We start from the raw sequence: 104,193 nt of genomic DNA, 5'->3' as shown, positions 1-104,193 counted from the left end.
CATTTTATATTATATAAATTATTAGGAAGCATACTGATTTCAGATTTAATAATATGTTTATATTATAATATACATATAGTCATTACCAGACATGAGCAGTCTCAGACAGTTAACCTCTTCCAATTTGTTTGGATTCGTTGGCACATGTAGCCACCATTAAAAGCCGTTTTGGCACTCCTTGATGAAGTAAAGTGGGAGAGACTGTGTGTAGGAGGGTACATATCAATGACGGATATCGGCGGTTTTGCAGCATCCAAAGAAGCCTCACAAGTGAGACTGACCTTGGATCTGGGGAGGAAAGCCCTCCCCACAAAAAAAAAAGCGATCAGCAATCACTTCCTAAGCATAATCGGTGTTGCAGACATGCCTCGATATCGACATCTATACCGATCGCTTTGTGATTGCTCTGAAGAGCGTCCCCAACTGAAAAATGAATATATTGACCCACTTCAGAACTCTCGAGCTCCTCCTGCAGGTTGAATGCAGCCCAGCTCACTAATCAGTGTAATTAGTTAAAAAAAAAAGTTTACATTTATGAGCAAAAAAATGTATGATTTGATTGAATTGGCCGGCTTCAAAGATGTCCCAAATATGGGACGTGGGCACAGACTGACCAGATGTCTAAATGGCAAAAAAATACCCCAATTAACCCAACAAACACATGCATGTGGGGTATCACTGCGCTCAGGAGAGGTTCCTGAACACATAGTGTTGTTTGACATGGACATATACCAGGAGCGGTAAATTTATACCTGAAGTACAACGTGTGTGAAAAAAATACAAAAAAGATTTACTACCATAAAGTTTTACAAAGGCTGGTGGTAAAATTGATGCATGGAAAGGGTTAAAATACCAGCATTTGAAATACTTTGGGGTGTATAGTTTTAAAAATATATGGTTTGATGGGGTAAATTGCATTGGCCGACTTCAAAGATACTCGAAATAGCACATGGGGAAGAGTGAGCAGCTTTGTGGGGAAAAATAGTTTTGAAATAGCAAAACTCTACCTGTACTTATTGCCCCATAACGTGCAGAAAAAAGCAAAAAAACATAAAAAACATTGGGTATTTGTAAACTCAGGACAAATACAATCTATTACGCAGGTTTTTCATTAGTTTTTGCAGATGAGTCGTTGCGAATTAAAAAAAGACCTTGGAGCTGAACGCCGGGAAACAAAATTTGTTGCCTGAAAACAAATGTGGCAAAAACGAACATTTTGTCAGCGGTTTTGCTCACCGTGCACATGTCTACTCTTCACTTACCATCTCCTGGCCTGCCTGGCGTTTGTTTATGCCTTGCCGCCTTAGCCTACTTTACTAAAACTGGAACTACGCCATGACCCTGACACCACACAAACCTTGGTAAAGAAGACCTCCCCTACTTCTTACCTATCATACATCCACTTATATAAAGTGTATAAAACAGACCCAGTGTGTAGCTTTCCATTTGCTTTACTGAAAGTGTTCCATGCCTCAGGAATTGGTATTCATTTGTTTTTTCAGGATCTTTTTTGCCATATAGTATCCTAATGTGGATATTTTGACATATCTGCACATTATACATACATATTTCTTTGTTTATGCTATTTTCTTTGGTTAATTTGTATGGGTCAGAATAAACTGGTATATTTCTAAAATCCTAAAGAGATATAGCTTTTTAGTGAAAAAGCTGTTACTGTATGGGTCATTTAACAAAGAGATTTCTCATGGAGACCCAAAACCTTTGCCCTATATTCTCTTCATATACTAAGGCGGTGTCTCATGCATTTGTGACCACCAACAATTTAAATTCTCTTCTATTCCCTTTAGCTAAAGGCACCCGACAAGGTTGCCCTCTCCTCTTTTTTTCTACTTTGCACTGGAGCCCTTCCTATGTCAAATTAGCTCAACAATTGGGCCAAACAAAACCTGCATAACTGCCTTTGCGGGTGATGCCTTCCTCTTTGTCACTGACTCTTTAAATTCAATGCCTGCTGTGTAGGAGTTGTTGGGTTAGTTTGAAAGAGTCTCAGGATTTAAGGTCAATAGGGAAAAATCAGAAGCACTTTGGTTATCTCGGCCACAATCCTCAAAATCTGCTCTCACTTGTCCCTTCTGACCAGCACTAACACATATTACATATCTTGGCATGCTATTCCCAAAAAAGATTGAGCCTTACTTCATAAATGTGGAAAGCTCTACAGAGCTAAACTTAAAATAAATGCTCCCTGGTACACTCTATCCTTGGTCTTTGAGATTAACCCTCTCCTCATATCTCCCATCAAATCCCGGCAAAACATACCTAGGTCTCATTTTAAGAATTACACCTCATTTATGTTCCTGGGATTCCTGGGTAATGCCAATTTCCAAAGTGCCTGGGCAGACCCTCAGTTCTATTAGTGAAAATTGAAAAGTCTGGAAATGAATGGAGATAAGCTTCACCCACTCACCCATGAGATGTTATCTATCTAAAAGGCAGATTCTCTCTACAAGATTTTCACATCTATGTTGATCGTGTATCATGATATATTCCAAACCAATTTCATAACAATCATATTGATTTGATTTTTTCCTCTACCTAAACCTCATAAGGTACTGTGTCTATTTATTTCTGAGGATCTAAAGGTAAACAGGTAATGCCACATAACATACGAAAAAGCAAGCAGGGTAACTACGTTATATAGCTAGAGGCAGAACTCGAGGCAGCATAGAGAGCAGAACTAGGCAGGCGGTTCTGCCGCCTCTCTGATCAGACCTCATCTAGAGAGACAGTGCTGAAGAACCAATCTCCATAAGGACAATGACATGCTAAAGAGAGTTCAGAGAGCGGACACTTACATTGTGAATAGCTTGCAAGATAAAGAAATAATCAGCAAAGACTAAGGGCGGAAGAGAGACAGGTGGAGATGATAGAAACATTTAAATACACAAAGGGATTTAACTAAGAACAAGAAGTTTATTTCAAAAGAAGGAGAGGTCATAATTTAAAACTAGACAGAGGATTCGATGTAAAGTAAGGAACTCTCACTTACCTGAGAGAGTAGCAGGAGACATAATAAAAGTTAACCCACGCTTTTTGTATGCATACCCATACATGGATCATGGAGAAAACATTAAAATAAACAGTACTTTTAAAGCATGGGCAGATCCAGAGGGGCCACACATTTAAAGAAGAAGGTGGGGTGGAATGGGGTCCATAACATCGCATTGTGTGACCCCACAGGATAATCATGGCTGCCAGCGCTGTGGGTGTGTGCAAGCTGCTTTGAAGACAAGCTGCAGGCAGGATAAGTGAGTTGCTTGTGTCTGTTTGTGTATGTCTGGTTATGTTAGTGTTTGTGTGTGAGGATGTATGTCTGCCTGGGTGTATAAGTGTGGGAGTCTGGGTATGTGTGTGTCTGGTTGTGTTAGTGTTTGTGTCGCGTTATGTTAGTGTGTGTCTGGGTATGTGTGTGTGTGTGTCTGGGTATGTTAGTAGGTGTGTGTGGTTATGTTCATGTGTGTGTATCTCATTATGTTAGTGTGTGTCTGGGTATGTTAGTAAGTGTGTGCATGGTTATGTTCGTGTGTGTGTATCTCATTATGTTAATGTGTGTCTGGGTATGTGTGTGTGTCTGGGTATGTTAGTAAGTGTGTGCGTGGTTATGTTCGTGTGTATCTCATTATGTTAGTGTGTGTCTGGGTATGTTAGTAAGTGTGTGCATGGTTATGTTCGTGTGTGTCTGAGTGTGTGTGTATCTCATTATGTTAGTGTGTGTCTGGGTATGTTAGTAAGTGTGTGCATGGTTATGTTCGTGTGTGTGTATCTCATTATGTTAATGTGTGTCTGGGTATGTTAGTAAGTGTGTGCGTGGTTATGTTCGTGTGTATCTCATTATGTTAGTGTGTGTCTGGGTATGTTAGTAAGTGTGTGCATGGTTATGTTCGTGTGTGTCTGAGTGTGTGTGTATCTCATTATGTTAGTGTGTGTCTGGGTATGTTAGTAAGTGTGTGCATGGTTATGTTCGTGTGTGTGTATCTCATTATGTTAATGTGTGTCTGGGTATGTTAGTAAGTGTGTGCATGGTTATGTTCGTGTGTGTGTCTGAGTGTGTGTGTATCTCATTATGTTAGTGTGTGTCTGGGTATGTTAGTAAGTGTGTGCATGGTTATGTTCATGTGTGTGTCTGAGTGTGTGTGTATCTCATTATGTTAGTGTGTGTCTGGGTATGTTAGTAAGTGTGTGCATGGTTATGTTCGTGTGTGTCTGAGTGTGTGTGTATCTCATTATGTTAATGTGTGTCTGGGTATGTTAGTAAGTGTGTGCGTGGTTATGTTCGTGTGTATCTCATTATGTTAGTGTGTGTCTGGGTATGTTAGTAAGTGTGTGCATGGTTATGTTCGTGTGTGTCTGAGTGTGTGTGTATCTCATTATGTTAGTGTGTGTCTGGGTATGTTAGTAAGTGTTTGCATGGTTATGTTCGTGTGTGTCTGAGTGTGTGTGTATCTCATTATGTTAGTGTGTGTCTGGGTATGTTAGTAAGTGTGTGCATGGTTATGTACGTGTGTGTGTATCTCATTATGTTAGTGTGTGTCTGGGTATGTTAGTAAGTGTGTGCATGGTTATGTTCATGTGTGTGTCTGAGTGTGTGTGTATCTCATTATGTTAGTGTGTGTCTGGGTATGTTAGTAAGTGTGTGCATGGTTATGTTCGTGTGTGTGTCTGAGTGTGTGTGTATCTCATTATGTTAGTGTGTGTCTGGGTATGTTAGCGTGGGTGTTTGTCTTAAAAAGGGAGATTGTTATGGAGTTCCCAGTAGCCATTTCTTTTCCAAACTGGTCGTTTTAAGACTGAGATATTTTACTGTCTGGTATAACACAATAAGATAAGGATTTATTAGTCATGAGATTAGATGAAAGTTTTAGTTAAAAATAAAGCATGCAAATAGTAGCTGGAACCATTGAAGAAAAATGTGCAAACACTACTAAAGATATGATGTAACAGCAATAAAATAAGAAGCAGCATTAGATTCTCTTTACAAACAGTACTCACACCAGTAAAGATATTATCCCCTACAGATTTAAAACAACAAAAAATACAACAGGTATCAAATAAAAATACGTTTTCAAAAGTATTGTGGTGATTTCTTATTTTCAAATAGTTCTAGTTTTGCATAAAGTTTTTAGGCAGCTGCATTTTATCCATTTGTATGCCTTCTAGTTGTGTTATGTTAGCCCAGTCTACTAAACCCCCTAAGATCTTATAATACTGCCTTGTGGTAAAGAACGGAATTCCCCACTCTAAATGACTAGCCTGACTCTGAGGTTGATTCACTAAAGGGAGAGTTTGCAGAATAGGTGTAGTTTCAACACCCTGACTGTGTCAGAGATTTAACCTAGCATACAGGGCCTGACACATTTTGCCTGCAGCGGAAGCTCAATAAGGTAGGACATAATGCATACCTCCCAACATTTCAAAATGTGAAAGAGGAATTTTTTTTAAATCGCTCTCGCGGAACTCACCAATACAACCAATTGCACTTTACAATGTCGCGCTTGCATTGCAACTTAAAACGCGCTTCATTTTTGTCAGCACAGTCATGCATATTAAAAATAACCAACACATTGAATTCAACCAAACCAATTTATTAAAAAAAAATTAATCTAATACAACAGAAAAGGCAGATCAGCCTTAACACTGGTACTAATGCATGCTACTTACGCTGAAAATATTTCTCAGCAACATGCATTATCTTATATCAGAGCCCTAGCCAGGTAATATCACACAGTAGCATGCATTATCATATATCAGAGCCCCAGCCAGGTAATATCACACAGTAGCATGCATTATCATATATCAGAGCCCCAGCCAGGTAATATCACACAGTAGGATGCATTATCATATATCAGAGCCCCAGCCAGGTAATATCACACAGTAGGATGCATTATCATATATCAGAGCCCCAGCCAGGTAATATCACAGAGTAGCATGCATTATCATATATCAGAGCCCCAGCCAGGTAATATCACAGAGTAGCATGCATTATCATATATCAGAGCCCCAGCCAGGTAATATCACACAGTAGCATGCATTATCATATATCAGAGCCCCAGCCAGGTAATATCACAGAGTAGCATGCCTTATCTTATATCAGAGCCCTAGCCAGGTAATATCACACAGTAGCATGCATTATCATATATCAGAGCCCCAGCCAGGTAATATCACACAGTAGCATGCATTATCATATATCAGAGCCCCAGCCAGGTAATATCACACAGTAGCATGCATTATCATATATCAGAGCTCCAGCCAGGTAATATCACACAGTAGCATGCATTATCATATATCAGAGCCCCAGCCAGGTAATATCACACAGTAGCATGCATTATCTATATCAGAGCCCTAGCCAGGTAATATCACACAGTGACATGCATTATCATATATCAGAGCCCCAACCAGGTAATATCACACAGTAGCATGCATTATCATATATCAGAACCCCAGCCAGGTAATATCACACAGTAACATACATATCAGAGCCTTCAATGCCCCAGCCAGCACACCCATGCTGGCCCTCTCCTCATTGTGTATTGTTGCCCCTATTTGTTTCGAACCATAACTATGACCTTTTTTCTGACTTTCCCACCTTCTCCGTGCTCTCCTCCATGGGATTGACTGCCACACTAGGAACTCTACTGACTCTGTGAGCCCACCCCCTCCAAGGGGACAGGACAAAGAGCCTCACTGTCCTGAAGCAGAAGCAGCACGGCACGCACAAGCCGACTGCTTATCAAATTGCACAGTTTCTGTGCTCCACCGCCCTGCCCATGGAACGGCAAATCGGGACAGAGGTAGGGACAGACGGGACAGAGTCCCAAAATCGGGACTATCCCGCCTAAATCGGGACAGTTGATAATGTATATCAGGGCCAGTCCTAGACCAAGTGGCACCCTAGACAACACTATTCTCTTGTGCTCCCCCATTCTTTTACATAAATGGCAATATTTTAAAGCCTAGCAGAATTGAGCAGTGAACAAGCTGTACAGGCTATGGTGCACAACAATTATTTCTTATGCAGGGGCAACAGAACCAGATACATGGGGTGTGTCACACCCAGGCACAGGAAATAATTGTTCTGCCCCTTACTCTGTACAGCTTCTTCACTACTCAGTGCCCTGTTCCCTGTGTGTCACTGTACACTACTTTACTAGTTCATATATATATTCTAACACTATATACAAACACAAACACCAAACTAACATCATACACTGATGCTCGATGTACACACACTCTAACACTGTACATGGAGACTAACTCCAGCCTAACAATTTACATTGACAACCCCCATACACACTCAATCTAACACTGTGCACTGATACACCATACTGTACACTAACGCACACTCACAGTCAAGATACGGATGCCACATTAACACCCCAAAGGCACACACACTCAAAAACTCTCTATACTGACAAATACACAGTTTAACCCACACACATATTCTAACCCTGTATACTGGCATATACATACACACTCAAAAATAGCCCATAAAATAAGGGCTAAATCCCTGTACACCGATACTCACAGTATATTGGGGATTTGGTATGGGCATGGTTCATTGCGGGAATTTTCGCACTTGCTGGAAGGACACTATCATTGTCCTTAACCCCTTGGAGCAAATGTCCGCTGTACTATACAGCCGTTAAACAAAACCTGGGACAGAGGTGCAGAAGCCAGATCACCACTCATGGACAGCTGTTTTGTCCTTTATGGGACTCATCAGCATGAGGTTGTGATACTGGCTACTGCTGGAGGCTTGGAGCAGTATGAGCAGTACACATGTCAAAGGTTATGGTGGGGTAAATGAAAACCCATCCACTTAAACCTAAGGGGGTAGTGGAGGCATTACTGAACACTAGTCTACACCAACCAAACAAGCCAGTCTGCTGCCACAACTGCACGGAGCCCATAAAGGGTGAAAGAGCTGTCCATGAGCGGTGATCTGGCTTCTGCACGTCTGTCCTGGGCTCTGCTTAAAGGCTGTAGTACAGCAGACATTTGCTCCAAGGGGTCCATGCATAAAGTGGATATACAGTAGAGGCAGATAGTGATGATAATTGTTAACCTTGTTTGCTCACGCCTACCCAGAATGCCCTGCAGCTGTGTCAGCGCCTTCTGGCGTGTCTGGTTGGTGTAGATTAGTGTTTAGTAATGCCTCTACTACCCCCTTAATTTTAAGTGGAGAGGTTTTCCATCACCTTTACCCCACCATGACTTTTGTTATGCCTGCAAAGAAACAAAACAAAACCGAGCCTTCACTGGGTTTGGCCCTTCGAGTGTATGGGGCAGTCAGGGGAAAAACTGATGAGAAAATGAAATGTGGTAGTACTGGAAAGGTGGCTTACATTATGATAAACAGTATGCAAAACTTGACATGACTGACTGTATCCTAAAAAGTCCCCAAGGAGGCAAAAATGCATTGCAACCAGGAGCATTGAGTATGATGGCGCTATATAAAATCAATAAATCATAACTAGACACCTCCATTTTGTGTATTATTCCTTATTTGATGTACTTTGTAAAACTAAACAAAACAGTTGTTCTCGTGTTTCCGCAGCTCTCACACTGACCGGCAGAGCGCGCTAGAGCATCACTGCTCTGAGAGAGCCAAAAAGCGAGCCTGAGCGACTCCACTCCTCTCACCCTCTTGCCGACGCCTAACGTCATTGAATTAGTGATGTCCGGATCATGAACGAATCGTTCATTTGATCCGGTTCTTTTTAGTGATCCGGATGAATCGGTTCACTAGACTGAACGATTCATTTGTAGCGGTTCAGTCTGTGAATCATGCAGCTGTAACCTGATCCTAGAGCTGTGAGTCATCTGCAGAGCACTCAGACACAGACTCTGGGGTCAGGTTACAGCTCATTAATTCACACAGGAACGATGACTTATAGAGTCAGAGAGTCGTTCAAAGAGTCGAATGAACCGAAGAGTCGAATGAACCGAAGAGTCGAATGAACCGAAGAGTCGAATGAACCGAAGAGTCGAATGAACCGAAGAGTCGAATGAACCGAAGAGTCGAATGATTCGAATCTTACAGGGATCCGGATCTTACAAGGATCCGAATCTTACAGAGATTCGAATCATTCAGAGAATATTACTGATACCATACTTTTATAAATAAATACATTAATAATGTTCACACTGCACCCAGGATTTAGATTCCCCTGAGTTTGCCCCCATTTACCTATAACTGCACCTACAGTTAACTTTATTAAATTAATTAAATTAACCCACAGTCATCAGCATAAAATTAACCCTTATACCCCATCAACCATAACTGCCCCTGAAATTAACCGTAAAGATCCCATTAACCATAACGGCCCCTGAAATTAACCCTAAAGACCCCATTAACCATAACGGCCCCTGAAATTAACCCTAAATACTCCATTAACCATAACTGCCCCTAAATTAATTGCATATACTCCAGATAAATTACCTAATAAATTGGTATGGTTGATGGGGTCTTTAGTGTTAATTTAGGGGCAGTTATGCTTAATGGGGTGTTTAGGGATAATTTAGGGGCAGTTATGCTTAATGGGGTCTTTAGTGTTAATTTAGGGGCAGTTATGCTTAATGAGGTGTTTAGGGTTAATTTGGGGGCAGTTATGCTTAATGGGGTCTTTAGTGTTAATTTAAGGGCAGTTATGCTTAATGAAGTGTTTAGGGTTAATATGGGGGTAGTTATGCTTAATGGGGTCTTTTGTGTTAATTTAGGGGCAGTTATGCTTAATGAGGTGTTTAGGGTTAATTTAGGGGCAGTTATGCTTAATGAGGTGTTTAGGGTTAATTTGGGGCAGTTATGCTTAACGGGGTGTTTAGGGTTAATTTAGGGGCAGTTATGCTTAATGGGGTGTTTAGGGTTAATTTGGGGGCAGTTATGGTTAATGGGGTGTTAAGGGTTAATTTTAGGGGCAGTCATGGTTGATGGGGTGTTAAGGGTTAATTTTAGGGGCAGTCATGGTTGATGGGGTGTTTAGGGTTAATTTAATGGTGAGGGTTAATTTAATTAATTTAATAAAGTTAGCTTAAGGTGCAGTTGCAGGTAAAGGGGAATGTAAATCCTGGGGGCAGTGATTATTAATGTATTATTTATAACAGTATGGTGATATTCTCTGAATGATTAGAATGCCAATGAAGGCAGAGAGTCGTTCAAAGATCCGGATCTTACAGTGATCCGGATCACTGTAAGATTCGGATCCCTGTAAGATCCGAATCTTTGAACGACTCTCTGCCTTCATTGACATCACTGGAGGCAGGGGGGAGGATTCACAATGAAAGGGGCGGGGCCAATCGTTAGTGTGCCTGCACGGAGTTACTGGAAAACAGTAACTCCGTGCAGGCACACTGAGTGATCCGAAGATCCGGATCATGAGTTGGATCATTTCAGTGAACGAATCGAAATGATCCGATTCACTTTAATGATCCGAACTTCCCATCACTACATTGAATGCGCTGGCTCCGCCTGCTTCGTACTGCGCACGCGTCGTTTGCGTCACTGGGGCCGCGCCGCCTCTATATGAGCTGAGAGACGCTGTGAGTCGCTCCTTTTTCTCTCCCCACCCTTCTCCGGCACTGAGCCTCCCATTCGACGCTCCGAGGCCTCACCGCACAGTTAACCGCCACCATGATCATCTACAGGGATATCGTCTCCGGTAAGAAACTTTTGCGTAGTACTCGTGCGGTCGCTTCGTTGTAGTTACAACCACGCGGCTACCCAGACGTTAGAACGATTAGCGTTATGCTAATTGTTCTAACGTCTGGGTAGCCGCGTGGCTTTGCGACCCGGAACTATTGGGCGCATAACGGCGATTTATCGAATGCTGTTTGTTTTTTCTGAAGATATACCTGGGCGGGCTTAGCCAATGCACTTTCTTTTAACCTGTAAGCGTATGATGTGGCTACCGCATAAACGGGAATATCTCGGTGCCTGTTTGTAACGTGCTGTGTTGGGGTGTTGGGGCTATTTTTATACAAACGCTAAGCTTTGAAATGCCGCAGATGTATGTATAAAAGCGAGGTTAGCCCAGGGCCTCACTCGCTGCGCCCCAGTAGTTATGTGGGGCTAGAATAGTGATGCTACATCGGATGCCTACGCTGTGACGTTACGTCCCCCGCTAGTGCGTCACCGCTTGAAAGTGGGCGTGTCGATGGGTTGGCTGCTGTTGCCGGGCAGAGTCGACGCGCTATGCGCCTGCTTCCTTTCCGGGGCCTAGGGCGCGACTACAGCTGATGACTCAGCGCATTGTTTGGCGCTATGTGGCGTAAAGCCGCACAGGGCTACAAATTCTCCTTGCGACTTTACTTGCCCATCAGAAAATGGACGCGTTTTCAGGGTCCCTTTTATCCCCCCCCCAGTTTTTTTTTTTTTTTTTTTGTGTAATCGCCATAACTAGTGTGCTCTAACTGTTGGCAGAAATGAGTTATTTTTTAATAGCTCGTGCACGGGGATGCTTATAAGATCTGCAACTATTTCTCCTTGGTGTTTATATTCCAAGTTTTCTCCATTTTTTAGGAGATGAAATGTTTTCGGACATCTACAAAATCAAAGAGAGCTGTGGCGGACTGTGCTTTGAAGTGGAAGGCAAGGTAAGACTTGGCGTGCCTATATATGGGGGGTCTTAATTAGTGTTCGGGATAAACGAGAACTAATCAAGTGGTTAATGGGTACTGACTATAACTGACGTCTGTAGAATTCTCACTGGCTACACAAAGGTAGTTGAAACACAGTGGGTGAAGCAGTTTTGGAGAGAATTTCACAATGTTCTCATAAATGCGTTTTTTTTTCTTTTTTTTTCTTCAGATGGTCACCAGAGTAGAAGGTGGAATAGATGATGCACTTATTGGTGGCAATGCATCTGCCGAGTGCCCGGACGAAGGGACTGATTCGACATCCGTCAGTGGGGTAGATATAGTATTAAACCACAAGCTTCAGGAAACTGGCTTCACCAAGGAGTCTTACAAGCAGTATATTAAGGACTACATGAAAGCGTAAGTAAACTCCAGCTGCTGAGCGTAGTCAAATATGATTTTTATCTTCTTTATCAGAGGGACAAATATGTAGAGTTGAGGTTTTTTCCTGATTTTTGCTTCAGTGCCGTTTAGCTTGGACTGGTTCGAAAGGGTGGCTCTGATCTAGAAATGCATATATAGCGACTTGGAGTCTTGTGTTTGCTGTGATGACATCTTAGGACACCTTTAGAGGCTTGCTCCTATGAAACTAACTTATGTCTGAGCACACTGCATTTCTGTTCCTGCATTGTGGTGTGGGGATGTAGTAAGAACCAATAATGAAAACTGGTTTCCTTCTACAGCATTAAAGCCAAACTTGATGAAAGCCATCCCGACCGTGTAAAACCCTTCATGACAGGAGCTGCAGAGAAAATCAAAGCTATCCTTGGCAACTTCAAAAATTACCAGGTACTTTTTTTGTTCCTAGCTTGAGATAAATAAAATTGCATGGTTAGTAGATCTACATAAACATCTTGCGTAGTACTTGTATGGGTTTATTTAAAAGAAATGTTTTCTCAGTTTTTCACAGGAGAGAGCATGAATCCAGAGGGCATGGTGTGTCTGTTGGATTTCCGTGAGGATGGCATAACTCCCTACTTGACCTTCTTCAAGGATGGCTTGGAGATTGAAAAATGTGTAAGTTGAAAGTGTTTTTACTTAATTTTGTGCCCCTGTGTCTGACATAACTTTATACTGCCATTAACTTTCATCATACCCTGTAAGCAGCACAGAATTAAAATAAGACTGTATTCGACTTTTTATACATTGTGGACGCTGTCTGCTTTGCATCCATTGATAGACCATAAGCTTACCCAGTTGCTTTTTGGTTTGCACAGAGATGCAATATAAACGTTCCTCGCGCTTTCTGACTGTCTGGTAATGTGACTTATCAGATTGAATAGGGGAATACATAGTCTTTCTACATGAACTGTTTATTACCACCTAACTTCCTGTATACATTAACAATTTTTTTTCCCTTCTTGTAGTAACCATCACATTTTGGATCACCTACCACAACTGCTGCTTCTCATCCATTCAAGCACCTGGATAAGTCTTAACAGGCTCACACGGGACTGATGCCATTGAGCTTCGTAATTTACGTTGGCCCTAAATTATTCCAGTGGAGGCACATTTTAAACAATCTTTTGTTATGGTTTAAATAAAGTCCATTGATCTCCGCTGTAGGCAATTTCTTGGTTTGGTGTTTCCTACAATTCTGTGTAGACTGGGCCTTGCTCTTGTGTGTGCGTTTTTTAAAAAGGACACAACGCCTGTTTGCGCAATGGTTCCATGCTTCATCAAACTTCCAGTGATCGCAAAGAAAAGGACTTTATTGTGGACAACCTGCCAATATTAAATTCACCTTTGGGCTCTTGCAGCTACCCCTCCACTGCCAGAGGGCCTTTCTTTGGAAGAACCTCTGACTCTGAAGGTGTATCTTATGCTGTAGTTGCCCTGTATCCCTCCACCAGTCACTGCTGGATGGGGAGTATTACAAATGACTGCTGCTTGTGTTTTTTACAGGCCATTAACCATCTAAAGAATTTTCTTGGAAGTGCTCGCCCCCAAATAAAGATGGTGAAACAATTTGATGTTAATGGTGTCATTTTTTTTCCTTGTTTAATTTCTAACTGGGTCTTGGTTTCCTAGGCTTTGGCATGGGTATGTACAGGCTACAGCCCTAGTGGTTTAGTCTTTGGGGTTCTAAGCTGAGGCTTTAAAGTGAATTCCTTGCCCTGGATCTGATAACACTATGCGCGTAATATAATCCATATCCATTCAGACATTAAACTCGGTATATTCATAGACCTTTCTAGATAGTGTCCAAATGTTCAGGAAATTTACGTTCTGCTTCTAGGAGACATTGATCTGATTCAGACAAAACGGCATAGGTTAAATGTTGGGTTGGTCTATGCCTTGGGCCTCAAGGCTCAGGCCTGGGTCCTGGATTTCTTGGTTATGTCACCTGACTCACAGTCTAGTATAGAATCAGTTGTTACTACTGTCACATGTTCGTTTTGCTAAACACACTGCATATGGCACCTGGTGGGTATAGCTCTTGCAGAAGTTTTTCAATGCTGGATCCAGATGTCTGAAATACTCAAGTTCACTAAGTACCTGTAAAATTAGTTAAAAGCTTAGGAATGCAAGATATGTGAACTTTCTGTCACAATTACATTTTGGCATTTATTATTAGCACTTAAACACTGAGCTGTACCTTGAGGGCCACTGAATGCCCAACTGTCCTGCTTTAGCTGCTCTGCCCTGCTTTTTAGGGACAGGTAGAGCTCAGTGTTTTCTACTAACTGCAACAATCTGCAGTGGGGAAGCAACGTACATTCCTGATGTGAATGGTAGCTTTCCCAATTCATCAGGATAACTTAAATCTGGTAGTCCCTGGTACTAATGTTCAGTAATCCGTATGTGTGGCGTGTCTCTGAGGCGTTACGATGACTTTCATATCCAAAATCTGCTGCATCTTGTAACTACGTGAGTATGTTTAAAGTTAGTGATGCTACAGTACGAGCGTAGTCCTATACTGTTTGAACCTCATGAAACTTTTCCCCTAAGCGTTCAACTTATTTATCTGTCAAACAGTACAATGTTAAGTGTTCATGTTAATGCAAACTGACTACTACGCTTCTGTTATGGGCATTTATAACCAATCCAATATTTGTCAGCCATATTGACCCTTTGGAAACCAGTTTTTATATAGTGGTGTGTAGCCAAGCGGTTGCCTACATTATGACTAGCAACATGGCATTTCATATAGCCAAAAATTTGATTGCATTTATTTATAGAGGGTAGTGTCATGAAATATTGCTTTAGTACCTGTTATATTCTATTGTACCTTGATGGCAAAACATCTAGGAAATGCATGGCTAAAACCTGTTAGGATTTTCCCAAAGCCTTTGTGCCTTGGTTACCTAAAGATAACTAGGTATAAAATTAAGAACATTCCAGAATATCCAAACTTGAATAAGAAGGGGTCTTTACTTAGCTTAAAGATACAGGGCCCAATGCTGCATACATGAAGTGCAATTCTGAGTACTGCTAATTAGCATTTTCTACACCTATTTTAATAAAAATAGCTTCTAGTTTAAGATACTAAGAGCAATTGTAAGCTGCCATTTGAAAGGAGCTACACAAAAAGTGGACAACACATATCTTCACGTTTCAGTAAACGCCTAGGACTGCATAAACATTACCTGCCTACCATTTATAATAATCTAAAGCTCTCTGTGTGGACAGACCTATGCCAAAAATAAAGGCAAGGCATTTTCAAATACAGTCTTACAGAAGGTGTGTGTTTCTATACAAAGGCGTCTTCAGTGGTTTTCTGGAAGGTCTTAAAAGTCTCCGTCAGAGGCCTGGCCTTCAAGCAGCGTATTCTGTATGTGGCCACGTTCCACACTATGGAGAATGAACACAAGGATTACAGGCACTCCTCAGTTAACTAGGATTTCTAGAGTCCAATCCATAGCAGCATATTGTAAACCGACAATAACTGATTGACTCGCTAGCCTGGCCCAGATAGAGAAGGAGCCATTTATCATTCTCATGTATTGGCAGAACCAATAGCAAAATATTGAAAACCCTTTGAGTAGGCAATAATACGATTAAGGTACATTTATAATTTTAGTGTTTATTAGTAGATAATATGCAAAACTGAACAATACCAGAATGTCGTACCACACCCCCAAATGAAACAAATTTAGATTTGGGTGAGCGTGTGATTCATTGGAAGGAGCTCAGTAAGAAGAGAAGCTGAATTTTATCATGGCCTCCACGCTGATCAAACGCAGTAATTTATTGGAATTATGGCACCTCCAAAGGAAGGCTTATAAATATAGTTAACTGCTTGTTTAGGAAATTAAAATACAGCACTACACATGTGTGTAAATAGTAAATAAAAGTTAGAGATATAATGTACAGACTAAATAAACACTGCGTTTGGATGTGGCGTTGGGTTTGAACAGCTTTTTGTAGCACATTCAAGCGGTCTCAAGTAACTTAATTACATCAGTACATGTAACATTTTTACTTTGGATAACGATCATTCAGTCCAAATCCAACATACATAGTAACATAATGTGTTTATACTAGACATCGTGGGAGTATTATGGAGAGAAATTCAGTGGTGTAGCATTGCAAACATTTCTCCACAGTGGTGGCCAGCAAAAGAACATCCATGGCATCGTATTGTAGAAAGCAAAATCTTCCTAGTAAAAAAATATAGCTGGGCACTAGATCATTCTTACGGATGTGTAAGCAAAACGGTATTGTGGGGCCAAAGCAATAAGCCAGTATCTCTAATGAGTAGACAAGCCATACAGAAGACCACAGCTGGTTACAACACTGATAAGTTGCCTGAAAAGAGAGCAGCGGCATTTGTTTAAACCCTGTAAGTAGGGAAACTGACAATTTGAACCCCTGTTGAGGGTGCCGGCCCACTAGGGGCCATCCATCAGAGCTCATAGAGCTCCTTTACAGCACTATCCAAAAGCAAGGGGTGATGAACAAAGATATAATGTGTAAGCAAGGTAAAAGAACAATAGGGACAAAAGAGAGAATGGAGGTGGTATTTATATCTACATAAAAGAAATAAGGCCTTAAATCCTAATATGGTAGTATGATGGTACAATACTAAAGGCTGTTTTTTTAAATCTAAGCTAACCACTAATCCAAATAGAAAAGTAAGTACAAAAAATGTGCTAATACTGCATTATTGGACATTGGGCAGCAATCTTTGTTTAATACACACTATATGACCAAAGTATGTGGGAAGGCTTTACATAATATTTTGGAGTTTGTCTGTGGGAATTTGTGCCAAAACAGCATTTGTGAGGTCAGGCACTGATGTTGGACAACATGTTGATGTTTAATATATATATTTTTTAATATATTTTTAATATACTTCTAATATATTGATTGTTTTTTATGACACTATGACATTTTTTATCCAATTCATCATTGATTTTTAGAGCTTCCTTTTTCTTTTTCTTTTTACACCTTACTTTCAGTGTGTTATCTCCCCCTACGGTATCCTCCTTTATGGTGCTTTCATCTATATATATTTATATTTTTTTCTATTGCTGCCTGCATATTTATTATGTACTTCGCTTTTATTTATATATATATACATTCATCACTTACCTTACTATTTAAATAATATACATACACATCATTCATTTGGTTTTATACATTTTTATTGATATTATCTTGTCTTTGTTTCTTCTTGATATTGTGTCCATGTGCATCTGATCTGAGCCACCCGATAATTTACAATATTGCGAGAACGCAGAGTTCGCTCGAGCGTTCTATTTGAAGGTCTTCGTTTGACGGTGTTTCCGGGAAGAACGGAGGCCAGTGTGGAGACGTAATCGCGTCAGTACGCGATTACGTGATGACGCAATGACACGGCGCCATTACGCGGCCACGCGATGACGTGGCGACGGAACTACCTGGCAACATAATGCCCACACACGGCCCCGCAAAAACGTGATGACGGGACGACGAGATTACGTGACGACGAGACTACCCGGAACCTTTAAAACGAAGGATTTTACAAGGTGGTCCTATTGATCATTTGCTTGTTTGAATACATACTTTTTTCTCCTGAAGAAGCCAACGGAGTTTGGCGAAACGCGTTGAGACTGAGCCTTCACTGCATTTGGACTTCTCTTGATCTGCTGGACGGTTTTATTCTGCTATTTTGCATAACATTTCGGTTATGCCAACCCTTTTGTGAGTTATATGAGCTCTCTTTTTATTAAACATAGTTTCATTATACTGCACCATTTGTGGTTTTCTATACTTGCTTTCCAGATACTCAGAAGAATTCTTCTCATTTGATGGGCCTCCTTTATTTACTACCTTTGTGAGTGCATCACGTTGTTATCACTCATATTTATTATTTGGACATATTACACTATTGTGTTTTTGTTCTTTTTTCTTTACATGTTTATGCGCCCCATTCCTTGATATATTTGCTGTTGGACAAGGCGGCCTGCCTCGAAATCTCTGTTCCAATTCATCCTTAAGATGTTTGATTGGGTTGAGGTCAGGTCTCTCTGCGGGAAGTCAAGTTTTTCCACACCAAACTCATTTAACCATGTCTTTAGGGACCTTACTTTGTGCACTGGGTTACAGCCATGCTGTTACAGGATGGCTTGTCAAACTGTTCCCGCAAAGTTGGAAGCATACAGTTGTCTACAATGTCTCTGTATGCTGTAGCATTAACATTACACCTCATTGGAACTAAGGAGCCCGAACCATGAAGAACAACCTAACCATTATCCTCCACCACCAAACTTTACAGGAGGCACTATGCATCCCATAAGGTAGCATTCTTTCAGATTACAGTTTACACTTACAGTGGACCAGGGCCGATATAGCATGGCAGAAATTTCACAGTTCCAAGGTGGAACATTATGTCTATGTGCTTGAACAACAAAGTATATATGATGTACAATGTGGTCATTCAGTGTTATGAAATATTGCTTTGGTGCCTTTTATATTTTATTGAATAGTACACATCAGGTTTTTTTTTTCTGCAGTGGGTTACTTTGAGAGAAAATATGGCCTTTTAGTGGTGCAATGCATATGAATACAGGATTAATTTCAACTCACAGTAACGTGCATTATGTGTTCATCAGTCCTACAGTAGTAAAATACACAATATGCAGTATGAATGTATCACAGAGCCCCATAAAACTCGCAGTGTATGTGTATCTCACAGCCCTACAGTAATAAAATTCACACGAACACCAGAGAATGTCATGGAGGATATTCACGCTGTCTGTGGCACTCCTTCACCCGGCGCTTCCAATTGATGAAAGTTTATTTTTTTTTATAATGATGGAATTTGTTTATCTAGTGATGAATAGAAACAATTTACAAACCTTAAAAAAACTTTATTAACAGAAAACTAATATGAGAAGTCAACGAAACTTGAGATTCAGCTTTATTTTGCTGTCATAACTAAAATTCCTAAGGATCTCCCATTAAAGCAATAAAAGTCAAGTTCCTGAAGAAAGATACATTTGCTCAAGTGTCACATTTGTTATTCCAAGAAAATGCATGATGTCGCCACCAGCCAGGCTCATGGTGTTGTAGTATACCAAAAACATACATACTTTGAGCTTGTACACCATGTCAGAAACTGGTTTATACAGCACGTGTGAACATAAATAAGGCTTCTTGCACCATTCCAGATATTATAAATCTCTTAGCAATCGGACACCGACATTTCTACAAATCCCGGAACAGAGATTTACGTTCCTTGCGTATCATTAATGGTCAATGGAAATCCTGAGCTCAGTGCTGGAGAAGTCGTCAAAATAGTTAAATACTGTGCTTGGTCTATGACACTCAACAGATTGCGCCTTTAAAAACACACGGTAAGGGCCCGGAAGACACCTTACTGCAGTTTTGTAAAGTAAAAAAAAAAAAAAGGGGGGGGGAATTAAAATGAGAAACGACCTAGCCCAGTATACTAGGGTTCAAGAACATATTTGCCTCCTAAAATTGTATACAATTTATCAAAAATACTCCCTGCCGACAAATGCAAAATACAGTGTACATAGAAATAATGATATTTAGCAAAGAGGGCTTGTTATGCTTTATATTGCTCTAAAGCCGTGTCTTGCTCACAGAGTTTCTGTGGCTTTGGAGCAGACAAAAGGGAATATTAGAGGTCCATCTTCACTGTGCGGCACAGCCAGCAAAGCACAGACCCTGATCGCTTCCAGCTCATTACTGCTAGTCACTTTTATCATCTCCTTGGTAATGCCTGTATTCCGGTTTCAGCTCCCATGTGTTCTTGTGCGTTCCTTTGACATTATAAATGCCGATGTCTCGTAAGATTTCTTTAAGGTATGTCTAATGGAAGGGGGGAAAAAAAAGTAATGTCAAAATTCAACATTTTCATTAGTGTGAAAAAAAGAAATTATTCTATAACATAATATAACAGTCAATTCTAAATATATTCGACAAAAAATGTGTCTGGTGGGAACCTGGATGTGATTTGTAAGAAAGAGATGCTGATTTAAGCCTTTTCTCCTCACTCAAATATGTAATAAGGCCAAAACCTGATGAAACCCAAAGATGAAGGGCTGAGCTAGCCCTGTATAATGAATGCATGGGGAATTAGAGACATTTAACCGGTATTCTACTGGCGCTGTATTACTATGCTAAATATGTTTGAAATTAAGTTAGTGACAAAGTTTTTCTTGGCATTTTCTTATAGATTAGTCTCTTGCAAATTATGTTCATGGTCAAACATCAAAAGGGGAGGAATAATTATGCAGATCCAGAGGACAGTTAAGTTTACTGTTCCCACGGTGTTCTAGAACAGGTTATCGTAATCTGTAAACATCAATATGTAATTTAATACAGGATTTGGGGATACAGGATTATATTAATGTGGTGCTGAAGATGTATCGGACTTTTCTGCATTAAACGTGGAGCTGATATTCTGCCGAATCCCAGCAGATGTCAGTATCCAACCACATTACACAAATACTCCAGCAGTCTACTAACCATATTAGCAACACAGTCCTTGGTAATACACACAACATATTGACATATAGTATCATATTTATCCTACCCCATGTAAGTTTACAGTAACAAAATCAACATTCAAAATGGCATTACTGCCCCTTTAAAGAGATAAACTATTTGGAAAGGTTCTCAGGTATACCAATCAGAGGCACTTTTATATCATGAACTAGTAATTAAAGGAATCTCCACCAGCAGATAGAAAATCAGGTAAACATAACGTAGGGAAATATTATACGCTATCACTGCTGATATGAAGGAAGAACAAAATCTACAGTTTCTTCGTTTAGTTCTATCTTAGTTTATAATTCTTGGTCTGCATGTAATTGTTCGAGATTCTCAATCCTTTCAAATTTGCATTTCAGTAAGCAAAATTGGGTATTAGTAACTCCTTTAGCACCGGTACCAATGGATTTCTTATTATTCCGGTGCTTAGAGGGTTATATCTAAGGAATTGCTGCAGAGAAAGAGAAGGCAGGTATCCAACATACTAACATCATGTGAAACCAAATGCAAGTTAATCTTCCCAAGATCCAAGTTGCCATGGGAACAACCAGTCAGAACATCACTAAAAAAAGATCATTTAATACAACAAAACATCTGTAATGTTTAAATATAAATGTGCACAGACACCAACATGCCGTTCCTTTACACCATGAACACTGTGTGAATTGGGAACTCCAGAGGGCTGCTTATCGAAACAAAATAAAGGGTAATCTGGTGGTTTATCTGTCTGCCAGGACGAGTCGATTACATGAGAAAAGCATGTCTAGACTGTCATTATTACCATCATCAGTTATCTAGAGCATTAACAAGTTCTGCAGTGCTTAACAGCAGCAAACATCAGCGTAAACACAGAGGATATGCCAGAAAAACGGCTACCTACTAACACACGGCTCATTTTAGACTATACATTCTAGAGTAATGCAAGAAACGGTCTGTTTGTCTGTTTCTCAGAACAGAGATCTGCTTCAGAGGCAAGAAGACATTGTTGTAAGAGGTGGGAATGCATCTTTAATATGTATTAGATTCAAGGCTATTGAAGATTTTAGCACAAATTATCAGGAGGGACAAGAATATTAACCAGAATGGCTCCTTTAAACAGAGCACTTTGTGTCCATGTATATTTTGCCTAATTGATCATAATACATGAATAGGTTTCTGGCAAAGATAAATATTAACGACTATTTTCATCTGATAAAAGAGGATTTACGAACATTAGATACACATAAAGGGAAACATTAGTAGAAAATACCAATATATAGATATAGCCCTGTATATACAAGGCTATATCGAATAAAGCAGTTTAATTGTACGGTTCCATTTAGGCAAAATAATAATAATAATTGCCCGGTCTAGTATTATAAATAGATAAAACATTAGAAAACTGGTCAACATATTCTTTCCTCCAAAGGTTTAATAATATAAAAACACCACAGAAAAATGATGTTTCTATGGCAACATATCAGCTTGTGTCACATGACAAGCGTCCCTGGCATACATTTTTAAATATACTATTGTAAATTGTATTTTATATACAATTTACCCGATTAATGAATTATTTCTGAGGCATTTAACAATACTAGGAATTCTAATGCTTCATTTAGTGTTTAATGCAGCAGGGTAGGTGGAACTGCATCTTTAACTCGGACTACCACAGGTTATAACCAGTTCCAATTAAGAACCCTCATAACACGTAGTGCCTTTCAATACAGTGTTCAGACGTTAGTCATAGAAAGAAGAACAAAGGCGATTTTTATAAGAATAACCCAAAAACAATTTGATAAAATTACTATGTGAGGAGACGGTGGAAATGTCAAAAATGTATCCTGCAGGGAGTGGAAAAAAGGCTAAAGGGATCGTCTCCAAACAGAACAGAAGCTGCCTAATAAGAAAATCCAAGAATAGTAAATGGTACAAAGTCTATGAGCTGGCGTAGGACACTTTTAGTTAATTTTTGTTGATGATACCCATATGTCTTGGTTAAGTCTACATTTCCCAGATGTAAGGAATAACTTTTGCTTCATAACAAAAGAGAAATATATTGCTAATATTGTTATGTATTTTAGAACAGCAATATGGTGCCTGAGCCAAGTTAAATGGATGCATTTGTAGATTATAAAAGGGAAATTCATTTCGGAACACGAAATAAAAATGAATACAACATTGAAGTAAATTACAGCCTTTTTAGATTACTTTAAGTAGCACTTTGTGTCTCAGGAAAAGACCCACGGATTGTCTAAAATGGACTTGTTTTACTATTGCAAATGCAGTTACTTGTACATTTCCTGGGATTTATATTCATAGAAATAGCTCAATATTCCAAAGCACTTGGTGAAAGGCGAGAGGTTCCATGTTATTCTATATTACGGTATTATTAAGTTATATTAGAGATATGCTGGGGTGATAATTGGCAGGGGCGGGGTGGGCACAGACATTTGGCCACAAAGCAATTCTCTGTTCTGGGGGTTATGTAATTAAGGTGTTGAAGTTGCAAAAATGTCAGACCAAAAAGGCGGTGCAAGGTCATGCCATAAAACGAGGGTCACCAAAACAAAACGATTCTCGAAGTGATGGTAGTGGATTTGAGTTGAATATTTTGGCCCACTGATTTTTGGTCACCACTCCTTCCAAAATAGAACAGCCAAAAGGGGGCACTCTTGGTTTAGGTGTCACTGGAGACGGGGCTAGGGGGTATGTCTTCACAGAGACTTTTTATGTGACTTTGTGACCTATTGACTGCAATTTATTTAACCAAGTAAGGCCTTTACAAGAAGAATGCGCATTTACTTGGTTTGATTTACAAACATTCTCTGCTATTTCTATAAAATTATTCTTGTGGATTTTTACCTCCTTAACGTGCCAGGCATGTCGTGAACAAACAGTCAGTTAATGACTGACGATGTGCCCGGTACGTCAGAGCATTAAATAGGCTTAGAAAGCGAACAAGGGTAGCTTTCGATGCTTGAATGGTTTGTGAATGCCTTGATGTCGAGGCATTCATAGGAACACCGAAATCTGCTCCAGGGACCCTTTGTGATCCCTCGCTGGAGCGTTCTTACCCAGTATATACAATATGGCAGTAAACGCCCGATTTAAGAGAGCTTAAGAGGCAATCATGGTTTGCCCTATTACTTACAAATTAAAATCTATCAATTGTTTTCATTACCTTTCGTATATATTTTAAAAGTTTTCAAATAAAAGTGATAAAAGGTGGCTTTTCCCCCAATATTTCATTTTTATTTAGTAAAATAGATATGATCAAAATAACGGTATCTAATGGGTACACTAAATGAGAAAATTACAGTTAAACTCATACAAGGCAACAGTTACAAAGATGTCTAAAACCCTATACATTATCATCGTGTATAGGTTTCAATTATTTTGCCTACAAATGTAGGTAGTACCGTATTTGCTCGATTATAAGACGACCCCGATTATAAGACGACCCCCCAAAATCAAAATATTAATTTAGGAAAAAAACAAAAAGCCTGAATATAAGACGACCCTATAGGAAAAAAAGTTTTACCAGTAAATATTAATTCATGTAAATATATTTTTTAAATTTCCTTTTATTTGCCAACCTGCCCCCCCCAGTTATGCCACTCTGCCCCCAGAAATGCTTTATACCCCCCCTATTTGCCACTCTGCCCCATGATATGCCTTATACCCCTATATGCCACTCTGGCATATAGGGGGTTAAAAGGCATATCATGGGGCTGAGTGGCATATAGGGGGTTAAAATGCATTTCTGGAGGTATATATGCATATCATGGGGCTGAGTGGCATATAGGGGGTTAAAATGCATTTCTGGAGGTCCAGAAATGCATTTTAACCCCCTATATGCCACTCAGCCCCATGATATGCCTTTTAACCCAGCATGTACTGGCTGCCTTGGCTTGATAGGAGTGTGATTGCTGCTAACAGCAATCACACTCCTATCAAGCCAAGGCAGCCAGTACATGCTGGAACCTGGGGATGATAGTAGTGGGATTACAGCCTCCCTATGCCATGCTACAACCCCCACCCCCCTTACACATCCATGCTATCACACACAAACACACATTCACAAACATTTAAATACTCATTCATTCCATTAATCACACATACTTCACACATTAATCACACATACTTACCCAAAAACCCTCCCCCACCCCCTTACCTGAACTGCAGATCTCTCACTCGAAGACTTCTGCAGGGGACCGGCTGTACCAGCAACTTCTCTGGCCCCGCCCCCAGAGGAGGGAGGGGGAGATAGAGTTCTGTGAGGAAGCTACAAGCTTCCTGTCCTCCTGCTTCTAACGGAAGAGACGCTGCTCGCGACCGGTAAGCAGCATGGCCCCAGCCATTTTTTTGGGGTCTGATTAGAAGACGACCCCGATTATAAGACGAGGGGTATTTTTCAGAGCATTTGCTCTGGAAAAAACCTCGTCTTATAATCGAGCAAATACGGTAATTAAATGCATCTCAGAAATTACCATAATACATTAATATTTAAGTGCCAGCATTGCAAGTCTTATTTTTCTAATCAATTTTTTTTACAGTTATAATCTTATTATGAGTAATTACATTAAATTATATACATTTGCACTACATAAACTACACTATTCCATATGGTACTGCAGTGTTGACATTAAATTTAAAATATAGCAATGAAAGAGTTAACGTGCACTAATTGATTTATACCTCTACAGATTTCTAGTCATGGGTGTTGATTATCTAGAAAATCTGCCTAAAACGTATCATTTTAACATGCTATTTTTCTACAGACACCATATAATTACTTAAATGCAGATGTTTACATTAAATAACCACTAAATTGATAATGAAAGCTAGATTCTGCCCCGAGAAGTTATCCTTAGACTTCATTTGATTGCAAAACATGCATTTTTTCCACCTTTGTTAAAACCAGTTGAGGTTTCTCCAAATCAATGAAGTCCAATATTGGGTAACTGGGATTAAACGGAAAGCTGGCACTTGATGTGAAATACAATACAACAAAATACAACACAACACAAAAATAAGATTAATACTGCAAGAAGTTTCTTAAATCAAATATCAGAGGTGTGAACAAAGCATTCAATTACATACCTGAATTAAGTAGATTTTGATAGGGAGTTTTGAGATACATATGATGTAAAAGTTAAAAGATGTGTATTTTTTAATGCATATTTTACTACACAGTACCGTTTACATCATTCAACCTGCAAGTGGAACCAGAGTTCTCAAGAGGGTCTGGAGAGATCCTCATCGAAACTTTTTCAACTCCAACTGGGGTGGGAGTTCGGCGTTGCTGAATGCTTCGCTATCGAGGCACTTCAGCGACACCACCGAAGTTTAGGAGTATCGTTGATTGCCTCCTAAACTCTTTAAAAACGGGCGTCTGCCGTGTATGGCGGATGTTGACACCCCAGGGAGGGGCCAGACACGGCCCCTGATGCCGATCTCAGCGTTGCTGAAAGCCTCGACATCAAGGCATTACAGCAACACCGTTTGGGTGCAGAAAGCGAACGTAGATCAACAACATTTTGGAATTTTGAACGTAGAGCAACATTTTGGACCGTGCTCAAGAGCTTACAATTTAGATACCAGTAAGTGTGACGTCTTTGTTTCTCTTGCTGTACACTTTTCGTGCCGCTGAGACAATAAAATGTGGAGTCATCTATATTGCAAGCTTGTGAACAGGGTCCTCTTATCCTAATGTGACAGTTTGTCTTAGACTGTCAATTCTAGTTTTGTCATGTATTGAATGTATTGCAATAAGTGCTGTGTAAATTGCTGGCGCTATATAAAAAAGATATAGTGTTTCTTATATGCTAGATGAGATAAGGTAGGAGGCTCTCGTTTGGATTTCTCTAGTAGTACACAAGAGGTGGTTTTTGTCTTCGCACTGTAAAAAAGTAATTCTTTTAACATAGGAAAAATAGCGGAGCAATAGTATCACGGGTGATCCAGCATTCTCACATTCTCAAATGCCCCCCAGAGATCTACCCACCCCATTCAATTTAAGATATGAATTATAACAGCTCACTCATGTTCTCCCAGTTTTAGCCAAGATCTGTGTCTATGGTGCAATTCATGGCCCTTCCTCCACTCCTTTGCTGAACATCAGGGTATGGTTCAAATGAAGCAGCACAAAAAAAAAATCTTGTTTATAATGAACTATGAACAATTCCCCATTCTCTTTAGTCTTGTCTTCAATGGACATGAACAATACAAGTTTTAAGGATAGCGCGTGAGTGGCATTAATCAGTAATTGTAATGGATCCATCTGTTACCAATGACCTTTTAATTTAATGAACCACTTTATAAGCAAGGTTAAAACTGCCAATCAAATCTATTGTGGCTTTGATAGTGTTTATTAGGTAATGTAAACTTTGACAAATGACCTGAACTACGCAGCTTTCCCCAAAAAAACTGCAAAAATGCCCCTTTACCTAAATTTCATTTTTACAGGTGGTTAATGATATCACTGCAATGTAACATCACATTCACTTTCTGAAAGAAACATATGGCTTTTTTTTATTTTTCCTGAAGTCAGAATTGTGTATTTTTGCCATTTGGGGGGAAAAAAGCAGAGTGCTACATAACAGACAGAAAAATGGCATTTGGATTTGATGGCCCTAGAGATTTTCCATCACAAATACCCTATATGCTGAAATATCTGCAGAAACGAACACAAGAGTATATCTCTCAGCTGAATACAAATCAAAGCCTGCAAGTAATGTATGTCACGCACACACCCAGAGAATGACAGAAGGGGAAAAACAGAGAAAAATGCGAAGAAGAACAATAAATGCAGGTACACAGTAAAAACTCACACATAATACCCACATTTTAGAACTGTATGAAAACATGTTCATGTTAAAGCTCTTAAGCTCTCTTTTAATCACTGATATAGATGTAATATATTTGAAATAGCAATATGGTACATGTTTTTATTGCCCTATAACTTGCAAAAAAAAAAAGACAGGGTATTTCTAAACTCAAGACTAATAGAATCGGTTTAGCTGTTTTTTCGTTAGCATTTTCATTAGTGTTTTTTCTTCAATTCTTTACCATAGTTTTATATTTTTGTATGGTAAATTTGATGATGTTATCAAAATAAATGTATCTGATAAAAGCCCTTCTTGTCCTGTAAAAAATATATAACTTGTGTGGGTACAGTAAATGAGAAAATTACAGCTAAAAACGAAGAGTGCAAAATAAAGTAAAAATAAAACCAGGCATTGTCACTAAGGCCAAATTCAGACAAATGGCCATTTGTGAAGTCAGGCACTGATGTAGAACAAAAAGTGTTCAATCAGCGTTTTAATTCATCCCAAAGGTGTTCAACGGGGTTAAAGTCAGGGCTCTGTGTGGTCCAGTCAAGATCCTCCAAATTCAAATTTTCAAACCATGTATTTATGGACCTTGCAGTCATGCTGTTAGAGGAAAGGGTCTTCCGCAAACTGGTGCCACAAAATTTAACAAATACAATTATCTACAATGTCTTTGTATGTTGTAGCATTAACATTACACTTCACTGGAACTAAGGGGGCACAGACCCTGAGATGCAGCACCAGACCATTATCCCTCCTCCACCAATGATCGGTTTGCTTTACACCACTCCAGCTGGAGAGGAGATATTTACACGCTTCAGCACTTGGCCTCCATGCTCTGTTGGTGTGCATGGTCCAGCACTTTGCGGCTGAGTTGTTAGTCTTAGGTGATTTCAGCTCACATATTAACGCTTAACAGTGGACCAGGGCAAATCTAGCAGCGCAGACATTTCATAGACTGAGTGGTAGCAAAGGTGTTATCCTACGATAATGCCACGTTACAAGTTACTGAGCTCTTCAGTAGGACCCATTCTCCTGCCAATGTTTGTCACCTGTTAACAATGAGTGTGGTTGAAACAATTACGAGGGGTGTCCACATACTTTTGGCGTGTACACTATATAAATGACGGAGATCTCCAAACCTGAAAGATGTGTGTGACAGAAATAGGACGAGAAGAAGTAATGCCGACTATAACCCTATGATCCGTTATACTTGTTGTTGATCACAGTAATTTTTCTGTAGGACAATTCACTCAATTTTGCCTCTTAGAGACTTACTTATCCCAGAACCGAAGACAAGATTAAAAAAATGGGTGTTAATTGGAGTGCTAGAAATTCACGATACAAGTCTTTCATAATCAGGTGAGTTTTGAAAAGGAGGGGGTGGATGCAGCCTTCTGTACAAAAAGAACCTGAAACACGAACAGATTCCTTGGACACTTGGATGTTTTGCCTAATGTCTTGCATTTAGAGATGAGTGGGTTTAAGAAAGGTCAAGCGGAAAACACAATTACTATACATAATTGCGAGGTAATGGGACATCTTATGCCAATGAAATAGCTGTTCAGATTTTGATTTAGATATAATAAAGCAATATGAAAAGCAAACTTCGGAATAAGTCAGTTAACCCAATCAAAAAAATCTAATGTCTTAACTTTTAAGCCTATACTTCAGTTATCTGCCGACGTAAATAAACACAATACCTAATAATTTTTTTTGTCAGTGGGAAACCATCACCTTCATAGGCACAAAGGTGTTAACACTTGTGGAGTGCTCTACCAGAACTAAAAGATTTAAACAGCTGTTTTTTTCTGGCATACTGTCTTGTAAGCTTACGCATGCTTCCATCTAGAATCCTTTAAGAGGAATTCCCACCATACTTGCATACCCTTCATTTATTGTCCCTAGTAGCTAGTTCTCACAACCTGGATGCCTCTTGGAGACTGGAACATGGCACAGATTGCATCACCAGTGATACGGTGTGTGTGATATAATTACAAAAATATATTGACACATAACATAATGCAGTATTAATAAAGTCTTTACATAAGCCACAGATTGTCTCGAAAATAGAAGAATGCAACTGTATTGGCAACAATAACCTGGCTTCCTATACAAAACTGTGACACCTCAGCTCAGGCTAGTACCAACCCTTAGCATTCAAAGTTCGGCTAGGAAAGGTGACACTCAACTGTAGACAACACTGGATTTACGGCAAACAAAAGGGAAAGCCCATGCAAAACATTAACGTAAGTTTGCCTGCTCTTCTGCTTCATAGTGAGAAGAAAAAACAACTAAGCATTTATTACAAACAATAGAAATGTGAAAAAAAGAACAGTGGAAGCCCCCCAATAACCCATTTGCACCCCTAAATGTCTCCTCCTTCCAAAATATGAACTCAACCCCTTAGACCTACCACTACAAATCAGCCACCAGACCCCTTAAGCCAATAGTTGCTTATCTATTTGTCCTTCTATAAGTGTACTAAATTGCATAAAATCCAATGTCCGGAATTACAGAATCTATAGCTCACAGGCTACATGCTAATGCAGTTTGGCAAAAAATGAACGTATGCCCAATAAATGGATACCATTTTCTAGGTGCAATTCCCAAAGCCGCTTTCTATACCGTTACTCACCACAGGCTGCTTCGTGATATCCACCAGATCTTTAATGTTGTAGTACTGATGCTTTTCAAATGCAGAAAACAGCATATCCAAAACCTGTTGCTTATCTGCACGAGCGCGTTTTCCATCATCTTTTTTCTTCTTTTCATACTCAATCTGGATATAAAAATATACATTGTCTGTTACATCAGAAATGATCTCATCCAAAACCTGAAAAGCATTCACCTAAATAAATCCATGCAGATAAGTACCATGTTTTTCAAAAGACATGAATTCATCAAACCAGGAAGGTTTGGCGAACACTTAACCCTCAACATTGTGGGGATGAACCATTATGAGAGGTTCATCCCCACTGAGCTTCTCTTGCAAGAAGGGCTTAACTGGCCCAACACAATGTATAGTTCATGAAAGTCATCTCAACAACAGTTACAGAAATGCACCTGACAATCTCATTTTAATTTTTTTGGACGAGATTGAGTGGCCCTGTGTAATGTTAACTTGGTAGGGCCTCTTCTAATGCTCCTCACAAACAGTTATAAAGGGCCAGTTTTGTCCTGCTCGCTGGAGGAACTTGCTAGCGTTGGTCCTTCAAAATGTATATTAAAGTGGAGGAGCTGAAACCACAACTCTCCCACATACTCCCCTTCCAACTATGTCGTTAGTAAATAAACCCCATTAGGTTCTATACAGCCATCAATTTGTCAACCAAAAGGCACCCCATTAACCGAGTAGGTACAGAGATGAGCAGTAAGCGGAGTTACGGACAAACACTGATGTAGCCAATTTGCTCCTACAAGACGCTGTGTTGTAAACCTGATGCTGAATATCAGCCCTGGTTCAATGGACAAAAAGAAAGGTAGTTGTAAAGGTAAATGTTATTCAAAAAGGTCTCAAAAGCCGCTGTACCTAGTTAAAATAAAATATCCTCCATACAGAATGCTTGTTTTGTTCTATTGATTAATGTATATTTTGTTTTTGTGAGAGGCCAGCTTTAAGACAATCTCACACAGAGCCAGTCTGGCTTTGGTCTGCACAGCAGCACATCTTAGATATCATGTGCCTGCCACGCAGCCATTTCTTCTTCGATTTTATGAGAAATACTAAAAACATTGACTCTTAAAACATCATTAGTTGCCCATTGTACACCACTACGGAATATGATGGTGCTATGTAAAACAAATAATAAACTGAGAAAAGCAACAGGATTACTTTCTGGCCGAGCTGCTTGGTATCTTCAGTGGATCACAGACTCCCAAAGCATTTTATCCAGGTGCCTGGGCTCTGGCGTAAAGGCAATGCCACCCATCAACAAACTGACCCCTGAGATAGGAGGAGTAGTATGATATTTGAAACAATTAGCTGGACTTACAAAAGCAGAGTTCTATTCTATGTTTCTATATTTTAAATGCCTTTGATATATCGTGTCTCTGCCAGACAGCGAGTATGCGGAAGCTAAAAGAAGCCTTTGGTGCTAGCTGTGCTCCCTTGTTATGTTCGCATGTGGCATCTCCCTGGATGAACATTGTTATTCACCATTTATTGTATTTGTTTCTTCATCACAAAATTATTCAAGGGCAGGTATTGTGAGAGATACCAGGGCTAAACCCATTAATGAGAAAAAAAAATGTAGTTTCATGTTTTTCAAATCAAAGATCTCTCCTCCAGAGAGGCGGCTCTGAATTTACAGCAAAGAGAAAAGGCTAGTGGGTGAATAACAATACACGGCTCTAAAAGCATTTCAACCTGCCATGCTGTTGGAAATCATGGACAATCAAGCATTGTAACGTTCCAGCACCGTGTAAATTAACACAATACAAATAATGTGTATTTAAGCCCAATAATGTTCATTGCGGACTGGAAAATGAACTGCTTGTATGAAAAACGCAGAAATGAAAGAAAATGAGTTTGCATTATATTAACCAAAGGTTTAGACTATTTCCATAGTAATTCTTGCAGCTCAGCTTGCCACCTGCTCATTGCATGATGATGTGCGAGGACTCCTTCTACACCCCCCCCATCAACACACAGGCAATACTGTAATCCCCGATATATGGCTAATAGAGTAGATAGATCATTTTGCCTGTTCCAGCAACCAGCTATCAACTGTAATTACAGTAATAAAAAATAATACTGTGCTTTCCTTACAGTTAATAGTGCGCTGCCTAAAACAAGCAAAATAATATCATATAGGACTTAACTCTTACAATTCCTGGCGGCATTAATGTACAAATATTCTTTAAAACTGTGCATTTTCCATGTAATACGTGACTGTACCCGGGATTGCAATATTTTAGCAGTCTATCAATACTATAACATTGCCTTTAAATAATGTTTAACTTATACAAGTACACTTTATGCTATATCCAAATACCTTCAATATAGGATAACTTTTAACCCATGAATACACTGCATTCCCGAGGAGTATGCTAGTGTGCAGTGGCTAATCTACTAAATGAAAGATTGGCAAAGCGTATGTTTTCACTACTGGTATAAGACTACACCACATTGTGTCTTCACGTTTTAAAGATGCCTTCAGGTAGGCGTTCTCATTTGTGATACCACCTTCAAGAATTATGGACCAACATACAATAAAAATTTTTTTAAAAAAAGTAACGTTAATCCCAAAAGCTCAGTTTTGCAAGCTGTGGCTAATTAAATTCTCTGAGCGCTGGGCTAGAGATGTTCTACCCTATGCTCCAGAGCCTCCTTCAATTAGGCAGTCAGAAGCTAGACTTCTGGGATTTTCTTTTAATTAATATGTAATTAACAATCAACATGGATGCTCCTGAAGAAATATACAGCGCACCATCCCGAAAACCTGTTAAATATACAGTCACCAAAACCTGAATGTTCTGCACTGCCGCAATTCTTACGTATATACAACATATAAAGCATTGTAGGTTTTTTTTTTTTTTTCTTTTTAATATATAATTTTCTGTTCTATGCGCCATGATGACACATCCTGTTTTAAACTGCCACAACAGGAAGTATCAGAACTTCCTACAAGGGCTAATAAGGACTCAAGCATTATCCACTGGCTATGCCCCAGTGCATGCCAGGTTAAAAATCTATTAAAATAGAAACTTAAAGGGACACTACAGCCATTGTATAAATTTTAATGCATATATGATGGCTGTGTGCTCCCTTCACGTTTAACGTTGTCCTTTTTTGTAAATGCATGGGGGGGGGTTTCTGCACAATATCCATTTGCCCCTTTCCACGCCCCTCCAGTTAAATGCCCAGTAGGAGATGTGTTCGGCTGAATAGGTTAAATAGGGAAACGTTTTCATAGCCATGCCAATGGGTTTTTTTGTTTTGTTTTCACACAATTAGTGCATTAAAAGGAAAAACTTCCCAAAATCTGATTGTGTAGGATCACCACCTATTTCTGGCAATTATTTACCATGCAGTGGGTAAAATGCTCTATTTTTTTTTCTTTCACGTAAACATGTTTTATAGCATCGAATAAAAAGGTAGTTTTTAATGTAAATGTTTATTGTACATACATGTTCATTAATCCTACAAAATCTACCGAACCGAAAGAGAATTCGATCCTGAAGACATTCTTAACATTCTCAGAAACATTACACTTGAGGCCTGCTGGACCTAATCACATTCCCAAGCGGCTGGAATTTATCATCCTCTTAATGCTGTTCAGAGAGGAGGCCTGAAAGCCAATTGTGAATGCAAGACTAAACATAATATAAAGCGCTGCATAATTGGAATTTGCAAGTTTAAATCCTAAACAGTATCAAACAGTTGGTTGACTGAGTGAACTTTGTCTTGTGCCAATTTGCCCGCCTGCATTTTAAGTCAAATTAATTTGTTTTACCAGCTGTTTGGGTTAGATATTGGTTTATGTACATGTGCTTTGAGGCTTGACTCAGCTTCTCGAACGGCAGGCACCTTTCGGTATCAGCCCAGGGCAGTTTGGGTACTGAGTAGACTAGATGAGGCACCTGGAAAATGCTATGCACGCTTTACTTCTTCTGGATCAATTGGGGGATATTCCTCACATTATTGATTTCCTTCAATGTATCATATTTTGCAACTAGTACATCTCACACTACATTACTTCAGCTGTCCTACTTCAACCCACAGAGGGACACAAACATTCTCAGAGGTTTTTAAAATGTATTTTATAAGATTAACTCTGTCCCCCTCAATGTCCTATTATGAGCCCACACTATGGCGTGGAGGAGTCTCATCAGTGGTGAGGTAGAAGTAAACAAATCTCCAGCGTTGCCCTCTATTGGTGGTGTATTTGTAGCACCCAGATTTGGCATAAAAGGAGATCAATGCTTGACAGGACACGTGAGATCACATCATATCCAGGCACCTCATAGGGAAGATGGCACCCGCGGAGGGAACAGCTGGGTTCCTTGTCCTAGCTCAGGCGTAAGGCAAATCCAAAAGGTTGAACAGAGCCATGCCAGTTACCAGAAGGTGCAATAATGTAATTAGACAATCTTCACTCATCATACACACTGTAATGCATATGATAGCAGAATGTCACCTTTTAATTAACTTGTGTCTTGATTTTGCCATGCAAATGCATATAAGCATTCATATGCTCTTTTTCTTCCCCAACTATTTACATCCCCATCTCTCACGCTTCTATTGATCTCCATAGGAGTGATTTCTTGCCAATGAATGGTCGCTTGAGGGAGGGAAACTTGTGCCAAAACGTAGTGATGAGTAGATGAGGGATTGTGCTGCAACTTTTTTTTGGACAAGAATGCAAATTATATATATTTTTTTTAATTAAGGGAGGGTTGACTGCTCCTTTAATATTAGACACAAATAAAAAAAAAATACATCAACAAAACTAAATTAAGAACAGGTGTCCATGCTGATGCCAAACCCAAAACACTGTGACTGTGACTCACCACCATGCTTATTTTCATTCAGTCCCTCATCGCAGCTTCTTAGAATTATTTACTGAATCTCGATCTCTTGAATAACAAATGTGCAATTTCTGTCACATACATTTGCTAGTGTTGGTGAATTATTCATGCTCTACAAAGTTAATTTGTTATAACAGCCAGCAAAATGACCACACATTTCCTGGCCAATGATCCACACCGATCTTTAACCCTATGTGGGGCCTAGAAAATGGTTTCCGCTGTATAAACAAATGCTCTGAAAAAGACCCCTCATCTTATAATCGGGGTCGTCTTATAATCAGACACTAAGATCCAGATCCCCCGCAGTGCTGCAGGGGACCTGGATCCTCCTGTCTTATGCCCCACAAACTTCTGAGTCCCCAGTGTGTAGCCAGGGCAGCGTGTAGAGCTCTACGCTCAACTTCCGCTGCAGCCGGAAGGAGGTGCGTTTAGTGGCGGGGTTGTCTGCGTCCATCGCGCAGACCTTCCCCGGCTGTCAGTGAGGAGAGTTCCAGTGCGGGGAATTCCAGGTAAGGTTTTTTTTTTTAATTATTTATTTACATAAATTAGGACAACCTTTTAAAAATAGGAGTACCGATACATAGCTCTATAAATAGTTCCGTGTATTAGAGGACAGACGGAGCAGGATGTTGCCGTTTTACCAGTTTTTAGAATATAAAATTCCCTATATTTGCATCAGAAAGGATAACCGACAGGGTTACCATATAAACAATGACAGCTAAGAACTGCTCCACATAATTACGATTAATCACATTTTACATGCTAGTCAATTTCTTCTTTATTGCTGGTTGTTAGCTGAAGCTTAGTAGGTAAACAAGGACGGTACTGCACTCATTTATAGAGCACCGGGAGATTTTGTAGCGCTTTTACAATGGCAGGACAGAAAAAAATGAATACTCAGTTTGAAAATAATACTGGCACAGAAGGAGAAAAAAAAAGCTCAAAAAAGAGCAGATGCGATTTTATAGCTGACGAATATGACCATTATATAGCTGGCAGTTAGTTTGAAACACAATCTATAGACGATACCATTTTTTTAATATATATTTATGTTTGCAGTGATAGCGTTTTTGGCAATCCATCCTAAGACAGCTGGAGCCAGCTTCGATATCAAAGCAAAGAGCAAATCACAAGAAACATTCTCCAAAGAAAATGAAATGTTTCCACATCACGTGCAATGTCACCTTTAAATCCCAGCACATAGTCACAGCTGTGTCTGCACAGACTGTTGCTAAATCTTCTACCTTCGAGCCCGTATTTATTCATCTCAGCGTTCCGCGCGGCTGAACTACTGCCAACTCGAAAAATACTTGGAATAGCGTTTCAAAATCAGAAAATGGGCTGAATGGTTAGCAGAAGATATAAAAAATATTAATTATTGAACAGGCATCGTATTAACCCCAAGGACAGGTGAAAAGGGCATCTGTACCAACCAGGTATGCTTGGGTCACATCAAGTGCCAGTGAGAAAAAAATATATAGAAAATAAAACAGATAAAAATATATATATATCAGCTTGTGTTCTGGTTTTAATTTAAGACACATTATATATCTCTCTAATGTCTATAGAAGGGTCTAAAATATCTGGAAGTTATGTTTGTAGGAGACGTGACCCTACAATATTTACTTAAGACAGTAGAAGTGACTTGAGAACTAAAGGTCCACGAAGCCGTGCAAGAAATTAAATGCGGAGCATTGCAAGTAAAAATGAGAATTTTCTGAAACATTACTGGGATTTTGAAGCCAGGTAAATGTAAGGTGTTCTATTAATAACTATTTCATAAACAACAATTGTTTCGAGATTGTCAGCGTGTTGAAGCCAAGAAAAGCAATATTTGCTGAAAAAAAATAAAAGAGCTAAGGAAGGTTTCAGTCTACTTTTAGCTTGGCATATAATGCTCACCAAAAAGCAGACATTATGAATAAAGTTAGTCTGTAGTTTTTTTCCCCATTCTAAGGATTTGCGTCCGAAATATAGGTTAACTAGTGCTAGGGAATCTGCTGGTGCTATATAAATGTGACGTAAAGCAAGACCAGCCTAACACACATTAAGATTACCTCTAAGAATACTGAATTTCAGTCGGTAATTTTTAGATACATTATGCCATACTATCAATAACAACACACACATATGGTGTCCTGATGAATAAATACATTTCAGTCACATAAAGACCTGAAACGTTGACCTGGAAAAGAGGAATCTGTATTTATTGGAAAGAGACCTAGAGTGCTGGTAACTATCCACAGACTGAGTGTGCGTGTGTGTATATTATATACATATATATATATACATATATATATATATATATATATATATATACATATACATACATATACACACACACACACACGCCAATGTTCCAAATGGTGACATTTCCAGGTGTGCACAGAACAGATTTCCTTTATTATGTATTCATATAATCCTCCGAGCCCGCTCTTCGTTGCCTGGCAAACCTCCCTCAATTTATCTTTGTCTTCCAAATTCCCACCGCCTTTTGCCATCTCTCTGCCAAGCATTACCTGCAGACACCCACAACCTTCCCAGTTCACAGGAGCAGTCATTTATATATATATTTTTCTTAAATTGACTGAAATCTATTAAAGGAACTAATCCACTTAGAACAAAAACCACTGTGGTCTGCTCAGCACATAGACCTTGGCAGGTCATTTTATTCTTTCTTCATATTCTTTAAGAAGCCAATGTCACGTCTATGGCTACATGTACTTGCTTTTTGTGGAATTAGGGAATTATTTCTGGGAATGACTTGGACATTCAGTAATATTAGAAATAACACTTCTAATCTTACACTTAGTTATAAAAGCATTACTTAAAATAATCCGCTTTAACTCCCACCTATTACTGCACTTTAATCGCCGCAAACAGAACCCATACAGGTCTTAAGAACAACAGAATCTACAGAAGAACAAGGGGAACCAAAATTTAGTTGTGTTAGCGGTGGCACTTTAGTGAATAAAATGTTTGAAATACATCCATGTGTTTTGGAAATGCCATCTTGCTTACAATACATTTTAGTAGAGGCTCTTCAGATCCTTCATTAAGGGAAAGATTGTAATGTCATATAGACCCTTTTATAAAGAACAATGCATATTAAAGCACTCTGAGTCTGATAATTTATGTCACTGACTGGCTCCTTGAAGCAGCCAATCAGTGGTAGGAAAGTGCTCCAATTAAAATCAATGGGAACATTTTTCACACACGTGCACAAGGGTCTGAACATACCCCTGCACGCAACGGTCGCTAAGCCAGTGTTGTAAAGGCACTTTTGTAGAAGAAAGTTATTTTCATTACCTATTTGGATTTTTAGTCAAGACAGTAAAAATAATAATAATTCTCTCGCTGCCACCGAGCACCTTCTGTTCCTGTTGTATACAGGCCATCCGCACACCAAAAGCAAGGTGCTGTGGGGAACTGTTTCTGCAAATTAGTGCCCCATACAGTAGAACTCTAAAAACCATCCAAATGAAAAAAGATAAAACAAAATCATACCACCTAACATTTCAGTTGCCCAAACTGGGCACCTGTGTTTGGAGCGTGGTAAGAAGCCGGGCAGAGGCACGGCCACCCATCTTACACGCTAAGCATCACGAGGTGGCCATGTTGGACAGTGGGGCAGCTACCCAGACAGTGCCCAAAAATCATGACTGTCCTGTAAAAAACAGGACTGTTTCAAAACGTGTCCAAGTAGGAGTGAGATGTAGTCTTTGTAGCCAATACAGTAAACTACTGCCTTGAACGTGTATTTAAGCAGTTTAGTTATTTCAGTGACAGATTTATACCCAATTTAAATTTACAAGCTCGCTCTCATTATTCTTTTCATGTAATTATAACAGAAGCTTGATTAGGAATTCCAATAGTACAGTCTGTGAATAAATAAGCTACATACTCATCATGCCGAAAGCACTTTAAGGATTTCCGTGGTCAACCTGAGCCAACTACAGCTTTGGTATAAGCAGACTTTGTTAAAACATGTCCCCAATTTTGTGTTCCCTTGTCATTTATGCTAAAAAGCCACAACATACATAGAAATCCAGGGTATTTCAATGTTATTAGGCTTTACAACCCCCTTCTCCCCCAAACATAGGTTGATCTATTGGTCGCATAAGAGCAAAATAAGCGCTGCTCTGATAATCTAGGTCTTTATGCAAGCACAATTAAATATTTACCCCATCACAAGCTCTGTTAGACAGCTTCTTAATATTGCCAGGTTGGTGCAAAGTTTTAGAAAGGACTTTACGTATTCACTAAAGGGAGAGTTGTGAGGAGAGCTGTATTCTTCTTGGTTCAATGTTCGCTGTAAGGTGCAACACTTAGAAGTTTCTCCAGTAAGGACTGAGCTCGGGCAGCCAAGTTCTTCTTGCAGCAGGAGCTCACAAGGTTTGGCCCTTTGTACCGAATAGTGATGTGACAGAGCCGAAACACAACTGTCCTCCAAATTCCCCTGACAGTAATAGACCTCAAAGTGATCAACACAGAGACCAGTTGAATGTTGCAGCAAATATGAACTTTAGGTTGCTTTGATCAATGTTCAAGCAATATCTTTGTAAACTCTCACACTTGCACTAAGGCTCTACAAGCTAAACCTGTTCAAAGTTATAAGCGGGTGACGGACTTGGCATTTCTCAAGTAGAAATCATTACTGCATTCTACATTAAACAGTAAAAGATGCTATACAGAAGGTGTCAGACTTGTTTGTATTCTCTAAACATAATTACTTCTTGAAGGATATGTATAAAAGGTGACTTTTGAAAAAGGTGAGTTTGAAAAAAGTCTTACCACCATTGAATAACTGGGACAAATCATTAATTGTTATTGATGCATGCCAGTGGTTGCTATGGTGATAGGACTTTTCCATAATTGCATTAGAATCAGTTTTTATGCGTAACCCCCCCCACAAAATGTGTTTGTGAAGCATATTACTGCCATCAACGGTTCTTAACAGATAGATACTTACGTTGTACTGATGGTTAGCCACAGGTCTATAATTCGTTGTTACAGCCTTATCTATTTGTTGTGATTGCCTTTTTGGTTTGGAGGATTCTTCTATCTGCCGTCTAAAAAAAAAAATGAAATATAAAAAAAATGAAAAATCCCTGCATATGAATCATATACAGCAATCATTTCTGTAAGACTAAAGCCACAAACACAAGGCAGACTATTACGAGGAGCTGATCACAATTTAACCAAAATATCACACTTTAAGATTGGTGAAAATGACTTCATCTCATGCCCTGAAGCTGTTGCATGGTGTCCTGTCCCAGAATTATTATTTACACAGAGACTGTGGTTACATGAAACATTCTAGCTTATGTATCTGTAAACTGTAATTATTCATATTAATGTAAAAGTATCCCATGCGCATAGTGCCAGCGGAAAATGAAAAAGCTATATTCCGGTGGCGCATAGAAAGACTTCTTTGTGAACCAAAATACCAAAGAACAAACATGGCTGCCCAGACATTCATGGGAATAACGCAACGGAAGCTAATTCTAAACACAATGAATAATTAGTTTGCTTTAGTGGATTGTCTTGAACAAGATATTTTAATTTGTTGGGGGTTTTTTTTCAACCAGATTTTAAAGTGGTTTTTCTAGATACTGGTATTAAATAACTGGAATAGATCACAATACTGATGAAGCCATCTACATAATGAAAGCTAAAGATTGGTACCCATTAAACTACGGCAAAAGATTACATTTGCAATTCATTAAACTAAAATCCCATGGATTGTAAAAATGGGGAAAATGCCAATTTAACAGTATTCGATTCTCTAGTCCGTTTCACACGGCCGTTCATAATAAATATAGGCGTTACTTCACCGGGATTTTATATAAGTAGCGTGTTTTGAACCTGGCATGGCTTCCACTACCTAAAAAGACAACTGGTCAGATGTCACTGCGAACAAAAGGCCCGCACATGTACAGATGTATGCTGCAGAGAAGCACACGCATGTGTTTAGATTGCAGGCAAGCAGAAGCGATATAATGCTTGGCAAAAACACTCCTTAACCGCTTTAACATCGCACATCTTCATTAAATAGATTAGACGCCTTTTCAAGCGCATGAAATGCGATGACTTTGTAAAGCTGCAACTTTGCCCAATTATGTGAATATAATAGAATACTCCGGATGATCAAAAAGCATTATTCCTAAATTACTAAATTAACCCCTTCAGGAGCAGGGGGTTTTCATACCGTAAGGAGCCGTTCCATTTTCCCCATATGATCATTCAAACTACACATTGCTTTCTAAAGAACATTTCGTACGGAGTTATTAAAAACTAGAGAGAAAAAGGAAATAGCACAAGGTTTATAGATTTTTGTATGTAAATCACCAAACTGGTTGACAAAAATAGCTTTAAATGTAATAATTCAAGGGTCCTGATTCTGGAGATACCTCGTTTGTATAGAATTTCCATTTATTTCTGACACTTATAGAGCATAAATTAGAAGGCGTAAAGCACTGTTTTAGTATGCTGGGATTGTTGCAATATTAAAGTATACACAACACAAAGAACCGGTAAAGTACCCTCTGCAACAGAATACTTTACCAGGGCTCAAAGTATTTACAAAGGTTTGGCCACCCCACCCAGTTCAAAATATTGCTATACATCTTTAAATTTTAACTTTTTTCCCTTTTTTTCTCTCTTCTCCTTTAAAAGCTAGTATCCAGATGAACAAATGCAACAGTCCAGCTCCTTCTCACAAAGCTTTTTACAGCAAGTTATCAATTAATTTAGTAACACTGTATTAGACAAATGCCTTCTGCACACTTGATGATGCCTTATTTGTATGGTGCACATAGACAGAGAATGAACAAAATCTGATAATAGTATAACAAGTAGTACACAAATTTTAATTGGATCTTATCACAAAATAAATATTACGGTAACCCTGTTGATTGCCATACCCTTACCAAAATTTGTACAGAAAATATTATTTTCGGTATGTCCCATTCTGATTACGCTTGCTATAGCCCGGTAGCTGGCAACCTTATAAAGAAATCAGCCTCACTGTCAGAGGGGTATATGGACAAAGGGAATGTATTCTGGTATTAACTCCTTACTATGCATTATGAAGGGCCAGCAATGGTAGGTTCCTCCTGCACGAGGGGCTAAGATGGCCCTGTATTATGGATGCATAATTAAATGTGTGAACACTAAAGAAATCTCACTATGCAATTAAACAGGGTCGGCCAAGCCTGCAACAGAAGTTCACTGGGGTTGGACCTTCATAATGACTAGTAACGTGAAGAAGATGACACCACTGCTCTTCCACAAACTCCCTTTAGTGGATTTACCCTAGTAAATAAAATGGTCTGCAATATCTTGTTTAAGGACACATTATAGTCATTGATTTGAGTATTCTAAAATTGGAATTCACTACCTTTTCTAACACCCATTCCACCAACTTTTTATTTCCTGTCTCACCTACCTAAACCCTACTCATCTCTCCAACTCAACTACACATAAAGGGCAGTAGATAAGCAACCAGTTCAAATACAATTGCAATCATCTTTTAGAGCGTGTATGTGGTGATCAGTTCCACTACTTTATTTATTAAACTCGAATGCCTTCACCAGCCAGGTCTCTGCTTCGCTCTAGTTCAAGTGAACAGACAAAGCCTTAAGTGGTTGCCAACGTCTCTAGCCGTGCTAAACGCATGTGGCTGTACACCAGCTTGTTGCCAGCATTTTAACTAAAGAAAAGACATGGAGGAAAATGTGATAAGTATAGAGTGTGGACGAGGAATTATTATTTACTCAGCAATCTCCTATGTGCCAAAACCACTTGATTTATGGTGCGCAGCTTGATACTGCTACTCTAAACTAGCAAAAGCAGTAGAAAAGATTACGCTTGGAAATCATGCTATTTCGGCAAAAGGCCGGAAAGCGTTATGCAAAAAAGGGGAAAAACAGACTTAGAAAGTCTAACTTGGGACCTGATAGCAATCTGGACATTACTGTATCCTGTACCATACATTCCCACTGAACCATCACTCCTCTTATATCCTGCATTCTGGTGATGCACCAAGAAAGGACTTCAGTATTAGGGGTATGTGCGGTATTATAAGCATTAATAAGAGCCTAGAGAGTATGTTAAAACTAGAAACCGCAGCTGCTATAAGGTTTTTATCCAAATAAAGATCAAAGAAGCTGCTTAGATGCATTATGACAATGACTACAAACATTCACTCCTTCTAAGCCCCACTTTCTCTCCTCCTCAAGACTGTCTAGGAGCACTCCAAGTAGTATAACAACCATACAATTGTTATCTAATGGACAATGCCTTACACCGTATCCATCCATGTATGTCAGGTATATTTTGCAGTGTTTGGATGTTAAAATAGTTTAATGGATAAGGCACATGAGAGCGTCCAAGGAAGCTCTTGTTAGTAGTGGGGTACCCCAGGGCACAATACTTAAACTTTTTTTTTCCTTTAATTTTTGGTTGACACAAAATGTCTTCTGCTTTTATAGTCTTTTATAGTAGAATAAGCCAGAGGGTCTAAAGGTAGAGTGTGGCAGCTGTAATTTTATTTACATAAATGCAAAATAATGCAATTGGTATATAATAATCCCAAAGCAAAATATTAGAGATTGGGGTTACTCTTCTGTCAGTGACTCGGGAGTAGCTGTTTCTAAAGACTTAAAGGTAAGCATATAATGCGTTAGAAAAAGGAAGTATGGTGCTTAGTTGTATAGCGAGAGGCATCATTAGCAGAAAGATAGGTGGTTGTAAACCTTTACAGATCTCTGGTCAGACTCCACCTACAATATTGTGTACAGTTCTGGAGATGCCATCTCCAGAAGGATATGGACATTCTCGAGATAATTCAGAACATGGCCAATAAAATGGTCAATCTTTTGCAGGATAAACATTATCAGGAAAGACTATAATCAGGATCTCAGTATGTGTAGCTTAGATGAAAGATAAAGATTAGAAACACTATTTAAAGTGCGGGAGAGGTGTTTATTTCAAAAGGAGGAGAAATGATAGAACAAGAGGGCGTAATCTAAAATTAGAGGGTGGTAGATAAAGAGCTTTCTGGTAGAAGTTGAGTCTACAGTGAGGGGACCTGCATGAGATAGGCATATGGCTAGCCTGGGCCACTCAAGGGCTGGCTAAGAAAAAAACATTCTGACTAGATGGGGTAAAATTCTATGTTCTTATTTACAGACAAACACATCATCAGTTCATAGCTTTAGCATAAATTCACTGGTGGTGAAAGCTTACATTTCTAATGCTGCTATGAAAGGTTGTGGAAACAATAAAAAAAATGAAGTGTCTTTATAACCACAGGAAAGGTCATGTTATGAGGATCTGCACTTGTTTAATAAAAAGGACTGAGGCATCCCTTTTCTTATAGACTTTTCTTATATTTCAAGATGACAAAAAAATATGATGAAAATGCCATTCTGGCTCTCGCACTGAATATATTTCCTCAGTTACTCTAGTTATGTGTTAAGTGAACAAACCTCCGGGGATTTAATTAGTTACATTTTACAGCATACCCCCATTACCGCACTCACAGATTGAACAGCTGCCTCATCTCGATTCCAGGGAAGCTTGGACTGCTTGCTGTTATGATGGTAACAGAAGACCAAGATTTGGTTTTAAGGGAGAAAGACCTTTAGATCTTTAGTCACAGTCCATCAAAGGGCTTATGAATCACATTTTTTAACTAGCTTACTTTTTTCTGAGCTATGTTTTATGGAATCCATGAAGTTTCATAGATCTTTAATATGCTAATATACCCAAATGCTTATTAGCATTTTAGCAACTTGAATGAAAGTTTGTTTTGAAATTTTATGAAAAGTGTTGGAGTAAAGGAGGAGCCGGGGACAACAATCAGCTGCTTCTAAGGGAGCGCAAGTACGGTGCAAGATGCTCCAGAGTTCTCAGAGTAGACCGTCTGCTGTTTATCCAAATTTGAATAGTGAAGAACACAAGCCTGGCGTGAAGACAGAGCTCAAACTCCAGTAAGAATGAGGGCTGCATAGGTGTCATTTTCATGATTTTATGGTGCGTTAAAAGGTGATAAAGGGGGGATTACCCTGACCGTATCTAAAATGGATTTTAACTGATCGTCAAGTAGGACAAAGTCAGGGCTTGGCAAACCCCAGATTACCATAGCAACAAGGATTCGCTTTCTAGTGCCTAGAGCTTTACATGCTGGACACTAATTGGCTCTATACAAAGCCGGGTTGGGTGTCCAGCAGCAGTCTGTATACAGCGCCAACTCTCCCTCTCCACGCATGGCTCGGCGCCAGGGGCTCAGCAGTGACAGGCGATGGGACATCAGGTGATTTGGCAGCAGTAGTGCACCTGTTTCTGGCGCCTACATTTTATGAATGGCTTCCACATGTGCCGGGAACATTTCAAGCCCTAGACCAAGTTAGTTTATTACTCACAGCCAATGCAACAAGAAAGAAACTCTCCCCACAACCGCTATCATTTTTAGTATATATATATGTGTATTTTAAGGTATCCTTCTTGGTCAGGTCTGTAGCCTACACACATTTATACATTTTTCAATAGAAAACAAGCTTAAAAAAATAAGGCTTTCCAAATGGCTGGGTTTTTTGATGTCCTAGCAGATACCAGAGCAGATGGAAGACAGGTTGTGATATACCCCAAATTAAATCACCTTGAAGGATCCTGCTACGCAGACTGAATTCACGTGTCACAATAAAAACAAATGCAATTAGTAACAAACTAAGAACATGGTGGCCAAGGCAAAATATCTCAAAGTGGGGATTCTGGACATGATGCAATACAACAGACAAACATGTTGATGACGGATGGGCCCACTAAATACCAAGTCCACCCATAGGCAAACACTAAAAAAAATATATCTGAATGAAAAGAAAAAGAAAAAAAAAAAAAGAACCGGGCAGGCCAGGGGCAAGATGACTGCAGAAAACAAGACAAACCATTAATGTTTTTAATGCTAGGGGTTGGACACATTTTTCCCTGGGAAGTCTATATTGAGATGGATAAGGATAAGGTATTCATATAGCACTAGTTTAATGTGAACCTTCTGGATCACATATGATGATAAAAAAGGCAAACTGGATAATTAAAGTGACTGAATCTGAATAACAGAAAATACCGTGGGGCAGACACAAAGAGTATGACATCTGCTTTTGTGGAGAACCAAGATTCTAGCTGATGGTCATGGGTGGTCCGCAATACCTGATCTTTTTAATTTGGGAAGGGGGACTGGTGGATGGGGGTAGCATGCATACTTGTTATCCCACAACACCTGATAACCGCATGCTTTCAAGGTTCAGACAATTGTTCCTGCTTAGTGTTCAGACAACATCAACCCAGTAAACGAGTATTTAGCATGGCAAAACCTACCGCTTCATTTGCATGTAGTCTTCACTTGCCGCAGGCCTGCATTCAGCACGGTGGACCACTATTCCCTCCAAAGCAAGTTTATCTAAAAAAAAAAGAAAAGAGGCCGATCATAAACATGCATCTGTACCCGACAACATGTCTATTAACACATAACTTTCAAGCAATGGAATCTAGAAGGTAAGTGTGGTTCATGTATTAGAATGTGGGATACAAAAATAAGAGCAAAAAAGCCAATAGATTAAAAAAAACTTGCTGCAAAAATAGAGACATTTAATATTTAAATGTGTACAAGAATGGGATTCCTAAATACATTATCTGGACTCCATGTGTTCATACCAATCACGCATGTCAAGGATCAACGTGGTACAGAACAAAATACACTCACATTGTACTTCGTGTTGGAATAAAAGAAACGCAAATTATCTCGACAATTCAAACAAATTAGCAAGTGTTCAGATAAGCCATTATTCCATGAATAAAATACCCAGCATGTAGTAATGATCATTCATACAGAAAAGCTGGTGAAGCACAAGAAAAAAAAAAAGTGTTTGTGCATGTGTAATACACCGAGAGTGTAATCTGTGCCTCTGCAAGAAAGGATAACACCCCAATCGTTTATCAAAAATAATGGCCTGTAACAGGAATCGCAAGTACATTATATAGTAAGGCTCCCCACGAGAATCAATTTGTAGAATGTAGAATTGTATTAATGTGGTTTATGCTTAAAATTATAGCACAGCTTGAACCAATCAGAAAAAAAACTAATATTAAAGCTTATTTTTTAACAATATTACAACCAGACATAAAAATACAAAAGAGTAAATAAAAAGAGAGAGGCAATCAATGAAAGAGGAACTTTCACCCTATTGAAACTGCCTATTGTTGCGCATTTCGTTTGTCTTTCATGTTTCAGGTTAATTGTTTTTGAGAAATGTAATGTAGAAGCCAAGGGACTACTTGACCTTGTCGTGGCCCAAGGAACCAACACATCTAATAAACTCTCTATCCTTAAGTTCCTGTGACTTACAAAGGCTGGCAACTTAAGAGGGACGGCGACAATGCGGCGGGGATAATGGTCACATATTCTGCACAAGAAGTTAAAATGCCTGTTCTCACGTTCAGCTGGCTTTCGGAAATATTTCTTGCTTATTTTAATCGGCAGACACCATTACATAAGTTTACTTATTGCACAGAACCGTAAAATAAACATGAAGATTTGGAAAAAGTGAAAGATCCGCTAACAGTACGCCATAAATAAATAAGGGAGAAATGAGAAAGTCTTTTGTAATGCCAAGAAATTGCATTCTTTTGACGTGGATAATCAACACCAGGAATAATATGAAAGATCATTATAGATTTTTGTGCTTGCTCACCTACGAGAGCTGATCGATGCAGCCTTATTTTGAGAATTACCCCATGCCAATAGATCTGGAAATGCAACTTCACAAAACATAAATAATTCTAAAAGAAACGATGCAAGGAGATGTGCCTTTTAAAGGTCATTAGGCCACGCTTGCCTCGGTATACGTTTTCCTTTTAAGATACCCCATGAAATTCTTTGTATGGGTGATGTAGCGCTCTGATTAAAACAAATGAGGAGGACGATCTTCCTCATTTACTTCCTTCAAGGCTTCTAATCACATGAAATATAGATAAAAAGGTTTAGTAAACTCTGAACTTTGCTATGGCAACAGAGTTGCTAAACCCGACCCCCTCGTCAGATCAGATAAGGCAGCCAATGAAAATTATAGAATTAATAGGGTTTTAAAGATGTACCAGGAGTTAAACTGGCATTATATGGCTATAATGTTATAATCAGTTTTACAAACACTGTATTTCATTCAAGTGTCAGTTACCTGAATAATATATAATATACCTACTCTCCCAGCCATCGAAAGCATCCAATTACACTGAAAACACTGTTTGCCAGTGTGTGTTGGTTGTGAACTCCAGTACTGGAGCTGCAGCTTCTTCTAAAATTAAGCGTTTTAATGGTTTTCTTTCAGCTAAATACAGCATATTTAACTACTCACAAAGTACTTGACTACGCGTTCTCCGTTTGAGGTGCTGCATTTGGTACAAGAGTTTCCCTTCAAAACTAGGTATTCCCTTCCAGCACTCCAACGCTGACACATGGAAAACATCCATTCGGTGGACTTGAGGGTTATTAAAGGGTTAAACTGGATTTTAAAAAGTGTAATACGGAATAGATAAATAAGCACCTAGAATTTCATTTAACTAGTTAAATTAGCGAGCAGCCCTGTAGAATGTATAGATACATGGCCCCTGTGTTTATCATGTAAGTTATTATATCTATGCAGTTTTACAGATTTATGTTACTCGCTACCGTCTCCCCTACACCAGCTTTTAAACAGTTCAAGGTGTTGCTTTAAAATATCCATTTACCCATTTGTAAAAATCAAGCAACTGGGAAAATTCAGTTAGCAGACTCCGTTGCTTGTAAATGTTCTTTTGTGATGTTCCCTGTGTCTTTTCGGTCATTGTTCCGTTATGTGCCAGAACAATATTCCACGTGATAACTGCCATAGTTCATTTTTAAACTGAGCAGATAATATTCTTCATTCTTAAATACAAAACCCATCAATGGACTTGTTATACTTTAACACATAAATTAAAGGGACACGCCAGTGCCCCAGAGACCCCCTCACCCCCAAAAAATAAAGGCATACCAAATTGGTAAGGTTTTTCACATACATTAATTCAACTAAATAGTTATGTATCTGATTAAGTTTCCGGGCACTTAAAGCAGTATTAGACATCTAACCCCAACGTCCTTGAGAAGTCCTTGCAGTTTTCACAAATACAGTTTAGTGTTTCAAATGGCACCTTTATAGAATCCCATTTACTTTCTGGATAAACACACATACAAAGCTGAGAACATTGCATTTTAAATGACACTACTTTCAATGCATCATCAGACTAGATGATAGAAACATTGATTTTAAAACACAAAGACAATGGCGTGATACTGGGTGCATATTAAAGACCACAGCTCAACAACTCTGAGTAGGTTTTGTAGTTGTGCAAAGCTCTGGTTTCTTCACAACGTTCTGCTTTAATCCAGTCTTCTTCAGATACTCTTGGATTACAATGCCCATAATCCGAAACGAGCCCCTGCCAAAGGGCCGGCTGAGGACCACTGGCGAGTTAACTGTTGGCTCCCTTGTAACTGCGGTACAGTATATTTCTGACGCATCTCTATCTTCACTAATTGTAAAAGCAGTTGACACGATGCTCTTATTAAGAAGGTAAAAAACGTTTTGAACAACACGTTATAAGACTTGCTGTTCCACCTACTGACACTTTATTACTTAGAAGGTATAAGAAACATCACTATTAGTACTAATGAATGTTCCAAGTGCTTCCTGGAATTACATTTCATTTATTCCCCATGGAATAGTTAGTAAATTAGGTGAAAGCAGGCACCGCTGTCTCATTGCCGTATACACTGAATTAGCTTTGTAAAAAGTCTTGTGTTTTATGTGAACAAACCTCCATGGGAGAGAATAAAGCCGGTCACGTTTACTAGCACCGCATCTTTAAAGTTCATGATTGATTACGTATTGGAGTAGCGACCTGGCTCCTGGGCACCGGCGCCCGTCTGCAGCTCTCACGATGATACCGCTTGTAAAATAATGTATAGTTTCAGCCCGATATCATTTAGCTTTGGGTTAACATACTTGAGAACAAGCCAGTGTGCCTTTTTTGAGATTTAATTAGGTTTTCTAACACCGGTGTCTCCTCCAGACATATCAAATGTTGTGAGTCATGGTAACAGTGTGAGACAGACGCACTTTAACCCTTTCATGGCTAAGGGGATTCCGCACACTATCATTACATAGCAGCTTCAGTATAGTTCACAACAATCTGCCCGCCTGGCATGCTGCGTCTTCACAGAACTTTACCCAGATGCCCAAATTAATTTTATTAGTGTAATTAAAGAATATTGTGTATAATAAAACGGAGTAAAAATGACGACCGCTACGCTGCAGTTGTGTTTTCTATGTTTTATGACCCCAGTCAGACCCAGGCCTGTCCGTGTTGAAACAAACCACAGTATCTGATCCACTTAAGCATAGTCCACATTTTTAACACTTGAACAATCTCTGTTCTGCTGCATTGTTACTGTGCAGTCAAGGTACTAATTTATGTACTCGCTGCAAAGAAAAAAGGCATAACCGCCAGAAAAATAAAGCTCAAGTTTACAAACGTGATAATTCCTGCAAGGGGAGCATATACTAAACCACGTAAAGGCTCATCTGGCTGGAGAAGACTGTTTCCCGGAGAACTATATCCCTGTTTACAGAGTGTGTCAGCAATCTGCCTGCAAAACAGATAGAGGCATGGGAACGGTTTACATTTCAAAGGCTCTCACCCTAGGCATTGAACACAATGTTTAAAAATATAATAAATAAGCAGCGCTATTAAGTCACCCTTTTTACTGCAATGTGGAGGAGGGCACGTGAGCAATCCAAAGCTTGGTAGAGACGGGGTTAATGCTCTACACACACACACACACACACACACACATCACCGGCAGCTGTGTATTACCGTGTGAAGTATCGTTATATTAGATGTGGAATGTGTAATGCTTTTACAGCATCTGCCAGTACATGGGTAGCTTCGGGAAATACATGTCAAAAAGGGAATCACAGCGCCCGGCTTCCAGGATCCTTTACTGGAAAGATTAATTAAGCTCTTATTTTCTCTTTAAGACCAGCGAGACATTTCCCACAGAGCAGCTACCCCGCAGATAGATATATTATAATATATTCTGCTGCAGCTAAAGTACACAGACTGAAAATTACTTGTTTTTTGGCTGTGGAAGAGTCACTCTGCATTACGCTACCAGGCCAGCGATGGAGAGGAACAAAGCTCTCCGCACCAGGAGAATGAAATACTTTAATGCTGCTCACAGGACTTTATTCCCCTGCCAGCGTGTATTAAACACCGAATGATGGGTTAGAAGTCAGATACTAGTGTATCACGTTAACAAAAAACACAAACATATCACACAGCCGAGTGGCACTCGCGCTGATCTTGTATACAAATATTTATACATAACTCACAACATATTACTTAGTGTCCCAATAGGCCTATAAGTTCAACAAACTAGTATATAAAAAGAACAATGGTGCCTGAATGAAACAATTTCTTATATAAAAAAAATAAATAAATAAAAAATAAACCCAGTGGCTACTTTATCCTGTTCTGGCTATTTTCTGGTCTGTGGCCATGATTTAGAATCTAGTGGTACGAAAAAAAAGCCTAAACGCCAAATATATATTATCCGTATATAAATGATATGGGGCTCTTTTAAATTGAAATCTACCCATATTATTTTTTTATTTTTTTTTTAGGGCCATCATATTCTGCACTGCTGTACAATTGCACAATAAAAAATGACTACAGTCAACGTAACAAGTGCAACACTCCATCTTCATAAATCATCTATTTTGCCCTTATCTTCCCCCTAGCAGACTACAGAACAAAATATAAACCAATAGACTTGTGTCGTCTTTAATAACTGTTAGAACATACAGAAGAAGGGAGGGAAGCTAGAGAGAAATGTTCAGCCTTTGTTGTTGAGGAATAGGTGGCGAGTAAAGAAGGCTCTGGCTTCTCATCTCTCATAATACATTGATGGATTTGCTTATGCTTTCTTCAAAAAGCTTTTGACAAAAAGAACAATGCTCAAGCATATGATTATGGAGCCCGGGGCACAATAACCTTTCAGCGATTCCTGTGTTCTCAAACACATTGTCCATTTAATGAAATATTTTCACTTTGGGGGAGGGGATATACCGGTAATTATACACACACACATACATACACACATACATTCATACACACACAAATAACACATCTGCTTTGCTAAGCTGTTTTCGACGATCAGGGAATTTCAAGGTATTCCTGTTCCAAGAAGACTCAATGATTGAAAAGCTGACCAAAGGAAGAACAGAATTATTAGCCAGTGCAAAATGGTAGTTATCCTAGTTATCCGTTATTCATTTTTCATCCGGCACTTTAGGAGTATGGAGGTCTGGTCGTTAAGAAATCATCTCTACCAATTAGGTCACTGTTATACTTTTGTCCTGCACTTACAAAGAAATGATACAAAAATCAGATTGATGATATCACTATTAAAAATTTGATGATATCCAACCTTTCCGGAATGAACTTCCTAGGAATACTAGACACATTGATGCTTTCTATAGAAAAGTGAAGGCTAAAAGCACGAGAAATAAAATTTAAAAAGTTTGCTGCCATAGCAACGCCTCCTTACTATGCCTAGGAAGCATTAAATTCAACTTACATATTTACATTTTATGAACCACGTTTTAAAAATTGGCACAGAAAATTTGTTACGTTTTGAAGCTTTTAAAGAAACTTGCTAATGACGTTTTAAAAAAAAGATAACATTACCAGCTAAGCTTCTAAGTGGAAAGGTTTGATACAGAGTGCTTTCTTGTTTCAAAGTTAAAATGTGCCTTTGCTTAATTATTTTGTTAAGAAGCATATGCTTTTTATCTTCCACCAAGGAATACAAAACACACATTAAAAGCTAAATCCTCAAATAATGCTTTCAAGGTGTAAGAATGCACAACTCATCTGCATAGCATTCATAAAAGGAAAAGACATTTCTTACTTAATAACACTAGATAGCCGTTTATATAGTTTTGTATCAGGGCTTTCACAAATTGCATTGTACCGGTTATGACTACTACTTTTTCCTCCCCTGACAGTGTTTGAAAGTACAGGCAAGACTTCCGTTAAAGAGATAAGGCTTACGTTTAAATTTAAAAGGCAAGGCTTCCAACTAGAGAATAGACCGATCAGCCAGCACTCAAGTCCTTCAATTGGTTTTAGGACAACCAGTTATCCTTAAGGGGTTAATAATTTTTTTTTGATCATAAGAGCCTGCATGCTGGCAGCTGTTCATCTTGCCAGCATGCAGGGAAAAACTAATGATCCTTTTTAAACAGAGATTAGACATTCTGACATCATCGGTGTCCCCTCATCGGACAAGCCTTCCCCTCCTCATAAACTCACACAAAAAAAAAAAAAAATTCACTTATTGTATTAATTAAAAATGGGTACTTTTGCAGACTCCAACTTCCACAACCCTCACACAGATGAATAGCGAAGTCTAGGTTCTTTTCCACGCAGTTATAAAAAGGGTGCAGATGAGCATTTTCTCAACATGTCTACAAGGAAGCAGCAAGGGCTTGTGAGCTAAGCAATTAAATTGTAATACACTAGGAGCAGACCGAGGTATTCCACCAGCACTCATACGAGTAGTCTGCGAAGACTTTAGGTAACCGCCAGCTAAATAAACTACACTGGGTTGTGGATGATAGGAGTTGTAAGTGCAACTGGAGGCTAACAGATGGCCTGTGCTTGTAAACATTCTGTTCATTCCTTGACATTCACATCAGCAGATGATTGGAGGTAAACAGAAGGCACTCGAGTGGTTTTACAGCAAGGGAGGCTCGTTTAGAGATTATCGTAAAAACAAATTACACACAAGAAGTACCGCACTCCCAACAAGTGAACAAGAAACTCCAAAATACAAAAAAAAATTAAGAAATATTTGCTTATCAAAGCATGCGTGTGCTTATTCCTCCCCTCTGAATAACTTCTCACCTGTTAACTAGCTCATTGTTGTGGATTAGTTTGGAAAGGCTGAGGACAATGAAAGCAACCTAATAAAATGTGGTGAGTTTGTGCCATCTCAGATTGTTCCTAAAAAATAATTTAGTTATGCCAAAAAATGTGAATATTACAATTTAAAAATGACCAGAGCGGGGTGGGAAATGTACTGGAACACTCATTACGTTCTTTCCCATCTCGTGGATAACCCTAGTGTCTCTTTATTAAGGGGAGCTATAAGGATGAATCACGCAAGGCAGCAACGCTTTGGCTTTTAGCAACATAACATGCTTTTCCCATAAGTAACCTCAGTAGCTGAAAAACTGACGCAATAAATAAAAACATTACTATAAAACAACAAAAAAAAAAAACAGCTGTTAAACCAAATCAGATGTAATTAACAAGTCCGACTAGCGATAACCTTTAAGACATGGCAGCTGGCACGCCCTCACCTGAAGCATCTACTCTGCGAGAAGCTTTTCCGCACGTCCACAGAAAGCCAGGACTTTCTAAACCTGAGCAAGGGGCGTTACAAACGTGAACATGGCTCAATCATGCATATGTACTACACGCTTTGCAGATTTAGTGAACGCTGAACACGAGAGCAAGCAGTCCGATTCAACGGGAAGAACAGGGTTAAAGGGGATTAATAATTATCATAGTATTGACTATACATCTGTTGAGCAAAAACGGGTTTAGTGGGTAAAAACATGTTATTGTAAACCACACTAAACATCCAGAATCAATGTATTCAGTAGGAGGAGGTAAAAGGGGGCAGGATTAAAGGAAGAAGTGACCATACATAAGACGTTCCCATACACAGTTAAATGCAAATACATCTTCTTCCAGCTGTATTGCCGATATCTCTATGTTTGCATAGCTCATACGCCACCTACTGCAAAACCGAGCTGACAGCTCATGCAATGCTGGCAGCGTTTCTATTCTATCATCGTGGCAGAGCTGGATACGGCTCTTTTTTATTCTTCTTTGAAACCAAACAAGAAGAAGGCCAGATAGCCATCGTAAGACGCTGAGGCTCAGAATGGAACGCAGAACAAACAGAAGGGAAAAGGACGGCGACGACAAATGCCACAATTCAGAAGACGGAGATCAAAGCACAAACTGCAAATCGGCTCTCGTCACCCTCAACGTCGGTGGATATCTGTACATCACACAAAACCAGACGTTATCCAAGTATCCAGACTCTTACCTGGAAGGTGTTGTGAACAGGAAAATCTTTTGTCCCATTGATGCAGATGGACATTACTTTATTGACAGAGATGGTCTATTGTTTAGGCACGTTCTAAACTTTCTACGCAATGGAGAACTCTTGCTGCCCGAAGGCTTCCAAGAAAACAACCTTTTGGCACAAGAAGCGGATTTTTTCAGGCTCAAGGCACTGAGTGAGGCTGTCAAAGCAAGATGGGAGAAGGAGCAACAAGCTGCCCGCGAGACCACTTTTCTGGAAATAACAGATAATCACGACCGGTCTCAGGGTCTTCGGATTTTCTGCAATGCCTCCGACTTCATAGCCAGAATAAAAGCTCGTATTGTGCTGGTTTCTAAAAGCAGACTGGATGGGTTTCCCGAGGAATTCTGTATCTCTTCAACTGTTATCCAATTTAAATATTTCATCAAATCGGAGAACGGGACGCGGCTAGTACTGAAGGAGGACAACACCTTTGTATGCACCCTGGAGACTCTTAAATTTGAAGCCATTATGATGGCACTAAAGTGTGGCTTTAGACTGCTGACAAGCCTGGATTGTTCAAAAGGGTCAATCGTTCAGAGCGATGCACTTCATTTTATCAAGTAATTACCTCTAGCGCTATACAAAGGACTACAGTATGCATCCGAGCCTCATTAGTCTGCAGCAGCCTGGCATCACAAAAGGTATCCAAGTAGTAGACAAGCAAACAGGTCAGCTGCAAACGAGCAGAGCCCACGGTACGTACATTTTGCCTGAAACGATGTTTAGAATCTGACTCATACTGCACGTAAATCACCCTTCTCTAGGAGGCAAGACGTTGATTAGGGAAACACGACTACTGTAAATAAATGGTTTTACGCTGCTAATATATTTAATCCTTTGTCGCTCGCCTCTACAATCGCAGTGAAACGCTTTGTGCTCTTGAAGAAATACCTGAACACAGTTATTATTCTGGTAAACAGTTCTGAGCACCTCCCAATTAATACCCAAGCTTTCAACATGTCCTTTCGAAAGCACAACGGCTATGCTTCAGTACAACAACAAACCATATCATGGAAACGGCGTCTTTCCTTCCAGCCTGCAATTTGCAACACAACTGTGCAGACTACTGGTTCAGAAATAAATGCTTTTCATAGAAAACCTTAACCAGTGCATGCTTTTCATTGCAGGCACCTCGCCATGTTCCCCGCATAACTCAACGCTGTACAAGTGTGGATGATCTAGAAAAGTTGATTCAATTAGAAACCGGTTTTCCTCCAGTGGATACATTTCTAGGGTCGCAGAACTGCTTTTCTCTGTGTTTACGTGTAAAGAGTGCAAGGTCACTTAAGGTAAAGGGAAAAAGTAATCAGGAGAACCAGAAAACCAGTAACACTTTGCGTAGAAATATTTAACGTCTGAAAAGGTAAACTGATTCATCGCTTTGTACATTCAGCTTATTTAGAGTTGTTTATTCTAATATGCAATGCATTCTTGTAACCAATTTTGATTCTAGAAAACCACCTTATTAATATTCATAGGGAGTTTGTCTGACTGTTGAGGCATTATGAAGTATGACTATGCATGAAAAATAAGCACAATACTGTTCTACTGCAAGATTTATTTTGACACCAGTACAGATTGCCAAACACCCATTCTATCTACAAACTTTTCTGTACATAGCAGATGAGATTTGGTGCCAGTAATCGGGTGGCCATCAAGTTTTTCCAGCCAAGTACCTCCACGAAATGGTTTTGTGTGTATATGTTTTTTTTTCGTTCAGGAATCATTAACATCAGACTCCAAAGTCCCCACACACAATCTAACTACCGGTAACCTCTGGTTGTGAAGGGCCTCATAGGGTTCAAATACTCGACTAATCTACAATAATGTATCCAGCAAACATATGGAACTGAAGCCACTGTTTTTTCCCTGCAAGGGATTCATCAACACTGATACACACTCTAAAGTCTATAAAACACAGTTTATATATGTAAAAGAAATGTGATGTGATGACAATGCACACAATAATTCAATAAATCACTCTTCTAACTTCAACCTTTCACTGAAGTGCCTGGTCCTTTCTCTGAATCTCACTTTACATCTAGAATGCTGAGATATCTAGAACCACAGCGAGACAATATTAAGACTTCACACTCATCAAGTAGATCTGACTGCTGGAATAGATAGCTCCATTGCTCTACCAAGATATTGAGGTTTATAAAAAGGTGCCATCTCATGATAACACTTCACCATCACCGTCAAAGCAGGTCTGCATAAATAGAGCTCTCACCGCAGATGAAATAAAGTACAGACTTGAAGCATGTTAGTTAGAATTATGCCAATGGCGCAAGGTAAAGTGCTTTTCTCTTGTGTAGAATTAGACTTCTCTAGGCTTCAAGAAAGCAAACATCTTTCAAAAAGCCAAAGTTAACTAGAATCGGAAAAACGGCAGACCAGAAAAATCACGGTGAGGCATGTAACTTGCAAATAGCATTCTTAATGTTGAACTGTACTTTTCCAAACCAAAGGCTTTGTTAATCTGGCATCACTCAGACCATTATCCCAAACTTTGCTAAATAAGGCAACAAATCCCTTAAAAATGGCTTAGAGAAAGGGTTGAAAAAAAGGTTAGGTCGCTCCAAACAATTATTCACTGCTAATAAGTCTCTGGTTTTGTCATATGCTTACACTATAATTTCTTACATTTTGTAAACCGAAGCAAAGAATGTGTGTGTTTTTGAACTAAAGCAGTATATCTAAAGTTCTACTTTGCGTACAGACCACTTACAGAAAGCAACATCATGGGAGATAGATCACAGGGAATGTTTACATGTTCCAATGCCTTCTGATAAATATATAGATACAGTTGTTTATAGTTTTCTTCAATATGAAAGAAGAATGGGATTATCTGTAAATAATACAATTATTATATTACAATTATTATTATAAGAATGGCTTGAAATTGACAGGATTTGGTAAAGGCTGAATTTATTATATAAAAATCAAAAATTAAAAGTGGAAAACAAAAATCCAAACATTAGTAGCTCAAGATTTTTTTTTTTAAAGTCTTAATTATACAATTAGACTGCCAGTGAGAGAATTGGTGCTCTGTTAAACAGCACTAGCTTTTTTCCAGTGATGAGACTTTAAATACTCATATCTAAAGGCACCTAAAATATAAGAAAAAAACTATTTTATGATTTCTGAATGCAAACCATCACTGAGTACAACATGCTGGTGAAGTACTGCCTGTAGATAAGTAATTTGGCTTATTACACACACAATTTTAAAATGCCACGTACAGTTTTCCACTAGAATTATTACTACACTTGAATTTTTCTTTTAAAGAGAAAAATAAGTTCCTGTAGTAATTTCGTGGTTTGGAACACACAAAAATACACATACATAAGATATTTAAGAGGTAGGTGGTGTGGAACCATGAAACGTTTCCGCTCTAAGATCCCTTATCTCATTCACGGAGGAAAAAGTAATACAAAAAAACAACGGTTACGTTTGGCATTCCCCGTTCCCAAGAAGACCATTCTGTTCCGGCCATAAGTTAGACTTGTCAAGGCAGAACTTTCACGGCTTTAAGAATTCATTAAAATCTGGTTTTATATAGTTTGTGCTTTTAATAAAGCAATGTTTTACTGAAGGGTACAAGAACACATTGTATGAAATGGTGACAATTCCAGGTACAAAGACACTGAATAGTAGTAGAATCATCTAGCTGCAACAAAAATCAATCAATAATGTTCCCTGTTAGATCAATAAATGTCATCTAAGAGCGTTATGCTTTATCCCGTGGAAATGATGAAGACAATAAGAACAAGACCGGTAGTAAGAAAAGGGAAGAAAGAAAGAAAAATAATGAGAAGACAGGTAACTTATGTGTACACTGATCAATTCCCTTACATATAACTATCCATGTAAAAGCGTTCACTCATTCACTTGTTACTAACCAGGACTTGCGTTTCAGTCTCTTAAAGGTTATTCTGTAGATTAAAGTATTAATTTAGTTGATTGACTTTGAAGAGTAAGAGAGATAAAAATCACACACAAAGAGGAGGATCAAGATGTGCAACTTGACGCTCAATATTTCAAATTGTATAGCTTGAAACACAAACCCAACAACCAGAATATCTTATAAACAGCTGGCTGGTCCTGCCCCCCATACCCAGGGACCTGAGGCCATCAACACAATAAATTCAACAATTACATTCATCAAGTGCTAACCAACTAATTTGTCAACAATGTGTCATTGCCTCCATGTAGGTTATTTCCATATTCCTTAGCCGATTCTGGTGGGAAGACCTGATATGAGCTGAATCACCTCTTGAAACTCTGGCGTATGCTGGGTATGTTCAGAAATATTCAAAGCCGGGGCTTTATTTATATTTAAGTATCTATAACCAAGGAAGAAACCTATGTACAGTTATGTGACTTATAATTCTTGAACAACAGGTACCACTAACATCTACTAAATTGTGCTATACCCAATGTGTGTTTTGGCAAGTATAAGCATGTTTGGGTAAGAGTATGCGGTAGCATACTTACAGGAACACTCCATTATAATATATTAATATAGTCAACACTCCATGGGCTTTTGCTACTGCTGTGTGTCTACTCAAAGCGCAGTAGGCGAGTATTGTTTGCCAAATGAAATCAATGGGAGTAGCTGAGGCAATCATATGTATGCACAGAGCCATGATGAAGATGATGAACGATGAGAATGGGACAAAATTCTTGTTTTGTAACTCCAATCGCAAAAGAGCATACATACTAATCTGCGTAAAAGAAAAAAGTGTTGCATTCATGCAAAAACATATATGGGGAATATTCTTGCATCTTGACAAATCCAAGCAGCCAGATAGCTCCTATATTTTTAAGTCTATATCTTTACTTTTTTTTGCCCTTGTATAATGATCTGTATGGCTCTAGCTCTTTGTGGCTAGGGAAAAAAATTAAGCTGGTTCCCAGATATGTCTATCTGACAGAAATTAGTCCAGCCCTGGGGTAAAAAAGTTAATGTATTCATCAGAGAACCAAGATGGTCTGGAGTGATATGAACTAGACCTGTCCAAATGGACCAATAAGTACTTGGGATTGACACATGTATGGTTTTGTAAACAGAAAAAATGGTTCTGCACTCAACTCCCAGGAAGCTGGGACAAAGAAAAAGAATCCCAGCACTCCAAACAGCTTCCAATCTTTAGGATACTTTATTAAGAGAAAGCTAATAAAATAAAAATAAATAAATAAATAATAAAAAAAAAGCAACATTTCGGCCAAACAGGGCCTTTGTCAAACTGTATGGTTTTGGTCTATTTGTTTCCTGCCAATTAGTTTTGGATTAACATGGGGGGGCTTTTTACATTCTGAAACTAAATTTGTTGTCATTCACACTCTCTGTGGACAAGAAGACAGGGATATGACCTCCAATGAACTGGCAAAATGGCTGATCTTTGGGCGCACCCTTTACTCCGATCGGGAAGAAGGTGCGCTCGAAGCTCAGGCCATTTGCCCAAAGTAACCTCTCGTAAACGTCCAGAAAATGGCAGAGTTTCTGTGCACATCCTCTCCCCAGATTAGAGGATCAGGGGGGAGGATGTGCCCAGCGGCTCTGCCCTTTTCCCTGAAGCTACCGCAGAATGGCAGAGCTTTTGGGTACATCCTCTCCCCTGATGTCCCATTTTGCGGAAGTGCACCGGAAGGCTATGTCCCTGTCCCGTTGTCCACGGAGAATCGGATGAAACGGGGAAGAGTGCAGAAGAGAAAAAAAAGATACAAGAAATGCGAGGCACGGAGACAGGGACACAGAAGCAGTTGGCAGAGAAGTTAGGGAGACATTCCGAGAGAGCGTGAGTATGTAAGCGAGTGAAATAACGAAATGTAAATTAACAATTTGGAGTGCTTTAATTTGTTTTCTTTGGTTTCACTGAGGGTCCCTACTTATTTTGACAATTCATACAAATCTCCTAAACATTCAAATTTTGTTAAAATGGCAATTTGTTTGATTCCGAATGAACTCATTCACGAGTTCAAGATACCCGTGCCGTGAGCACACATACTTAAGAACTGGAAGCGAAGCTCACCCGCTACGAGTCCATTCCCTTCTTGTGGTTAGGTTCGGCTCTGCTACTATACAGGCTGTTATCAAATAAAACATTAATTAAATCAAACTGTACTGCAACCATTTGACATAAAACAGCTATATTCATGCAAATGAATAATTCATGAGGCAACATACAGAACAACCAGCATGTCTTACGTACATGTGAATTTAGTAGTGTGTCTCTGTATCCTTTATTTAATCTAAAAACAGGTTTGCCCTCATTCCAGGAGCCAAAGTGTTTACAGCACCATCAGAGAATATAAACATCACACCATATACAACTAATTAAGATAATAAGTACTTGATTTCAGGCTTTCATCCATCAAAACCTCCCCAATGTTTTCTCCCATGTTCCATGCTGGATAAACCTAAAGCTGTTGACAAATGGTAACAGTAAAGTGATGAGGTGCAGAGCAAGTAAAATGCTGGTGGCTGTTTGCAGTTGCTTCCTCTATAATATTTCTGCCTTTCTTTTGTACTTCCTTACTAAACCTGCCAGCGCTCCATCCTCCTTATATTCTGGGTGGCAAGTTTTTATTTCTATGGTATATTTCCATGGTGTTACAATATAGCAAGAACCATTATTGGGTTTATAAGAGAAGTATTTTAGTTTACTTGCGAAAGCCTGGCAACAAGAACGTCTGAATCCACGCGTGTAGACTTCTTAATCATTTCTTTCTTTGCACAGATTTTGACGCTGAAACGGTCACTACATTTTAATGTTTAATAAGAGAACATTATGATAAATTGCTATACTAAGCTTGAAACTTTGCAAAAAGACTACAAAGTACCGGTGGTTGAAAATATCCAACGTAGAACTGGGCTTTGTTTGGAAACGGCATGTGTAAAGACATTTATTGATACTAGGAAAATCTAAAGTTTGCCAGCATGATGTAAATCTTGCCACCAGGCATACTGTTAATGCAAGCTGGCGTTGTATGAATAACATTATTCTAAAAGCCCATCAAAAGAAATATGGGGACTTTCATGTGAGAAGGAAAATCCACAAACCAAGCTGGTTTCCTAATATAAATGATATAAATGAATTAAAGCCACTGTCATAATTAAACTTTATCATACGGGGGCAGGGGGGCTTACAATCTTTATATTAATAATTAAAATCTACTTTTTTTTTTTTTTTTTAAACTGGCACAAAACAAGCAAACCATAAGTAGGGGGTTTTGAAGAGAACAAGCATGATGTGTTCATAGCAAACGAAGGGAAAAAATGTCCTACACTACAGACAGGTTAGAGCAGGCATGTCCAAAGTCCGGTCCGAGGGCCAATTGCGGCCCACGTTCCGGACTGATAAGGCCCCCCAGATAAGTTGCCCAAATATAGATCTGTTTTGTTTGTTTTTTTTTTATATTAAAGGCAGAGTGATTTAACACCTGTTTAAATTTGTCATCCAAGCCACAAAATGAAAAGTATGCCGTTTTCAATAAACTTTGCATAAAATAGTTAATTTGCTTTTAATTGTAATGGTTCAAAGAATGTCAGGCAAAATGGTTGGCCCTCGCACATGTTCACTTCATCAAATCTGGCACTCTTCGAAAAAAGTTTGGTCATGCCTTGGTTAGAGGATTCATCTGGACCAAGGGATTGCAATTCCACTGCACTTTTTGCATGTTTTTTTCAATACTCTGTCATTTCATTTTAACACCCCCTTTCGGGGTAGGTGACATCAATTCACCGGAGAACCGATTACAAGGCTTTCCTGGATTCAAGGAAATATTTCATGAAACACATTAGGTATTCTTAAGATTAGCTTGTCTAATTGTCTCCTTAACCACTAATTTGTATATTGATAAAACTGAATTTTCAATCCAGCCTGATGGATGACTGTATTCCTACCTGGAGGTTGAGTGTTAGTGCATATTGATTTAACATTGATCCGCACTTGGGACTATGAATCAAGAAAGAATCACATTTGTATGAAACTGCCCATTTATATATTAATCCATTCTGAAAAAAAATCATTTTACAATCTGTATATACCGTATATATTCATACACACTTAGTATATTAAGAGATGTACTCGGTATCAGAAAAGTCCATAAGCCCTATTGAGCCTGAAGTACTCTCAAGGAGCACCTATGAGCAACGATAGTTTAATGAACGTTTAATGAGAGAAATACACAATGAGGATCATACAAGCGGGAAAGGATGTGTAACTCCAGTGGACCCTCATTTACAAGCGGATGAATGTCTCTTAGTACAACGTATTCACTATGGCCAAAGAATCTTCGAAATAAGATGAAATACACTTGGATAGAAGACCATTGTAAAATTTTGCGGAGACACTAAAAAGGCATGATTCTTTTACTGCAATAATGTAACTTGGAAATGTTCTTTACATCTAACAGGTATCTTCAATCAAAAAGCAACTAAACACATGAACAGGATAACAGAAGACAAAACGCTTAAAATACTCCTGATTCAGATCAATAATAAAAAAAAAAAAAAAAAAAAATTGTTCATGTTCCTTGATTTCAAACGAATATCTGAACGGTTAGAAAGTTACAATATTGTTGGGTAAAAAACAAGAGGCTTCAAGGTATGTTACAGAAATATTGTTTTTCTAAAATGATGTATTAATAAAACCAGTTCTCAAAACATCACAAATAACTGAAGAAAAGGATGAAAGGAAACCATTCAATTAGAAATTAGTTAAATGTAATTAAATATTTAATTAGGTTTCCTTTTTCGTGGCGTCGCCCTGAGCTACGGCTTACACAAATCAAATTTTAACTAGGGCTGCAACTAACGATAATTTTAATAATCAATTCGTTGGCCATTATTTTTTCGATTAATCGGATAAAAAAAATGCAAATGTTTCTTTTATTTAAACCCTTAACGACAATCCACGTACATGTACGGGGTTGCCGTGCAACGGGTTAACGACAATGCCCGTACATGTACGGGCTGCCGTTAAATAGCTGCATCGCCGCGATCGGCGGCTTTGCAGCATCCACGGAAGCCTCCCAAGTGAGGCTGACCGTGGATCCGGGGAGGGCAGCCCTTGGCAGCCCTCCCCGGAAGAAAAATGGCCGCCGCCGCACCGATCATGAAAGATCGCGGCGGCGCCCGGCTAAAACAGCTTAGGAAGCGATCTGAATCGCTTCCTAAGCATAAATGGTGTTACTGACATGCCTCAGTATCGAGGCATGTCAGCAACACTACCCCCCTACCCCGATCACCTTGTGATTGCTCCGAAGAGCAACCACAAGTGCCATCCTGTGAATGACGTTGCCGTCATTCACAGGATGGCATCAACAATAGAAATGAGTTCATAGAGGGTCTATCCAGACCCTCTTGTGAACTCTCGAGCTCCTCCTGCAGGTTGAATGCAGGTACTGCATCCAACCATGCAAGGTCAATGGAGCCCAGCTCACTAATGAGTGATTAGTAAAAAAAAAAAAAAAAAAAAAAAAAAAAAAAAATTAAAAATTTTTTTTTAAAAAAAATTAAAAAAAAATAAAAATAATATGGTAACATATAAAAATCCCCACTGTCACCAAAAAAATAAAAAAATAAAAATTAATAAGCAAGTCCTAAAATTCTTTATCTTTACAAAAATTCCAGCATGGAAAGAGTTAAAATATTGGCATTACAAATGCCCATAGGGTGTCTCGTATTAAAAAATGCATGAGTGGATGGGATAAATTGAATTGGCCGGGTTCAAAGGTGTCCCAAATATGGGACATGGGGCAGATGTCTAAATGGCCAAAAAATACACACCTCACAAAGGCGGCCTTTTACCTCCCAAATAACCCAACAAACCCATGCATGTGGGGTATCACTGCGCTCAGGAGATGTTGCTGAACACATATTGGGGTGTTGTGTGACAGGGACATATACCAGGAGCGATAAATTTATACCTGAAGTACAACGTGTGTGAAAAAAATACAAAAAAATTTACTACCATAAAGTTTCACAAAGGCTGGTGGTAAAATTAGTGCATGGAAAGGGTTAAATTACCAGCATGTGAAATACCTTGGGGTGTCTAGTTTTTAAAAATATATGACTTGACGGGGTAAATTGCATTGGCCGGCTTCAAAGATACCCGAAATGGCACATGTGGGGAAGAATTACCAGATTTGGAAAAAAAGGTTTTGAAATAGCAAAACGCTACCTGTACTTATTGCCCCATAACGTGCAGAAAAAAGCAAAAAAACATAAAAACATTGGGTATTTCTAAACTCAGGACAAATAGTAGAATCTATTTAGCAGGTTTTTTCATTCGTTTTTGCAGATGAGTAAAAGTTTTTTGTAGAGCTGAAACAACGAATCGATAAAATCGATAATAATCGATAACGGAAATCATCGATAACGATTTCCGTTATCGATTAATCGAGTGATCAATTCGTTGTTGGAGCACTCGGCTCCTTTTACTTACCTCCGCGAGCGTTCCCCGCTTCTGCTACACGCTCTGCAGTCTCCGCCTTCTTTTAGCTACGTGACGGATGTGACGCGTTCCGGAGGTAAGTATTCTTCATGTCTATGTGCACGGATCGCACAGAGCCACTCGCACAGAGCGAATCGCTCTGTGCGAATGGAGCCACTCGCACAGAGCGGTTCGCTCTGTGCGAGTGGCTCCACTCGCACAGAGCGGTTCGCTCTGTGCGAGTGGCTCCACTCGCACAGAGCGGTTCGCTCTGTGCGAGTGGCTCCATTCGCACAGAGCGGTTCGCTCTGTGCGAGTGGCTCCATTCGCACAGAGCGGTTCGCTCTGTGCGAGTGGCTCCATTCGCACAGAGCGGTTCGCTCTGTGCGAGTGGCTCCACTCGCACAGAGCGGTTCGCTCTGTGCGAGTGGCTCCATTCGCACAGAGCGGTTCGCTCTGTGCGAGTGGCTCCATTCGCACAGAGCGGTTCGCTCTGTGCGAGTGGCTCCATTCGCACAGAGCGGTTCGCTCTGTGCGAGTGGCTCCATTCGCACAGAGCGGTTCGCTCTGTGCGAGTGGCTCCATTCGCACAGAGCGGTTCGCTCTGTGCGAGTGGCTCCATTCGCACAGAGCGGTTCGCTCTGTGCGAGTGGCTCCATTCGCACAGAGCGGTTCGTGAGTGTGGGTGCAGGGCAGAGTGGGGGTGGGGGTGCAGGGCAGAGTGGGGGTGGGGGGTGCAGGGCAGGAGACTGGGTGCAGGGCAGAGTGGGGGTGGGGATGCAGGGTGTGAGTGTGGGTGCAGAGCAGAGTGGGAGACTGGGTGCAGGGCAGAGTGGGGGTGGGGATGCAGGGCAGGGTGTGAGTGTGGGTGCAGGGCAGAGTGGGTGCAGGGCAGAGTGTGAGTGTGGGGGCAGGGCAGAATGTGGGGGCAGGGCTGGGTGCAGGACAGAGTTAGAGACTGGGTGCAGGGGCACAGTGCAAAGTGCTGGGTGCAAAGTGCCAGTGCTGGGTGCAAAGTGCCAGGGCTGGGTGCAAAGTGCTGGGTGCAAAGTGCCAGGGCTGGGTGCAAAGTGCAAAGTGCTGGTGCAAAGTGCTGAATGCTGGGTGCAAAGTGCTGGATGCAAAGTGCCAGGGCTGGGGCAAAGTGCTGGGTGCAAAGTGCTGGGTGCAAAGTGCCAGGGCTGGGTGCAAAGTGCTGGGTGCAAAGTGCTGGGTGCAAAGTGCTGGGTGCAAAGTGCAAAGTGCTGGGGCAAAGTTTCTTGAACAGTACTAGTCCACCTCTTTTCAGAATGTTTGGGGTTATTTTGTTTCATAAATATTGTGTTTGGGTTCTTGTACTTTGAAAATATTGTTTTTTATTACATCATAACAAAATAAGAATGTTAATGTAAATTTTAAGTTGTTTTTTAACATCCAGTTCATTAAATTCTTTTAAATAAACGAAAAATTTGCATATTGTTTTTTTTTATCCGATTAATCGATTAATCGAAAAAATAATCGGCCGATTAATCGATTATTAAAATAATCGTTAGTTGCAGCCCTAGTTTTTTGTTTAAAAAGTGAGAAAAAGTAATTTTTTAACAAAAAATCCCCATATTTTATCATTTTTTTAATAGTAAATTAGATATGATAAAATTAATGGTATCTAAAGAAAGCCCCGTTTGTCCTGAAAAAAACAATATATAATATGTGTGGGAGCACGAAATGAGAAAGAAGAAAATCACAGCTAAACAGGAACACCGAAAAATGTTAAAATAGCCATTGTCCCACAATATACTACGAGTAATAACCCCTATTGTCCTTAAGGGGTTAAAATAATGTAATGAACAAACTGGGTGTTAAAAAAACAAAAACAAAAAAAAACAGATTAAAAAAACTTCAAATTTACACTTTCATCTGTTTATCACAATGGCCTCTCTCTATTCACCTTCTTATTTACTGCCATAATAATAAAAGCTACAAGAACCCAAAACACAGTTTTTCTCAAAGTAGGTGTTAATACAAAGTTATTAGTAAATATTAATTCATGTTAACTATTTTTCATATTTAATAAAAGCTATGAGAAAAAAGCCTTGTTTATATTTTCTTTTATTTGCCAAACTGCCCCCAGTTATGCACATCTGACCCCCACCTTGCCACTCTGCCCCAGATATGCCTTATACCTCCTATATGCCAGAGATTCCACTGTGCCCCCCAATATGCCTTATACTCCTTATATGCCAGTGATACGCAACTGAGCCCCCTGATATACCTTATACCCCCAGATATGTCTTATGCCCCCCTGATATGCCTAATATCCCCTATATGCCACTCTGCCCCTCAGATATGCCTTATACCTTCCAATATGCCACTTGGCCCCCATTTATGCCTTATACCTCCCTATTTGCCACTCCGCCCCCCATAAATGCCCTACACCACCCTGAAATTCATTATACTCCCTGATTCACCACTCTGCTTCCCCCAAATTCATTATACCCCCTATACACCACTCTGCTACCCTGAAATTCATTATACCACCCCATACACCACTATAACTCTCCCATGCACCACTCTGCCCCTCTCCCCCCCTGACTCCCATGCACCACTCTGCCCCTCCCCCCCCCCCGACTCCCATGCACCACTCGGCCTCTCTCCCCTCCGACTCCCATGCACCACTCGGCCTCTCTCTCCCCCGACTCCCATGCACCCCTTGGCCTCTCTTTCCCCCCGAATCCCATGCACCCCTTGGCCTCTCTTTCCCCCCGACTCCCATGCACCCCTCGGCCTCTCTCTCCCCCCAACTCCCATGCACCACTCGGCCTCTCTCTCCCCCCGACTCCCATGCACCACTCGGCCTCTCTCTCTCTCCCCCGACTCCCATGCACCACTCGGCCTCTCTCTCTCTCCCCCGACTCCCATGCACCACTCGGCCTCTCTCTCTCCCCCGACTCCCATGCACCACTCGGCCTCTCTCTCCCCCCGACTCCCATGCACCACTCGGCCTCTCTCTCCCCCCCGACTCCCATGCACCACTCGGCCTCTCTCTCTCCCCCCGACTCCCATGCACCACTCGGCCTCTCTCGCCCCCCGACTCCCATGCACCACTCGGCCTCTCTCGCCCCCCGACTCCCATGCACCACTTGGCCTCTCCCCCCCCCCCCCCGACTCCCATGCACCACTTGGCCTCTCTCTCCCCCCCCCCCGACTCCCATGCACCACTTGGCCTCTCTCTCCCCCCCCGACTCCCATGCACCACTCGGCCTCCTGTCAGCAACGGAGGTTCACAAGACACCAGGGAGTCGGGGAGAGAGGCAGAGTGGTCTATGGGAGGGGGAGGAGGCAGAGTGGTGTATGGGAGCCACCCTCCCATACATCCCTCTGCCTCCTCCCCCCTCCCATACACCACTCTGCCTCTCTCCCCGACTCCCTGGTGTCTTGTGAACCTCCGTTGCCGAGAGGCACTTTCACTGGAGCTTCATAGAAGCCCCAGCGGAAGTGAAGGGGAGAAGCAGAGGTTGTTTGTGAGCATCGCGCAGACACCCACCAGCCGACAGAGTATAATCCTCTGCAGGAGACCTCGATTCTGTCAGCCGGTGGGGGTCTACACGATGTGCACAGACAGCATCCGTTACTCCCCTTCACTTACGCTGGGGCTTCTACATCATGTGATGCTGGCGCTGCATTGTAGGAGCCCCAGCGGAAGTGGAGGGGAGAGGCGGAAGTTGTCTGTGTGCATCGCACGGACACCCACCGGCTAACAGTGAGGGGAATCCAGGTCCCCTGCAACTCTGCGGGGGATCTGTATTCTAGTGTTATAATACGATCTCTGTTTGAGGTCGGATTATAGAAGGAGAGGAGTTTTTCCAGAGCATCTGCTCTGAAAAACACCTTTTTATACTCTATAAAAATAGATTTGACTAATCGATAATGAAAATCGTTGACAACAATTTTCATTATCGATTATTATTGATTTTATCGATTAGTTGTTGCAGCCCTAATTTTAACACCTTTAAACAGAAGTTTTGTTTGATGAGCGCACAGGATATGAAAGTAGAATTCAACTAGCATTACAAATGACAATGTATGGGTGATTACCTATGCTAATTAAAAGGTTCATTTAGTATGCCAAATTGGAAAGTATATATAGTCTACTCATTTGTAACAAGTTTTATTTTTTTAGGATATCTTTATGCACATCCCACACTTTTTTTAATTACTCTACAAACAGAAATGTCAACAGAGCGTGTATTTAACAATATCACAAAAGAATAATGCAACTGACAAAGCCCGTACATGTACGGGCTCAAAATGCATTGTTTTCAATGGGTTTAGGGACCGCCCATTGTCCTTAAGGGGTTAAAATTGTTGAAAATATCACCGGCTAGGATATACTAAATAAAAAATAAAAACAACTTATACATATAGATCAGAAATGTTTGACACATTTCTCTTTTTATTTTGGTCCATTCCCCCGCAGTGATGCTCTCTGGCAGCTGGTGGACGCCTGCGCGATGCGTGCAACCACCGCTGCTACCCGGCACTTCTATGATGGAGTGCTGCGTGACATGACCTTCTGGTGCTCAGTTGTAGAAGCCCCAGCGGAAGTGCCAGGCAGCAGCAGAGGTTGTCTACACGCATTGCGCAGGCTGCCTCCACTAGACATCGGGGAGTCTAAAGTATGGGGGACAAGTCTGGGGAGGCAGAGTGGCATATAGGGATTTTTCACAATCATGGTTTTTTATTAAATATGAACAATTGTTTACATGTGAATATTTACTAGTAAAACATTTTTTCTTATGTGGTTGTCTTTTTTCCCCCTCAATATTCCAATTTGGGGGGGTTGTCTTATAATCTAGCAAATACCATAGGTTACATCTACTCTCAACTGACCTACTTGATATAGTAGTTTATCATAAAATAGACTTTAATTAGCCAGAGCATCCAACTTGATGATTAAGACCTAGACATTCTTCTGTTTACCATGAGGAAAGGTGTTTATCTAGAAGATTGGGATAACCTAAAGCTAAAACATAAAAATTGAGAAAAAAGCAGCTGTCAGAGAATATTATATAACTTAAAAATAAACACACAGTAAATCTTAGTAATAAAACATTAATAACTCCCCTCTAAGTGTAATCAGGTGTTTCTGTCACTGGTGGTAAATAACGGCATCAAACAGAACCCAGTTAAAAACATGCAAGTTTCTGCACATGAAGTCTCACTTGTTACCAGGCTTTAAAGTTGGTTGTCACGGTAACAAAAAATGTAGCAAACTAGATGTCTAATAGACTTACAGCTCTACTTTTTGCATAATATAATATATTTTGTATATTCTAGCTCTTCTTACACCGATCAGTAAAACTCCCTTACTCCTTATGATACTGGCCACGATAAACGATAGAATGGCTCATTGCAAATCACCCAGCTGACACGCTAATGAACTTTTGTGGAGGAACGGACTCAGCACTGCCATAAAGAATCCGCTCTGACGAAGGTGCAGAGAAAGTGACCCAAAATATCACGACTGCCAACAATGGCAGCCTACATGCCTACAGATAAAGAAAGTTTACTGGAATAAAAGCAAAAAGACTTTTTTCAGTGGTTTTTTTTCAGTGTTAATGTACATTGCTGTATACAGCCCTGAATATTACGCTCAATGAGGAGCCTCATGAAAAGAAAGAGGAAAACTTCAAAAACTTGGGATCCAGTAGTTCACCTTTCAACATTACCAGCATCATTGGAAGATGACACGCATATAGGCAAGCCTCTCCCCATGTTTTTTCTTTACAGGAATAGAATAAACAGGCTTATTATATTTAAGTACTGAATGCACTTGCAAATTTAACCTTGTGGAACTGAAACCGATAACACGATGACGCAAAAAAAAAAAAAAAAGCCCATCCTAATACCACAAAAGGATTCCTTAAGTCTTGCCCCATACATGCATATATAACACACATGAGAACATATAATATGCCTCAGATGTGTACAGTGGTGTCACAGAAGCCTCCTGCTGCTTTTCTACAGAAGCAAATGGGAATAAAAAAACATCCCAACATCTAGAAGCATCTTTTCCCACGCAACTCCACTGCTTTGGTTAAATTGATATGAAAGCAAACAAATTGATATTTGTAAAAATGCAAACCAATATATAAAACGGACACTACAACCATCATATACAATATAACGCATACGATATAGCTGCCATTGTTAGCTGATGTTCCCTGGGTGCAGGGAAATTCATTTGCCCTTTCCCTATTTGCACGGTATTAAGTACATCAGAAGTCACATGTGTACTTTTAATATGCATTCTTTGTTGATAGGGTTGTATCTTTAAAGACGGGGTGATGAGACTATAAGGACATTATATACATGATTGGACTACAACTCTTAGTGCACAGCTGGCTTACGGCTAGCCGAAGAATACATCAAAGCATTTTACATTCTCAAAATACAAATGAACACTGGCAATAAAATGTGATAAAAAGGCAAAGGGGCACTCTAAGTATCGTATGTTCTTTAACGCAAAATGTTAGATTTTGTTAGATCCTTTGCTTTCTCTCTTTCTATGGAACTCCTCTATACCGTTAATGAATTTCCGTAGCAGCTGGGTAACAAACTGCACTCAGATTTTGCCACAAAACAGGACTCAGAACAAAATGCGATTAGTGTATTTGACATGGCTTTAAGGTTTCCTTCAAGAACATTTTACACTAATCAAATGTGCATCAGAGAATCAGATTGAGTCATCTTTCAATTAATCTATTTGCTGTGCCTTACGCAACAAGTCACAAGGAAAAAAGGCAGACATTTGCCCGTGTGATTACTTACCATTACTTCTGCCTTCAGGTTTATCCTCAGACTGACCTAAAAACCACAAAAACGTGGTTAGTAACATTTCACGAGGCAGGCAGCCAATATAACGCACATCCAAATGCGTACCTGGCAACCCAGAAGAGGGATACCTTTTCTAAAACGCTTATTGCTGGCATTTGAGCATCCAACGTGGACTGCTATGGCTTTATGATTTTGTGGGTGAAATGGTACAATTTTACCCACGCTTAAAAAAAAGGACACGGCAACCTTCATATGCCCTCTAATTGATTTCATTGGAAGCGCATTACTGCCACTGACAGATTAAGCAGCCAATCAGCGGCAAGAGATTTCGGATCATGGAGGAAGAAAGAAGCTTTTGCAGAATGGCTATAACTTCTGTGGGAAGTTTAATTTCCTACCTTTTATTCAAGCTTGACTACTTAAATACTAGAAATGTATAGTAACAAAATCACATTGCTTTGTTATGGCTCAGAAATTGCTTCTGAAATGCCTCTATGGAGGGGAAAGCACAATTTAGCATTAATCCATTTACCGTGCAGACCAGAAAACGTCTGCAGGAAACGGCTTAAATCCCATCAAGTGCCACCAAACGACTTTTCTCCCAGAAAGCGGCTCTGCAGTTAATGGAAATCGGTTGCAGTCAAAGCACTGCATGCTCAGATAATCTCCGTCGCCCTCACATTCCGCGTGGCTTAAAACAGATAGTCTGCCGCTGCTTCGGCTGAACGTCTTACAATGCCTTATTAACCATACTTTCAAAACAAAAAAAGATACTTATATTAACCTTTTTGGCTTACACTAGCCAAGTAGACCATGTCCAATTCAATTAAATATTTGTTTTAATAATTTATGGACAACTCAGCTTTGATTCCAAGGGATAGTAATGATTTGTTAAACAGAAGCAACTTCTTATAAAAATATTAAAGTATACCGTGACAAGGGAAAGTTATAGTACCCAGAGCTTACACACATTGCAGACAGGTCTCCATGCGGTAAGAGGGGGGGCGTTGTATGTATGTGTACGTACTAATCTCCAAGATAATTACATATGTATAAGATAGATAAATAAAATCCAAATGAATCCAAAACCCTCCATATTCCATATGGTTCTTTGGTCCTTCATTAGAGTTACTCAGAGTAAAATGCTGAAGCCAGACAAGATTGTGACGGGAGAGATCATATACCCAACGACACCAAGTTCTCTTGACTGACGAGCCATTAACAATGAAACGGGGAAGAGAGGTCAATGTGCCAAACGTGTGTCTTATGGACAAAGCTGCTAAGATAGAGCGATTTTATTTCACTAATGAGAGGGAAAGAAAGAAAAAAAACTAAAAACTTGTTTGATAGTTGGTTATTGATATTGGGAGATTTTTTTATTTTTTTATTTTTTTTTACACATTCAATACCTTTTATAAAAACATTGTATTGGTTCAAAACAGCAAAAGAAGTCACTGCATCGCAGATCGTCTCTTCCATTACATCAGACTCGCCTCGTTTTCAGGCTATTAGGTAGCAAAGAACTAGTACCACCATCAACTGAAACATGCGCAGTTCCAGTTAATGATTATTTCTACCCAACAAAATCAGAGATCAATGAGTCTGCTAAGAACAATAACAAAGTCAGTATTCTTGACAGCACCTGAGCCCACAATATAATGAGCAATTAGAAAGTTCTTTAATTGGGTCTAGAGGAAGAGTGAAGCAATTTGTTAAGCTCTGTCAAGAAAGAAAATGTTATTTTATGTTTATAAAAAAGTTACAACAATAGTGTATCTTACTTTGCCATAAACAGGGCCGGCCCAAGACAAAATGCCGCCTGAAGCATAGTTTAAAATGCTGCCCCCCGCTATCTACCCTTCCTCTCCCTGCCGCCGAACCCCCCCCCCCATTATCTACCCTTCCTCCCCTCCCCCCGTACTTACCTTACAAGCAGTCCTGCGGCGAGTCTCCCTGCTCGGTCTCTGTGCTGGCTTGTAATGCTGAGCGCCAGAAATGACGTCATCTTCCGGCACTCAACATTACAAGCCGGCACCGAGACCGAGCTAGAGGGCTCGCAGAGGAGAGAGAGAGAGAGGGGCGCCGAGCCGGTAGGCGAAAATCACTCGGCGCCCCTCTCTCCTCGGCTTTTTAAAAAAAAAAAAAAAAAAAAAAAAGAGGCTTGGCACTTTGCCACCCCTTCAAAAGTGCCGTCTGGAGCGGTTGCCCCACTCGGCTCCATTGTCGGGCTGGCCCTGGCCATAAAGCAATTACTACATAAAATAAGCCGCATCTAGTTATACTTAGGGTGATTTATAATCTTTATTTTGTAATGTGCAAAGTATGTTCAAAGGAGTTGTCCCCCCTAACAACAATTTCAGTCACCAGAAATACTGGCCTTCCAAAATGATAAACAGACGACTCTTATCTTGCTCTATACTGCAGTACTCATATTGGTGATTTCCAAAATACATGACAGTCCTATACATACGAGGTGGTTACCAAACGGGGACGAGTATTTTTCTTCAGATACTTTAGTTGTGTGGAAATCATAGACAATCCTAGAAAAAATGTGATTTAGATTTTTAAGCCTCTTCTATGTATCTTTCCTGTTCCCTAAATGCCGTCTCCTAAAATCAGCAGTAAATGGCATAACCAAGGCTGGTCTCGGGATTTAAACTAGACCTGAAACAACGAATCGATAAGGGGAATCGTTGTCGACGATGGGGCAGATCCTCTCTCTCTCTCTCTCCTTAACCCCGGCTTGTCAGGCACCGGCTTGTTGGCCTGCCCAGCCGGCTAGTGTACAGGAAGACAAGATGCTGCTGCGTTTAAATTAGGGCTGCAACTAACGATTATTTTAATAATCGGTCGATTATTTTTTCGATTAATCGGATAAAAAAACAATATTTAATAATTTAATGAAATGCCCTGCACCCACCCACACTCTGCCCCATCAGTTTCCCACCCGGCAATCAATCAATCTCTCTCTCTCTCTCTCTCTCTCTCTCTCTCTCTCTCTCTCTCTCTCTCTCCTGATTTGCCTTAACCCCTTAATGACAAAATGCATTGTTTTCAATGGATTTAGGGACCACCCATTGTCCTTAAGGGGTTAAAGGATATTTTCGTGAGGTTTGTAAACACAGATGCATTGCTTAGATCCTTTCAGTGCTAGCAAAACATTCAAAAAGGAAAACTCAGCAAAGTTTCCCATTATGTATCAAGTCAGCACGAGTAATCTTCCTCAAATACAACGCTGGGGAAGCACTGCAGCCTGGTGGATGACACAGTATGGACACGACCATTAGCCGGAACAAAATGCACCATGGGGAGGAAAATGGTCAATCAATAGCATTGTTGAATCTAAGACCAAGAACTGACTACTCTTGCCTCCTTACATCAGGAAAAACAGGCAGATTAGATGGACCGAGTGAGTCTTATTTTCCGTCAAACTACGTTGCCATGCTGTTTTAGCCACGTATGTGTAGCTAAAATAGGAGCTGACGAATGCAATGTCACCGGAGCAGATATCAAAAGCAAGAAAGAACCTACAATGTATATTTTAAAGGATGCCGGCTGGGTGTAAAATAAACTACTCTTCAACCACCACTTATGGTTTCAAGAATGGCTTATACTCTGCCCCCGTCTCAGACGGAGATTCAGCAAGTTTGAAAGGGATCTGCAGATGTGAAACACTCAGGTGGGATCCTCACCAAGAAGGGAAAAGGTAGCAGCTACTGAAAGAAGAATATGGATTATCTCTCGTTGAGTGTAGCCTTAGTGATCCATAAGGAGCCACCTAGCTTTACTCATTGCTTTCCAACATCTAAAACACACAACATAAACAATGTTTCTATTCTAAATATAATCGCAATGCTGTAAAACGTTAACAGGTTAAGCATTTGTCATCAGTTAATAAACACTTTGATCATTTACTTTTCCCTACAGCCGTTTGATTTCTTTAAAACATCTCACCTCTCTCCTTATTGTGGCGCAATATGGAAATAAAGTGTTTCTCTAGAGGCAGTTCTCCGGTAAATTAAGAATGCATTAAGAATTTCAGTCAAGAAACATATTCTTTGAAATAAGCTTTCAAGCGATACAGTTTTCGGTCCGCAGCTTGAAAGCTTACGTGATAAATAGGCTGCGATTGCTTTTAATGGACTAGCCTTAAAAAGTATGGGAACTGTATGCGAGAGTAGCAGAAATATCAAATACAAAAACAACGTTTTTCTGAGAAAATACAAAAATAGAAAATTATAACATTGTCGTCATGGCTGAAATCACGTAAAACAGATTCTTATGACGAACATGCAAAGTTTGTGGGTCAGAATAAGTGAGATAACGCAGTCTCCAAGACACAAATGCTCGGTGGGTCCCAGAGTATTTCCTAATAGGCATTGTTTATAAAAAGGTACTAATAGTGTGAAATAAGATTGGTTTGATTTTATATTTAACCATCCAGCTAAAACAGCAAAAGGTAGTTTGATTAGATGTATAGGTAAAGATATCAGTGCAGCTCAGCAAGAAGATATGCCGCATCAGAATGGGGAAGAAAGGGGATTTAAGCGGCTTTGAACGTGGCATGGTTGTTGGTGCCAGATTTTCATTCACAACCATCTCTAGGGTTTACAGAGAATAGTCCGAAAGAGAAAATATCTAGTGAGCATCAGCCGTGTGGACGAAAATGCCTTGTTGATGTCAGAGGAGAATGGGCAGACTGGTTACAACCAAGGAATGCAGAATACCATAAAACAGAAAGGGTAGAGCACAATTACTTTGGGGCTAATCATTAAGCCCCCATAAATTGTGAGTACTATAATTTGGCTTTTTATTTCATCAGCTTGATAAGACATACTACACCATTGTGCTGATGAGTCTCTATTCCAGCTGCGGCATTGAGATGGTCAGACTTTGGCATAAACCAGGGCTCGACAAATCCCAGGCGCCAGGTCGCCATGGCGACAGAGAATTTTGTCCTGGCGCCTAGGTTTTGTCAGCCTCTTACATCCAGAAAAAATTGTGGATGTAAGAGGCTGAGTCACCACACGGGGGCGCTGCTGTCTGCCCAGGAGTCTGGGCAGACAGTCCAGCCACTCAGAGCTCGCCCCCGAGCCTGAGATCACTCCCACGGAGTGAGCCTGTAGGCTGAAAACGCGGTTGCTGCAAAACCAGCAATCGCGTTTTCAGCTGCCACAGGCAGCTTCAGGGAAGGGGGTTGTGTGTTGATTGGGTCCCCACACAAGTGTGGGGACCTGGCACAACACCCCCCAGCTGCCTGATCGCTCCATGAGAGCGACAGTGCAGCGTTAACCCCTTCAATGCCGCGATCGCGGCATTTAGGGGTTAATTCCCGTTTTGTACGGGGCTCTGCTGCTGGTGGTCTGCCTGGTTCCAGGCAGACCAGCAACAGCAAAAACAAGCCCCCACAAGCCCTGTGATGACTCCTGTAGGCATGGAAGCCTACAGCAGTCATCAGAGACTCCCCCCCCCCTGCAATGGCTGGTCTATAGACCAGCAATTTGAGTCCCAGCTGCCAGAGGCAGCTTCAGGGACAGGGGAGAGGGTTCTTTGGTCTCCCCCTGAGTGTGGAGACCAGCCCCAACACCCCCTGCTGCCTGATCGCTCCCTGAGAGCGACAGTGCAGCGTTAACCCCTTCAATGCCACAATTGTGTATGACACATTCGTGGCATTGCAGGGGTTAACACTTGTCCCCACAAGCTTGCGGGGACTAAATATCAGTCAATGCTGTGCTCCAATGGAACATCAGCATTGAAAGGGTTAAAAAAAATAATTAAAAAAAAAAAAAACAGCACTGACCTGAAAGTCCAGGGTGCTTCCAGGTCAAATGCTGTGAGTTTAGTAAGTGGGCTGATGATGATCAGATCACTCCTGACCAACTGTTAGTTTAAAAAAATCCTGGCTCCTAACTTTTCTACCTGGCGCCTAGATTCACAACAAATTTGTCAAGCCCTGGCATAAACAACATGAAAGCATGGAACCATCCTGTCATGTATCAACAGTTCAGATTGGCGGTGATGGTGGTGTAATGGTGTGGGGGGCATTTTCTTGGGACACTTTGGGCCTCTTTGTACCAATCAAGCATCGTTTAAACACGACAGCCTACTTGAGAATCGTTGCTGACCATGTCCATCCCTTTATGACCACAGTGTACCCATCTTCTGATGGCTACTTTCGGCAGGATAATGCACCATGTCACAAAGCTCACATCATCTCAAACTGGTTTCTTGAACACGACAATGAGTTCACTGAACTCCAATGGCCTCCACAGTCACCAGATCTCAATCCAATAGGGCACCTTTGGGATGTGGTGGAACTAGAAATTCGTCATGTCCATATGGCCCAAAATCTGAGGATGTTTACGGCACCTTATAGACAGCAAGGTGTAAAGCGGCCCGTGTGTGTGTCATACACATATATTATATATTTAAGGTATAGATATAACTATTTACAGAGCAATCCTGTCAACATAAAAGTACACTACAGGGACCTGCCGACCTTCCAAAATACAAGCTGTATTCATCAGCGCATCGTGACTCATCCTACTGCCTTTTAGAAATACAATAACACAGCTTCTAGCTTTGAAAAGTCAGGGAACTGCCTACACTTTATAGTTTGCGTTTAAAGATTTTCTGTTACTTTTCAAACACTAAAATGCTTGAGAACAAACAAACGACCAATAACAATGTCCATGAAAAAGTCTTAGGACTCAACATAAAACTGAATTTTGCCATGAATCAAGACATAATAAAACACAATAAATGGAAAACCGTGCGCCACCAGCGGCCTGCAGCTTCCAGACTGTGATTATAACGCTCATTTAGTGAGACTTGCATCTTCACAATACACGCTTACACGTTCAAAAGACAAGAGGTTAAAAGTGAAGAAGAGATCTAGGGGGAAACATTGTTGCCCCCATAGCAACAGCCTAGGAATTGGTTACTCGACAGCGTTATTTCCAACAGGATCGTGGTTACCTCCCGAGGACAGTCAGTTGCAGCGTTACGGTTTGATAAGAAAATGATAATAGAAATAGGATTTGATGGCTAATAACCTTTCGGTCCATCTAGTCTTAGGTTCAGGAAAGCTTTAAGCTTATTCCTCGCACAACCAAATTCTACCACTTCTATCGGGAGGCTGTTCCATTTATCTACCGTTCTCTTGCTAAAGTAAAACTTCATTACATTTTTGGAGGTATCTTTTACCTGCGAACAATTTCAATAAAAGGGGGCAGTCAGAGGAATAAAGTAGTTGCACAAAAGGAAAGTTGCATTTAGCAATGTAACATGAGACAAGATATGCACACACCATCACATTGATATAAAATATTCGGCAAGGGGTACACACCCTAAACATTTTTTTAAAAAGCATACACATTCAGATTCCGGGGTGCTGCTTAAGTGTCCAACATGTAAACACAGCAAATCATTCCTAAAAAGCACCTAAGGCATAAATATTGGGGATTCCGTCATACTATATAGCCTGTATATTAGCTTAGCCTACCACTGTGCCAGAGTACCACAATTCCGGCGAGAACTACCTAATTTTCCACGCAGTATTGCTTAACCCACTGAAACTCTCACATAATTCAAAGGCTGTGGTAGGTGAGGTGCGTAACCCTAAGGTTTGGTCAGAACCTGCAAATACGCAAAAAATATATACTTAGAAGGGGGAGCACACCCAAAAAAAATCCTTTCTGGGTGCAGTCCCACTGATCCCACTTCTTGGTAAGCAATATAACCATGTAAAATCATATAGGAGTTGCTGAAGTTGGGGTACTTCGGCGTAGTGGTGGGCTACACAGTATAGTGTACTTAGCATATACCACCTTTACACTTTTATAAATAGTATTTGCTGTGTGTGCGCTGATCTCTTAGTTTGAGGGTGTGTAGTCATTGATACAAAAATCTAGCAGGACAGTGTTAAGTTTAACAATTAGTTTTTTTTTTTACTGAATAATGGGAGGTTATTCTCACATGACATGCCAAATTTAAGCACACATTAGACATCTTGAAATATGGAAATATTTCAATTAGCCACTAAAAATGACAACGGTGACCACAAATCAGGTGATGATTAGTCTGAATTATTAAATGTCACTTCTGTTCTCAAAAGGTTTAAAAACAGAAATCTGAAAATTTTAAGTGTAAAACATGGCATTATGAGTCTGTATTGACAGATTTGGTTGACTAAAGAAAGGACATTGGAGCACAAATGGTGTCTGGAGTCTGCCATTTGTAGGAATGACAATACATGAAGGAAAAAAAATCCTATTTTTAGTCTTGGGGGTTTCTGCCATGCTTATCAGTAAATGTCATATTTCAAGGAATAGAGGAGCGAGGTGACCTTATAATAGTCAAACTTGCCAAGTATGTCTGATAAGCCTGAAATAGTAAATTCGGATTTAATCCCAAACAATGTGACAAGCGAGGTGGTCTGTGAGATAAAACAGATGTAAAAGATGTAAAAAAGATTTTTGTTCGGCTGCAGACAATTTTGTGAATACTCCATTGTGTAAATCACCAAAGTTGGTGCCATTTTACAACCATCTGACCGATGACACAAATGATTGTCACCAGCTTTTGACTTTTCAATGTCTTATTTACATTTTTAAGAAATCTACAAACAAAAGGTGAACCCATTCTTTTTCCACCAAAAAAAGTCTACGTAGATTTTTTGTAGTGAATCCTTCCATTCTAGAAAAACGGCCCGAGCAGATAAAATTAGATTCTTCACTTTCCAACATGTTACTGTTCCGTATATGAAAAACACCAATTTAATGGTGTCAAGAGTTGGTATGTGTAGTTTAGAATTTGTATTTTGTTCGTATACATTGTTATAGCCTTTCTTGTAGTCTTTGATCTTGGGGTAATATAGCAAATCCCTTGATCATCAGGGCTTATTGGAATGCGAGTACTGGGCCTAGGCCATAAGTTAAATAAGCAGATATTACCACCAGAGCTGGACTATATAGTCTTGGTCATGGAAACAAATTGTTTACCGGCGTGATAGCGTAGTTGGGATTTCAGGTGTTAATTTGGTGGTTGCTGGAAACAGAAACGGGTAGCCAGGGATCTGGGGGAGTCAACTTTTTACTTTCACACTCTCCCCACTGTCTCAGCTGGACCTTGCCTGTAACAAGCAGTATTTACAGTTCACCAACAATAATGTATACTTTGGACTCTTAAATGGATGAGAACCCCAATCCCCTTTTATAGGAAGCCGATTTTCAAATATTAGTTCCTATATCTGAAAACTTCCCTAGGTTAAGGAGGAAAGTGTATTCAATCCGAGCCCTTGTTTTATATTCTCTCTCTCTCTCTCTCTCTCTACATGAGCTTCCATCAACATCACCAAATACCATTCTACTGGCATTGTGGCCAACCACAGCATCCTCCTATGAAGTCCATAATACTCCAAGTCCCTATCAAGATAACCGGTAGAATATGGTATCGGAATATACAAAAAAAAAGGGTTTATGTGAAGATGTCACAACCTTAGAAAATAGTACACAATATAAAACCATCCCAAAACATAACTGTCTGCACATTAAAATACACCCCTTCTTACCTGATAAGCCCTCAGTAAACACGGTGAGAGTCTGACCTCCCACACTCTGCAGCTGAAACGGATGTTCCCTTGGTGCAGTAACTGATGAGGTGGCTGCCTTTCCTCCAATATCCTGGATACTCGCAAGCTCTTCATTGAGAGTAAATGATACCTGATGGCATAAAACCAAAATCAAAGATCGTCCTGCGGTTTATTTACAAAGTTGGAGGGGGGAGATATAACTATTACTGTGTTCAGTGGTCTTATAAGTAGGTAATTATACTCCCCCCCACCCTGTTAAGCCCCTGTCAGCAATGAAGAAAAAGGGGCCATTGCTCCAATACTAGGGCCCAGACTTTTTGTTTGGGGGCTGTACTACCCATAAAAGGGGATATATAGCCCCTTCTTTCCCTGCCCGGCCAAAAACCAAGGGAGAGTTTGTAGGGCTCACTCCAAGGAGGAAACACACTAAAAGCACCACGCAGCCCTCCCTCACACACACACACAACAAAAAAAGGTAAGTCTTCAAGAAAGCATTTCCATCTTTGGCACTTCCAATGTAAGCTGTGTCAGTACTGAAAAATCAAAACCTACAAGTGCACAAAACCTCAAAAGGTGTCTGTGAAACCTGATTTAGAGTCGCATTGCTAGCCCCAACCCATGGCTGGTAAGTTGTAGAGTTCCCCTCGAACACCAGCCATAGGCCGTGAAAAAAAGGTTTAAAATGAAGACTCTACTACAATCCAGTGAGGTAAAAAATTTAATTAAATTATGCCCCCACATGCCCAGCTCCATAGCGGACTCTGTCAGATCCCTCCTCGGGCTTCATAGGCCTTCTCAACCTTAAGGCAAGAGGACCAAGCTTTCACAGGTACTTGATCTTAGCTAAAACGCTGCATAAGCATTCTGGGCTGAGCAAATATTACACACAACAAAGCAAACTGAAAAAGCTACACCATTGTAGGTAGAATGCTCACCTCTGTTTTGCCTTGGTTTCTGTAATGGAGAGAGAAAAAGAAAAATGTAAAATAATTTAAAAATACAGTTCTTAAACTGAAAACATTCTGGGATAGGAGATCTAAAGAGAAATGTAAGTTACTTCCAAGGTTTTTGCTCGGATATATGTTTCACTAATATTAGTGCAATTACAACTCACACATTTGTTACACGGGTCAGCCTTGGTTATAGGTGGAACACTATAGTATATAAATCGCACTGCCAAGTTAATCAATGATAAGCCGCATACTCCCGTGCTAAATGTATCAAAAGGGAATGTTTAGTATTTAAATAAAAGGATTTGCACCTAAAATGTCATGCGTTACTTACTTAACGATTCTCAGTTTTCCAACTTCTCCGCGCCCTGTAGCCTTTGCCCACTGTTGTGCCAAGTACTTCGGGAGCTACAAGAGAAATATGTCATTTTAGAAACACTTGAACGGTGTGTCTGGCAATCAGATGGTTAAACAAAACCATTCTTCCCTCCGCCAAAGTACATATAGATAGTTAAATTCGAGTAAAAGAAAATGTTTCCGAATTCAAATATCTGTTTCAAAATGCTAATAAGCAGCGGCTGCTATATTTAGTCTTTGCGTCCTCGCCTCTTTCTGATGATAGATGTCGCTTTCATTTGAATATCAAAAGGAACAATTTTGAAGGAAAAACGAGGAAAGCATCAAAGCATCCGCGTTATCTGCCAAATGCCAATTTCCAATCACTAGCAAACAAGTATGATTTAGTCTGCCAATACACTTGTTAGGTTCCAGATCCTCACGTCGCTTCGCACGAATCAAACAGTTCAAATTCAGCTTCATGGACTTAACCCTTTATGAGAATTGTTCCATGCTGTTGTGTAGGAGATCTTTTTGTCAATAACCTTGCACTTTGCAGACAACACAATCATGAAATGGAACGATTGCAAAGGGCACTGGAACACCAACTCAAAGCAAGAGTTGTGGTTTCAAGGTTTATCTAGAGTGAAGGGCTGAGCTGGCCCTGTATAATGTATAGTTCAACGTGTGAGGATTCTGAACAATTCTCACCAACTTTAACTATACATTAGACAGGGCCAGCCAAGCTATTCCCACAATACTCATTTGGATCTTCACGACATGCAGTCAGAGTTGACAGCACAACCTGACAATTCTTTTTTGCGACTAGACCCCAAAGCACAATATCCACTCCCATTAGCAAGAGTATCGGCAGATAGTGGGGGGAACCTAACAGATACTCCCAGAAATAGAACACCACATTGTGCCAACCTGCAAATATATAGATTCAAGCACTAAGCATTATAAAGTGCCAACACCAATAAGATCCACCTTCAAAACAGCGTTATTACACTTACAGTTATATCGGTAGGATAGAGAAATCCTAACAAAGATGAGTGTAGTATCTGTAAGAGATGGAAACAATCGATCCTCTGGCCTAAACGCCAACGCAGCATGAAACCCAAGGTGCTTCCTGAGCACCCAGGGAGGTCCAAACCTGAGCATGCACCATACTGCGTACCTGATGCAGGGCAACATTTGGAATGTCATAGTGGGGCCTTGATGGTCTAGCACAGGAGGGCCACTGTGGACCTTCACTGCGGACCTTCACTGCTTTTTCCCCCTTTCATCTTCCATGGTCTTTCCTGGCTGTTAGGTGAAGATTTATGTTTTGTTTTTGGTGCATGTGTGACCATGGGATTTTTTGGGGGGCAGGCACAGATGGTTTCAAAAACCATGTCCATAATGCTTAACATGCCATACAAGAGCCGTATCCCGGATAATTCAGCTCTATGGTTCGGAGGTGGGCATATCGTCAGGCTCTGACTACTCCTTGAAGACCCCCCACAGGTAAGAACCCAGGTCCTTACAGAACTATTTGAGGGGGGCCAATGGCAGGAAGAAAGGGGCAGTATATTCAGTGGGTTTCTGGTTTCCACTGTGGCTCTTCATTGAGCATACATGAACATTCCTCTCTTCTTTATCTATGGATAATGAAGGGCCAGCAATTTAAAAAAAACTAGGATATCTTGAATATTCCAAACTGAACCTAAACGCAACATCAACATAAGCACTGAGCATCAGGAGCTTTGTGAAACTTGTTTCCATGGCAGAGCAGCTGCACACAAGGTTTGGCAGATGCCAGGAGAACACTACCTACTGCAATGAATAGTGCCTACTGTGAAGTTTGGTTGAGGGGGGATAATTCCCAGACACACTTCAAAATCTTGTGGAAAGCCTTCCCAGGAGAGTGGAAGCCGCAAGGGGGGCAGGAGGTGGGGGGGACACCAGATTAATGCCCGTGCTTTTGGATCGTCTAACAAGCTCGTATAGGTGTAACGCGGACCAAGAAAGAAAACAAGAGAAAGAAGGCAAGAAGTAGAGAAGGCAGGGAGAGAAAAAAAAAAACAAATGCAAACAAAAATTCTGAGCACTTCATTTTTGTTTGCTTCATTGGAGGTTCCAAATATCTCTAATTTTCATAGATATAACATTTCTTAGGATGATAAAATGAATCTCTAGCAGCAATTCATCTGTACTTGACAATTATGATGACATAGATGCGCTTTACTACAAGTCGTCCTTACTGGCATGTGCGGTTATCTTTGCCAGACCGGTCAACAATGTAACGCATCTCTGTACACTGCTGAAAACAGTACTAAACAGCTGTACTACATCTAGGCAAACTACAGTACGCAGAAAAAGAGGGCGTCCACAGAACCGTAGGAAAGGAAACAAAGACTGTGCAGGTGCTTTAACATATATCCCTTAATCTGTAAAATAAAGATAAATTCACCTACCTTTAGGGAAGCTGCAGCACAAAGCCTCCACCATGCTCCCCCTTTTTGGGCCATTGGCAATCAGTGACTGGAAAGCACTCTGCTGAAAGAGGCAAATGCTCTGCAGAATCCCCTCCACCCACTGACAAGGGTGGGCAAAAACATTGGAATTGCATAGGATGCCTGAAGTGTCACCAACTCCATGTGCCACACAAAGGAAAGCTACCTATTGTGGAGTGAGACCACCACACAAAGTAGCCTTATTCTAATACCTTATCCCAGTATAATCCTTAACAGCTTTTCTTAACAGATGACCATTATTTTATGAGGCAGTAAGTTATTATATAACAAACTTAAAGCAAATTTGTTGTATGTCGCCGGTTTTGTGAGGGGGTTTAAAAATCATACCCCCACTTACCTTCACCAACCACATCCCGGTATTTTGTTTGGCGCCGCTCAGGTCCAGCTCCCCTTTCTCTGCCGACATGATTCTATGCAGAAGCTCAGCAAGCTCCAAGATACTAAAAACCGGAAGACAAAACACGGCGGTTTCAATATGCCGGTGCACGCAGTACACAGAACTCTACGGAGCGCATGATGGGACATTCTTCCTGTCGCGCTCACATTATTCCCCTGAACGGAAATTCGTAACATACAAAGCTGCGCACGTTTAGAAAAAATTGTATCCGCAAAAGTAATAGCTGGCGATGACATAAGTTATCCAAAGATATATGTACTTTTCTCACTATACCTTGAAATGAACGTAAATATTTATCTGCTGTTTAGACGTAAAGGAATAAAAAAATAAAAAACAGTTGACCAGGCGTTTAAATAAAATTCGGCAGCATTTTTTGCCCAAGGAGTTACATAAACCTAATTTTCACCTTTTCCACAGGTCCCATTATTTTAAATAGGATTTTTACAGTAACATGGAGTACGCTAACATATATCCCAACAGATATATGACAGTCCTGATTTTGTAGGCACCAGGGACCATGGGCCAGTTGGGGATAATCCGTAACTGGCCCAGGGAGCTGTAAAATCAATGGAGTTGTGTGCGGTCGCAGGTGTCGCAAGGGGAACTATCTCAAGTAATCCGCGATGCAAGGCAGTGGGCAGGTAGCGAGGTGAGAGGATAAGGGGACATCAGAAGCCTTGCTAGGGGTGACAGGATGAAAACAGACTTTATGGTACACTTTCCTGCCAAGGTAGAGAGTAGGTAGAGGACCAGCACATGACTTTGTAGAGTGTAAAGTCCTTGGGTAAATCTGATTACCCTCACTGTACCTGTAGAGACCGTATAAACACAAACCACCAGCAGCATTTACAGTTAACATTTTCTTCTTTTTTCATGTTACTTCTATTATTTTGTGGTTTTATATAGAACCCTTATAGGGAAATGTCTACTTCCTAGACCCCATAGAACTTATTTTACTTCCTAACACCCTCCTCATCTCTGCAAATAAACATTCTGTGCATGTATGGGGTGATTTTTCAGCATTGGCTTCCAGCATCCTGATAGCTGCAACTTGGCAGGAACAGGCAGAGAGGAAGAGACCGCCAGGGAGTGTGTTTGTGCCATTGAAGCTGATGCAGCAGACAGTGGTGTCCTACTTTATCTCCTGCTCTTCACAGCTGTTTTGCCCTCTGTCCTGATACAGTGGGAATAGGAATCGCAAAAATACCGTGCTATTCCTTAGAGCCTAGTGTCTCATTTTCCTTTAAATGGGTCATACAGTTGGCCATGTCTGTATAACAGTACATATAATCCGATATCTGAGAAGCTGTGTTATTTCTGCTCTTGACCACCATGTTTTAAGCATGTTAAGAACATGATTGTCCACTTAATGGCCCTAAAAGAACTATTCTTAACCATTAAATATATTCAAAGGTTGTGCTGCTTGGCCCCACCGTGCTCTTAGTGAAATTATTCAAAATTCGTGTTTACCTTTCTGATGAAATATTGTCCGGAAACTATATCAATTACACAAGATTTGTCTTTTCCCAGTTTTGTATCTTTTTTATGTAATGAAAATAATGAACTGTTTTACCCCACTTGAGTGAATTTATACTATATGGACAAACATATTGGGACATATCTCTTAATTATTGAATTCAGTTGTTTCAATCAGACCCATTGGCACAGGTGTATAAAACCAAGCACCTGGTCATGTCTGCATTTACAAAAAATGGGTCGTTCTGAAGATCTCATTTAATTCAAGCTTGGTACTGTGATAGTACACCACCTTTGCTATAAGTCATTTGTGAAATTTTCTATTTCGGCATGATTGTTCCCCAGTGCACAACACAACGTCCATAAATACATGTTTGGATTAGTTTGGTGTGGAAGAACTTGACTGGCCCATATAGAGCCTTGACCTCAACCCCATTGAACACCTTTGGGATGAACTGGAACGGAGATTGCGAGCCAGACCTTCTCATCCAACATCAGTGCCTGACCTCACAAAAACTCTACTGGATGAATGTTCACACAGAAACACTCCAAAATCTTGTGGAAAACCTTCCCAGAAGAGTGGAAGCTGTTATAGCTGCAAAAGGGGGACCAACTACATATTAATGTCTATGTATTGCAATGTCATAAAAAAGACAGTTAGTGGAAATATAGTGTTCCATCAAGTAGTAATTAGATGTTTCAATAGATAAAGAAATTAAGCCTGACAATTATAATGAATAGAACTAACATACGCTATGCCCTATATCAGGGTCTCAGAAAACTTCAGGAAGCTACTGAGTACCTCTCACTACCCTCTATCCTTTAGGCTGGCATATTCGATGTCTGACGTAGAGAGGATATGTCTAAAGCAAAATAATTCTTAAAAAAAAATATAAAGTTACAAATGTTTCAAATTCCAGTATTTCTTTCAAATTTTTTTGACCTAACTCTCAAACATTTTCATTAATAAGGATCTCTGACACACCTGCTCTTTACACTAACCTTATGGGGGATCAAGGTCTCTAGAATTCCATAGATTTCATCACCAAAAGATTACAAAGGAGATTTGCATTACATATAATACTAAACTTTACAAAACATCACTACATTTATAGATATTTATATATATTTATGGTCTCCCTAACACACACATAAGCATTTTTTTTTCAAGAATTGCCTTGTATTTTGCAGGAATCAACCCCTGTAGACATCTTCATCCCTATCAAGGGATATTAAATAATTTGTAGCTGTAAATCCCTTTTCAGCTATTTTTATTAGTCCTTTTCCAATTTATTTAGAATTCAGAGTGGAACAAACACTGTCTTATTTCTCTAACGGCAATCAGTTTCTTTTGACAAGGAGCAATTTTAATGTTATTTTTCGTTCTGAGACTTTGCCATCTCTTTATGAGCTCAGCTCTGGAATCTGCATTATAGAACACATTGCTAGAACATCAGAAGCTTTTATAATTATGGGTCTGCTAAGGCATTCAAAGAAACGCTTTGTTGCTTGTTATCGACAGGCAGCACACCAAAATAATGATTTACATTTATTCAACCAAGTACATCATAAAAAAATCTTTGGATTTATTTCCTCTTAAAATATAGTTAACCATAATTTGTGCTATTTTTTACCATTTTCTATTGGACTATATATGGTAGGCAAGTCAGCCTAATTTGTAACCCAAGCAGAAATAGGTCCCTATGTGTTTCTGGAAGGAAACTTCAAGGACCAACTGCTGGAAAGGAAGATGTTGGTCTCCCAGTGTGACAATCAGGCCTGGACTGGCTTGGATAGTGTCTCCCACTTCAAGACCCCTCTGGTAGCTGAAGTATCCCTCAAATGCAGTCACTAGTGAATGCAGTCCATTTCTAGTGACCGCACTCAAATTGTGAAATTTCTTGGACGGGTATGTCAGTCATTGAGACCATACAGTTTACATCATAGTATACTCAGCACATGTGTGCATCACCAGCAATGTATGAATACCTGCTTAGCAGGCAGTGGTAAGAAGAACCTAACACAACTCTCTAGAACTTGAAGGAACAAACCAGGACATGGCTCCCAAGTTGGAACAATTGTACATACATGCATAGACACCCCTCACCTACTCAGTTACACTCTAATAGAGCAGGGCCCTCATCTACTTCTGTTCTAATATGTCTTAACCTGTGTTAATGTTATTGTTAATGTGTATCCTGTTAATTCCAATGATCTTTTCATTTTGACTTTCCTACAATAGCAGTACGGAACCTGCCTGTACCCTCAAAGTATAATGCACTCACTTTCTATCACACACTCATGATGTAAATCAGTTGAAAAAATAATGCCTGGCATCTTATGGCGGTACCATTACTAACAGTTCTAGCTAAATTACCCAGTAAGTAAAAAGCTGACTTTGTTCCGTTTCCAGAAAATATTTATTGTGAAACACTGCTGATGTGCTGCTGTGACACATGGGGTAAAGGTACTAGTATAATTTATTATATTTCGAACGGCTATACTGTGTAAATGACTCTTATTTGTAAGTGTCTGTGTGTTTCTTTATTAGTCTTTTGTTTCAAAGTATTCTTGGGTAGGCTACCTGCAGTGTTTTCTATCTAGCTTTCTGGGTACCCTGATGTTATTTGCACTCCTGTTGTTTGCAATTCCCTCTTTGCTGAAAATCTTGTTCATTAGCAAGTGAGAAGAAACAGCATACTTTGCATTCATAGTCAGCATTGTTTCATTTACATTTTTTATGGGCGAGAAGATTGTGGTAAACACTGCTAGGCTTGTCACCGGTGTCTCAGCATGTCAATCTGCTCCTGGTCGGGGCATATAGCCTTTTGTGGAGAAGCTGAGGGTAATTCACAGTCCCGTGGAATCATAATAAGAATGCAAGGGCTGCGTGTACAAGTTCCTATATATTAAAAATTCAATATTTCCCTAGTGACCTTTTAATAAAGAATCTATAAATGAAAAACTAAAGATTGAGGTATATTTAATTAACCATGAAACATTCAACCGTATAATTAATGCAAAGTTCTACTAGTTCTAATAGTTTCATAGCAGACTCAGCCCTAAAAAGCTGACCGAGCTGTTGTCATTCATCAGATTCATTTTCCATTGTGGTTATGGGAAATCACTTATGATGATATTGGGCAGACTCATTTGGGCTAGTTTGTGGAGATTATTTTTGTTATTTATTGTTTTATGTAGTGCCATTCATATTCCGTAGCGCTTTACAATGGGATGTGTGGATCCCCCTTCCAACAAGCTAATTTGTGTGACCCAAGAGAGTGTTTTCTGTGGTACATATCAAGAGGACCGTGTATAGCACAAGGGAGCACTGATATAGAGGTCTGTGTCCCACCGAGACACTATTACTCCAGATTACCAGTGATTAATCCCCTCCCACACCTCCATTCCCACTACTATGAGGTAAGGGATTAAGTTTTAAATGGTGGAGAATGATTATTCTCCAGCATTTAAATGGTTAATACACAATTACTTAATGATAGGCTTTCAAGTTATTTGAAAATATATTTTAGGGTAGAATCTAGCAAATTATTTCTATTATGTGTTTTAGGTGCAACCCCACAAACACATACTTAATGAGATCTTTTGTATATGTTGAAGGCCTGCAAAGAAAAGTTTCACTTTGGGAAAAGTTTTTATGTACAACGAAAGCTAGCTTATCGATGGAACAAATAAGTTCATTAATAAATAAATAATAATAATAATACATTCATTAATTTCATTGTGATACAGAAGTTCATTTGTATCTTGTTTTACCCTTTTGGAAGTAAAGTGCCAAAGAACGGTCAAACTTACGCACCACGGCTGCAATGTTAAAGACCTGCTGCTGGCATCATGACATGTCTGTTAGTTACAATATGAGAACCAAGAAGTACATTGTGTCACCCTGTAATATCAGATAGCCAAGCTCTGTGTCCCACTGTCACATATAATGCAGGCCAGGAGAAATAAACCATTCAATTTTCTCTAATTTAAGCGCTCCTGCTGTATTGTATCAATTCCACTTTTGTAAACCTGTCAACTTTGGCAGATTTGGAGCTATGTCTGTTCCCTTGTCATTTTCCTGTTGTGGAAGTGGATTTGTTCATTCATTCAGTGCACAACACGAAGCCCACTGTTCATTGCCTTATTATTTTCCCTGTTGTTTCTGTAAGGTATAAGGTTATCAGATGTATTCAAGTTACAACTTGACAAAGTGCTGCCTGATCCTTCTCTTTGGAAAATGGATGTTGCTAAACTGTTTATTTGTTTAAAATGTGCCAGCGCTTATCTTAACTGGAATGAATCTTCAGAATATTAAAAATTAAAGTAGATTGTGGTTTATAAATAATTACTAATCAGAAAACAATACAAAGCCCAAAAGTGAAAAAGCCACGGGTTTCCATGGGATCACTGATGGTGGTTTCCGTTAGGCTGTAATACAAAATGGAAGTAATTTGGTAAAATATTGCTTGGGTTTCTTATGTGACTGCTAGTAGTCATTGACTCCTACATCTTGTATGCTCCACGTAGAAGCTGCCATTGCCTAATTGGCAAAAACTCTAAGCTTGCACAAGCTGCTCCTGCATTGCTAATCATTTATGATAATCATGTCAGTTATCAAAAGGCTTCTGCTATATGGCAAAGTAGTATTTTCCTCAAATCCAACATTTTACAGATCTCTACACTAAATAATTGTTTACATTTATGTGTTTACATTTAGAAAAAAAGCATTATATTCATATTACATTACAAAGGAAGTATCATGAAAAAAAGTTTTAAGTACAGGTGTACACAGTAATATTGTGTAGCACTGAATTGAACCGGGTTCTGTTTCATATTGACATTGTGGTGACATTCCAAACTCAAGCACCACACCAAGCTGATTATTTATGGCAATGATATTGAAGTCCTGTTTCTACTCTCAATATCTCGTTCCCCACAGACCTTTATGATACAGTCTATTGTTTACCACAAGGCAGTATGGTAAGAACTTTTAACAGTTGAGTTGTTGATTGTTGATATGTTCAGGCAACATATGCAAGGGTGGGTAAGGATCAAGGTGATGATTTAAGGGAAAAAAAAATAATTAGCGTTGGCTGCAACGCTGTTACAAGAGGCCTCCTCCAATATAATTGTGTTCTGATACAGTAACACTGAGCTTTGCCATTTCCTTTCAAGAAAGGAGCCCTGCAGCTTTCACTGTTGCCAGTTGATCATGCCACATGGAAGCTCCTTCTGACTTTAATGATCACACTCCAGAAATGCCTCTGGAAATAGCCCTGTTTCCTATTGTGCAGGCAAATAAAAAAAGGCACAGCAATGAGGGACATGGTCTGACATTGTGCAAGGTCTTTATCTCATAAAGCCTGCTTCACAGATAATGATGAGACACACTGATCATTCTAAGATGCAGAAAACATCACAAGGAAACACTAAGCTATCAAGGACCTTCCAGACATCTGCCTATCTCTTGGTGTGCGATTTTCTTCTAATTGTTTGTGGGTTACTCACAAAATGATGGCATCTCTGGTCTCTCAGTCCTTCAAGGACTCAATAAAGGAGCAACAGGTGCATCTTCCAAAGATGGCAACCAAGGAAAACAGTTGTCAGGCCTTCTCATTTTCTCATTTGTAAGTATGATATGTTTGGCAATTTTGATCTTTGGTTCATATTTTTGACCTCAAATTCATGTTGATTACCAGATCCCTTTCTCTAGCCATTAGTAAAGTAATCTTGAGAGTGGACTATATGTGATGTATAAATGTTTTAGATGGGTGTTGACCGCAATCCACTGTGTGAGATGGGATTTCTTGCATAATTTATATTTTATACACGCCTGTGAAACTTTCAGATGGCCCTTCCTAAATGACGTTTTTCTGTACATTGTAAGATCCCTGGAGCGGTCAGCCACTAGATCTAGAGGTTACTTGGTTGTCACTATTAAGCGTCTCTATTAATGCTTCCCCCTCCCAATTTCTACATTGATTTAAACTTTCCTCCAAAAATGGTTAGTTTGCTTAAAAGGTATTCCCCGACATTGACAATCAGCTCTATAAATCCTGGGGAGCAAGTCCTTTATCCAGTCACAAAACAATCGCAAAAAAAGGGAATTCATATGAAGCAAATAAAAGAATCACAGAAAGTACCCAATGGAGATGCAAATGCTGCCTTTAGTCTATGTTACTCTAGGCAGTGGATACATATAGAATTGCAAGCAGAAAACCAAAAGCTTGGGTAGCCCAAAATATTTAAATTAGAGCAGCCAATGATACAAATTGCCCTCCCATCCCTCCCCCTGTTAGAGAATAGTATCATAACGGAACATTTTTAGTGTTTATATTCTTTTTCATATTATAAAGCATTGAGGGACATTCTCAAAAGGCAAAATTCCTAAGCACATTCAATTGTTAACTTGAGGGAGCTATGTTACCATGGCAATCTCTGAAGGCAAAAAAAACACGTATTTTAAAGCCAAGTAAACACTATTTAAATTATAGTATTTTTAAAAATGATTACATCAAACATTTCACAAAAATTATCGCTCTCAGGCTACAACCATTTTAACCATAATTGATTGGCTTGGATCAAGTTCGTTTTGTCCCTGGTTATGAAAGCAAGCACAACAACAAACACCAGGGTGATTAACCTTATTCACTTCTACTCTGAACTTCAAGAGTAGAGATATTACTGCTGTCTATGGATGTGGAAAAAGCACTTGATGGCGTAAATTTCAAAGTTAATGTCAAAAAGTCTGATTTTTTGAATTGCAATATAAGGGTTAGCAAAACAGATGCTTAAGAGAGAAGTAGGCTTATTCTTGTCAACTTACCCCACAGAACTATATGTTAATACACCTTCTACTGTTTAGTACAATCCCCAAAGCCTTACATGAGTTACCGACACCTCTCTAGGCCTAAAGTAAGGAGAACATTGGTACTCCTTTATGTGGTGTTGTATTGTATTTGGTGCTCCTGAGTACAGCAGTGGAGTGGTCAGCCATGAATCCAAAGTAATAGGTAACATTCCTTCCATCCACCTTTTTCTTTATTGGACAACCCCCAGACCCAGGTCTAAGAGATTAAATTACACGATAACCTCAACTCTGGAGTCATGGAAAATGTCAATGAAACATACTGATCTTACCATAGAAAATTCACCATTGTTAACCAAACAAGTTCACACTGGTAATAGAACCACCTAATTTAAAACATTTAGCCCTTAAAGGCAAACAGACCTAAAAGGTATAGCGATGCATAGGTAAAACCATTAATAACCATCGAAGAGAACACCACTCACTCCTTTCTTGTTGCTCTAAAATATTTTCAGATAAAACCCTATGTTTCACAAAGCTTACCCAAGATGACCCTGCAAATAACATTATCTTATTTAAAAAACCTGAGTACCAAATCTTCACCTCTCTGTAACAAAACCTGTCAATATTTGGACCCTCGTTGAGAAGGACTGTTCAGTATGTCCAGGCTTTTCACCAGAAACATTCCCTTTCTCCAGATGCTTTAATCAATGGGACAGAGACCCATACTCTGACTGAGTTGCTCTTCTGTAGAGATCTTCCTTGCTTAATTGCTCAAGGGATTAATTCTTCATGTTCCCCAAGCACTAACCGAGACTTAGCGTAGGGAGCTGGTTCCGGCAGACCAGACGGGGTTTCTCTGTCACCTTGTGCCCCCAATGAGCACAGGGTTACTTAGACATAAGAAGGGACTAAGCAGGCAGGTAAGGAGCCTCCCCAGAAATGCAACAGTGCCCCTCTCCCCAACTCTAACATACCCTCATGAGTCTTTGGCCTGAAAGGGTTAATGTGACATTTCTCATCCTTCGCAAGAAGACTAACACAGGAGGAGACCCCAGACGGGTTGACTCCAAAGTTAGGCAGTCCATCCAGTCCCACATGGTCCCCTAGCCCAATTGCTTCTGAAAGGGCAGTGCTCACCAGGCCATGCTCTGCCGCTGGAGAAATGGGCCAGCTGCTCAATCTCCTGGGACCTCACTCAGCCTCTTGAGAAGGACGCCGCCTGCATCCCCTCCCTGATGCTCTGACTGCCGCTGGAGAGATGGGCCTGCTGCCAAAGTCTGCCGTCCTGTCAGTCAATCCAAGTAGACATTAAGAGTCCAAAAGCCTGTGGTTCTAGAAGTCCCTTTGCATATCCTTCGGCAAGGAAGGACATCCCACCGCTACCTACAAGCACTCTCTGCGCATGAATGTGGGGAGGTCTTGGTATATCAGTGTGTATCAGTGTATATATCATGTGTTTGCTTTGGCGATCAGGAGATGTGTTTGGCTGAACATAGTCAGGGCCGGCCGAAGACTTAACGCCGCCTGGGGCGAAGTTTAAAACGCCGCCCCCCCCCCGCCAACGCCGGGGGGGGGCGGCATTTTAAACTTCGCCGACGCCATCATCTACGATCCCCCCAGTACTTACCTTTAAACAGTCCTGCGGCGAGTCTCCCTGCTCTGCCACGGTGCCGACTTGTAATGCTGAGCGCCGGAAATTGACGTCACTTCCGGCGCTCTGCATTACAAGCCGGCACCGGGACCGAACAGGGAGACTCGCCGCAGAGGAGAGAGAGAGAGGGGCGCCGAGCGGGTAAGCGAAAACCACTCGCTGCCCCTCTCTCTCTCCTCCGCTTCAAAAAAAAAACAAAAAAAAGCGCTTGGGGCAATTGCCCCAGTCTGCCCCATTATAGGGCCGGCCCTGAACATAGTAAATGCATGCCTTGGAGCCGGAGAACAAAAAGTGGAAGATGCATAGAAAAGAATTCTGAAGAATCTGCCCCATATATTTGCAAAGGGGACACCATGAACATTTAAGGCGATCTCTCAGTTGTCAAATGCATTACAGTGCACATGATGGATAGTGTCCTTTAAATTTTGACAATTAGGAAAGTCAAAGTCCCCTGCAAATAATGTATTCTCCCGGTTACAAGAGCTCTGTTACTTATTCAAGCAAATTGAACAAGAATAAATAACCTGAGACATGATTCTGTTTGATGATGTATAATCTAATATTGCACTTTAAGTACTTTTTGTTTGCAGTGGCACTGTGCTCTTATGATCAATCATATATATTTAATTTAATAAAACAGTAAATATTATATATATATATTGTTTTAATGATGTTTTGATATCTCATGCCATATTTTAATTGGTATATTATTTTACAATTGTGATAATGTAAACCTGCTGCTATCTGCCTAAGATGTACTGATTCTAGCAGACTGAATGCTTTTAAGTTTGTATATTGAAGTATGTTTCTCCCTTAGTATTATGAGCTGGTAAATGCAGGTGGAGACCAGTATGCAAGTAGAAGACTGGAGAACTGGAACTGGGACAAATACACCGAGAGCAACACCACGATTAAGGATAGCTGGGTCTGGTACACGGAGAGCAACACCATGATTAGGGATAGCCGGGTGGGGTACATGGAGAGCAACAACACGATTAGGGATAGCCGTGTCTGGTACACGGAGAGCAACAGCACGATTAGGGATAGCCGGGTCTGGTACACTGGAGAGCAGCAGCACGATTAGAATAGCCGGGTCTGGTACACTGGAGAGCAGCAGCACGAATCACGATAGCTGGGTCTGGTACACAGGAGAGCAATAGGGAACATAAGGAGTAAGGCACGAAGGTCCAAGCGGCAGAATAACTGAGCACTGAATGAACCTCAGTGCTCAGTTTTTAAATTGCCCGCTAGTGGATGCCACTCCTACATGCGTGACGTCACTCAGGTCATGTTCCCTGCTGTCTTTGACGGGGAACGCATAAAGTTGTTTGAAGGGGCACATGTGCCGCGAGTGGAGGAGGAAGCACCAGACGCGGCGTGGGGCCTGCCACTACGGACTAGCGGGCATCCCGGTAAGAAGTGTGAAACGGGACCCTGACAAGTATAAACCAAGGCACCCATGTAAAGGTAAGCACAACCTGCTAGTAATTTGTAGTATTTTTCGTGTGCAAAAGAAAGAACACACTCTTTGAATTCTATGGTTTTCTCAGGACATAATATCAATCATATGTTCCTTAGCAGGTCTAAAATTAGATAAATACAACCTCAGGTGAACAACAGCATATGACATATTACATAGTCTCATGATTTATTCAACAAAAATAAAGCCAAAATGAAGAAGCTATGTGTGTAAAACTAAGTACACCTTTGAATCAATAGCTTGTAGAACCACCTTTAGCAGCAATAACTTGAAGTCATTGTTTTCTGTATGACTTTACCAGTCTCTTGCATCATTGTGGAGGAATTTTGGCCTACTCTTCTTAACAACAGTGCTTCAGTTCATTGAGGTTTGCAGGCATATGTACAGTTCCCTTAAGGTCCCACCACAGAATTTCAATTGGGTTGAGGTCTGGACATTGACTAGGCCATTGCCACACCTTGATTCTTGTCTTTTTCACCCAATTATGGACAAGCTTAGCTGTCAGACAGATGGCCTCTCATTTGACTCTAGAGTACTTTGGTATAAAGAGGAGTTCAGTGTCAACTCCATGATTCCAAGGTTCCCAGGTCCTGTAGCTGCAAAAGTGGTTCAAATCATCACGCCTAACGTGCTTCACAGTTTGTATGAATAACATTTAACATGCTAACTAAGAACTGTAGAGTCTGAGATGTAACTCCTGGATTTTTTTTGCTATTTCTCTGAGCATTGTACGATCTGACCTTGGGGTGATTTTGCTGGGATGTCCACTCTTTCTTGAATAATCTTTCTCCCTGTAAAATGATAGATTTTAAATTGATTGGAAATGGCCTTATAACTTTTCCCAGATTGATTGGCAGCATCAATTGCTTCTCTAAGATCATTGCTGATGTCTTTCCTGCTTGGCATTGCATTAACACACACCTGAATGCTCCAGACCAACAAACTTCATCTTTTATAGAGGTGATCACACTTGCTGATGATCAGTTAATGAAGGGCATTTGATTAGCAGCACCTGTCTGCTACTTAATATCTTAATTCCTATGGAAGCAGTAAGGATGTACTGAGGTTTTCACACATGGCTTCTCCTTGTGGCGCTATCTTTGTTGAATAAATCATGACAGGGTGTAATATGTCATATGTTGTTGTCAATCTGAGGTTGCATTTACCTAATTTTTAGACCTGCTAAGGAACAGATAATTGTTATTATATCCTGACATATAAAACCATAGATTTCAAAGAGAGCATTATTGTACTTTGGTATGATACCGTATCCTGTTAAAGAAGCCATTCTAAGTTTGCTCACATAAATGTGATTTAACGATAGGCAGAATGAAAAGGGCTCCGACTGTGTTTCCCTCCAATTTTTATTATTTTACATCCATTAGTGGGATGCCCTAGAGGCAGTTATTGCTATGTCCTAGTGAGAGAGATCTGAATGACATATGCATCTATCAGCTCTAGGATGACCTCTTGTCTGTAAAGCCCCTGACAGTCACAGAATCAAATTATGAGCCCTGAACAACTCCATTCTAGTATTATAAACAACCTTGTGATTAAATTAGTGTGGCTTTGTGCGGGGATGTGTTAGTGCCACATAAATGGAGGGTGGTCCCACTTGTTGGATTCTGGCATTAGTGTGTACTGTATGTGTGTGTATATAGTTATATATATTGTTGCAGGTTGGCTGGGTTTTTGACAAGAAACTCATATACAGTCGTCAAGCCTCACTGCCTCCTCTCTCCCTGATGTCAGACTCCCAAATATGAGAGGAGAGGGTGGCTACATTTGTGTCTGTATGCATGCCTATATGAGTAATTTGAAGATGTGTATATGCGTGTACGTTTATATGTGTGATTGCATCAGATTGTATGGGGATATTCTGATTGGGACAAGAGTACCAATGTCTGGTACCGCTGAGAACTGTAGAACAGGTACAATTACGGTAGAACAAGAACAAGTACTGCAGAACACGGATATGCTTAAACGTGCATTGTATTTGAGTGCACTCCATGCTGTTTCTTCCATTGAAGGCTAATTATCACAATGTTGCATGTGCACACTGGTCTGATACATCTCGCTGAAGCTATTCCTATATTCCAAATAGGAAATGGGGTCTCCATAGTTACCTCAGATCTTCTGCTGGGAGATCCGTGGTCATAAGAACAAAGGTTAAATCTGTCAGTGTTTCAGACTGAATGTGTTGGACATGGCTCCACCAATAGGTTGTATATATATATACTGTAATGTGAATGCCACTGAATGGCAAGATTTTTAGTGATATGAAGTAAGAAGGAAATTGCCTTTTGTACAATTCAAGCCAAGAGGATTTAATAACCTATAATTGCATACTCTAGACAAATATTCAATGCATGAAATGTGCTGTGTTTTAAATAAACTAGTAATTACGCGGCAATATCAATAACTACTGATTTTCTTGTTTGTTTTAATTTTGCCAGTTAGCAGAAAAAAAGTTGCTTGGAATATTCATCATCTCTTCAAAGCTCTGTGAAATTTTCTTTCATGAGAGAGCAGTTAATTATTCATATTATTTGAGAACTAAGTAAGTGCTCACATATCAATCAAACTATATAGGCCATTGTTATGCAGATGGTGGTTTGTGTGTTGTGTGTGTGTGTGGCAGAGGTATACCCAGGACCCAATCATTCCCTTGAAGCCAGCTCATTGGGGAGATATTTGCCCCATCCCACCTCTGTCGGTTTATCCACCCTGGCTTACGATTAAACTGAACTTCAAATGTTGTGGAACTGGTAACTGAACCCAGTAACAGGGTTACCCTACCATGGACATTTTCAGGGATATGGGTGACATTAAAGTAGTCGCTTTAAAGCATGGAAGAAGCAAAAGACAAAATGTATTGTAATGATGCCACAGCCGGCATGTGGCTTGTCAGGATTGTACCTGACAGATCACTTGAACTTAACCACATGCTCTCCTGTTTCATTAATTCATCTCCTGATCCACCTATTAGCTGTTTAGAAGATTATTTAAACCTGCTTCTACCCTTTATTTATCCCGCAGTGATACCTTGCTTGTGCTGGCATATGTGTAGGTGTTTGTGTGTGAGCACGGATGTGAAAGTGAGTGAGATGAAGTGTTAAAATTAATGTGTACATGTGTGTTGGTGAACATGAGTGTGTGTTATTTATGTAAGTGTATTTACATATGTGTGCCAGAGTGTATGTTGGAAGGGCAAGGGGCAGGGGCGTAACTAGAAGCCTCAGGGCCCCGGTGCGAGAATCTGTTAAGGGCCCCACCCCAATCTACCCCCTTCTCACACCATCTACCCCCTCTCCCCCCCTTCTCAGGATATCTACTTCCTCTCCCTACCCCCCCTTCTCACTATTTACCCTCTCCCTAACCCCGTCTCACTACCTACCCTCTCCCTACTCCCCTTCTCACTATCTAACCTCTCCCTACCCCTACCCTCTCCCTACCCCCCTTTGTAGGTCTTACCGGGCAGTCCTGTGGTGGGGGCGCAAGGCCTCTGTCTTGCTGCTCTGCCGCAGTTGCGCACGGCTTCACTGCTGAGTGCTGTCATATGACAGCGTGAAGCGCCGGCACCCGAGACAGACGCCTCATGCTCCCACCACTGCAGTCGGGGCAGGCGGCGGCGGCAGAGGAGACAGAATGGCACTGAGCAGTTGCTGAAAACTACCACTCGGCACCCCTTGGGCCCCCCTGGCTGGCAGAACATCAGGGCAGTCGCGACCCCGGTAGTTCTGCCACTGGGCAGGGGCACAGACAAGTTATTTGGGGACAAAAATTAGGGTACAGGCCTCCAACTGAGAGGGGAGGGGAAGTGCTACTGGAGATGGAGACGCTGAAGGTATGATCAGAAAGGAAGGATGTGAACCAGGATTGAGCAATGTCACGGAGTCATGTGGAAAAGGTGACCCTTAGTGAATAGATACAAAGACCAGAGAAAAAAAAATCATATTTGTAATAATAAAATAGTGTAGCCTTTCTGGAATGGTGCTAAAACCTGAGATGTCCATAATCTCACCTGGTGATCTTCTATGCCAAGTTTCTGTGACCAGAGATTTGTGGCGCTCCAACTGCAATTAAATATGAGCCGAAATATCTGTAGAGCTTTCTGATGCTGTAAATTACCTAACCAATCTATCTAACCCCACTTTGTCCTCAAAAAGGGAGTTGACGAGATTGGTTGGGCCATAGGGTACTATATATGTATATATATATATATATATATATATATTATTCTTTTATGTTGAAATATCTATCCTGCTGTCATTCTCAGAGAATAACTAACTAAAGAGTTTTGGTAAAATTAGCTGATCAATTTCACAGAACTGCAAAAGTATTCTATGGTAATGACATTTCTTTGGGATGAATAATTCTCTTATAACCACATGGAATATCCGTACATACAGCCTTAGGGTCATGTATTTTGCCTACGATATTTCTTTAGGATTCATTTTTTGAGACTTACAATGGACAAGGATGTCAGGGACTACATGATTGCTATAATATCAGATTAGTATTTTAATGTGCTCTTGCATACTTCATCTTGATACAGCCTCTGGCTTTTCTTATACCCACATCGGTGTCAAGGAAACCTTCTCTTATTTTTGCCTGCGTTCTGAAATCAGTAATGAAACATCTATATCATAATCACTAAAATCAATTTTAACTAGCTAGACACACGCAGGCATGATTACCACCAGTCCTTTTGAATCTGAACATCAATAAAGTAGAACCTGTCTTGGAAAGTGAAGTAGGCTAAAAAGTATCAAAAGGCAGCACACGATCTACAAAAATTCAAGAACAGATGAGTAACAAACTTGTTGATCTCTATCTGACTGGAAAAGGGTTACAAAGACCTTCCTAAGGCTCTGGGATACAAACAGAGAAAACTTGAACCTTCCCAGGAGTGGCCGGCCTGCCGCAATTCCTTCAAGAGCGCATTGACGACTCACCCAGGAGTTAACAAAAGAACCCAGACTAACATGTAAAGAACTGCAGGCCTAACGTGCCTCAGTTAAGGATAGTGTTCCCGATACCGTCCATGTCATCCATGGCTGAGTTGCACTGTTGACCAAAAAGAATACAAAGGCTTCTCTCTCACATTTACCAAAAAAACATCTCCGTGACCCCCAGGACTTTTGGGACAATCTGTAGACTGAAGCAGAACTATTTGGAAGACGCTGGTCCTATTACATCTGGTGTAAAGCTAACATAGCATTCAACAATAAGAACATCATACGAACAGTCAAAACAAGGTGGTGGTAGTGTGATGGCCTGAGGCTGCTTTGCTGCTTCCAGACCTGGGCAACTTGCCACAATCGATGGAACCATGAATTCTGCTCTCTACCAGAAAGCCCAGCTATCAGTTTGGGAACTAAAGCTCAAGCGCAGTTGGGTTATGACAACAATCTGAAGCATACAAGCAAGTCCACCTCTAAATGGCTCAAAACAAACAAAATTAAGTGTAACCCTTTTTTTACCTTGCTCCGCTGCCAGGCTGGTAGTTACATATTGCAGTGACGCTGGTGACAGGAAACCTGAGCCTCCGCAATTGCTGGGAGATCGGGACATCTTCTTTCTTTATGCAGTGCCTCCACTCAGTGATTTGTACTATGTTGAGTAGGGGAACCCACCCACTGAGAAATGGCCCCTTTCACACAAGAAAATAACACACACAACTAAAATGCTAATTATTTATAGAATATATCGAAATAAACAGGTATTATAATATAAAGACCCAGCTGCTGTGCCTATGCAGTTCAGTTCGAGCAGTGGGTGCACAGTCCTGAGAATATATATATTTAACACAGATAACTGCCAACACCCGCTTCCCCACCCCAAATGTAGGTGTTCTTCCCACCCAGATGTCCCAGTGTTGGTGCACTGTTGGGGCCCTTGATGCAGGTAGCGCTACCCGGGGAGACAAGGATATATTTATGTTGATATATTAGTGAAGTACCTCCTCTTTAGTGTCTTCAGGCAACTCTGGGATGCTGCCCCTTTAACCTCCTGGCTGAGAGTAATAACTGTCTTCCCACACAGATGTCTGTCTGCAGCTCTGCTTTCACCTCACTGGTACAGGATGCAGGACTTGGACGCTCTGGGTACTAGCAGTCTCTCACACTCACTCAGGAACATACAGCACCATGCTGTATTCTCTGCACACTTCTACTTCAATGTACTGCTTGGATGTCAGCAGTACACACACTAAAGGCAGCAGGCTTATTTCAGGCCTAATTACAGGGAGGACAGTCTGTCTCTCTTCCTCCTTCACTCCCCTGCTTAGCTCTGCTCTTCCAGAAGTTTCTTCCTAGACCCTCTCCTCTGATAGGCTGAGAAACATTCCCTAGCTTAGGAAAACTGACATATGTCCCATAGAGATACTGATTGGCTCAGAGGAGACAAGTAACCTGGTGCTGGAAGGAAAGGTCAGTATCCATGACAACCCAGCTGT

The 104,193-nt window shown here is 40.2% G+C and overlaps 3 protein-coding genes and 2 non-coding genes across 6 annotated transcripts; 4 read left to right on the top strand and 1 right to left on the bottom strand.

Annotated features, from left to right (window-relative positions):
- Positions 1–10,536: 10,536 nt before the first annotated feature.
- TPT1 (tumor protein, translationally-controlled 1) lies at positions 10,537–13,620 on the top strand. Its single transcript, XM_053455488.1, has 6 exons — positions 10,537–10,676; positions 11,537–11,610; positions 11,825–12,012; positions 12,336–12,441; positions 12,553–12,669; positions 13,020–13,620. The coding sequence occupies exons 1-6, from the start codon at positions 10,649–10,651 to the stop codon at positions 13,020–13,022; spliced, it is 516 nt and encodes a 171-aa protein (XP_053311463.1). The 5' UTR covers positions 10,537–10,648; the 3' UTR covers positions 13,023–13,620.
- LOC128476017 (small nucleolar RNA SNORD58) lies at positions 12,193–12,261 on the top strand. The gene has a single exon (XR_008347046.1). It is a non-coding gene; the product is annotated as a small nucleolar RNA SNORD58 (small nucleolar RNA).
- Positions 12,817–12,947, top strand: LOC128476036 (small nucleolar RNA SNORA31). Its single transcript, XR_008347064.1, has one exon. It is a non-coding gene; the product is annotated as a small nucleolar RNA SNORA31 (small nucleolar RNA).
- A 6,161-nt stretch (positions 13,621–19,781) lies between the features above and the next one.
- GTF2F2 (general transcription factor IIF subunit 2) lies at positions 19,782–86,405 on the bottom strand. 2 transcript variants are annotated; one of them, XM_053455484.1, is made up of 9 exons: positions 86,250–86,405; positions 83,392–83,465; positions 83,043–83,061; positions 82,087–82,237; positions 72,510–72,545; positions 46,332–46,413; positions 39,922–40,021; positions 30,055–30,198; positions 19,782–19,917 (listed from the first exon to the last, which is right to left on the bottom strand). In XM_053455484.1, the coding sequence occupies exons 1-9, from the start codon at positions 86,316–86,318 to the stop codon at positions 19,798–19,800; spliced, it is 795 nt and encodes a 264-aa protein (XP_053311459.1). In that variant the 5' UTR covers positions 86,319–86,405; the 3' UTR covers positions 19,782–19,797. The 2 variants fall into 2 exon arrangements, with proteins under 2 accessions (XP_053311459.1, XP_053311461.1); XM_053455486.1 differs by lacking the exon at positions 72,510–72,545.
- Positions 54,865–56,559, top strand: KCTD4 (potassium channel tetramerization domain containing 4). The gene has a single exon (XM_053455487.1). It carries the CDS (start codon positions 55,048–55,050, stop codon positions 55,819–55,821), a length of 774 nt encoding a protein of 257 aa, XP_053311462.1. The 5' UTR covers positions 54,865–55,047; the 3' UTR covers positions 55,822–56,559.
- Positions 86,406–104,193: the final 17,788 nt, after the last annotated feature.

Source organism: Spea bombifrons, chromosome 2 (genome assembly GCF_027358695.1).
Source record: "Spea bombifrons isolate aSpeBom1 chromosome 2, aSpeBom1.2.pri, whole genome shotgun sequence".
In the NCBI taxonomy this organism is placed as follows: domain Eukaryota; kingdom Metazoa; phylum Chordata; class Amphibia; order Anura; family Pelobatidae; genus Spea; species Spea bombifrons.
The sequence above is the reverse complement of the archived record's forward strand: the minus strand, read 5'-3'. Positions and strand labels throughout refer to the sequence as shown.

What these genes read in the sequence shown, in the direction of transcription:
- TPT1 (XM_053455488.1), top strand. Translation starts at nt 10,649, where the DNA reads ATGATCATCTACAGGGATATCGTCTCCG. An exon ending in GCTTTGAAGTGGAAGGCAAG is followed by an intron (nt 11,611 to 11,824) that starts GTAAGACTTGGC and finishes TTTTTTCTTCAG; the next exon opens with ATGGTCACCAGAGTAGAAGG. An exon ending in ATTAAGGACTACATGAAAGC is followed by an intron (nt 12,013 to 12,335) that starts GTAAGTAAACTC and finishes TTCCTTCTACAG; the next exon opens with CATTAAAGCCAAACTTGATG.
- KCTD4 (XM_053455487.1), top strand. Translation starts at nt 55,048, where the DNA reads ATGGAACGCAGAACAAACAGAAGGGAAAAGGACGGCGACGACAAATGC.
- GTF2F2 (XM_053455484.1), bottom strand. Translation starts at nt 86,318, where the DNA reads ATGTCGGCAGAGAAAGGGGAGCTGGACCTGAGCGGCGCCAAACAAAAT. An exon ending in GTTTACTGAGGGCTTATCAG is followed by an intron (nt 72,546 to 82,086) that starts GTAAGAAGGGGT and finishes TGTGGTTTTTAG; the next exon opens with GTCAGTCTGAGGATAAACCT. An exon ending in TGGCTAACCATCAGTACAAC is followed by an intron (nt 30,199 to 39,921) that starts GTAAGTATCTAT and finishes TTTTATATCCAG; the next exon opens with ATTGAGTATGAAAAGAAGAA.